The sequence below is a fragment of the Dermacentor andersoni genome, chromosome 10 (genome assembly GCF_023375885.2).
Source record: "Dermacentor andersoni chromosome 10, qqDerAnde1_hic_scaffold, whole genome shotgun sequence".
In the NCBI taxonomy this organism is placed as follows: Eukaryota; Metazoa; Arthropoda; class Arachnida; order Ixodida; family Ixodidae; genus Dermacentor; species Dermacentor andersoni.
In genome coordinates this window covers 106,384,972-106,529,150 of record NC_092823.1, presented here as the reverse complement: position 1 = coordinate 106,529,150, position 144,179 = coordinate 106,384,972, and the positions used below count along the sequence as shown (strand labels likewise).

General features: G+C 46.1%; 2 protein-coding genes, 1 long non-coding RNA gene and 1 pseudogene across 4 annotated transcripts; all 4 read left to right on the top strand.

Annotated features, from left to right (window-relative positions):
• The first annotated feature begins 33,640 nt into the window (after nt 1-33,640).
• LOC126546073 (uncharacterized) lies at nt 33,641-36,700 on the top strand. The gene is made up of 6 exons (XM_055078079.1): nt 33,641-33,852; nt 33,981-34,089; nt 34,535-34,607; nt 34,725-34,823; nt 34,922-35,046; nt 36,527-36,700. Exons 1-6 carry the CDS (start codon nt 33,641-33,643, stop codon nt 36,698-36,700), a joined length of 792 nt encoding a protein of 263 aa, XP_054934054.1.
• An 11,471-nt stretch (nt 36,701-48,171) lies between these two features.
• Nucleotides 48,172-51,882, top strand: LOC129380296 (uncharacterized). 2 transcript variants are annotated; one of them, XR_008608307.2, is made up of 3 exons: nt 48,172-49,391; nt 49,523-51,432; nt 51,501-51,882. It is a non-coding gene; the product is annotated as an uncharacterized lncRNA (long non-coding RNA). The 2 variants fall into 2 exon arrangements; XR_011890617.1 differs by having other exon boundaries at nt 49,030-49,391; nt 50,542-51,432.
• A 48,776-nt stretch (nt 51,883-100,658) lies between these two features.
• On the top strand, nt 100,659-135,422 carry LOC126544594 (ubiquitin-like). The gene is made up of 8 exons (XM_055077761.2): nt 100,659-100,731; nt 104,502-104,555; nt 110,978-111,031; nt 111,243-111,297; nt 118,973-119,028; nt 119,237-119,291; nt 122,926-123,118; nt 135,277-135,422. The coding sequence occupies exons 2-7, from the start codon at nt 104,508-104,510 to the stop codon at nt 123,015-123,017; spliced, it is 360 nt and encodes a 119-aa protein (XP_054933736.1). The 5' UTR covers nt 100,659-100,731; nt 104,502-104,507; the 3' UTR covers nt 123,018-123,118; nt 135,277-135,422.
• Nucleotides 102,204-104,495, top strand: LOC129387934 (ribosome biogenesis protein NSA2 homolog pseudogene; annotated as a pseudogene).
• Nucleotides 135,423-144,179: the final 8,757 nt, after the last annotated feature.

The following is a 144,179-nucleotide window of genomic DNA, read 5'->3' as shown; positions in this document are numbered from 1 at the left end:
CCCGAACTTTGAACGAGAAATGGGCTTGAACATTGTGCGAGCTGTCTTTATTGCAAGAATCTCAGTTTTCACTGCGACCCAATCATATGTCGTCCTTTGCTCCGAGCGGCAACTTACGACAGAGTGCACCAATTCTAAAAGCCGAAGCACAGTTAGGGAGGCGCCACGTGGGCTGGAGGGGCAGTTAGTTTTCACTTCACGTCGCCTTCTCTAGTTAGGTCCACTTATAAATGAAATTGCTTGCCGTCCAGTCTCTCGATGTCTGCTGTAAAGTTAAAGCGAAGCGAATCGTAACCTCACTATTGGTCACGTCAAACCCTTTGCGAGGACGTACAAGGAAAAAAGTTGTAGTATAGCTTACGCTTGTTCAGGTACATTTGTTCATTTATCGCAGTTATAAAAGTGCAGTGACTTGTATGGACCGCGCTCTGCGGGTTATAAATTGCGAGAGCTTATGATTTCAACGTGCCTGCTTGTATTTTAGGGGCTGTTGAGGAAACTAGACGATCGTCCTCTGAGTGAACAGACAATATTAGAGCACCGTCCCGACCGATTATCGGCTCAGAAGGCAGTGAACGCACTTTTGTGTTTTCTCAGAACTTCTGGTTTGCACGAGCGACTTTAACTGAAGTGCTATCCGTACACGTACCTACACCTTCTCTCTCCCTTCTTTCTCTTCCCCTTCTCCCTTCCCCCAGAGTAGGGTAGCCAACCAGACTATTGACTGGTTAACATCCCTGCCTTCCTGTATTCTTATCTCTCTCTCTCTCTCTGTGGCTGTCGACCGAGAAAGTGAAGGAGAACGATATGGATGGAATTCTTACTGTAGAATGTTGTTGCCATTATTATTATTATTATTATTATTATTATTATTATTATTATTATTATTATTATTATTATTCCGCTCATTGTTTGTTGAAACAGTGGTGTTACGTCATTTTTGGGGCTCGGATATTAAAGTTGAGCATAAACCTGTGCGCATGCTCCGTTAGGGCTTGCGTTTCACTGTGCCTCGTTCCGCAAAGAGATACGGTGAGGCCCGGTGATGTGTGTACGTTCCTAATCTGTTTAACAATCTACCAGAGGGCATTTTCACAGCAACTTCGAAAATATCACTGAAAAGATTATACATGCTCTGTAGGTTAAACATGTTCCATATTCACATTTGCTTTGCCTTTTTATCTCAGGTAACATTTATGTCGAAATTGTTTCAAAGATTCGAATTCTGGCATTTTGTGTTGTCTGCTTTGTTCGTTCGATGTAACCTTGAACTCTAGGTACTGCTGTAATAAATTTGCGCAGCCAAATGTAATGTCGCGCGCTTTGTGTAACAGCGCAATTTTTTCTTTCATACGTGATTGTTTTCCTATTTCAATGTGTTGCTTTGCCCATTCTGCAGGGCCATGTCCCACAAGTCCTTGTAGGCTTAGACAGGCCTGATTATAACGCTATAGATGTGTTATGGCAATAAAGATATTATTATTATTATTATTATTATTATTATTATTATTATTATTATTATTATTATTATTATTATTATTATTATTATTATTATTAGCGCAGGACGCTCTGCAGTCGGCGGCGATTCAGCAACCGGACATTGACATACATATTTTACAGCTACTGTACTTACCTTGTGAATCTAACTAAGGGAGTTGGCCGCCGACTGCAGAGTGTATCTTGTCGATTGGTATTATGGACAATTCTATTTTTTGTAACAAACTGCTACCCGATAATGGTCGTTTCATTACTTGTTCGGAGTGCGGGAACCCTTATCATTTGGGTCAACAATGCTCAGGTCTAGCTCAAAATACTTTCGCAGCGAAGAGTTAAAGTAAACGTGAATCATGGGTGCGCAAAACGTGTCGCGTGGTAAAGCAACGAGGGGGGGGGGCGGGCTCACAGTCTACGAGTACGACTCCACCACAAGAAGACACTTCAGAAACCACGTTAATGTCAGAGCTGGCAGGTAATAAGCAAACCTTAACCTATTTGCTTCCTTTACACGGAAAAGTAGATTCTCTGCTCCTCCTGCAAACAGAATTCACAAACTTGAGCACAGCAATGAAAGACCTAGAAAAAGCAGTCGCCTTTATGTCTAAGCAATATGACATGGTGTTAGCACATATTTCCGCAAGTAAAGAACGGGAAGCTGCGCGTGAAGCACAAATTGCTGACCTGAAAACGCAACTAGAAACACAGGCGGAACAGCTGCAGCAGCTGCAACAGGATCTAAATGAAAGCGAACAGTATGGCAGAAAAGTGAATATGGAAATTGAAGGGCTACCTGTCAAACACGAGGGAAACCTAAAAGAAGTCTTATCGAACATAGCCAGTAAACTGGAGCTATGAGATTTCTGTAGCTCTGATATCGAGGCGGTGCATCGCTTACCATACAAACACAAGACGAACCCAACAGTACTAGTACGTTTTTCTTCCGTGACCGCAAGGGATGCGTGGTTTGATGCGCGGGGGAAGCTAAGACGCTTGCATCAAATTGGACAGCTGCCGAAGCTTTTCATCAATGACAATCTGAGAAAGAATGAACCGAAATCTGTTCTGGCGAGCTAGAACTGCCGCAAAAAAAAAAGAACTACAAATTTGCATGGGTTAAGCGCGGAAATATTTTCGTGAAGAAGAGTGAAGGTGCACCCCTGATCCGAATTAAGAATCTAGCTGATATTCTTAAAATTTCGTAAGCAACATGGCAACGAATTTTTTCTGTCTCAAATTTCAATTAGTTCAAAGATATATTTGCTACCAGCCGTAAACACAGTTTCACAGTAAGTAGTATTAATATCATAAGTCTATGAAAATATTGGGACGAATTCAGATAGGTAGCGGAATCAGTCGCAGATGTAGTAGATGCATTTATAATAGTGGAAACAAATGTACCAGAGGACTGCACGAACATTTACAGATTAAAGGGCTACAATGCCCATTTTGTGTCACGGCAGAAATGACGAGGAGGGGGTTTGGCGTTGTTTGTTAAGATAAGATATGACACTGTGGTTACGGACATTTTTTTAAGCCACGCCGAAAGTTTGACAGTAAAAATCCCGCTCACTAACACAGAATTATTGTTGATAGCTGTTTATCGTCCGCCTAATAACAGTGTCACACGGTTCTTGTGTGAACTTGAAGAAATTTTAGAAGGCCACAAAGCAGCAGATCAGATTTGTTTGGCGGATGACCTAAACATTAATATATTGAACATCAGTTCGACTACTGTGTCGGATTACCTCTCCATCTTATCAACCTATGGCTTACAAGTGACAATAAATCAATAGACTAGTATCCTCCTGTCTAGACCACATAGCAATAAGAGCACCGAACTCTTTAGCGGCATGTATCATAAAGCAAAAGATAACGGATCACTATTTTGTCGCATGGTGCCTTAAGGCACTTTTACCTCGGCCCGAAAAGGACAAATCAGAAGAAAAACGTGATAGCAATCAACTAGAAATGCAGATTTTCAATAGCAAGACATTTGATGATTTGATTGCACAGTTTGACTTGGCGGAAATGATTAAGGATTCTAATTATGCTGAAGTTTATGAAAAATGTGAGCAGCTAAAGAAGTTTGAGCTATCTAGTATGTACACAATAACTAAAAAACAAACGAAAAGTTACCCCTGGTTTACGGCCGACATAATGAGAGCTATTTTCTACAAAGACTTACTGTGGAAAAGGAGCAGGCGTGCGCCGAAAAATCAAAACTTGAAAACGGAATATAAGATTGCGAGGAATAGGGTCGTTGTCCTCTTGAAATCAACAAAACGGCGGTATTTCTTAGACATATTTATTCAAGCACACAAAAATTCAGCAAAAACTTGCGCTTTAATTAACACGCTCCGAGGCAGTACTGCGGCACCTGCGAATTTCTTGGAATCTTTTCCAGAGAAGCCAGATATAGTGGTAGATAATTTCAATAATTTTCTCACGCGTTTTTCTAACACTGCGCAGTCGCAGAGACACACTTGCTCACTCAAGCAAACTGTTCAAGCATCTGCTTTTTTGCCCACGTTGTCGAAGGAAGATCTGAGGAGAATAATTTTCAGTTTCCGAGCTAGTAAACAACCTGGTATAGATGGGCTGGCTGTGGCCACACTAAAAAGAAATTTTGATACATTAGCAGACATACTGCTTTTTATGATTAATGGTTTTATAAGCACCGCATCAATTCCGGAGACATTAAAACGCCGATTGTTAAGCCGCTGTATAAAGCAGGAAAAAGAGATGAAGTTGAAAACTATAGACCTATCTCTGTTTTGCCTGTACTTTCCCACATACTGGAAAAGTTTCTCTTTGATTGTATGACTTTCTTCTTGAAATTTTCAACCCTAACACCAAGACAGTTTGGATTTGTTGCTGAGCGAGGTACTATTACACTGTTAGAAGATAGAAGAGTTCACCGATGAATTATATTCTGCTCTAGATAAGAACCTGTATAGTTGTGCTTTGTTTTTGGGTTTAGAAAAAGCGTTCGGAACTGTAAATCACGATATTTTATTGGAAAAGTTGTTTCGTTTGGGTTTCAGGGGACCCATTTTTGATCTTATTTGCAATTATTTACAAGATAGATCACAAGCGGTCATGGGCAGTGAAGAAGTTGTTAGCGCTAGGAAATATATTACAGCTGGGATTCCACAGGGATCAGTGCTGTCCCCTCTCTTATTCAATTTATTTATGAACGACTTTCCCACGATAATTACAACAGCCACAGTGTATCAATATGCAGATGATACAGTTCTACTCACTCGTCATATGCATTAGGAGGAAGCTATTAGCGCCCTACAAAATGAAGTTCACAAGGCTATGCAATGGTTTGAAGAAAACTGTGTATATATCAATGCTAAGAAAAGCAAAATCACGTGCTTTCGTAGTCCATTAAAAATTCGAAAAATAAACTTGCCAATATTTCTACATAATGAACATTGTATTTCATGTAAATATACTGCCATAGAATATGTGGAGACATTAAATACCTGGGTATAACTTTCAACAGCGGCATGTCTTGGCAGCATCACATGGCGTTTTTATGTGGCAAACTATGGACTGTTGCATATCTACTTTTCAACATAAAGGGTTCAGTACCTCTACCGGTCAAAAAAATGATAGTGCATGCACTAGCGTACAGTGTGCTAAGGTATGGAATAACGATCTTCGCCTTTTGTACATAGCGCTGGAAAAATCGGATTGATAAACTCCTAAAAAATATATTTAGAAATGGGGCTTATGGTACTACACTACACGACAATAATATTTTTCAGAAATTAGGATTTTGCACATTGCAGGATTTATTTACCAGAACTGTTATTATGCGGCATAATTGGAGCGATGAATTCAAAGAGGCGTACGATGGACCTCGATTGTTAAGAAACAAAAAAAACGTTTTAAGGTACCCTATTCCACTACTAAATATGGTGAAGCGAGAAGTGTATACATCCCAAAAATATTTAACGATTTGGCCGATGAATTCTTTTTGGCAAATTTGAAAGAACAGTTGATGAAATTATTGATGGAATGTTGAAATCTAGTCCTGATCTTTTACTTAGGTTGTTTATGTGTTTCTCTTTATTTACCGTGTCGTCTGTAAACGGGTAATACTACCAACCATTCTTCTGAAAGTTGAAAAAAAACGTGTTATTATGCAAATGTATACCTTTTCACCTTTTATGTAAATAAGTAACCACATCGCTGTACCGACTCTGCCGGGCCTAGTCGCACAAGTCCTCGTCGACAAGGACAGGCCCGTTTCTTTGTTTTGCTTTTGGATGTGTGTCAATAAACATTATTATTATTATTATTATTATTATTATTATTATTATTATTATTATTATTATTATTATTATTATTATTATTATTATTATTATTATAGCGGCGAGTGCGTTGCCCAAGCTAATACGTTGTATTCCAACAGGTAGCGTGTCATTTGGCTGATCTCTCGACATTGAATTTGTCGCTGACTGCCCATTGTGTACGCCTTACCTTGTATGCCTTGTACGCCTTTCCTGCATGACAATGATGGAGTGTATTACCTCCCACAAGTCACTGCGCGATGATGGCAGATTCATAGCCTGCGCCAGTTGTAAATTTTCTTATCATTTGGGTCAGAACTGTTCTGGAATTGCCTCAAACACTTTTAACGCAACGGGTACAGCAAAACGAGACGTGGGCATACGCAAGATATGCCTAACGGCAAAAAAAATGCACAGACGGTTCCAACACTTAGTCTGATGCTGCCGAGGTCGATGAAAGTACGGGCGTGAAATCGGCATTGCTTTCGGAACTACAAGACGTAAAAAAAAAGTCTACAATGCTTACCGGAGCTTTATACCAAGGTTAATTCGTTGCTCCTTTTGAGAACAGAAGTGTCCACATTAACCACAACGGTCCAAGAATCGCAGAGCTCGGCGAATTATATGTCACAACAGTACGATTCCGTTCTCGAAGCATTAAAATCAGCCAAAGAACAAACGTCTTCTCGAGATGCAGCAGTATTCACCGTCAAAGCAGCTGTCCAAACACAAGCCGAACAGCTAGAACGGACACAAGCAGAACTAAATGACAGTGAACAATACAGCCACAACATGAACATAGAAATCTGTGGTCTCAAGAAAGAAAAGGACGAAAACCTCAAGGAAGTCTTATGTAATATCGCCGGAAAGCTAGAAGTCCAAAGTTTTTCCCTGTCAGAAGTTGAAACAATTCATCGGCTGCCGGGCAGATATGACGCTATTCCTAGGATTCTTGAGAGCTTCATTTCCGTTGCATCCAGAGAAAAGTTGCTTGAAGCCCGCAGGAAGCTTCAAAATCTTTGCGAACCTGAAAAATTCCAAACGATATTTTTTGACGACAACTTGACAAGATTGAATCGAGAATTATTCTGGCGTGCAAGGACTATGGCAAAACAGAATGAGTACAGGTTTGGTTGATAAGCGTGGTAAGATTTATGTGAAGAAGACCGAAAACTCGACCCTTCTTCGAATAACCAGACCGGCAGACTTGGGTCAAATTATGTAACTACTATGGCCAACATCTGCAGCCAGATCCCAAACTTTGAGTCTTTTAAGGACACATTTGGTAACAGCTCGGAGAATGAATTTTCTGTCGTAAACACCAATATCAGAAGCCTTCGAAAATAATGGGAAGAATTTAGGCTAGTTGCTACATCGGGAATAGGATTCGTTGACGTATTCGTCCTGACAGAAATCAATGTTTCAGCTGCTTGCGTGCATGCGTTTTCAGTGCCAGGCTATCAATGCCGCTTTGTGACGCGGCCTCACCGTCGAGGGGGCGGGATCGCTATCTTTATTAGAGATACGCTTGATGTTGCATCCACTGACGTGAACTTGGTTCATGCGGAATGCGTAGCGCTGACCGTATCTTACGGTACTCGATGTATAGGTTGCTAGCTCTGTATCGGTCCCCTTCTAACAGCGTTACCCGTTTTCTTTTGGAACTCGAAGAAATATTTATCTCATGGAATTCAGTGGAAGAATTATGTTTAGGGGGAAACCTAAATATAAGTACCCTGTGTTCCACCGTAGGCTCTGTATCCGATTACTTGTCCCTCTTGTCCTCGTACGGTATTGCTAATACTATAGCCGCTCCCACCAGGGAAGAAATAGTTGATGACCATGTAACAATGTCATGTTTAGACCATATCGCTTCACGCGCTCCTAACTACTCCTTTGCTTCTTGTGCTATTTTACAACGTTTCGCGGATCACTATCTCGTCGCTTGTCATTCCTCTCTATCTTCTCCAATACCAACTGCTCGTCGAACCACCACACCCAATACCTCAATTTATATCACTATAACCGACCAAAGGGTCTTATACCTGTGTCACACGGGCACATTTGGAAGGCCTTCCAGTCAACGGCCTTTGAAACGCCACAACTCTATCGACTCAAAGGAGTTGTCGCGCTGCTACACGGCACTTTTGAAAGGCCGTTGAGTGGTTCAGGCGTTTCTCGCAAAATTGTGTGGCGCTGTGGATCTTTATTTTCGTTTTCATGTCACGAAAAGGTAAACAACATTGAAACCATTTAAATATACTATAATTTCTTTTATGTTTGTTTATACATTGCCATACATATATGTTTAGTGTTTAAGTTGTTGAGTAGCGAAACTGCGGCAACGTTTGCGCCGCTCGATGCGGCTGCCGTTTTGGTGTGTGTTCGCACATGTCAAGTGGCAAAAACACTTTATTGAATAATGAATGACACTCATATATAGTATTTTTAGAGCATTTGGTTTGATTTGTTCTTTCTAACTGTGAGTACGAGCACACTGTGAACGAGAGGGCATGTTCGCGCTGTTTCCGCTTCCGTTGCTCAAAGGCCATCGAGATTTCGATAGAGTTGCAGGGTGCTCCGTTGACTCGATAGACTATTGACTCGGCGGCCTTCGAAACCGCCCGTGTAGCAGCTCGAACTTGACATTTGAGTCAACTGACTATCGGTTGGAAGGCCTTCCAAACGCCCGTGTGACACGGGTATTAGACAACCTCGTTAGCAGTTTTGTTTGGATGGCTATAACTGATTCAAATTCACCACAGAATGTGTATAGTATCTTTTGCGACCAAATAAAAGTTTCAAAACATTTCTAAACGCGTCGTAATACAGAAACGTAGAAAAGATTATAATTCGTTGACCACGGACATAATGCGTGCCATTTCTTAAAGAGACATGCTCTGGAAACGGTGTAAACATTCCTCAAAAAAAAATAATAACTTACGCCTCGCGTACAAAGGCGCAAGAAATAGGGTGGTTGCTTTGATAGGATACACAAAGGGCCAGTACTTTTTTGAAAAATTTCAGCAGTCATCGAGGAATGCGGCAAGAACATAGTCACTGATAAATTATCTTCTAGGCAAAAATGCCTCCAACATGTGCCCACTTTCTTGCTTTCCAGGCGAATTGGTCGAGGTCGCAGATAAATTCAACCCTTTGTTTGCACTGGCTTCCGAGAACGCATATTCATGTCAGACCGTCCAATACACGCTTAAAGAATTCCTTTCAGCGTCCGTATTTCTACCTACAATTTCAGAAAGTGAACTCCGTGAAATAATTTTCAGCTTTAAGCGCAGTAAGCCTCCTGGTATCGACGGTTTATCAGCGAATCTGCTACAAAGGAACTTTACAGCCTTATCCGATATACTACTCTTCATGTTGAAAAATTATCTTGATACCGCGCTTATGTCAAAAGAGCTTAAGACCGCAATTGTTAAACCGGTTTTTAAAGGAGGGAAAAAGGATGACATGAAAAACCATCGACCTACTTCTATACTACCCATTCTTTCTCACATTATTGAAAAATTTCTTTTAAAATCTATGTCATCTTTTGTTGAAAAAGTTTCAATTTTGTCGATTCGTCAGTTTGGGTTTGTTACCGATCGTGGCATGGTAGCCCTTCTGGAGGAGTTCTCGGATGAACTGTTTTCAGCTCTTGATAGAAATCTGTTTAGCCTTGTTTTATTTTTGAACATATCTAGAGCTTTCGATACAGTTCATTACGGGATTTTATTACAAGAACTATACTCCAGTGGTTTTAGGGGTAAATTTCACAACCACCTCAGAAGCTATCTCGCAGAACGGTCACAAGTGGTTGCCTTCGATAAAACAATAAATGCAAGTGGTGAGCTTCCACTGAAGGCCGGAGTTCCTCAAGGTTCCATTCTATCGCCTCCACTTTTCAATATATTCATTAATGATTTATCTCGGGTTCTTTCAAAATGTTTGATATTTCTATACGCTGACGACACTGTATCGCTGTCAAAACATTTTTCGTACAACATGGCTATCTCGAATTTTCAAAACAATGTAGACAAGACAATGCCTTCGTTCGCTGATAACTGTCTAAAAGTTAACGCCTCAAAAACCTAACTCGTTTGCTTCAGATCCCCTTTAAAACTAACCGTAATAGATGCACCGATTTTCCTGCACAGTCGGAAATGTCATTCCTGTCAATGCGTGCCGGTTAATTATGTGAACTCAGTAAAATAACTGGGAGCCTTCTTCTGCAGCGATATGTCATGGCATCGTCAACTGTCGCACATCTGCGACAAGCTTAGCAGCGCTGCGCGGTTAATCTTTCACATTAAATCTATCGTTCCGCTTCAAGTAAAAAAAAAACTATTGCGCATGCCTTGGTCTACAGCACTCTTCGATATGGGATTACTGTTTTGCTTTCTGCCCCACCCGATGGCAAAACCGTGTTGATTCTTTGTTAAAAGAACATAGCCTGCAACACTCTTTCAATCACAAATGGTAACATCTTCTCAGCGCTTGGCCTTCCATGCTTCTGAACTCTGGTTACGCAAACTGTGGTGCTAAGGCATTTTTGGTTCAGTGATTTTAAAGTATGTTACACAGCCCCCCGTAGGCTTCTTAGTACTGTTCGCTCTGTAGTTCCGCGATCCTCAACAAGATATGGTGAAGCTAGGCGTTGTGTTTATGTGACGAAAATTCTGAACGATTTGCCAAATGATACATTCTCCATTACATCAAAAAAGGCACTGAAAAACATGATTTGTTCCCTGTAACATGGTTGCTTCAACATTTGTAAAATATGCTGGTCATCATTTCTAGAACATATACATCTTACCGTCTTGGTGTCGATTGTTGATTCTTGCTATATGAATTGCTTCTTGTTCGTGTTAAGCTTCCATAACTGTTAATCCTCCTGCATTATCTTGTTATATGTCTATGGTAAAGTAAATATTGCACGCCCGTCCGCTTATTCTGCCGGGCCAAGTCCCTCAAGCCACTGGTGGCTTTGACAGGCCCGTTTCTTGTACTCTGTGTTCCTTTGTGCAATAAAAATTATTATTATTATTATTATTATTATTATTATTATTATTATTATTATTATTATTATTATTATTATTATTATTATTATTATTATTATTATTATATTATTATTCGATGGGGATGCAGATGAAGGTAAGTTCGAGCCAGTGGATTACATTACAATTTCGCATTAGCGTGTATCGTAATCGTCGGTGCTTTATTTCTGAGCTCAGAGACACAGACGGCCGGTATACTGTGCAGTTTATCTGGCGAATCCCATAGTGTATTCTTAATTTGTCGGCAAGTGTACTTTCTTTCCTAACTCAATACAGAGCTAGGGCCTTCGGCAGGCTCTCGCGAAGCACAAGCTTGCTTCCCAGGTGTTCGAATTCCGTATCGAAAGTCAGAGCACGTCAGCGTAACGTTAATCATCCTGATAATCATCTTTCACCGCTTGTTTAAGTATTTCAGTAAGACGGATGGCTTTCCTGGGTTCTTCGTAGTTTCATTCTTCGCAGGTGTTGCTCGAATTCCGTCTCGAAACTCGGAGCACGTCAGCGTAACGTTACGCCTGCTGTTAATGATCTTTCATCGTTTTTTTGTGTATTTCACCAAGACGAATGGCTTTCCTGGGTTCCGCGCAGTTTCGTTCTGTGCGCAGCTTCCGAAGCCTCAACGCACATAATTAATTGTGCCTGCGCGGACAGGTATGCAAAAGAAATGAACAGCTACGATGTGCTTAGTTTCATTCCGCGTAGTAGAGGTAACACATTTAAGTTGCCTTTATGTTTTGTTCTTTGCTTCGGCTGTTCTCGTGGCGTCAAATTCATAACTCGTGCGAAAAAACCCGTGGTTATTTTCTGACAGTGCTTGTAACCTCAGATATTTAAGTGGGTGACATTCGAAGGTTAATTCCTAAATGTCAACCTGTGCACGGGTCATACTCTCGCATTTGCGTCTGTCTGCACAGAAGCTTTCCTCAAAGAGGAAATTACAGCCGGGACGAATAGGGTAGTTAGGTCTGGCAATGGCTCTAAACGGTGATCGAAGCGGTTTTCAACTTATATTTCAACAAGATATTAGTGTGGATTAGATTACGGCTCATTCTGAATATGCTTACAGCTTAAACACTTCTTGCCACATCGCCATGTGCCCCATGCGTTACCATTTCGGTGGCCTAAATTATTTATCTTGTGGTCCTTGCGCCATTCATGCCTACAACTGCGCCGACTTCAAAATTTGTTCTGCGGCCACACACTCTGCTGTCGTTCCGCCGAATGTCCTGGTCTGCCCAAATAGTATTTGGCGCCCAAAAGTGTAGTCATGTGCAGGATGCCTTCTGCGCATGTGTGATAAGATTTTATGTGTTTATTTCGGTAACCATGTGGTACTACGCCCCTGTTTTTATGATATGAAATCAGAGGACAAAAAAATTAAATTACGGGGTTTAACATGCCAAAACACTTTCTGATTATGAGGCACGCCGTAGTGGAGGACTCCGGAAATTTCGATCACCTGGGGATCTTTCACGTGCACCTAAATCTAACTACACGGGTGTTTTCGCATTTCGCCCCCATTGAAATTCGGCCGCCATGCCCGGGATTCGATCCCGCGACCTCGTGCTCAGCAGCCCAACACCATAGCCACTGAGCAACCACGGCGGGTAAATCAGAGGACACGTTGGCGGTTTTATTGGTGCATGCTACCCCTATTCGCACAGCAAGCAAAACTAAAAGCACAAAAACGCTAAAAAGCACGCGAGACAGTGTGACATCAGAAGCATTTTAGAAGTTTCGCTCACAAGTATAGGAAGACAGAGAAGGCAGTTTTGTAGACAAGTGAAAGTGCAAAAATGAGTCCGAACACACGGCCGTAAATTGAGTTTCTCAGGTGGCTGACGTATCCACACACACCATGCATTACAAGACACATTAAGAACACTTAACAAAAGCAGACGATAGCTACACATATACGTGTAATAATAACATATAAGGTTAACAAGGTTCCCGTCAGGGGAGCCGCAACGTCTTTTCTTGTATTTTTTCAGAGGTTGTTGTCCTCCTTTTTACCCTTCTTCATGATGCCTCCCGACCAGACGGGCTTCCGTCAAAACCTCGACTTCAATAATAATATACGTGCAACCACAAACCTTTAGTATCAGCCTAATACTTAAAAAAACATATTAAAAGGCACAAGTGTTCTATTCTGTAAGCCCATCGTTTGCCATGGGCCATGCATATCAAAGCGAAACGTTCGTTTCCTATTTTCCAGCGTTTGGCATGGCTGCCTGACTGCTCAGTGCTGGATGCTGTTTGGTCGGTCGCTATCTCGGCGGATGTATTTTTATGTTTGACAGGCATGCGCAACTTCGTTCTGCATAACAAAAAAAATGACTTCCTGCATAAAACGTGAACGTTATAACGTCAGTCGACACACAGGCATCTCCAAAGCACACCGATGTTGTTAATGGAATGGCAAATTATGGTCGAGATGCCATCATAGTCGTTCCATTGTCGGCATTGCAGCCTCGTGATAATACACTCGTCATACGGACGTCGTCAGGCCATCCACCCCGACCCAGTGGGCCAAGTAGTCTAATAGCTGGGGCCAGTAGGTATGGGCAGTAGTATGGTCATCCGACACTCGTCATACCATCCTCATCGCGCCATTGTTGTCGTACAGTCGTCATTCGTTCGTTGTCTCACCGACACAGTGTTGCTGTCATGGTTGTTCAATCGTCGTCATTCCAACATCGTGATTTGACTCTCGTCACACTGTCACCTTCACGCCTTCTACTCCGACCCAGCGGTAAAAATAGTTTGTGTCAATAGGTATTTGTTCAGGTTCGGGATGGCGTCGCTGTCATTGCATCCTAATCACTTCTGCTTTGTCACCCGACTCTCGTCACGCCGCCCTCATCACGCCACCGTCGTCCCGCAATCGTCGTCATGTCTTTGTCGTCACACCACATTCGTCGTTCCATCGACGTCAATCTTTCTTCGTCATTGTATCGTAATTATACTTATGTCATACAATCCTGATTATGGCGCCCTTGTCAGGCCGTCATTGTCAATCGCTATTATGCCTCCGTCGTCAGCCGTCTTCGTGACACCGTCGTTATCGAGCTATCACCGTCTCTGCAGCTACGTCATCCAACTCGCGCCATGCCGTAGTGGTCAGGTCATCGTGGTCCTACAGATTTCGTGATGCATGCAGTCGTCTTCACGCCATTGTCATCATACACTGGTCGTCACCCCATTGTTCCACGTGCCGTTATCTTGCCACCGTCGTTACTGCGTCGCCGTCACACAGTCGTCGTCCTGCATTCGTCGTCGTACCACTGTATTCATGCCATCTTCCTGTCGCTGTCTATTCACCATCGTCGGTACATCAGTATCATCATCTCATTGTCGTCATGCCGTGGTCGTAACACCATCTTCGTTGATCCATCGACGTCATTCCTCGTTCGTCCTTCCGTCGTAGTCATGCTGTCACCATTCAATCGTGATTATGACGTCATTTTATGCCATCCTCCTCACTGCGCCGTCGTCACACAGACGCTATCATGCATCCGTTGTCCTACCGTCGTTGCCACGCCGTCCTGGTTGCGCGATCGTCGTCATTCTCGCTTCTTCATCGGGATGCCTTCACACAGTCGTCGTCATCACGTTTTCGTTGTTTTACCATCGTCATAGTTTAAGAATCGACGTGTCATTGCCATCCCTCTGTCGTCGGTATACGCCTTTGTCGTTCCGTCGATGGAATTCCTTCTTCCTCATCCCGCTGTTACTGCGTTAGCGTCATTCAGTCGCCATCATGCCTCCATGCTCACGGGCGACCTTGGCAAGTGAGTGACACAGCGAAGTGGCACAATATCCGGGTGTGTAGCATATAGCCGAATCAACGAGTCTCAGAACGGCCTCTGCACGTGTTAAATGAACGGCATTTCAAGTCTACGTTCTGTCGCCGCATTGCTCGAATGCTATCCGTAATACCGTCGACAGTCATCATGATATGATTTCTGCCGTAATTTTCTTTGTCTTGTTTCATTTTGCAGTGTCTCCTTTTATTTGATAATTTGCTCTTCAGGCGCGGCAACTTTTTTTTTATTTAGTATAATGTTAAAATATGTACCATTATGAGTCTGCCTTACAAGCAATCCTCGAAGCTTTCGCCTGCCCAACTTGCAATATTAAAGGAGAGGTGAGACGCCTTCTGAAATGGTGAAATATTTATTCCGCCGTATAAAGAAATGCGAAAAACTAAGTGCACGTGTAGATACGGTGATTTTTATTCGTCGTGTGTGCCCATGATACATAATATATCGCGAAGTGAAAGGGGTCCCTGTACACGTCTTCTGCCCAGCGTACAGCACGCTGGCTGGCTTTCCCACAAGGTATTTCCTTCGTGTGTACGGCATTCGCGCCGCCAACCTGCCTGCATGTTTAAAGCAATGGATCAGCGGGAAAAAAAAGGTAAATTACAAGCATTTGTCGTTCTGGTATTTAAACATTATAGAAAAGTGCGTGAAGAGGTGCAACGTGCGGAATTGGTGAACGGGCGGCATTGCGAACGCGGGCAATTTTCGAATGGCACGGGAAAACTTAATATCATTAAGGCACGTGCTTTAGAAAAAACAAGTGTGCTACTGATTTTAGGGTGCAGCCTCAACACCGTGACAAATTTTATTGGTGTTTACGTCAAGAACATTCAGCTGAAGATAATGCCTTCGTCGGGAACAACCAGCTCTTATTTTAATATTTGCCTAGAATTTGAATTACTAAAAGCAAAAGCACTCAATCTGTGAGCGGACTCTAACTGACAAGAATATTTTAGAGGTGAAGTAGGGGGTAGCAAGCCGCTAACCCCAAGTTCATCTCTCTCTCTCTCTCTCTCTCTCTCTATATATATATATATATATATATATATATATATATATATATATATATATATATATATATATATATATATATATATATATATATATATATAGTGCAAGTGACGGTAGTGCACCATGGACCCAAGCGTTAGTTACATTTCGCTCCTCGAAGAGCCAGGACGTGTGTCGCGGTGAGCTCCTGACAATACTGTGAAATGTTTGAAAAGCGGTCACAAACCATGAGTCCTGGGATCCAAAGGGATGCGACGTAATACTAACTTGCTTTTCTCACATTTATCGCTAAATTGCCACTGAAGCCTGTTAAACAAATATTATTCCCCCAGCTGTCTTGTACTCCAGTGTTCCAGGGCAGCAGCCATTGTTAAACCAATTTCGTGACTTTTTCGCTGTGTCTCGACAGCATTTTGATATAGAGTTGAATTCATCTGATCTGGTTGGTTGTCTGCTCATTATGCCTGTGCAGTAACTATTTGTCTCAAAGTATTTCGCCTTACCAGCCGGCCTGGTTAGTGAAAGATAGCCTCTAAGAAACATTAGGCCTGCGAACGCTGCCTTAAAGAAAAAAGCCTATTCCTACGCACTCATATCTTGAGCACATTGGTGAGTTGCCATTTTAGTAATGCAAAGGACGCCTCCAAGATATATATACAGAAACGAGGGCCATCTATCTCGGTAATGTGTGCCTCCTGTGGGGCAAGGCTTCTGTGCATGTCTGCATAATCATTCCTAAAGCCATGAGCGGTGAAGGTGGATCGCTTCGTACGCATACTCGCCAGGCTTGGCCTAATAGAATCTTTACTGCATTATGCTCGTTTTTGTCCGTTATGTCATCGCTCATAACTACGCACGCTGTCTCACATAAGCCAGTTCTTCCTGACGTATATTAGTATATGCAGAGAATGATATCTCTGTTTACCCTACTCTATTTCCTTTTTCTCTCTCTAGCTGTAGGCAAAGTTACAATCCTGGAAGCTCTTCGTTCGTAAAAGCACTTATCATTGTTCGGCTGCCTCCGCAAATGGTTTGGTTGCTCTCCCAGATGACCGGCGTCAGCCCTAACGAACCGTTACTGCAAGAACTAATAAGTTGCCATCTGCCCTACAGGGAACTTGAACCACTCCTCGAGCTTGGTGAAGAAACGCAGCCCGCGGATATAGCGTACGCTGCTGTGAACATCTCAGCTAAATTTTGCAGTCGCTCGAGGTGCGTGGAGCGCGCAAGCGGAACACAAATTCACCTTTTTTCTCAAACACTCTCTTTTCAACAGAGGCGTTCTCCTCACTCTTTTCGGGTTGACTGCATTCGTTCATGTAGCAGATATCCATACGCTAGTGCTATTGGCCATTAACTGGCATCAATCTAGAGGCGTCTTTGGATCAGAGCCCTTCTTTCCATTATTCTTGTGTGTACTTACTGACGCAGTAAGCACGCTGAAGTAAGAGAAAAATCTGTGTTTTAAATTTCGATCGGAATTGCGTACTTCCGGAAGTGGGACTACTGTCCCATCCCCGACTGTTGACCACTCACGCTCGCCTCCGCCCGCCCGCGTAAGAAAGGAAATATCTGTATACCATTTCTTGTAACCAATTGTTATAAACTAGTAATAAACTGAAACTGAACTGAAGCTGAACTGAAATTGAACTGAAACTTCGGCCACCCTGTTTATCAGTGTCGTAGCCGACGGTTCTCGCTATATTTAAAGAGGAAAAGAACGGCGACTTCAGACGGGACGTGATCGACGAAGGAGTGGACAGGACGAGCGGTAACTAGCAACTGAGGTTTATTACCATGAAACACACAGCCGCAAAATGTAGCATCTGAGCGCAGCGTGCCTTGACATACTGATGAACAAAATGAAACACACGTGGCAGAAAACACCCTAGATGACTATGGAAAGTGCCAAGGGGCAAAAAATCAACTATCACAGGTTAATCAAACACCGAGTTTCTTTATCTAGGAGAGCCACCGAAGGCTCACTTACACGGCTGTCTAGCCCAGGTCTGCACATGTGTGCCGCTTCCATAATTTCTCGCTCATGTCTACAGTCTCCACGTCCTACAATCTGCCCCGTCCCCGTCTTCCCGTCCTACAATCTGAATACTCCTTCGTCACGTCCTGTCTGAAGTCGCGGTTCTTTTCCTCTTTAAACATGTCGGACCAATTGGCCCAAAGTTCCCCCCTCTTGTTCTCGCTATAGTTTCTACTGTTTTGAACGCTCAGCTAGCCTCGAAGCGCGCGAAACTTAACGTCGGACCAGATGTACGCCAGCCAGCGAACGCTCACTCCTGGCCGCTCCTCATGCTAGACGCCTTGCTAGAGTTCCGATTGTATTGAGCTATTGCGCAAAATTGTGCAATTTGTATGTGTCTACCGCCCGTTGGTCAAACTCATGCAGGACAAAGCTGGTCCGCACCACGTAGCACGGCCAGGCTGGCGCATACGAGCACGAGCGCGCTGAAGAGCCCTGTCGTGCACGTAGTCAGCCACTGCAGCTGCATGCAGCGGCGTCTGCAGCGTAGCGCAGTTACCGCGGCCACCGCGGGGTGTCGCGACGAGCGGGTTCACCGAGCTCCTGCGGCTCGCTGAACACAACAGCGTGCTCTGATTGGAATCTGTAGCAGTAGTAATTTCTGAGTATCCATTTACATTTGCGCACCGTAACCTCCCGAGACGCCTCTGGAAATGAGAAATTTCTTCGTTCATCCATTTTCTTTTCGGACGAATGAATGCTTCAATGCTCGTTTTAACAGCATCCTCCACGTAGGAGACTAGGCTATTGACATCGCTGCACAAGCTGATTTCTTTAAATATAACCAAGGACATCTCTAACGTATCTAGGATGAACAGGTCGTCTACTGGCTAAAATCGCGAGAAGTAATGCTTGTGTAGCGAGCCTCTTGCATAATGTGACAGAATTGAGGGCAGCTTTATGATCTGATATGCTTCCAATGACATCGCACTGAAAGCTGCTTTCATGTAGCTGCAGATTAAGTAAAACAAGATCTAGAACAGCTGCTCTCCTGATGGCATTATGAACTACTTGTTTAAACCCCAATGACAAAGAAAAATACAACATTGCTTTACATACTAATGAGTAATGCCCAACAATGGGTCATGGCTGTCAGATAATTCTGGAGCATTGGCCATGAATAGTCATTGGCAAATCATCATCATCAACAGCCTGGCTCCGCCCACTGCAGAACAAAGGCCTCTCCCATACTTCTCCAACTACCCCGGTCATGGGCTAATTGTAGCCATGTTGTCTCTGCAAACTTCTTAATCTCATCCATCCACCTAACTTTCTGCCGTCCCCTGCTACGCTTCCATTATATTGGAATCCAGTCCCTAACCCTTAATGACCACCTGTTATCTTCCTTCCTCACTACATGCCCTGCCCATGTCCATTTCTTTTTCTTGATTTCAACTCGGATGTCATTATTTCGCGTTTGTTCCCTCACCCAATCTGCTCTCTTCTTATCCCTTAACGTTACACCCATCATTCTTCGTTCCATAGCTTGTTGCGTCGTCCTCAATTTAAGTACAACCCTTTTCGTAAGCCTTCAGGTTTCTGCCCCGTAAGTGAGTACTGGTAAAGCACAACTGTTATACACATTTCTCTTGAGGAATAATGGTAACCTGCTGTTCATGATCTGTGAATGCCTGCCAAACGCACCTCAGCCCCATTCTTATTCTTCCAATTATTTCAGTCTCATGATCCGGATCCGCGGTCACTACCTGTCCTAAGTAGATGTATTCCCTTACCACTTCCAGTGCCTCGCTACTTATAAAACTGCTGTTCTCTTCCGAGACTGTGAATGATTACTTTAGTCTTCTGCAGATTAATTTTTAGACGCACCCTTCTGCTTTGCCTATCCAGGTGAGTGAGCATGCATTGCGATTGGTCCCCTGAGTTACTAAGCAAGGCAATATCATCAGTGAATCGCAAGTTACTAAGATATTCTCCATTAACTCTTATCCCCAATTCTTTGCAATCTATAGGTCTCTGAATACCTCCTGTAAACACGCTGTGAGTAGCATTGGAGAGATCGTATCTCCCTGCCTGACGCCTTTCTTTATTGGGATTTTGTTGCTTTCTTTGTGGAGGACTAAGGTGGCTCTTGAGCCGCTATAGATGTCTTTCAGTGTTTTTACATACGGCTCGTCTACACCCTGATTCCGTAATGCCTGCAGGGCTGGTGAGGTTTCAACCGAATCAAACGCTTTCTCGTAATCAATGAAAGCTGTATATAAGGGTTCGTTATTGGCAAATACCGAATGGCTAAATGAAATAAAATAAGGTAGACATCTGCTGAATGCAATACGATATTCAAATAGCAGGTCGGTACACTTTACAGATACCTGCGAGTCCACATCATATGTTACTGTTTTATGCAGGAAGTTACGTTTCTTTTTCTTTTACGCCAAAGAGGAGGTGCGCCTATTTGCACAACTTTGTCAGTCACAATGTAAGGGTTGTTATAAGCGCGTTCGCTAGTTCTTCAATTCCGTGCACATATCATCATCAGTCTATTTTATGACCACTGCAAAACGAAGGCCTATCCCTGCGATCTCCAATTACCCCTCTCCTGCGCCAACCAATTCCAGCTAGCGCCTGCGAATTTCTTAATTTCATCACCCCACGTAGTCTTCTGCCGTCCTCAACTGCGCTTCCCTTCTCTTGCACCCATTCTGTAACCCTAATTTTCCACCGGTTATCTATCCTACGCATTACATGACCTGCCCAGCCTAATTTCTTTCTCTTAATTTCAATTAGAATATCGGCTATCCCTGTTTGCTCTCTGATCCACAGCGCTCTCTTCCTATCCCTTTACGTTGCGCCTAACATTCTTCGTTCCATCGCTATTTGCGCGGTCCTTAACTTGTTTTTGACCTTCTTTGTCAGTCTCCAAGTTTTTGCCCCATATGTCAACACCGGTAAATGCATTGATAGTGCACCTTTCTTTTGCAACGTTTAATGTCCGAACCCTCTCGAGTGAAACTAGCCTAGCAGGACTCGTTGAGAAACTGCAGGCATTGTTTGGGATATCATTGGCCTCAGTGAGGTTAGAAGAACTGGTAAGGCTTATACAGTGCTGACAAATGGCCACGTCCTCTGCTCAGGCAGGTACGCAGGATATTTTGGGGGGGGAGGGAGGGGCAACCGAAGGTAACTTCTTTAAGCAAATGAGGGGCGTACTTCTACTACAAACGTGAATAATGCCCAGCATTCGCCATAAAGATGCCTAAACCCGCAAAAGAGAAATGAAATAAGGTATATCTCATAGGTACGCCTGTGAGATACACCTCTCCTTTGCTTGGAAAACAAGGAACCACATAAAATGGACTCGCTCAGGAAAGATGGGCAGGAAGAACACTGCCAAGGACAAGTAAACAAGCGAAAGTGTAAAATAAAGATTTCTAGTAGCGTTTTGTGAATTACCTCTGGAAGAATTAACGTGAAATATATATTTGCGGAACAATCACAGTTCTTCTGGATCCCTCATTTACTGCTCTACCAAGTTAAGTGCCAAATCCTACTGGTATTGTTATTTCGGAAGTTGCGTAACGATGCGTTTCCGCTAGTCCCGTACGACAGCGTAAAGAGCGCAGGACGCTGCGGTTCTTGACGTACTGCTCCCACCGCGGAAGGTTAGAAAATCACCCACATAAGCACCGCAGAGAAGTGGCTACGTCAGGTGGATTGACTGATAACTAACTATAGAGGCGTCATTCAAAACACACGGAATCATTCTCCACTTCCGGTGGCGTTTTCTCTATTTTCTCTTTAAATGAAAATATGTTGATCCAAAAATATTTTCACGAACGACAGTCAAATTTGCTAATTCTTGCATTTAATTTCTGTCTAGCTGATGACTCTGCTCTCTCCCTTAGTAGATCGCTTAATTTCTCAACTCATTGCGACTCAAGTTTCCAGTTGCCAATTTTGCATGAGAAGTGCTGTACAATTAGGGAAAACCCAGACGAGGTAACAGGTGACAGTCATATTGCTTACGGGTTTAACGGTTATTGCAGGGTTTGATGGTGGACGCTGTTTGGCATTATTTTATTTTATACCTTTTCTATCCCATATTCCGGGTATATGGTTCCGAGGATCTGTCAGCAGCGCGGCGGGCCCTCACTCGAGGAAATAATTAAGCAAAAGGAAAATTTAAACGCAACTAGCGTTTTCTCCGCCCGCAGCTTGTTCCACGAGCATGCAGACCAGCTGACTACGAATCGAATTCCTTTCCTGGTCTCTGGATCAGTATAAACAAAGAAGGTTGAACTAACTGCTAAAATTGAACTAACTCACAAAATTTATTCGATATTTGTTTACTAGCTACCACAGCTCTGCATTTGTAACCCTATTTCGCAGCGATTATTTATACTCATCTTTGCGGTATTCTCGTGTACAACTTTCGCGCTGTGATGCCCCCCTTACTCAATGCTCCTCATGGGGCCTGCAAGGTATCTTGAAATAAATAACGAAGCAACAGCGATGCGCTTGACCATTGAATGAACGGTGACAACTGAACCTCAACGAATCGGCCCAGAGCTGCGCGAGGAGTCGTCGACCGCGTAGCTATCGGGTAGCGCGGCGCTGAGATTCCGGACAATAGGGATCCCCCTGCCTCGTACAATGAACTCACAAAGTTCTTTTATTTGGGGAGGCGGAAGTATCCACCGCCGCACAGTAAACTGAACAGGCCTCAGGCATTGACACTGAGACTCTTGTGAGTCTTGTGAGCCCCGTCCTCTTACATCGGATCTATCCGGAAATCCAAACGTCGAACGCTTGCAACCTTTGCTCAGACTTTGCCAACTTAGATCATATGCTCTGGCAGTGCCCCGCGTAACGGGGCGACGAAGATGTTACGTCGTCCAAGTGGGAGGTTACCCTACGCAGTCCCAATTTTGAAGCCCAACTATAGGCAGTCTAACGGAGCAGTGACGCGGCGGAGAGGCTAGGTCTTTCTGTCCCGACGTAGGAGCAGCCCTCTACGTGCTAGTGCACATCCCGGTCTACCTTATTAAAGTTTTTCCATCCATCCATCCATGCGGACGTGTGAGCTTAGATGTGTGAATAAGAACAAGCGTCGCAGGCATATTCTTCAAAAATTGTTGCGGATCGGGTTGGTTGCATTCCCATTCACGCAGCAAGCGTTGCAGCAAAGAAAAGTATGAAAGTGATGCCGAAGAACACTCTGCTATTCTATTTCCTCCTCCCCCAGTTTCTGCGTGCATTAGAGCAAGTTTTGATAGTCCACTTTTTAGCTCGTTAAATAGAAATCAAACGAGACCCACGGGTACAATAAACCCGATCGAAGAATAGAAAGTCTTAATGTTGTTATATGTATAAAACATGGTGACATAGCATTATCCAACCAAAAAAGAGATCCCCAGCCCGGCACATTTATGAAAAAGAACAGCAGTTCTTTCGTTTTCCATCATGTTTCCCAGTCGGGAAGAAATAAGACTCAGCTGGAGCGACCACACCGCTGTAAGCTTCTGTACTGTAGCTATGCTTGACATGCTCGAAGCTGAAACGGGCTTAGAGAAAATCTGCTCTTTCTGCTTCTTAAGTTTGTTTCATTGTATTCATCACTTTTATGAGATTCTGTTTTCTATTACAGTGTTATCACTTTCACTTTGGCAACACGAGGAGTTACCGGAAACGTATCACGAACTGCATCTCATTTAGTGCGGTCAGCTGTCAACGGTTTTGCTAACTCATCCCGTTAAGCTCATCCCTGTGGCTGTTCTATCTGGTACGAACTACTCACTTGATTCTCCATACTGCATTATATTACAGCAGGAAAGTTTTCCGCATGTCACACGATACGAACGGCTGACATTTAAAAAGAAAACAAATGATATTTTTATGCCTCTTAAACATGTACGGACGGGAACTCGAGAGTTCCCGTCTGTCCATGCAGTATCCAAACATGCATCCAATTAAGTGCAGCATAATAAGCTGATGTGCTAGCTCAGAGCCTGTGTGGGGAAAGATGGCTGCTAAAGCTACAAGAAAAGAAGACACTAGTGACGCGAATTCTCGCAAAAGGAAATCATTTATCAAACACCCGACGTGAAGATAATCATGCACCTGGGGTCCCACAACGAGAAAAAACATCAAAAGAAAAGTCTGAAGCCGCCTTGGGGTAAAGGCAAACCATGTCGCTTAACTCTTGGCTAGGCATCTAATTTAAGTAACCGGATAGTTGCCCTCGGGCCGAAATTCCTTACCTTCTTTCTTTTTTTATCATCTTCATCATTTCATTACATATATCGTGCTTTATTTTTTTTCACGCTTTTCATGATCAGCCAACCACAACGCATCGATTCAGGCTTGGTAATACATTTACAATACGTCAATTCTTGCTTAAATTGTGCTACTCGTGCTCGTTATGTGAATGGGACGGGCGTCGTTGACACAAGGAGTATCTATCTGAGGTACAGGTGAGAGGCATTCGGTCCGGCAGTGGAGCTAATGTGACTGATGTTCGGTATAATGAGTGCTCTTGCGAACTACCAAGTGCCACACTATTGGCCTTTATATATTCACAGTGAACTGCAGAACATTACGGCAGGTGCTGCGACCGTGGGTGCGAACATGTGCGGCATAGATTATGAATGATTACTTGACGTCCTTGTTAACTGACATTGCTTCTTTTATTATCCAGTTCTGAAAACGACAAGGATATAACTTGGGGCACAAACCACAGGAAGATGATTGTGAAAGTGGCGTGAAAGCTTCCCGGCAGGCCTGTCGAGATATAATGCTGATTACACTTAGTGGTCAAGAGAAATGATTATTAAAGGTATTAGGCTTGTCGGTGCTGGCACGTTGCACTGCCTACGTGATCTGTCCGCGTTACAAACCAAAACATAATTTTCGCAAAGGCAGGAATAGTGCAGTTGCATTGGGATCGGTCGAGCAAGTCCTTACCTACGATTACACTGCGTCTGTAATGGGCCCAGTTCCTCACGGTCATGTCTATACACCCGGTCCTAAAAAATTCCCGCAAAAACTAACTCCTCTGGTAGTTGTCTAAGTATGCGTAAGCATTGCGCCTCTTCCTCATCTCCACGCAGCCTATTGTCATTATCAATGTTATGAAACCTCATTCGACCAGTATAAATGACAGCGGCGCGGCGACACGAACTGCTCCGGACGGCGGCGCAAGGTGAATTGATGACGCAAGCAAACTACCGCAGGTGGCGGCTCCAGGTGCGCTCATGAGGTTCCGATCATTATAAGCCGTTGCCGCTTAGAAGGATGGACATTTAGGCGAGTTGGTACTGGTTTAACATCTTGCAGGAGCAGCGGAAGACGACGTAGACAGGCTATGGGTTGTAGTACATAAGTTTGTGTACGCCTCCGAATAAATTTTAATTGTGAGTTCAGCGCTGTCTTATGTGTTCCTGCCTTCTGCCTTCGTCTTCTTGTGCTGCCCCTTCAAGACTTTGTCGCTTTTTAGAGCGTTATCCATCCCCGACGAACCATTACCAACCGTGATCAACCGTACAACGGCGGTGGCTTAGATAGCTTTGTGGTAGCTGTATTCTCGCCACTTTATTCGCGATGAAGCGAGAGGCGGCACGAAGAATTCGCTCTCTACTGTGGGCCCTATCTTGAAAGCAATCGTCTTACGTGACAGACGGGCAGACGAATGGACGGGTTTCCTCGTTGGGTGGGGCGTAGAAATGCTCACGCATTTGAAGCACAAGGAAAGAGCTCTGCAACTGAAACTTCGCTTTAAAAGGACACTTTAAAGGAACTTTTCAAAGTGAGTTAGATTTGTAGAATATTTGTCTAGAAGTAAATCATCGTTTTTGTTTGCTAATATATGACTTTCTTGTATTGGTAATTGCCGGCGAAGGTCCCTTTGATGATCCTCATTTTCAAACGCCGTCGCCGAAATGGACGCGATTACGTAATCCTCGCGTAACGTCCCACTAAAGTTCGTTCTTTCTCATTGAAGTTCATCAAGTCTCTCGAAGGTGACAATCGGCGTTCACGAAACAGAGGGCAGGTTGGAAGTAGCAAACTTGGAGATATAGTGCAGCGAATACATTTGAATAGTCAAATGCACAGTTTGTAAAACACTGGTGATAAACGCAGAGGTAAACAGCGCCTTAATCTCCTGCTTTTCCTTTGTTAGAACCTAGGACAGCTGTCCCTACATGCGGCCAACTGAGTTTTAATATTCGACCACCGAGTGTTTACGCCGCACATTAGCGTTGCGTCGTCCGAAGCCTTATTGATCTATAAGTTTGATGATTGCTGCCTAGGCTAAAAGGAATGGCTTCCGTACAGCCTTTAAATATATTTCAGCAAACAAATAATAAGTCAAGGTGGCTACTGCTGGCCCGCCTCGACATTTCCTTGGCCAACATTCCTTTAATCAATACCTACTAGGTTGGGCTTAATCTCTTTAGCAGAGTTGTCAGACTCTACGCAAACATTCGGCACTCTTTCGAATGATGGCTGTCTCAGTCGTATGATTGGAATTCACCAACAGGTGCTTGTCTACAAAAACAATACGAATTTCGTCTTTGTTGCAGAACTTATAAGGACACAAATACATTTGGCCGTTGTTACAGGGTTAGAGGTATCGAAAGCGCTTTACAGGATGTGACAACACTGCTTTTGCTACAATGACAGGGCTCCCATCATTGATGTTGACGCTGGCATCACTATATACAAGATTCGGGATGTTACGACAGCACTTCGCAGCAAGATATGCCAAGTATTTTCTTTTTTTCATACGACCCTGTTTGAATGAAGACTTCAAAGGAGGTAGACATGTCACAAACCAGGCTTTAGAAACTAATGCAAACTGTACGAACTGAGAAGTTAGGCAGTCCCTAACCAAATAACGACGGAAACTACAGTGAAGCAACCGCCGATATGTGCTTGTGTTATCCTTTCTCAATCCTATGCATACAGTTGAAACGTTAGACTTTAGTTTCTTTCTATATATATTTCTTCCCACAGAGGCTGGTCATCCAATTCGTTGAGCCCTACAGAAAGCGATTGTCTGTGCACACTGTACTGTGGGCACTGACATAGAACGTGCCGAATTGTTTCCGCGTTGCTGCAATCGCCACATGCTGTGGTGTCGGCCATCCCTATGCGGGAATTGGTAAACGCGACGCCCAACCAAAGCCTAGACAAAAGGGCCGTGCATTCATGCAAACATAGTTGTTGTACTGATAGATCCGGGCAGTCCTAAGTGTTCAACACACAACAATGTCACATCGCATTTGTCCATAGAGCTCCTTTGTAATACTTCGTGGAGTATAAATTATGATCGACTGTCCATCGAGTGCGTACTGGAGTGGTTGTTAAAGTTGCGCATGGTGTGAAGTTTGAAGTTGCACAGTGCGTGGACCTGTCTATCCCAGTTTGCATAATCAATTCCCTTGTGGTTCTCGCGATGCCCTTTGAAGTTCTAAAGCGCAGAATCTCGTGTAGCCCAAGCCCCTCGGGATTATAACGTCGAGGATTCATTCGCAACGCGAGACGTGGACACGAAGACAGGACTGCATATCCACATGCTGGAAGCATATACTTTGAAGCCAGAGATGACTAACTTGGCAGGGCAGTATTTTACTTGCAAAAACTGAGTAACGCGCTGTTTCTATTTGTTGTATGCGTCCCATTAGTACGGTCCGAGTTAATTCTTCTCGCTGGAAAATGTTCTCTCACTGAGGAAGATGACGGATATGTCGGCTGTAAGCCGTCCTATTTAGTCTTCGAGAGAGAAAATTTCCGCGCCCCAACTGTATAAGCAGGGAAGGCGAATGCAAGCACGTCGAATATTGAGGTTCACAGTGGACGTATACTTAAGGCTTTAATAGAGGCGGTCCCACCATCCGGCAGCGTGGATCGCCGCCGGGTAATGATGCTTAATGATAACAGATGCTCATTGCGTAAAATGAACCCGAAATTAACTGGTGTCCCGTAAGTTTCCAGATTACACTCGCCAACACGTCAGCATCCCAAAGAGCTTTGTATAATCGCTAACCGCTCTCGCGTGCGAACATCACTGCGAGAGTGGCATCGGTTGTAGTCGTGACGCTTTCACGGAGCTGCAAGTTGCCTAGTTTGCTAGCGCTAACCAGAACCCATGCTGCCGGTAATCCATATTTAGTTGCAGCCGGGCCACAGCACATCTGTTCCCATTACCTGTTTCAACCTGTGTCAACGTAGTCTTTGGGCCTGACAGGTGGCCTGAAGACATATTATGCTCAACTCAATGCGCGCAGGCCTTCTTCGTGAAGCAACTCCGGAAGTTCTGTGCTGAGTCTATCATCTACCACTAATCCCACTTACAGTCCTGAAGCTGGCCCGTCCGGACACCAGCACCTCCTAAGCCCGTTCAGTCTTGCGGCCTTAGTTACTCTAAACGGGCACTGCAGACGGCGAGCGTTTGCTGCTAATGCGCGGGCAGTGCCCATTGGGCAACTCACAATCTTTTCAGGAGCTGGGCCCCAGTGCGAGGTTAGGAAATGTGTAAGGGCGTCCCAAGCCCGGAAGCCTCCTGAGAAAGGTGTCCTCCGCCCGAGAGAGATTACGTGAAGAGCAGCAGACACACGCAATGTGCCCGGAGCGGGGGGGGGGGGGGGGGGGGGGATGAGGGGGGCTACAGCACGTGTATGCCGTCAGCGAATAATTTTTTTTTGCGCTAGTAGGAATGGAGTGGGCGAATTGTAACGAAACGAAACAGGAGCGTTGTTAGATACAGTTGGGGAGGTAGCGATCGCGTTACTTCTATAATTATAGCTGCTGTGACCGCGTTCCTGCACCCGGTGAAGTTTGATGGTCCATATGCCTTTAAACTATGCGACTTATAATAATATTTTTATATGAAAACAAACATAAGGGAAATACATTGCCTTATGACTGAATTATCAGTAAATGGAACAACATTTTCTGTCGTTTGCTGGCCCTAGGTGAAATTGTGGGCTGTTTTTCAAAAACCAAGGACAGCCTCAAGAGCAAAAATGTATAATTATTTCTCCTGACTTTTTGATCGCACTATCGCTATGAAGTTGGAACATTTCATGTCTTGAAAACTACGACTAAAAGGACTTGTACGACGTTGACCCTAGCAGCTGGCGCTTCGGAGTGCCTATAGTTTGCACTTTGTTCCTAAAGTGTTCGAATGGTCAGAGTTTCCTATGTTGAAATTTACGTTACAAATAACGGATGGCAATAAACTGATGGTATGGCTTCTTGAAGTAGGCATTCCCTTCAAGGTTCCACCACACAGGACTAACTATCCAAGGAAACCGCTTTTTAAAGCTTTGCAACTATAGAAAGAAACAGCTTAACTCCAAATGAAATAGTGAAACAGTGTACATCATATTTCATTGTTAAAATGCAATGACGTTATATCACTGACCTGTTCCACGAAATAAAAGTAAGTCAGTGGCTGGTTGATGTATAAATTCCTTTATATAACTCTTCCGGTGTACCCTATGTAACACAAACTCTTTGTTCTGCGTTTGTCAGAGTAAGGGCACTATAACATAAAGCTATTCCAAATTTTTCTATTGCAATTCCACAAGAAGCCCTCCGATCGGTAAAAAAACGTTCGGTCCACCCCCACTTTGCCTGTCGCGCGACGCCAGGAAAACCGTGACAGCTACTGATTTAAAAAAGAAACCAGAGAGAAAAAAAAACACAGAAAACCACTTGCATTATTACTGGGAGGTCACAACACAAGTATCTGTGTTGTGTCCTTCCTGTGCAGCGATGCGGTTTTGCGCTATAGATGTGAAATGTCACACGAGCAAAGCTGACCATCAACTCTTACATTTCAAAGGCTTTTCTGAATGCTAGCCAGTTCTGCTTATAAGCATATTCTGACAGCAAATGGGCCCCTCCTTCATTTCAGAATAATTGAAATGGATGTTTAAGCATAGCCAAGCTGTTCTAGCGTGTCTGCGGGAATACAGCAGTGCCTGGTGGCCCCGTGTAGTTCAATCGTAACAATGAACAAGTAGACAAGAAAGCGGCTGATACTAAGGTGAACCATAAATATGATTATGCTATCAAAGTCACATGAAAAGTTGCTTTCAATGTACTTAATTACCACAGTTTTCATTTGTCAGGTCATTTTACTCCACACACACAGCGCCCCAATAATGTCTGTACAATGGTTAGCGATGCGGGAAGGAAAGATTATTTGTAATGCGCAGATTTTAATAGTACATGTGAATGCATATCCAGTTTGCCACCATGCATGTGTTCTTGTGGAACAATATTACACTTAGCACAGAGTCTGAGCCACTGCGGCCTCTTGACCGCAAATTTATGTGTTCTGTTTCACAGTGCTCATGGGGGGTACCATTTATTTGGTTACTTGAGTAGTGACTAGATGAGACAGCACACCAATCTTGCGGTTTTACGCTGAACACATGGCGCACTGATCACAAATCTGGACCCTAGGAACTACCCGTTGGTTTGTTATGAAAATAAATAATGGCAACGAGTGTTTCCTCACTTCTTTCGTGCTGCCCTGTCTTGCGCCATACGAGCATCCACTTCATTTCCTTGTCATTTTCATCTTAAAGCAGCTAATAGTTAAGGAAGACAAATACAAAACCACTCACTACGCCAACCTTTTCACACAACGTGAGATCACTGAACTCAGTGCGAAGCATGCTCACTTGATAATCTTGGTCTGATTTCAGATAAAATATCGGTACCGGCCAATGGTTTATGTTATGCTAAGCATTTCTTTTTTCATTTTTCTTAAAAGATGGCTGAACATTAGCTAAGCTAGGTTGTTGATAAGCAACACGCAGCCCATGCCGAACTCAAATAACCTGAGCAGAGCTAATAGCTTAACTGATTATGTGCACCTTGTGTGAGCCTATTTTTTATACATGGAAAAGGAATCAATTTAAAACACGCATGTATGATGCTGACAACATCAAATGGTCTCAAGTCGATCATCCTTGTCTGCTGCCAAGGCTGAAGGAGGTAACATGCCTGCTATGGTACTGCTTAATTGTTGTGCACATTGGTAATGGGTCGTACATTGCTTAAACCCTGAATTAGGTATGTCTGAGTAGCAAAGGGACAACAAAATGGCCACCCAGGCCAGCAAGAAACAGTGCAATTCTTTGATTTCACTCGAAATAAGTTGTAATATCGGCAATATAAATCATTTGCTTTCGTATAAATATTCTCCTTCAAAACATTTGACGAGAATATATCTGGATAAGGTCACCATTATAGATACATATTGCGCTTAAGCCAGTTATAATGAATTGTACACTCAATGCTTAAGATTCTCTTCCTTGCTGCGTCATGTTATTCACTTATGCACAATATTTTTACACACAGTAAGAACTTCATTCATGACTGAGCACGTTCTGTATTTTTCTGCTTCAGTTAGGCTGGTTTTTTGGGGAGGGAGAGGCGGGAGGGGGTTTACAAGCAGCAAGCATTCAATTTCTAAAAGACATGTTTCATGCCGCATTTCGTCTTTGGTTTTGTTATATATGTAAATAAAGCAAAGGCATTTCACGCATCAAAGTGTTTTAAGCACACTCTAAAAACTGGCAGAGTAAAAAAAAACACGTTAGGTTGAGGTTGCTCCCCTCAACCTCAACCAGTCTGCCCACGAGGTCGCGCGCGCGCTAACCAACCCCGCCGGCTCCGGGCAACGGCTGGGTGACGACGCGGTCGCGAAGAACAGGGACACGCCCGCCAAGTGCAAAGCAATTACCAAGCATTTTCACCTTGCGCGAAGAGTGTACCCTCCCCTTCACCAGAAACTTATCAGGCTCTTGCGCTTGGACTGCTGCTGACGGAGACGTACGATAATCTCAGCACCCTGCACGCAATTTATCCCGAGGTATTCCTCAACGACGCTCTCCCCGTATGCGGGAACGTAGCCACGATAGCACACGTCCTCTGGGACTGCAAGGCAACGTACACTAGCCCCAACTCTGGGCCGTCCAGCAGGCCCGCGGAGCGGCCGACAGGCTTGGCCTGACGGTCCCGATGTGGGAGTCGCCCGCTGCGGGCTAACGTGCGCCTTGCAGGACCTCAATAAAGTTTATGGAACAACCAACCAGCAAGCAAGTGCTAGCAAATCACCAAGCTGTACTCGAAGCTTCACACACGCGCTCATTGGTATAGAGGAGTGACTTATCGACCTACGCAAATGTGTTCCGCGACAGTTGTACGTGTGTTGCGCGTTCTTGCAACTTGTTACTAGCACTACGGAAACTGTGCCATCGCGCCGGGCACAGTATAGATAACGATATGTGGGGATTCTGGGATTATTCACTTTCGACGATGCTATCCATTTCGCGTGACGTAGAACGCGGCACGTTGGATGATTCCAGAGGTTTTGCTCAAAACCACTCAATGCAGCACGCACTGACAGTGATCGTCAGAGAACACGTCTCATCTTGCGACATTATGCGATTGCAATATATTTTTCAAAGGTGGCGTAGATAAGATGATCGTGCAGTGTTTCGAACAAAAGTAACCGCGCCATTGCAACACACGCGGCTACGTAACAGGATGCGACAGCCTATAGAGTCGCGTTTTCACCATGACGCGGCAACTTGAACTCACATCTGCAAGAATGTGCCAGTGTCGTCTGCTGTGAAAAATGGTTGCCAACCTTGAGTACCTTTGCTTCGCCGAATGGTTGCCAGCTGGCAACAGACCGAGTCGTCCAGTCGGAGTGTCTGTGATATCCGCTTGTGCGGATTCAGCGTACAGCAAAATTTGCGGCACGATCCGCCCCGGTCCGCATGCAGGCGGACGAGAAGCGCGTCCCCCATTCCAATATATATATATATATATATATATATATATATATATATATATATATATATATATATATATATATATGCTTTTTTAGGATAATGGATGGATGGATGGAAGTTATGAGCTATTGCTACATAGGTTAAAACAGAAGAAAAGGCAAAGAAAAAAAAACCCACGATGAATTCTGCTAACCAAATTTTCTCACCCCCTATTGTGAACTTTGTTTTTGTACGTCTCCGTTTTTTTGCCGTTTCCCTACTTTTCTTCCACCAATCTTCTAATCGCCTCCTACTAATCTCTATTACGGACATGCTTACTTTCCCCTTGTTCTCGCTGAACCCAAGGGCTTCAAGGAGGCCAGTGGTGCCTAAATCGACCCCTGGACAGATATCTTCACATTCTAATAAAACATACTTCATCGTTTCCCTAGCTTTACCGCAGCAAGCACATGCTTCTTCTTCGTTATTATATCTCGCTTTATAAGTGCGCCTTCTAAGACATCCTGATCTCGCTTCGAAAAGTAATGAGCTTCCCTTTGAGTAATCATGAATTCTTTCTGTCCTGATTTCGTTTTTTCAAAGGCCATGTATTAAAAAACATGGCAGAGTCTTCCGAAGGTCGACGCAATGACCATGACAGCAAGTTTTAGCGATGCGCTCGGACTCCTCTGAAGATGTCGTAACTGCATACGGGTGCGACATGTTTAGAAGCAGCACTCAAGGCAACTTCTGGGGTGCGATCGCGCAAACAGCTCGCTTTTCCGCTCGTTCGGTCTGGCTGCGACGTCACAAAGTAGGCCGTCCGCAAGATTTGTGAGAACGGGAGGGAGAGCACAGCCAATAAACGAGCGAGCCCAGCCCCGGAAGTTTGCGTCACCAGTTTGAGCTTCGATCGGGGACGATACATTAAGTGCAGAATGTTTGTGATGCTTTAATAATTAAACGCGCAATATAACAAAAAAATTCTTACTGTTGCAACATATAATCTGCCTCGGAAATCTCATGCGAGAGCAGAAAACTAATTTAAGCGGCATATATTTTGGTTTAGTCCGCTAGGTGGTATCGCGCAAGCCAAAACAAATTGGCGGGAGCGCGCAGTTCAATTGCAAAATCGCTCTTCGTCGGTTGCAAAATGTCGTCTCACAAGAACGTCAGGCTTGGCCCTCACGTGTCGCCACACCAACGTGAACTGTTGGTGGCGTTCATGGAGGGCCATCCGTACCTTGTGCGGACATCATGCGCACTCACACCGGAGTGCACGGTCGAGCGGAGGCGGCAGCTTTGGAGTGAGCTCGCCGCCCTGCTGAACACAGAGGGCCCGGCCGCCAAGACAGCCGAACAGTGGCAAGTGTTTTGGCGGAAGGAAGTATTTCTTTCCCGCCGAGATGCCGCCGCAGCTTCCGCAAGTCAAAGGTGAGTGCGAGGAGCGGTTCTGTTGCTCGCGATATTTACAATGCTGTCCGTAATTGCAGCGGCACGGGTGGAGGCCGTCTGCCCGGCCTTCGTGGCCGTGTCATTGCCTTAGTGGGCACCTCCACGGTGACCGGAGTGTGCGAGCCCTTCTACCAACCGCTCGACGAGGTAAGCCATTGACAAACGCACCGAAAAACGGGAGGACGCGGCAGTAATTTACAGTAGTTGCGCCGTGTATACTGCATCGCGTAAGCAGTGTTATACCCCAGTCACGCAGGCCGCTTCATTCGCGATCGCGCCCAGTTTAGATAGAATTTCTCGACAGCCACTGGCTCCTTTCTTCATTCCGCGAAGGGAGGCAATAGAAATAGAGAAATTTTGCCCCGATCGGGATCGATTCAGATCAAAAGTGCCTGCGTGACACTGGTATAACAGATATAGTTTTTCTTCCTTTATGGGCATGTGTTTGCTGCTGGCATGCACAAGATAGTTTACTACTGGGATTTCAAGAGATTTTTTTCTGCTGTCATAACCCTACGTTAGTTGCATATTGGGAGGAGCAGATTACGCAAACTTGACAAAACTGCTTCTTCGCATCTTATACATAATGCAGCCCGCCATGGAGGTGACCGTCCAAACGCAATCTGTGGGCACCACCGCTGGAACAAGCGGCCTTTCACGTGAAGGTAAGCTTTTGCTCTTCCCTGTTGCCTTCCCGTTTGTGGAATCTGTTTCGTATATAAGGAACGCAAACTATTTCTACTCTAACCGTTGAGTGAATGTACCCTCTATAACCAATATAGGAGCACTGCAGCAGCCAGGAGTGGTCCCTGTTGAGCCACTGCCCCGAAGCCCTCCAGCCACTGCACAGCCTGCAGCTGGCCCTGGCGGAGCGAGAACCAGTAAGTGAAAAGGAAATATCCTGCAATGTCACAGCTTGAATGCACTGGACGTAACGTAGGTGTGCGTTTAGTTCATTAAAAAGTGGTACTTTTTCCAGGCTACCAACCCCGGGTGCAGCGCCGGTCTCGAGGCCCTCGTCGGGTATCTCACCGGGAGGCCTTAGTTGAACGGCTCGCGGACGACTACGCCAGAACCGTCGTACAGAACGACGAGACAAACGAAGTGCGTGTGCCCTTGCCTGCTTTATATGGTGGAGCGTAATAGAATGACAGTAGACAGGTGTAACATTTTTTTAGCAATTTGATGAGCTGCACAGGTCACTAACTCACATACATGGCTAACACGTGTTTCAACAGCTGAACTGAAAAAAAAAGACTAAGGGAGACGGACGAGAACATCATACATTACGTACATGGTCATAAACACGGTCACTTGCAATCATTAACACAATGTAACAGCTTCAAACACAGTAATCACTGCCATTAGCATTTCTGCAACAGGCAATAACTGGGTGGACTAGACAACAGGGACACTTGCAATCAATCACACAATAACAGCTTCATACATTCCTATTTCCACTAAAGCTCTTTCTTTTGAGCAGTTTTAAACACTGCCTCGTATGACTTACTCGTTTCAAACCTTGGCCGCCCACTTTCAAGTATTAGCTAATGAATTTTTCCGCATATGCTGTAATTGCACCACACACATCGGATTGCGCATGCTGATTGTGATAGTTCTCCCCCATCACACAAAAATATTCATGTCTGAAACATTTTTCCCAAGGCAGCGGGGTAAATTGAGTGGCATATGCAAAACACCTAAAATGCTCTGGGCCCTTCATCTTCATAATTATTTGCCAGGGCGGTAGCTAACTCACAGTTCAAATTTAGCCTGCACATCGCCGTAAAGTTTCCTTTATTTTGCCGCACTTAGAAACACTATAGCTTGCATAGTTCATTGAGGACGATGGAGAACACAAACCTCAATAAACTATTGAAACATAAAAAGGAGAACACTGTTGATTAATGAGTTGCAATGGTTGTAATTAAGGCAGTAAGAGGAAAACTTTGCCTCACAATACTCAGAACTGTGGCTATTTCCACAAAGTTTGAAGTTGCTAACTTGTTCTGGAAGGCTGGGAAACATCACATATAATGGCAGTGCGACAGCTTGCAATGCTTGAATAACAATTTATATACAGGGTCCAATACATGCTTTTGCAACAAAATGCAACATAGGGCCTAGCATTCTTTGCTACAGTGATACATGTCATGGTCGCTTGCTCATTTGCAATCCCAAACTTATTGCTATGCCATCTGTTAACTTTCCGGCGGCTCGACAGCATAAAAGTACATATGGTATTGATATTTCTTTGCACAACTACATGAAAAGCAACAACAAAAAACAGATACAATGGTGCAGACAGACAACAACATAGAAAGTGTTTGTCCTTGTCCCCATAACTGATGAACATATGGTAATCTGAATGAGCATACATGCAGTTCAGCGCCTTTATACCTAAAGTGCTTGGGACCACCAAAATCATCCGTTTTACAGCTCACTTTGTAAACATTGTGCACAGCACGCCTCACACTAGGAACCGACCGAACATAATTACTCTTTCGTTATGCAGGTCACTTTGCTGTAGAGGTGCTTGACCGATTGTGCGGGAATGGATGCTGATGTAATTATTTCTTTCTAGCTCCTTCGTGGTATCCGCCAGGGCGTAGACCGGCTGGCTGCAGCTACTGAGCGGGTCGTGGCTGCTGTGGAGCGGCAGGCTGACCAAGTAGCGGAGGCACTGCGGCCAGTAGGGCAGCTTTCGCAGCTCTTGGGCCAGCTAATGCAGGAGGCAGTGGCTGCAAGGAGGCAATAGAAAATTGGAAGTTTTATTATTTATTACTTGTATTTTTTTATTATTCATTATTATTCGTTCATTATAACTTTGATCTTGTTTTGTACATTTAAATATTTTTTTAGTGATCTCTAAACTTTGAGATGTTACTCGAAGGTAGCAGAAATTAAATAGTTACCTTATTTCCGTTATGTACACGAGAAATTGCATACTATTTTTGTAACTTTATCGTTAGTATGTTTTAGTATTTTTTAGCAAGTATCATTAATATGTTTAGGGTGTTTCAGTCATATGAGTTAGGTGGCAGTCATGCTAGCGTTGCTCTTTCTGTACTCTGTGTTGTTGCACTGAGGTCCAATTTTTTTTCTTGCAAGGTTCCATATCCAGTGTCTACCTGAAATCACTAGATGGCTGCTTTAGAATTGTGTTACACATTACATATAGTGAAGCTAACTCTTGATTTGGCGCCTGATGGGGATTCTCCAGCTAACAGCTGATGCCTTGTACGTGGAGAAAAACAGTATTAGTCATATTGTTTTCAACTAGGTCTATTCCTGCCATTTATATCGAAGTACAGAATGCTAGTCAGGCTTGCATGATGCTTTTTATTTGTATGCTTACCACTTTTATAATGAGAGGGTAATAAGTGTTACATGAAGCACTTCTGGCTAGCCACATAGGCTCCTGCTGTGATATTTTTTTGCTACTACTTCCATGTAACTTTATATATGCTAAGCTACAGCTATGGAGTGCATTACTGTACCTGATACTGAAGAGTAGTTCAAGGTGCTGTGATATGTGACATACACACGTCCTGCAGGCTTCCTGCTACAGCAGCACGTTAGTCCAGCTCATTGTGACATATTTCGTCACTGTTACTACTTCAGATATGTTGTATTATATGGGGTGTACCTGAATGCAGAACATGTAGCGGCTGACATTTATCTGTATTTTTTTGTGACACGAGGATGTTTACAAAGTTGAAACCATGGAGTACATTAAAGTAATACCATTTCCTTGAGCTACACCATGTCTTGGCTTTACTCCATGCTGGCTGAATATACTACATGAACAATGTGCCCGTTGCAGTGTGAAATGAAATGTTCTTGTGACGTTTCAATCTAGCTACCCAGCTGGCTACAGGGGTGGACAAAAATGTCGAAATGGCACGACATGTCTTTGTGCAAAACCTACCTCTGTCTGTTTTGTTTTCACAATTTCCTGTTATAACAGTGTCATTTTGTATTTTGTGTTTCTAGTTATTTAAGAATAAAATTAAAAAAGAAGAAAGAACCCGGAAAAGAGATGCAGCAGCACACCCGCTCAGGTGCTTGTGCCGTTTTTTGTATTCTCCTTGAATTTGCGTTTCCATCAGGAACTAAGTTGCCCAGCAACACTTTTTTAACGTCTCTCTTCCACTGTTTCTAAACCTTTTGTTACTGTGACACACCTTGTGAAAATCTGCAATGGAGATTTCAGTATTAATCAAAACAAATATTTTTGAAAATGCCTTGCATCCTTTTTATCAAGGGCGACCATTTCAATTTTTCAATGGCATTATGAGGTTTGCCTTTTCACGCCTATGTTGGAGAACTCACCTAGCTTTACGGTTGAGCCGCGCGATGAGCCTGATGTTGCTGCCTCAGCCGACGATGCAGCACACGCAGGTGAGTGGTACGCCAGCTAGGGGCCGCAGAGAACAGGTTGACAACCTGGCTCCTCATCTGCTTTGCCCTCATCAGCAGCTCTCTGGGCGTTTCTTGCCGGCAGGTGTGGTGCCCTTGAGACACAGGCAAGCCCTGTTCCAGCGGTGGCTGGTTGTCCTCGGCCTCCTCATCACTGTCCTGCAGCTCCGGCTCCCCTGCCTTCAAAGCAATGTTGTGGAGAGCGGCGCAGGCTGCTACGATTGTGGCTGCATCCTTGGGCTCATAAAGGAGTGTCCGGTACCTTTGAAGGCACCGGAACCTTGCCTTCAAGACGCCAATACCCCTCTCCACAACGTTCCTCATGGAGGCATGGGCCTGGTTGTAGCGCCCCTCTGGAGTGTCAATGCCTGGATGGCCTGGCACAGGTGTCAGCAGCCATGGCTCAAGAGGGTAGCCTGAGTCTCCTGCATGTTGGAAACATAACTGTGTAATATACTTCACTGATTGCAACATGTCTGCAGCACTCACCAAGCACCCATTCTCCACGTCGCAGGTTACGTGTGAGGCGGCCTAACAGTGGTGAGTGCCTCCACACGTAGGAGTCGTGGCACGATCCGGGGAAACGGGGATCGATGTCCACGATGCGCATGTGGGCATCACACACCTGGAGGGCAGAACAAACGGGCGGAAAATGGTTCAGAATAAGCAATTTGAGCTGGAATATTTTCATATTTCACGTCATGCTGACAGATAAATAGTCTGAATGAAATGTTTTTGCACCAACATGATTTCATAATTCTTTCCCAGACACAGCTGCATTCTTTCTCACATTAGTAAAAAGCAATCTCCGAAATAGTCTTCTTTAATTATTGCAAGAAATGTGCAAAAAGCTACATTCACGAGACATTTGTGAATTAACGCTCATCATAGCCGCCTTGGTTGTTCAATGCGTACTCTTATACCCGTACCGCAAGGGCACTATCGATCGATTTGATTCGGTTCGAAATTATCATCCGCGATTACCTGCCTCCCGCAGCTTAAGCAAATGAGTCAATCTGGACCGAGAAATTAAATTCCGAACGGGCTCGATCACGATCGATATTGCTTTACGTGGTACCCGTATTGTACACACTACGACGGCATTACATAAAACCGATAACCTAATAAAAGATGACAGCGTGCAAAAAAAATGTCAGATCGTGAGTACTTACGATCATGGTATTCAAGGCGTAGAAGCCTTTTCTTGACATGAAGCCCGCGGTCTCGCCCGGGCTGAGTCCTTCGGGCTGTTTGATCGCTATGAGCGTCCCGTCGACACAGGCCACTACACCGGGAATGCGGCCCCGATCCGCAAAGGCCGCCTTTGCACTAGCCTTGCCGGCCGTTGTCAACGGGAAGCTCACCCAGCCCTGTTGCCGGCCCACCACGGTTATTGCTTCCGCAACTGTGTGAATGCTTTCGCTCACGGAAGCTTGCCCCATGGATACGAATTCTTCGCTGCCGATGGATCTTTGGAAGCTCCCCGTCGCGAAGAAACGGAGAGCACAAAGCACCCTGTCTTGCGTCGTGATGCCACCGGTCCGAAGGCCACCGATGGCGTCTTCCAGTTGCTCGCAGAGCCAGCGCACAGTGCGCTTCGAGAGCCTGAAGTGGTCGCGGAACTCTTCCTCGGTAAGCTCGTCAAATGCGTCCCGAAAGATGCGTTGCCGAGGCTGCCCGAGAGACTCCAAAAGCGCGACGATAGGAGCGGCCATCGCGACTCGTGAGCGCCAAACAAACCGCCGAACAATGAACGCGATTCTCTGAGCACAACGTGAAACGGCGAGCATTCTCGACAAATGCACTCGGATCAATCAAAATTAAAACAGCACTATTTATATTTATCACAGCGCAGGCGCAACATTTAATTTCACTGTGATCACAGTTGTTTTCAATAATTAACATCGCTAACGTTCGGCGATGGCGGATCGCGTTTTAATCTCGAAAAACTCGACCCCCGCCAGGGCCAGCCATGTTCGGCGAGCGACGACATTATGAGCAGACGACAGGCGCATCGTCTGCTACTAGCGCTGCTATGGCAACGGCCATTCATTCTTCGAAACGAATGCCCTTGCCGACCGTTCCTCGAAAGCGGCCGTTTCCCCTCGCTTTTGGAATGATTGACAGGAGTGTGACGTAAGCGCATTTTGTGGTCCCGCCCTGGCGCAATGGCCGCCGTGACGAAACGCGCGCGCGCCAACGAATCACGAGAGGGCAAGCGAGAGAACGGAAAAGCGAGCTGTTTGCGCGATCGCACCCCTGCTCAGCAGAAGAAACGGCGCCCTGGCTGCTACCAGGCGTCCCAGAACGCTAGCGTCATAATTAAGCGCCACCACTAACGCCCACGGTGACAACGACAGTGAAAATTTGCCTGGAGCATCCACATAAATGCTATCACAATAATTATTAAATATCGCTCGGCGCCCACTCCGCATGCACTGGATTCCTGCCTCCTAGAGCTTGCATGACGAAACCTGGCGCCATTCACGTGAAATCGTCTTATGTTAATATTACTCCCCTCTACTCCTTCCTCACACATTCATTTCTTCATCTTAGCACTTGATGTGCGCTGATTTGGCAGAAAACACGAGATTTCTCTTCAGAGAAACCCGCATTATTTAACCGTCTCACAATAGAAAGAGGGACGAATTCATCTGAATAATTTGTCGCGGGGAAAATAAAAAGACTACAGTGCAGGCTTGCGCTTTAGAGAACGTCATTAACGCGACCACTATCATCTCGTCGTATTGTTGCATAAGTGAACCTCGTCACTTTGTCCGGAAAGGGGGGGGGGGGGAGCGAGAATAGTGGACCTGCACTTTAACGGCTGCTGAAACAGGTACGCTTTCCTGCAGCCTTCTGTTGTCGCAAGTTTCTTCATTGGTGTCCTCGCTACGACGTACAACGCCTCTCTCTCTCAGGACAACTTTAAAGCGACTGCACTCGAGACCGTTCTCTGAGTCAAAGATATTCGGACGGTGGCCACACCCGTCCCTGGCCCAAAGAGCGATTCGTGCACTAGGGCAGTACTTGAAGTGCACCCGTTTAAGGGACCGCTTATAGTGTCCCTGTCCATCCTCCCGCATGCATCCAGTGCTCTCTGTCTCCTTCTTTTCATCTTTTTATTCCCGTTACCCTTCCCCCAGTGTAGGGTAGCATACCGGACGCTCGTCTGGTTTACCTCCCTAAATTTTTTTCCTTACTTTCTCTCTCTCTCTCCATCATTCGAAGCAGGGACGTGAAAACCAGCCGAAGATATGTTGCCATAGATCAAAACAAAAAAATTGAAAACACGCACTTAGTGGCAGAAATTCTAAATAGTTATTAGCAGCACGACACACCGAGTATTATAGGTTAAGTGTTAGAAAAGCGCGCTTTTTTGAAGCACAACCTAAATGGATAACTTTGTTGCGCATTCCTATGCATTACCGAAGAAACACAAGGTGTGGTTTCTTTCATACCCTCGACATCTGTTTCAGAATCTATTTATGTGCCGGATCCATTACTAGCCTAATTGGCTAAAGATCCAGATGCACAGTAACAATATTAGGTTACCACTTATATTTGCCAATAAAAGCGTTTCATTTGTTTGAAACCAATTGCGACAATTGCGTTTGGACGCCACGTGGGGCTTTACCGCTTCAGACGGAACATACTGGTGCAATTTTCACAAGAAAACACTAGCAACACTTGCGCGCGTGCAAGCCACTTCCTAAAGAAGAAAAAATCCACTGTGTCGGATCGACGTCCACGTCGCTGCCTTTGAACTTCTGTAACAAAGGACACCCTTTGTTGTGCCCCTTAGGAGTGGCTGTACAAAGACTTTGGAACGTCTTTGCTTTCGGTGCAATTACTGTAATTGCGCTAAGAAGTTGTCTCTGCTGGAAACACAGAAGACTCGTTTGTTTCTCCCACTGTAAAGCAGTAATTACGAGAAGTGTTTACCAGTGGAGCTTTTATCTTATTACGTGACAAAAGAGAAATGGTTTTTCTCGGCACCCGCGGCACCGCATTCAATCAAATGGTTGCTTTTGAAAAAAATAAAGAATCTGACGTTACCTAAGGGCACTTCTTTTCAATGGGGAATGCGAAAGCATTATCATCAAACTGAACGCCCCTGAGTGGTCCTTCGACTTGTAAACTCCTCGTAAGCAAGCGAGAGCGTTCAAACGCTAGGTCGACACCTCCTAGATAGCACAATTCCACTGCACTTCGACCTGTAACATCATGCTACCTTGTCCCTTTGAATAGAATCTAATGGGCACGCTCCCGAGTGAGCCGCGGTGACTTTCGACATCACCGCTTTCGGCACGTGCCTGGCTTGACAATGGAAATTTCGTTCCAAGTAGCATGACTTCGTAAAGCAGAGTGCACAGGCCTGCTTTCTAGGAGGCGCTTGTTTAGCCCAATGAGTTCTGCGTGTGGGTGGGGTCGTAGGTTCAAAACTCACTCCCGCCAACGTTCTTCCTTTCGAATTTATTCTATTTTTCTACAGATTATCTTGATAGCGATTACCGGGGGGAAGTTAGAACCGAGGCGAGGCCTTGCGCAGACAAGAAACGCAAGGATAGCACAGGCTTCCGAGAGCGAGTGACGTGACGTCACGGTGATGCCCTCTCCCCTCACGCAACACCTTGTGCGCCAGCGCGGTAGCAGTAGCACCCTTTCCCCCGCTCTGCTCCGTCGAGGCGCGCACGTGACGTAGCATTGCAGCCAATGGGAATTAAGGTGCTCTTTCGCTTCTGCAGACGCCGTCTTTCTCACTTAATTGGCCATTTGATCCTTTCGCACGAAATAAAAAGCCCCGGAACCACGGCAGTAGATGTTTTATTTAGGACAGCGATTATACTTCCCAAGAAACTGTTATGTCACAAAATTTAGTAAAACTGAAGTGGTACCCCTCGCTGCGTACACCATTTTCTTAATTTCGTTTTATATGGACATCGCGTCGAGGCCAGGCCGGTGCCCAGCCAGGCCGAGGTGGGTGGGAGTAGAAAAAATGATGCTGTCACACCATCATTATCATCATCATCAGCCTGGTTAAGCTGACTGCAGGGCAAAGGCCTCTCCCATACTTCTCCAGCAACCCCGGCCATGTCCTAATTGTGGCCGTGTCATCCCTGCTAACTTCTTAGTCTCATCCGCCCACCTAACTTTCTGCCGCCCCCTGCTACGCTTCCCTTCCCTTGAAATTCATTCCGTAACCCTTAATGACCATCGGTTATCTTCCCTCCTCATTACATGTCCTGCCCATGCCCATTTCTTTTTCTTGATTTCAACTAAGGTGTCATAAACTCGCGTTTGTTCCTTCACCTAATCTGCTCTTTTCCTATCCCTAACGTTACACCCATCATTCTTCTTTCCATAGCTCGTTGCGTCGTCCTAAATTTAAGTAGAACCCTTTTCGTAAGCCTCCAAGTTTCTGCCCCGTAGGTGAGTACTGGTAAAACACAGCTATTATACACTTTTCTGTTGAGGGATAATCGCAGCCTGCTGTTCATGATCTGAGAATGCCTGCCAAACGCACCCCAGCCCATTCTTATTCTTCTGATTATTTCAGCCTCATGATCCGGATCCGCCGTCACTACCTGCCCTAAGTAGATGTATTCCCTTACCCCTTCCAGTGCCTCGCTACCTATTGTAAATTGCTGTTCTCTTCCGAGACTGTTAAACATTAGTTTGCTGCAGATTAATTTTTAGACCCAGCCTTGTGCTTAGCCTCTCCAGGTCAGTGAGCATGTATTGCAATTGGTCCCCTAAGTTACTAAGCAAGGCAATATCATCAGCAAATCGCAAGTTGCTAAGGTATTCTCCATTAACTTTTATCCCCAATTCTTCCTAATCCAGGTCTCTGAATACGCTGTCACACCAAAAATCTTCTGACATTGTGCTGCCGGTAGATGAGACTAGAGCTGTGCATGGGCTCGCGCCGGCCTGAAAGCCCGGATCCGGCCCGGCCCGCGGGCCGGGCTCGGGCCATTTGGAGATTCTCTTACTCGGGCTTGGGCCGCGCCCGAGCCAGGCTTTCTATATCTCGGACGGACTGCTCGGGCTCCCCGATCTCGACTGCGTACCTTGTGCGAAAGTATGCTTGTCATCTCGCATGTAGGTACAGCAGGAAGTGATATGTATTTATTCATCAAAAAATGGAATCTACAGGGACGGGAGAAAAGTACAAACGCTAACAAAAGGCAAACGAAAGCTAGCGGAGGCTCGGAATTCGTTTTCGGTTCTACGAAGTACCGATGCTTTGGAAAAGCCGCCGCTTGCAGGCGCCTCCCAGTAAAAAGGCTGAGAAGGGAAGCGTTTGGGAAGAGAAGTCTGTGTACGGCGCACGCGGGGTCGCCTTTGCCACACATACTCCGGACTCCGGGCCCTTCTCTCCCGGCGATCTTGGCGAGGTGGCGCGCGCCGAACGGTAGCTTCTAGAGAGCGTGAGGAGGTATACGATCGCGTAAGAGAGATTCTCGTGTCGATACCACGTGAGTACTCGTGCACTCTGCAAGAACAACCTCCCGCAAAAAAAGCCATGCATGGGCTTCTTCAGCGAGTGGAGTGACGCAGCCAGCAACCAGACTGCTGAACAAGACGAGCTGACCGATTACGTGGCCGCGGAATCGACGCCGTGCTCGGAATCTTAACTAGTGCACTTTTGGAAAAGCAAGGAAGCCACGTACCCACAACTTGCTCTTCTTGCTAAGAGGCTATTAGCCATTCCGGCCACCAGTTCAAGCAGTGAACGAAACTTCAGCGCTGCCGGATTCATAATGCAGGAGCGCCGCACTTGCCTTAACCCTTCATCAATGGACAACTTGTTGTTCTCGCACAATAGCTTAGAATAACAATTCTGTGAGCGCACTTCATCTGTATATATTCACGATTTTGTCATATGGAATGCAAGAGTTCAGCATTATAAGGTCACTTAAATAAACTGATTTTGCTGATATTGTTTCTTTTTGTGTCGGCGTCGCCTTACTGCAGGTCGGGCCGGGTCGGGGCCGGGCCTTAACCCGGCCTTAGGCCGAGCCGAGCCGGGCCGGGCCGGGCCGGGCCGAGCGAACTCAGGCTTTAGCATCGGGCCGGACCGGGCCGCCTGTGGTAGTGTAGGGCCCGGGCCAGGCGCGGGCTCAGAATTGCGGCCCGTGCACAGCTCTTGATGAGACCTCTGACTTCCTGTGGTTCCACACTGCACGTCCCTGCAGGACACCTTTGCTGAAGACCCAAGTATGTCTAGCATGGATGTTCGACGTGCCAAGTTTCATTACCGATTATTAAAGAAATAATGTTTTGTTTGATGTATTCCTTACAGTCAAAGGCTAACTTGTTCGTATGCGTTGAGCCGGTCGCCAGTTCATTTTGAGAGAAAGCGAAAAACGTACCACAAATCACGGTGCCCTGAATCGATGTTGTGTTCGTTAGCGAAATCGCGCAACCCACTCTAGGGTATCGCCCATGAATCAGCTGGTGAAAAGACTTCTCTTGTTTGTTTCTTGTTTTCTTCTTTTTGGGGGGGGGGGGGGCGTCAGGCGAAATGAAACAAGTATTCTGCAAAATTATTATGTTTACTGTTTTAATATATATATATATAAATATATATATATATATATATATATATATATATATATATATATATATATATATATATATATATATATATATATATATATATATATATATATATATATATATATATATAGGTGGGTAAAGAGTAATTGTTCACGCTACCTTTCTAACCTAAAGAACTTCAGCGGTGTTACAACGTAAACAGAACAAGTATTGAGTTTCAGCAGTTTTGACCGGTGGACCGATCATCATCAAGGTTTACAACAAAATGGCAGTTCGGCCATTTTATAGTAAACACTGCTTAAGATCAGTCCACTGACTGTGTGCGTGTGTGTGTGTGTGTGTGTGTGTGTGTGTGTGTGTGTGTGTGCGCGTGCGTGTGCGTGTGCGTGTGTGTGTGTGTGTGTGTGTGTGCGTGCGTGCGTGCGTGCGTGCGTGCGTGCGTGCGTGCGTGCGTGCGTGCGCATGCGCACTTATGGGACGTGGAAATAACAAATAAACCACAGTGAGGGAATTGCCCCCCATTACGAAAATACGACAAAACGAACTCATCTTTTGCCGCCTTAAAATTGGACACACGTATGGCACACATGACATGACAGTACATGACCGGGCTAGTTGGAGAAGTATGGGAGAGGCCTTTGCCCTGCAGTGGGCGTAACCAGGCTGATGATGATGATTATGATGATCATGGCACAAATTCTCTCCCGTTGACCGGTAATGAACCTCCTGTGTGTAGCAACTGTGGGGAGTCGCTGAATGTAATCCATGTTTTAATAGAGCGCAAGGTATTAGAACCTCAAAGAAAGAAAAAAATGCTTCCCCTCAGCATACAAACAACACGTTCCTCTACATTCAGCAATGTTCCTGGGCATGGAACCGCTTTTTGCCCAGAAAATAGTTTTAGGGTTTCTCCAAGATGCCGGAACATTGCGAGTTATCGCCTTGTCACCATGTGTATACTACACATGGTGACAAATTTTCATATGATTTGTTTATGAGATTGAGACTATTGCTGTAACAGTGTATGTAGCATGGCTGTAAATAGGCTTAAAATCATACACCGTAGCTTGTGTAAAATATAGAAGTATTAAAACAAGGACAATGACTGCAGATGTGAGCTACGGTCATATATGTTTTTGTTGCGAAGGAATGATGCAGTAAGGCGTGTAGGTGAAATTATCACTGATGCCTCACAGGGTCCTTGAACGCAAGGTCTGGGAGCAACGTACTCTACGAAAATGCTGCCGCAGCAGCAGCCTCTGCGGAGAGGAGGTGCTACGTATGGCACTCTTTGGCCATACTTGGCCCTTGCTCCATAAAACCCCATGCATCGTCAAGGTTTATAGCCTCACGTTATACCTTTACGTTCATGAAAATATCGGAGACGAGGAAACACGCATCACCGGGGGCAATAATTTTTTTTTTTCATTTTGTAACGCCGCATTCAACGTTATGACTAGGTCGTAACACCGGTGTATGAAAATGAGCTAGGAGACGGGGAGGTCCGTCCGATGCCGTGGCTGTTCACCGTGGGATTTCACAGTGCGAGCCGCAACGGGTCCAGCGCCGGGAACGTGACGTAATAACTTGGTCACGTGGGTTTTTGCTGCCATCGGACGACAACAACGGACGGCGGATTTCTCGCTTTATGGGGCGTATAAGGCTTTCGCATTCAAGATAGGTTTCTAATTCGAGTGGTTGACCCCATCATCAGAAGATGCGGTCATTTCGCTCTTGTCAGCGTCCCGTAACAATGTTGAACTATATTGAAGAGCGCGAGCAAGCAAAGTCATACGATTGTCTCAACAACTATGCGCATACCCTACACTCCCTAATGAGCTTTTCGCAACCTACTTTTGCCCAAACTGTGGATGTGTGTTATAGCTGGCGTTGTTGCCAATTTCATCTTGTTTTGCCTTTCATTTCCAATACAAAGAGTTTAGACCCTAGGGGGCGTATCTTGTCCACATAAAGATAATCTTCACCCATTTTCCTTGCATTTAATTTCTTCTTATTTCGTTGTTTTAGGCACTATTTAGGCACTATATACTTATACAGGCTGAAATAATATTTTGATACCACTGGCAGTAAATTTTCACAAGCCAAACGTGTGGGCCTGTGCTTTATTCTAGATTCCTGAAATGACCGTGGTTATTTTAGTTTAAAGATGTAATTGTGCCTTGCTTTTGCTTTTCACTTGTTAAAAATAATAAATCATTTTATTTTTCGAGCCAAAACAGCGATCTCATTATTAACCGTAATGAGGGACTTCAAGATAATTTTGATCACCTGGAGTTCTTTAACGTACACATAAATCTAAGTACACAAGCTTTCTTCCATTTTGCCGAGTTTGAAGTTCGGCCTCCACGGCCGTGATCGAAACCGCGACTTAAGTTTGCTTTTGGACGCTCGCATAGTGTGTATCTGCTAATGTAAGACTGTTTCCGGTCACGTGCTCTTTATCATTCTTACCTTTCACATACGCGATTTCTATCTCGATGAATACAGCACCTTCAGCTATTGATAACGCTGCCGTAATTATTCGCCTAGTTTTGTCCTAGATTTTTTACGGCATTGCACTTCTAAGGTTTTATAGTGCGAAGTTGTGCCATGTTTTTTCTTTTTTTTTTTTTGAAGGACAACTTAAAAAACCGTTAGTGTACACCGTATGCGTGAACTCTGTGTTTGAAACGAATTTGCTTGCGTGAGCGAAAGCGCGGCAAAAACAACCAGTCATCTACTGGGCTCGAAACCTACTCTGGTATTGCTTTATGTAAGCGCTGTACCTCCGTTATTAAGATGAGTTGTAAATATTTTGATACACGTGATATCGTACAAACTGCGAAAATTTGACATTTTTTACACTGTCAGCGAGCGCGGAATCAAGGTTCCCGCTATTCCTCATAGCGCGGCTTTACGGGTTCTGACACAACATGGCGGCGCAACTGGACTTTTCACTACCCTGTACAGACAAGGGCGGTGTCGAGCATAGAGTTACTATACTGGCTCTAGAGGACAAGCTACCCAAAGGGCCATAGAGTTAGTAGAACAACTCTAGAGGAAAAGCTGGGCCGGAAAAGTGGGAACCTCTAGGGCAGCCGCCCTGTTGCTACTGGTCAATGTGGCCAGCGCAATTACTATTGAAAGAGCTGAAAACAAGTACAGGTCACCGTATGCTTTGTCATCTAAAAACGCATACCTGAGGTTTTATGAAGGTGGTGGGTTAATATTAAGTTTACAGAAAGCGATCACTAAGTCCGTGACTTATGTAAATCACGAACTACGCATTCATTTAATAAAGGATGACGCGAATTTCGGTTTCGAATCTGTTTTTTGGATGCGTAGTAGTTTCGTACAGTTTAGGTTTGACATGCGATCACGCGTCGACATCGGACGCTATGGCACACTCGTGCCTTCTGTGCCACCGAAGCCCCGAAGTGCCCAGGCATATACCTTCACATGTAAGTAAACGAATGTATCTCCTTGTTGAGAATATCACGCGAGTAGGCAGCTCTTGTGGGGCATCACAATCGTTTGAGAAGCGTCACAGTAGAGCATTTTTCTACATGCGGAGCGGCGTTTTTATTTGCAGGTTTCCCTTCAGTAGGAAATTGCTGGACAGGCGGACCAGCGCACCGGAATTCTACTGGCGAAGCCACAAGCAACTCAAAGAATCTGTTTAATTGTTGCACTTTGAACAATCATGCTTCTACAAAGGCCACAGCAGAAAAACAGCCTGATGCAGAGTATTTCTGTGCCACGAAGTAATCAAGAGGCGAGTGCCTAATGCGGACGAAATCGAGTGCATCGAGACTTAGAACGACAGAAAGCTGAGCTAGTTGGTAAGGATTCATTATGCAAAACAGAGGTGAGGCGTGCAGACAGGACACAAGAGTAGAGAAGTGGGCGGCGCTCGTGTTGCATGTTTGCTTGTAAATACTCTATTCTTGTGTCCTGTCTGCACGCCTCACCTCCGTTTTGCATAACGAGTGTATCAACCCACATATTAATAGCGTAGGCGTTTTATTAACTGTGCAATATTTTCAACACTTCCTTGCATGCCATTTCATGTGGAATATCTTTTTTGGTCACAAATTTGTGCAGCGAATCTATTTGCATGATCGACTTCGGGCCTGTAGGTCCGTTCACTTGCACTTGATGCTGAGTCTTTTACATGTATCCATAAACTGCAGATATGCACATCAGATCCCTGCGAGCATTTTCAAAATTCAGTTATTTTAGACAACAGGCACATATGCAATACTGACATAATCTCAAATACCACTAAGCAGCTGGGACACATTTTTGTTGACCATACTCGCAGGTAAAATAAGTAGATTATGTGGACAGCTCCAGCTCATTTTCCTTAAATCAGTGTGTACAAGGGGTATGCAAAAATAATTTTTTTTCTCGCGCACCGATTCTTTTGCTGTATAAGCAAGAGAACCCACCACGTTAGTGTAACGTATCTTGTACATCACACTAATAAGTGCTTTAATTTACCAAGTGAGATGAGTTACTTTTATGGATCATTCAGTCATATCACACTGCAAGCTGCATTCATCAATCTTCAATTGGATTTCGCATGAAACATGTTTCCCTTTTATGCAGATATGCAATGGCAAGCCCTTCCGTGTGTTCCAAAGGTAAAATTTAAGCTCGAAATTAAAGAAGACATTTCTAGTCAGAAACAAGCCAAAATGGTGAATGCAGAGTATCAGAAGCCCAAGGTACAGAAATTATGAGAAGTGTCGAATGATTTTAAGGAAAGAATGGTATTTGAAGATGCAAGATTCTTTAGTGGAAATCAAGCAAGTCAGTATAGGTAGAATACTCTGAGAAATTATGCGAGTAATGGCATAGCACACAATGGGTCAGGAAATGCGTTGTTTTTCTGAAAAACTAAAGCTGATGACTGTCATATCATGAGTCACTTTAGCATCATGAGACTGCTGTTTGACAAATTCAGAAAAAAAAACTATTTAATGATGCTCTCTCCACACTGGGATAAATAATAAGAAACGGATCGCGTCTAATGTGGACATATCAGACACCTTGTGAAACACTAAAGGAAAAATTCAGTTTCGAGCTATGGCACTTGCCGCATAGACGTGGGGGGCCTTGCAGCAATAGTAATCGTTACCACTGCATCTAGAAATTTAAAGCATTCATGCAGACAAGGATGATTCTTTATATTTTTGGCTACCACTTCAAATGCCTCCACTATAAGTGTTACAATGCTGCACGCAGCCATACTAAGGATCCCACAGCAACACTTGCAGGTAAACAGCAAAAGCAGTCAAAGTGCTGGTGTATTCTGGACACTGTCTTTGAAAACTTTTAGGCAAGAACAGTGCAAGAAACAGACATAAGAACTGCATTTATTTCTATAATTCCCCATTTGAATGGCCTTTTCTTTTTCCTTCGACAATGCCTTCGCCTAGCCACAGCAGCTCCCTCATACAGACTCCGCAAGCCAAGAGGCCGTGGAGGCAAATGCAGGTAAGAGGCAAGAAGCAATAGCACTGGTATCGACATTCATCTAATTTCTTTCTTTTTCTTTCGTTTAGACAGCCAGCACACCTCGAACAGCCACCTTGACTGCGGGTATGTCACCCCTAGTCGCCAAGGAAACATTTGAGGGAAAGCGACAGGCAATGTGAACAGCCACTTCTCCATGTGAACGATACTCTTTCTCTCGGATGACTCCTACATTCGCCACGCCAGCACACTTGTGCACAAAGATGCCGCGGAGGCACGTGCAGGTCAGAGGCAAGAAGCAGTGGCACTGGTGTCGACATTCGCCCAATTTTTTTTTCTTACACTGAGGCAGCCAGCACACCTCGAACAGCCACCTTAACTGCGGGTGTGTTAGTAGATTCCTGTTGTACATATGCTCATAATAAACTTCAGTAAACTTGAACTTGATAATAAACTTGAAGGCAAATGGGACATTGATGCATTGTTTTTTTGAACATTTATTGTACACATACAATATATGTTATACTTTGCAGTGCTACAGAGCGTATCTTGAAGCTTCCCCCTATATTTTAATTACGTATGTGTTGTGTGGCCCTCAATTCAGTTCATGTTGTAGCAGATGTTTTGTCTGTGTATCGCACATTGGCTTAAGCTCGTGATATCCACATACTTCTCTCACATATACAAAATAAAGTTCTATGTAGACCTCAGTGTTACAACAAAAAATGAAAGTAAACAATCCGATCGTGGAATTGTGTTTATTACAGTCATTCCTATGACAGTTACTGACAAGTTGACAACTTGAACTGGTCAATCCGTCCATTGCCTCCTCTATTTTTCAAAAATAAAGGAGGCTATGATCCATCATGGCAAGGAATTGTATGTATACATAAAAAAAAAGGGGGGGGGTATAACAGGATTAGGGCAGTACGAAAAAAAATGTACCAACACCGTCCTCTAGACCCATTCCGTTAAGGTACCGTAACAAAGCGCATTAATATGATGAAGTTCATACAACCAACTCTGATATTACTACACACGCCAGGCGACGCGAGCTACATTTGCCATGACGCATTCGCGACTGCACCGGATGCCCTCCATATTATTCTCATTAATCGTGCTAACTGCACCGAGGCAAAAGAAAGATCATGAGCGCAGGTGCCTTTAAAGTATCTCGACCTTGCGAGGCACTGCTGCGCGTGCCAGGGGAGCTGTCCGTGCGAACACTCCCTGGCACACACCTGCCTCGGCGGCCCCAACCTACGTACCGTTCTGCTTCGAGCTTTGATCCCCCCACTGTCCCTTGGGTGCCCTGGAGTTCCTGTGCCGCCTGCTTTATTATAATCTCAGGTGCTCTCCTGAGACTTCCGTTTGTCGGCTACATGTGCCCTACAGCTGGATCAGTACTTATAATAATAAAGAAACCCGATCTATCGTCGCTACGATAGATCGCGAAAGCCGCTTTTGCAACATACCGCGCCCGTGCGAAGAGAATTACGGAACGTCAACGAAGAATCTGACCACAGCTTCGAGCTCGTAACCTCGTCGAGTACGTGACACTCCTGCAACAGGCATGACCGCTGAAAACCGCATACCGCCGGAAACTTCAACAGGATCATCCCTCGGTTGCATAACTGCCACCTGTACGGCCAACATGGACCACACCCACACCGTCCCGCAACATAGAATAAAGAACCAACTTATAAAGCCCAAACACACGGCTGCACGCACACATCACGACACTACTAGCGAGGCGCCATGCTGCTACGCTGCTACGGTTGCCGGATTAAAACTGACTACTGTCACCAAGTCTAGCAAGCGTCTCAGGAGCTGGCAACCTCGGCGCGTAGCAACATGGCGGCGCTCTTGCGGTTCCCGATTTCAATGCATGGGCCCTATGGGTAGCTTGTCCTCTAGAGTCAGTATAGTAACTCTATGCAAAGGGCCCTTGCATTGAAATCGGGAACCGCAAGAGCGCCGCCATGTTGCTACGCGCTGAGGTTGCCAGCTCTTGAGACGCTTGCTAGACTTGGTGACAGTAGTCAGTTTTAATCCGGCGACCGTAGCAGCGTAGCAGCATGGCGTCTCGCTTGTAGTGTCGTGAAGGGGTGTGCGTGCAGCCGTGTGTTTGGGCTTTATAAGTTGGTTCTTTATTCTATGTTGCGGAATGGTGTGGGTGTGGTCCGTGTTGGCCGTGCAGGTGGCAGTTATGCAACCGAAGGATGATCCTGTTGAAGCTTCCGGCGGTGTGCGGTTTTCAGCGGTCACGCCTGTTGCAGTTGTGTCACTCGACGAGGTTACGAGCTCGAAGCTGTGGTCAAATTCCTCGTTCTTGCACTCTTCTTGCCTAAAAGTTTTCAAACACCAGCACTTTGACTGCTTCTGCTTTTTACATGCAGGTGTTGCTGCGAGATCCTTAGTATGGCTGCGTGCAGCATTGTAACACTTGGTGGAGGCATTTGAAGTGGTAGCCAAAAATATGAAGAATCATCCTTGCCTGCATGAATGCTTTCAATTTCTAAATGCAGTGGTAACTATCACTATTAGTGCAAGGCCCCCCACATCTATGCGGCAAGTGCCATAGCTCGAAACTGAATTCTTCCTTTAGTGTTTCACAAGGCGTCTGATATGTCCACATTAGATGTGATGTGCTTCTTTTTATTTATCCCAGTGTGGAGAGAGCATCATTAATTTTTTTTATTTTTGCGTGTCTTGTTTTTTGGTTTATTTCTTAATTTATCAAGCAGCAGTCTCATGATGCTAAAGTGACTTATGTAATGACAATCATCAGCTTTTGTTTTGCAGAAAAACAACGCATTTCCTGACCCATTGTTTGACATCCCCTCACTCGCATAATTTTGCAGAGCATTCTACCTATATTGACTTGCTTGACTTCCGCTAAAGAGTCTTGCATTTTGAAATAGCATTCTTTCCCTAAAATCATTCGACACTTCTCATAATTTCTGTACCGTGGGCTTCCGATACTATGCATTCACCATTTTTGCTTGTTGTTTCTGACTAGAAATGCCTTGTTTATTTTAGAGCTTAAATTTAACCTTTGGAACACACGGAAGGGCTTGCCATTGCATATCTGCATAACAGGGAAACATGTTTCGTTAAGCGTTTGCAAAATCCAATTGAAGATTGATGAATGCAGCTTGCAGTATGATTTGACTGAATGAGCCATGATGTAACTCATCTCACTTGGTAAATTAAAGTACATATTAGTGTATTAGTGTGATTAGTGTGATTAGTGTGATCTAGAGAACCCACCACTAACGTGGTGGGTTCTCTAGCTTATAGAGCAAAATAATCGGTGCGCGAGAAAAAAATTATTTTTGCATACCCCTTGTACACACTGATTTAAGGAAAATGAGCTGGAGCTGTCCACATGATCTACTTATTTTACCTGCGAGTATGGTCAACAAAAATGTGTCCCAGCTGCTTAGTGGTATTGTGTCAGTATTGCATATGTGCCTGTTGTCTAAAATAATTGAATTTTGAAAATGCTCGTAGGGATCTGATGTGCATATCTGCAGTTTATGGACACATGTAAATGACTCAGCATCAAGTGCAAGTGAACGGTCCCACAGGCCCGGAGTCGATCATGCGAATAGATTCGCTGCACAAATTTGTGACCAGAACAGATATGCCGCATGAAATGGCATGCAAGGAAGTGTTGAAAATATTACACACTTAATAAAACGCCTACGCTATTAATATGTGGGTTCATGCACTCGATTTCCTCTTGATTGCTTCGTGGAACAGAAACACTCGGCATCGGGCTGTTTTTCTACTGTGGCGCGTTTGTAGAAGCATGATTGTTCAAAGTGTAACAATTACACAGATTCTATGACTTGCTTGTAGATTCGCCAGTACAATTCTGGTGCGCTGGTCCGCCTGTCCAGCAATTTCCTACTGAAGGGAAACCTGCAAATAAAAACACCACTCCGCATGTAGAAAAATGCTCTACTGTGACGCTTCTCAAACAATTGTGATGCATCACAAGAGCTGTCTGCTCGCGTGATGTTCGGAACAAGAAGATACATTCGTTTACTTACATGTGAAGGTATATATGCCAGAGCACTTCGGGGCTTCGGTGGCACATAAGGCACGAGTGTGCCATAGCGTCCGATGTCGACGCGCGATCATGTCAAACCTACACTGTACGAAATTACGACGCATCCAAAAAACAGATTCGAAACCGAAATTGACGTCATCCTTTATTGCATGAATGCGTACATCGTGATTTACACAAGTCGCGGACTTAGCGATCGCTTTCTGTAGACTTAATATTAACGCACCACCTTCATAAAGCCATCAGGTATGCGTTTTTAAATGACAAAGCATAAGGTGACCTGTACTTCTTTTCAGCTCTTTCAATAACAACTGCGCTGGCTACATTGACCAGTAGCAACAGGCCGACGCCCTAGAGGTTCCCACTTTTCCGGCCCAGCTTTTCCTCTAGAGTTGTACTACTAACTAGATCTATGGTGTCGAGGCATCCTAGGGTTGCGCGGAGGCGAGAAGGAACCCAGCGGCACGCCGGGAATGACCATCACAGCGCCCGGAAAGTGGGGGGAAGAAGCAAAGAAAGCGTCGCTTTAAAAGCGGGCCTTCTCCTTTTATTTCTTTTTTTAATAAAAAATAAACATCACATACGAAGTTGTTTACAGCGACAGGGCTTCCTTGCTCCATTATATACTACCTCAGCTCTCTGAGCATTTCTTCTTTTTTTCTCTACGGCGCCTCTTTCTCGTGGGCCGCTAAGACTGTGTGCGTGCTTTCTATGATGGAACATTCTTCGAGGAAGCTTGAGGAGCGTCATCTCGGCAGAACTTTGGAAAAGAGAGTCTTGTCCACAATATTGCTCGCGCCCACTTCAGCATTACGTAGCCCTGCAGGAGGCTTGACGCCATCATATTGCGGGCACGCCACTCGTCCGTAGCGCTGAAAGAACAGGAATGAGGTGTTTCCTCATATTTTTTTCCTTTCGCAACGACGCCATCTGGCACTGAACTGCGCAACATTCCAGATATAATCCCGCACAACCCGCACAGATTATACGGGGCGACATAACACGGGGGCCTACTTCGGTGCTTCGCTTCGCCGCGAGATTAAGACTTCGAGCTATTTGACGGCTCCTGCCTTTTCTTTCCTTTTCCTTTTGCGTTTTTAGTTCTGCGGGGAAACACGAAAATGGTCGTAATCAGCCCTTTCGCTCGGAGCAACGTTCTTGGAATATTTCTTTCGTAAGTGGAAAAAATTGCGACGTGCTGAGAAATTGTATGATACATCTTATTTAGACACAGTATACTCGCAGGCTTTCAAATTCAGGGCACGTACTTACATCTCCATAACTCCGCCACAAAAATAGGCGACTGGAATACTTTTTATTTATTTATTTATTTATTTATTTATTTATTTATTTATTTATTTATTTATTCATTCATTCATTCACTCATTCATTCATTCATTGATTTGTTTATTTTTAATATAGCTCAAAGACTCCGAATAAAGAGAGAGAGAGAATGAAGAGGAAAGGCAGGGAGGTTAACCAGATATGAGTCTCCGGTTTGCTACCCTACACTGGGGATGGGGGATAGGGGTTAGAAAGATGACAGGGAGGAAAACGCTAAAAAAATGAAGAAAAGAAACACGCACACATGGAGACGTGAATAGTGTGAATAGTGGCAGTGTGAATAGTGGCAGCGCGGTGAGAAAGCAACGTGGTGATGTAATTGTGGATTTTTTTCGCCAACTCCTATAACGTTGAGTTCCGCCAGAATGGTGACGCGGCTGATGTTATTAAAAGATCCATGAAGGTTGAGGCCCAGGACTGTCTGAGTGTCTACGCTAGTGTTCGGTGTAACGATGTCGTGCTTCAGGCGAAGCATGACATCTTGGGTGTAGAGGGATTTACGAAAGCCTGCCATTTCGTGGGGTATAGGTGGTGATCTTCGATGTATTTGTTGAGTCGGTCGAGAATTAGGTGTTCGAGTGCCTTGCCTATGCCTGAAGTGAGAGATATCGGGCGTAGATTGGCTGTGTTTATGGGTTTGCCAGGTTTGTGCATGAAGATCCTTCCATGCGGCCGATAGGGTACTGGTATCAAGGTAGTGGCTAAAATACTTATTGGGGGCTGTAATAGAGTTGTCGTCTAGGTTATGGAGAAGCTTGTTGCTGATGAGGTCCGGGCCTGGTGCGGATGTGGTGCGAAGATCTGCAAGTGCGTGTCTAACTTCAGTCTCCGTTATGGGAGTATTCACGGCGTCGTTTTGTTTACCGATATATTCAGGTGCCTTGTATCGATATACGGTGGTTAGGTGTTTGTCGCGGAGATACGGAAAGAGGGTGCTTAGGTTATCCTTGTGTGAGTGTAGGAGTTTGTTGACATGATCAATATGAGTCGTACGCCAGGTGGTGGGATCCAATGTGTGCCGCAGGATTTGCCACGTTCTGCTGCTGCCTAAGCGGTCATTCATGTTTTCACATTTCTGGCCCCGCTGTTGGCAGGCGAACTGTGTGGTATACTCCTGAATTCTGAGGTCTAGTCTGGCAATTCTAAGCCTAAGTGTGCGATTGTGTCGCTTCTTTTCCCACCGTTTGAGGAGAGACCGCTTAGCCTCCCACATGTGATGAACTTTGCCGTCAATTGTGGTGAATGGAGTGTCAGGGTGTAAAGCGGTGGTATGTGTTTGTGTGTCATTTTGAAGCTGTACCCTATACAAGATTCCGAGATATCCTCAATGTCGGTGAGCGCCGAGGATTGACGGACCTCTCGGAAATTGTACCAGTTAATAAGGTTCAGGGGCTTGAGAGCGAGGGGCTTGTACCGAAAGCGGATGGTGGTTTCAAGAATATAGTGCTCACTGCCGATGTTCATATTGAGATTAGTCCAAATGACCCGTTGTATGCGATGGTTGAGGCTGAGGTCAAGGGACGTGCCTTTAGATACACTGTTACCTAATCTGGTGGGCACACCTATATCGTTGTGTAGGGTGATGCGGGGTCCTGAATGTTGACTCATAAGGCCCTTGGGTGTGGATAGAGAGCGGCCCCATGCATGATTTGGTGCATTGAAGTCGCCAATTATTGGAAGAGTATGATGTTCTGCAGCGGCAATGGCATGTGCGAAGAGAGTGTTGAAGCGATGATGTTTTGCCTGAGGCCGGCTATAGCCGTTTAGTACGTATAAAGGTGACGCTTGAATTTTGGAAGGAAGGATTTCTAAAAATTCGTGTTCCACAGCGATGCCGTCGAAACGAGAATGAGTCGCCGTCAAGTGTTTTTGAGTGAGGGTAGCAGTGCCTCGTACAGTGCCTGTACATACCCAGGGAAGTGTATTGGCCAGTGGGTATCCTGTAGTGCAATGACCGCAAGGGGATTAGGGTAGGGCACCAGATATTGTTGGAGCTTTGCTTTCTTTTTTCGGAACCCCCTGAAGTTCCATTGCCGCACCACAATGTTAGAGCGATTAGGGGTTTGCAGCCATCATCGGGAGGGTCTGGTGTCGTGCAGGGGGTCGGTACGCCTATGTTTGGGTTGTTCGCGGTGACGGCGACCATCCATCCCGTCGTCTGTTGACTGTGCGCTTGGACAAAATCAAGAAATTTATCAAGTTTTTCATTAATTGCTATGTGGCCGTTCTCCAGAGCAGCGATTCTGCTTGTTCTCCATGACAGTGAGTCTGTCATTAGTTCTTTTTCGAGAGCGTTTATCCTGTCGTAAGTAGTTAGTATCGAGGCGTCCAGGGATTCTTCCTGGCGCGGTGTGGCAGCAGTTTTGTGTGTGTTTGGAGGGGGGAGAGGGAGGTCTCGGCAGATGGGGGTGTACTGTCTATGCCAGGGGGCGGGGGCGGAGGCACAGTGTTCGGAGTTCGGAGGTGAGTTAGCAGGAGTGGAAGGGGTTGGTAGGGGCTGCTGTGAAACTGTGGTAGGGAATATCAGGGATTCAAGCTTGAGTTTGAGCCTGTTAATTTCCCCCTTTAGAGTGGAGTTTTAAGCTAGGAGACGTTTTTCTAAGCTACTGTTCTGAGATGAGGAGCAGTTAGAGGAAGCTACCTCTGCACAGCCTACCTGAGGTAGGTTGCGCGGAGTACTGGCGGGAGAGGGGTTTGTGGACAGGGCTGACCAAGCATCTTCCTTGGGAGTTGAGCGTGGTACCCGTTTCTAGCTCTTGCTCTGACTCCGTTGCTGACCAGGGTCTTCCCGTCGATGGAGGCTGGGCGTACGAGCCTTGCATGGGCTTGAGAGGTGTCCGGGATTTAGGAGGAGTGTTTTAAAGCTTTGTTTGCACAGCGATGAACCAGTGAGACTAGCACCGCCGCACACGACACAGACAGGGTCGCACTCATGGTCCGTTGGAGGGTCCTTGAGCCCACAGTTGGGACAGATGGCAGCGGTAGTGGAAGGACAGACGTCCTGTCGATGTCCAACTTGGCGGCATCGGGTGCCCGCCTCCACCTTTTGACGGAAGGGAAGGCAGCGAAGCGCACAGCCTTCGTCATAAAAGTGACGCTGGAGCTCCGGAATATCAACAAGATGGCTGTCGTGCAGTCGACGCGCAGCCCCGATGGTCATGGTTGGATTGCAACTTTCGAGGGTGCGGAGGATTTCGTTTCCGGGATAGTCCAGAGGGAAACCAAAGGTACCACAACAGGAGTTTGTAGGGTCAGCGACATGGGTGGCCTCGTCGTAGAGGATTCCTTCGAATTTTAGGGTCCGTGTGTATAGTAGAGCTCAGCTCGATCCCTGCTTGATGTACTCACGAGCACTGTGTGCTTGGTAGGGTTGACCCTGATCTGGTCGGGACTAGTGATGGGCAGTCCAGCCGCCTTGAGAACGATTTGTCGTAGGACGCGAGGGTGTAGCCCGACGCAGTTGAGGGCCCCGCGTGCCCGTAGAATTACTTTGTAGTCTGCATGGGGGCAGTGGTGCGGGCTGCGGCTCCCACGTGGGTGGTTTCTTCAGAGCCGAAGCGCGCATGCCAGCCGGTGAGACGTGGCGGGAGGAAAGAAGGCCAGCGTGCACTGCACGCCAGGAGCGCCCGGCGCCGGCGCCAGCTGCCATGCTTGCCGAGTTTCTGTCGGCTCCGCTCATGCTAGGCCGGTTAGGCCAGCCTAGCGCTGAGGCTGTCCAGCTGGGGGACTAAGAGGGCGGCGCCCTCGTCAGCGGTTATTGGTTACGCCCGAAAGATTTGTGGCAGGGGTGCTTGGTCTACTCACAGATGGCGTGACAGGATCAAGTGTCCAAGGGTACGTAGGGGCGGCCATAATATGGAAAGTCCGTGAAGCCGATGGAATCCACGTCTCAAGGTGTTGGGAATATCGGCCGTGCAGTCATGCGCACTGCAGAATATGGACCCTGCAGGTGGTATAAAGTCTAACATATTGTGTCAAATCTCTAGTCGTCACGAGGGAGATGGAGAGAAATAACATTTATTAGTTCCAGAAGAACGCGATAAACTGGCCCCTGAAGCCTCGTCCCAAAGAACTGGCCCCAAACGTCTCTAAGAGCTGGTTGCTTTTCACATGAGCGAAGTAGGCGTGTGACCGCGATGCAAGCAATAAAAAAATAAGAAAGAAAGATCGTGGCTTAATATCTAGAGCACCGATCTGCTGTGAGAGAAGCCACATAATCGACCCCACTGTTGGCCATGCATTTCTTTATTTATTTAAGAGGTCCGAAACGAGGAGAAAAGGGGACCCAACCTATGCCTAACTACTGCAGTGTTCCTGGAGTGAGGCAAATAACGCTGCGCGCTAGAAGGCGAATTCCGCGTGGCGTTATTGAAAAACGTCGTGTGGCGTTACTAGGACATCCTTTCTTGAGTGTTCTCCGCATCTCTATAGGCCAAAGATAATCACACGCACACTTCTCTCGGGCCGTCGTCGAGTAGCTCCTTCGGACGAGCTAAAGTCCCTTGATGATTTGAAAGTAGCGACACTCTTTGAACTCTGCCGCCGCCGCGCGACCTCCTCGCCTCCTCCTCGCCCCTTGCGCGTTCCCCCGTTTTGCCCCCGTTTTTCTGCACGACGATTGGTCTCCCTGCCCTTGCCCTTGGAAACGCGCGGATCTTGAGTTTTGCTTGTGTTTTTCTTTTTCGTTCGCGCCATTTTCCTCCTCAGCACGGCTGGCTCGGCCCTTTAGCTCGGCGCAGCGAACGTTGTACGCTGTGTTTCCTGCTCTATGTGCTAGCGCTATGCCGGCCTGTTGCGCATATAACAGCAGCAAGAAGCCTGAAGATGGTTGTGCGGTTTTTGTGATACCACAAGGAAAGCTTGACGGCTTGCGCAGGAAGCAGTGGCTGCATGACATTGGCCGAGAGAACTTTGTTCCGACAAAGAACAGCGTTGTTTGCGAGCTGAGGCATCTTTCTTATAGCTCGTAGCAAAGCATCCCGTAATGCTGCATTTTTTTTTCATTCTTCCGGCCTGCTAACCAGCGTTTTTGTTGCGGTTGTCCTCAGTATGCTTAATATTCTGGGGCGGCTCTATCACCTCGCACGTCGCCAACTGTTGTTATTCAATCGGAAGTGCAGCATTATAGATTCTGCTTTGCGCCCTGAAAAAATCAGTGGCAAGTATACCCGTGGTATTGCGGATGATAAGCGTAAGCCAGTCAACATTGAGTTTTTTTTTCCAAGTTTTACGGCAAAAGCCTTTAGATCTCTGTTTCAAGGTCGCGTTGTAAACTGGAAGTATCACGTGACCCAAGGAGGCCAGAGGTGACCCAAAGCATGTCCACCCCTGTATAAGAGAATGATTACCTAAGTTAATTAATGAATCATTAGTGATTGACCTAAGGTGGATTAGGGATGATTAAGGTTGATTAGAGTGTATTAAGGAAGATTAAGGTGGATTATAGTGCATTAAGGAGGATAATATGCATGAATAAAGATTAAGGTGGGTGGAGGGAAATTAAGGCGGATTATGGTGGATTAAGGTGAAGGCTTGATGAAAGGGTATTAAGACCGATTAGGGTGCATGAACAAGGATTAGGGAGGATTAAGGTGGACAAAGTATTAAGACCGATTAGGGTGCATGAACAAGGATTAGGCGGGATTAAGGTGGATAAAGAGAGATTAAGGTCGATAAATGTTGATTAAGGTGAATTAGGGTTGGTAAAGGAGAATTAAGGCCGATTAGGGTGGACTAAGGTGGATTAGGGTGTATTAAGGTAGATTGGGACTATTAGGCAGGATTAAGTTGGATTAAGGTGCATGAATAAGGACTAAGGTGGGGAAAGGTGGATTAAGGCGGATTATTATAGATTCGGGTTGATAAAGGAGAATTAAGACCGTAGGATAAGGTGCATTGGGGGCGATGTGGGTTGATTAGATTGTATTAAGGTGGAGTGGGAGAATTAAGCTGGATTAAGGTGGATGAATGAGCATTAAGGTGGATTAGGGGAGACTAAGGGGAATTAGGGTTCATTGAGTATTAAGACCGATTAGTCTACCATAATCCTCCTAATGAACATTAATCCACATTCATCGACCTTAATCCTCCTTCATTCAGTTTAATCCACCATAATCCACAAAAGCCCTCCTTAATGCACCCTAATCCACCTTCATCGACCTTAATCTACTGTAACCCTCCTTAAGGCACTTTAATCCTCCTTAATCAACCGTAATGCTTCCTCATTCACTTTAATCCACCCTAATCCACTATAATCGTTTTTAATTCACCTTAATCCACCCGAATCCACATTCATCTACCTTAGTCCACCCTAATCCTTATTAATCCACCCTAATCCTCCTTCATTCACTTTAATTCACCGTGGCCCACCATAATCCTCTTTAATGCACCTTAATCCACCCTTATCCTTCTTCGTGTACTTTAATCCACCCTAATCCACTATAATCGTCCTTAATGCACCTCAACGCACCTTCATCCACCTTTATCCAACCTCCCTTATGACCTTAATCCACATTCATCACCTTAATGCACCTTTATCGACTTTAATCCACCTTAATCCTCCTTAATACACCCGAATTCATCTTAATCCAATCACTAACCAATCATTACTTTGCTAATCATTAATCATCTCTTATACGCGGCTGCATATGCTTTGGTTCGCTTCCCGCCTTCCTTCGGTCACGCGATATTTTATGTAGCTCACAACGGGACCTTGAAACAGAGGTCTAAGGCTTTCGCTTAATAAGCCACACACAAAGGGATGTGTCACAAGGAATACTAGATCAGACGCACGAAGTAAAGTGTCTGATCGTGTGGCAGAAAAATTGTCTGGAGTATAGAACTCGCCTCAAAACTCCCTTTAAACCAGTATACCCAGCTCATACGGCTTTAAGAAAAAACCAACCTCCTCATAAACGTTGCCTCCAGCATTATCGATGCTGTTATTAGCATTTCTCAAAATTTTCAACCCCACTGGGGCGCGCAACTGGCCCAAAATAACACACCTCCATAGAATCCTGCGGCCCGTCCGCGTGAGCCCAGGAGGAATAGCGTGCCGTGCGCAGCCGGCGGGCGAGGAGAATCGAGGAGGAAAGCGCCGTGAGGAGGAGAGTGTCGCTACTTTCAAATTATCAAGGGGCTTTAGGACGAGCCGGCGGGTGCGTCGCGTCGAAAAGGACATTTGCGCACGTCAGTGTCGTTACCTCTTTCTTTTTTCACCTTTCCACGCCGTACTTCTTTGCAGGTTCACCTCTCTTCACAATTCTTCCCTCAAGAAAGAGTAAAAGATTGTAATCGTCCTCGAGACATGACTACGTCGACTTCTCGAAGTGCCCATTCGCTTTAACTGCATGTCTGCTTTTTGGCGCAGCTCGTGACCGGTGTTTGTCCGTAGACGTAAAATATTGCACGGCATTCATGTCGACGCATGTACGGCGCATAAACGTAACCGCCCATCGAGATGACACGTGGCACACAGCGACAATAAAGACGCAATAAAGGCGTCGCGCTTAGTTTTATGACATTTCACTAACCACGCGTGTCACTCTCGAAATTCACTCCGAGTGATGATGATGAAAAACTTTATTTATCCCTCTTTAAAGGGAAGCGGAGCAACGAAATAGAGGGTGAGGGGAGGAACTACTTGAAGTAGGGTCTCCTCTATCCTCTCAGCTCACTCCAGGATGGCCTCCTGAAGGTCAGGCCTCGAGCTGCGCAAGGCAGCCTCCCACTGCTCCTCACTAGATATTATTTGCTTGAGGAAAGGGGGAAGGTGGATACGTCCTGCAAACTCACCGGCTAAAATTCGTAAATGGCAATATGTGCCCTGAAGTAATCATTTAAGAAGTTACTAAGTGAATTTTTTGTTCATTAGTTGAAAATGTGTTTCAATTTCTCGTGCAAGCAATGTCCGCCTATCTAAATAATCCTGCACAAATTCTTGAATAATGTTATCTGCAACAGGCAACTTAAAAAAATTCCCTAAAATTTAAACGTGGTCATTCTTTGCATCCATATATATATATATATATATATATAATCAGGCAGACAAAACGACGAGCGCCAAACCGAGGGGCAAAGCCACAGAAAGCATCGCTGAAAAAAAAAAGTGTTTAAATTATCAGCCACGTCCTTGCATTTCTCTTTCGTCCTCGTGCGCTTTCAGTAAGCTTCAAAACTTTTCGTATCGAACTGAGCGTGGTAAAAGCAGCAACAATATCCTGCCTTCTCTATTTAAGCCAAGTGAGAAGTTAATCCAACTAACACTTCCGAGATGACTTCGTATATACTTTACTTTGAACGCACGTTTTGAAAACTTTGAAAGCTCTAAAGCCCCCGCTTAAGAACTAGATTCGCAAAAGGGCTTCCAAAGTCATGCTTGAAAACTATGTCCCGGAGTGAAAAAGCTTTTCGCCTCTTGCTCCGCCGATGTCTGTTACTCATATCCAGGAATATTCATCGATCGGTCTCTGCTTTCTGAGACCTCACTAGACGCAGCTATCTCGAAAGCAGCTAAATCTAAACAATGAAGGACAAACTCAACGGCACCGCGCCGCACTTTGTGAAGAACCAAGAGGCGCTGTTCAATAAACTCGTCATTTCCGCTCTAGTTAGAGTTAACTCTGTGTGATTGCAGTTATTTCGTTCCGTCTGTTTTACGGTGCTGTTCGCCGTCCCTCATCATATGCGGCATGCGAAGGTTTACGAAACAAACCCAAACAGCCAAACTAACACTTCCTAATTTCCGCTTAAGCCTCGACACTCCCCGGCTTTATTCATCATCCGAATTCGTTCAGTCGGTTTCTCTCCGTAACGAGGCTTCTGTCCGCCGTATATTGGGGCAGTCGTGAACGCTGTGTTCTAGATTTTGAGCAGTTGGAAGAGTTCCTCATTTGAAGCGAGTTGTCGGCACGGCGCAGAAAAGTCTGCACGCTGCTTGGGAACCAGCAGTTGTGTTTGCAACTGCGTTAAATGGAATCGGAAGCTTTCCTAAACCCGACGACGACGTATGTAACTATGACAACCACGTCGATGCGCAATAAGCCGCGGCCTTCCCAGCCCTTTCCTTAGCCGCTATTTACTTGCGGCCATGCACGTGCCCGTGACATATGCAATCAATTACCCTTACACGCGTCGGCGCATATGTACTCCTACGGGCGCCGCGGCGTCCATATATTGCCTATTTGTTAGCACCCAGCTTACCTGAGATCTCTCTTTTAGCCGTACATTCAATTTCACACTTCCTCGACGGCAGAGTAAAACGAACATGCGCTGGAACGTTTATCGACCGTCATTATTTACTACAGCTCCCGTTGTCGGCGACCTTCAAGTGACTTTGGGGCAGAAGCTAGAGCCGTTATCCGGGCAAGTTGCGAGAACAGTGTTTAGAAAAAGTTTACGGGACGACTCCACCAGGACGATAACACAGATATAACATGACACGAAGCATTGCATACACGGCACGAGAACAGAACGAGATCATCCGGGCAACCAGTCAAAACTTATGAAAAGGCGCTCTCTGGCCCCCAACCCTTTGCACGGGACCACATTACATGCACTAGTTACTGCCCAAACAGGTTACAAGAAGTATTGCTTCCGAGTGCTTCCTAATGTTTGTTCACAATGTCACTCAAGCTGGAAGTTCTAGTAGGCTGAAGTTTCGTTATTTCCAATAGCGATGTTCAAAAGGCAGATACAGGGCATCATACAGTCCATTGTCATTTTCTCGCGCTGAGCGATCGTTTTGCGTCGCCTCGGAAGATGACGCCACGCTGCGTGGTGCCCTATGGTGCCTCCTTCAAGCGCTTCTGCCCACAGCGGTGGCAAAGGGGTTATGGTGTCGGGGCGCTGCTAAGCACGAGGTCGCGGGATGAACCCAGAATTCCCAGAACCCAGAAAGCCCCAGAATTCAATTCATTCTTCTAGTACGCTCTGTCTCCCCGGCGTCTTTCGCTGCCTGTCATGCAGCCTTCAGCCGGCTTTGTTCTTGTAGCTGGGCAGCGTCCATATGTGCCAGTGCACGGTATGTCGTGGTGCGGTGTGGTATGGTGGGGTGTGCCGTTGCGAACATGCACTACATCCATTTTAATATTGTGGCTAGTATCATCTCCAACCAATCTGCTTTGCCGGTTGCCATTTAATGCTTACATGTATTCTCGATTACAGGAGAGCCGGCATTCTTTTTTAAAGCGAAGCTTTTTTTGCCTTTTCCTTCGCCTTTCCCACTGCTGCCGGTGCTGCTGCGGCTGCTGCTGTCGCGGACACCACGTCGGGGGGTGGTTCAGAGCGTGTATATAGATGACAGGCGCGAGTAAGAGACGAAAGGCGACGGGAGAAACTCGTTTCCACCCCACCGCGTCGAATGTGCACAATGCCCTCTCGAGCTCCCTGGCCGTCGCCAATTAGCCTCTTGACAGCTGTAATTAGCCGTGACTCCCCTCAGAAGCATTGCAGAAACTGCGGCGCTTCCCTTTTTACTAACGTGCGAGGCCAGCGGGGCCGCAGATAGAACTGTAGAGAGGAGAAAGAGAGGGAGAAGAGGCAGTTCCCATATAAGAGAGCGGGGGGAGAGGTGACGTGAGAAGGCAAGGAAACCCAACTACTATACGACAGTGGTTGCGGGGAAACAGGTTAAGCTTAAAGTTCAAGGTATGGTACAGTACGTTGCTGCTGTTTCTGAACAATAAACGCCATGCAAATATGTGAAGCGGACAAATTACGCAGGGCGTGCAGAAGCAGAGCCACATTAATTAAAGCGCACCGCAGGGTCCAGGAGACACTACGGGAGCGGTCGACCGTCAAATCAACACTTATCTGCCCGCCGCGTTAGCTTTGCGGCTATGGCATTGCTAGAGGGTGTAGATTGATTCCAATCGCGGCAGCCGCATTTTAACGGAGGCCAAATAGAAAACGCACGTGCACATAGATTTTGGAACACGTTAAAGAATATCACGGTGTCAAAATTAACCCGGAGTCCCACTACGGCTTGCCTCATAATCCGAGTATGGTTTTGGCACGTACAGCTCCATAACCCAATGAAAGTTTAATACTTCTGCCACAATGCGTTGTGCCATCTGAGGAAATCACAACACTCAACCCTCTCGGAGGTTATAAAATATGGCGCACAACAACGCCTCAAGCAAACACCTCTGCCTGTGTGTTCGGTGTACTACGCAGACAAGCAGCAGTGGTGCAGGCAAGGTAACGTTTAACAACAACTCGCCACTCTCGTGTTAGCCTAAACGTTGAAGAAATTAAGCTTTAGCAGTCAACGTTGCCGCTAACTATCGTCAGTCAAAGCATCCAGCACGGAAAGCTTCGCTTACATCGATTCCCACAGTGCGTGGGATCTGCATATTTTTTCTGCTTGCTACATTGGAAGTGCAGAAAACAATTATTCGCTTCCTTTTTCAATAGTATAGTTGATAACGACATGGCAGTACGGTAGTATGCGGCGAAGAAAAGCGGGAAGCGAGATTACTGCAAGGGGAGTGCAGTGCCGGATTGAACTGGCAAATACTACAGTTTCATTTCAGAAATACGCCGGTTCGCTCGCGTTGCAGTGTGCGTGTGTTTTTGTGCATTATGTGCTTGCTGGGCGCGTGCGTGTCTGCGTGTGCATGCATGTAGGTGCGTTTGTGCGCTTTCTATATTATTTCCCAGTAGAAGTATGTGGGGGTAACTGAGTCGTGCGTATTCAACAAAGCGTAGTCGTTATCTGTGCTTCCATACTGACAACCGTAACGTGTTGCTGTCTCATGCGGTGAACAGACCAAGTAACTACACCACCACATATAGGCTGCAGAAAAAAGCCGAAAGGGCAGTTTGTAACCTACCTGTTCTTGCACATACTAAACCGTTTTTTTTTTATAAGCTTGGCATATATACTCCATATAGACCACCTGTTTTTGCATAACCTATCGCTCGAGGCGTTCGGTCTCCCTCACACTGATCACATACAGTTTAATCAGACCTTCGCCACCAAAGAAACTCTGTATAATCTCAGACATGACCCAATCTCTATACCGCTTACTCGCACAAACTATGGGAAACAGGCATTAGACTTTTCAATATCGACGTTAATAAAAAATAATCCCACAATCCTGGAACAATTGCAAACCTCGAAATCAGGCTTGAGCTTCAAGAAATCTGTTAAAACGTATTTTCTTCGCTGCTTTACTGTATAACTTGTATATTATTGTATTGTATATTATGTATTATATATTATTGTATTGTATAACTTATTTGTTGTATAACTTCCTTATGTACCTCAATGTTATTGTTTTGTTTTCCTTTTTTAACAAGATTGAGATTCGAATCCTGTATTGTTTTGATATGTTATCATATTTTGAAAATTGTAACACTTGTTGTCATGTTGTTTGCTGCAGAGTGTCAACATGCTTTGGGTGCTGCAGCCTTTGTCAGGCAAGAATACTGCCTTTTGCTGCAGCACCTGAGACAGCTGTATGTCTCAAACAACAAATAAATGAAAGATGAAAATGCTAACGGGAATAAAAGAGATCGTTATGGCCAGCCCAGGCTGTCATCCAAGGAACGTTGAAGAATGCTAGCTCAGCGTTTGCTTCCTCGCAAAGCCTACAAACATATCCCATAGTAAATCTCATAATACTCAATCAGGTGTCGTTTCTTTCTTTGCATTCTTCCTTCAGCTGCACTTGACAGAGCCGATCCAAGTTTCTATTATCTTTTTCTTCTTTAGCCATGAAGCATTTTCTTTAGCCACTTTTCTCAACTCCCGCTAATCATTAGTCATCTTCGCGTTTTGTTGCGAAAGCGATGATATGGACACTCCAAGCGCATTTTTGCCGTTGCCGTTGCCGCGATGTTTCGCGTAAAGTCCGAAAGCGATAATACCGTCGCCGCGTGTCGTATTTCGTATGTGCGAGTTTACACGGCCGATAAAACTACTATCCTTCCTTCGTATAGCTAAGTACTAATTTCCTATCGCAATCGATACTTCGCCTCGCGGACAAAACTGCGCCTTTTTTTTTCTAAAGAACACTCATCAGCTTCAGCTTTTCATTCTCTGCTTGAATATACCTTACTGGACTTCTGTCATTAGGAACACAGCCTTTCATTTTTCTACGGTAGGTTTCCTAAGATTCATTTTCCCGGCTTCTCGAAGTCGTTAAGAAGAGCTCATGCTCGGATAACACGCTGTAATTTGATAAATTGCACTGCCGGTGACACACCGCCCTCACGGTCATCTGCTTCATAACTTTTGTCAACTTCTGCAGTTTTCCTCTAGGCGAGCTCGTTATGCCAGATTGTCATTTACCTATTCACATTCATGTATCACGAACGCAAAGCGCTAAAGCTTCATTTCATTTTAACCTTTCTTTGCATAAAAAAAATCATCTTGCTCAGTGCAGTAATCTTTTTCCCTGAGAGCTAACAAGGACTAAAACAGCGACACGTGTTCCCTAATTGCGTTTTCAAGCAATGTGGCTTAGAGTGCTCTTTGTAGATTTTAGTAGGCAATTTTTTTCTTTTTCGTTACGAACGCGGTATACACATAACATACGTATTTGCCCCGTGCGGTGGGCTTTAGGTCGCAGCATATGGGCATTTGACAGGACAAAAAACAATTAACGAGCGTTGTAGGAATGCTTCCGCAGCTGTGCGAAATTTTTTTCGCCCTGCAGGCTATTCGTCACCCACGTGAACATGCGACAGCCGTTCGCAATGACTAAATTTTTTTTCTCTGAATTTTTTTTAATGTTTCGTTATTTATCATAGCTGAGATCACAATCACAGCGCGGATAACTCTTTCCGGCCACTGCTAAGGAGTTCGTGCTCAGCCCGATCATCTGCTTCCGACGCGGCCGGCGCGTGCCTACGTGATCCCTCATGCTACGTCACGCCGACTGTAGCGACAGAATTCCCAGTGGTGCAACTCCTCCCCATTATGAATGAGCGCAGGAAACCATGCACTGAGCCGGTATAAGAGCTATGGAAGACACTGGACCAATATAACATGTACGGGACCTAAAGGACTGATAACGACTTCCTATGCTGGAGTGTTTTTGCTAGTTTTTGTTGTCAGTTTAAGGCATAGAGCATTCTACAATAATTACCAGAGGGAACTCTGGCGCTGGCGTCTACGGGAGCTGCAATAGGGGCTGTTTAGTCAGCATGGGATTTACGGGAAGTACGCGGAGTTGCCTAAACTTTGTCCTTCTGGCTTCAAACGGCTCCGCGACTTTGTAAATTCGTCATTTTCAACAAAGCACTGTCTAATAAATAATTAAATAAACATTAATACTATTTTCCGACAGCAGGATTTGAAGACTGGACCGTTAGCGCAGAGGCCCGATATTGAAACCATTACGCCACGGACGCATGTATCGACAAGCGACATATAACACCCTTATCAATATTTTGCGGGCAAGCGAACGTGTTGAGACAATTAGCGCGTTTCAATTTGGATACCTCGCCAGGTTGAGCCGCTATTATGGCGATTGTGCGTGTTTCCTGAGTATTCTGCACTTAGAAAAGTATAGATCGCTTTGTAATTTAGGGCAATGAAGACAGATAAAGCGTAATAAACAAAGCCAGAAGAACGTCTGAATCCAGAAGTACAAAGATCAGACAGATCTATGTACTTCCCATCGTTCTAATTGGAGGCTGAGCGATTGTATGAAACATTGTGATAAAAATAAATTTATTGTTTCCCGTGGAGGACATGGTGATGCCACGAAAGGATTCAACCCCGAGGCCATGGCCTCTACTTCATCGGCCCTAAAATATCAATGTGTAGATCGTAGGGGTGTGCGAATACTCGAAACTGTCTAATAGGGGGCCGAATACTGTCCTAATCGATTTGCTACTCGACTCGAACAGTCGCTGTATGAAAATACGAAAATTGTTTTCTTAATACATTACCTCCCGTCATCGACTGTATGCGATCAAACGTGAAACTTGCATGAAACTTAAGCAAAACATTCTCCATCTTTCGTCCCATCCTCAGTGGACACAACACGCTATAAGCGCGCTGTGTCGCTCGGTCAGCCAGACTTCTCCAGGTAAATGCAATCACTCGCAATAAGGTGTTGTTTAGACACGGCATTCGGCAGTGAGTATTCTTTGGTACTATTTACAGATACAGCAGGTGTGCCTTCTCATCGAATTAAATGAGAATATGTTTCGTCGCAAGATTATACAATAGTGTCGCCCACTGCCGCTATTATTCGAACAAGAAAAAAGGGGGCTTTTCGCTCTGCCACTCATCGTTTTTTTGTTTCTTTGTTTTTTCGCTCTGCCGGTCACCGCAATGACACACACACACACACACACACACACACACGCACGCACACGCACACACACACACACACGCACACACACACACACGCACACACACACACGCGCGCGCACGCACGCACGCACACACACATTATTTGGTCCACAGATTGCGTTTACAAACTTTATATGATAATTCATGATAGCGTATTGTGCTAACAGTCCCGAGTTCGCTGTCCCTAATGCTCCCTTTGTGTCCTAATAAGGCCTGCAAGCGACAGCAGCGGACGACCGGATTTCCTTATTTTACTCCCGAATAAAACGACGAGCAAACCCAATAAGCCAGCGCCGTCTCTAAGCCGATTTCAGCGCATTTACAAATGGCGGACGTGGGTGGACGCGAGCCGCCACATTCACATTTACGCCTGCCGTTTCCGATTGAAGCAGCTCCGTCTGGATCTAGGTTACCTAAACAAACACCGCTCCTGTTTCTTTTTTTGTGTGTGTGTGCATGTGCATTATAGATTCTCCGACGTGAACACATCTTATTGCCGGTCGGTTGCACATTTGTAAAGCCAGTAAAAAAAGAAGGAAAGCAAGCGACACCTCCTTTCTTTTCTCTCTCTCTTGCCCCCTTCTTTTTTTGTTCTTTGCGATGACATGTCAACAGCACGCGACTGTGTAACAGGAACGGCTAAGTGAAGCCTGCTTTATCGGGGGGAAACACGCCGCATTATTTTTTGTCATTATAGTTTCTGCGCTATTTTCTTCCCTCGGAGGACCGGCTCACTGTTGGGCATCTGGCCTAGCTTCCGGCATTCCGTACTTGATCAAAAAAAGAAAGAAGCGCGAGAAAGAGACGGGGACGAAAAGAAGACAGCTACAACGGACGGGCATTCCTTGAATAAGCACTGCGGACAAGCCTTCTTCGAGACAACTTTTTTTAAGCGCAGAGGATTGCGCACCGTCGTAGAGTCGCTGCAAAAGCAAAAAGGCAAATTCTGGAGCAGTGACTATAAGGCGGCTTTACGATAGCGCTTCCCAAGAACGGTAGTTATACGCGGCACTAAAAACGGTGCAAGAAACTATTTACAACATGGACAGGAACTTTCTTCGAGCGACACGTTTTAACCGCCGAGAGTTTCCTGCCTGGCATAAACAATCAAAGTGATTACAACAGCGATTATGACAGCGATTACGAGCAGTTCCGTTAAAAAAATTTTAACCAGAAACTGTTTCGTAGGGAATTTGGTTCTTTTTACAAATCTCACCGTTAAATACGTGCGACACACATTGCATCGCTTAAGCGAGCGCAGCTTGAGCGAGTGCTTCAAGATTCCTATAGTAAAAACAGTGGTGTATTTGTGAGCGATGTGTAATGTTTCAGTAGACGCAGTTTAATTCTTTTAAATATGTTTTTTTTAATATTATTTCTAAGTCATTCTGCTTTTTTACAGTTTCCGTAAAGGTACGTACCCATGGCCGAAATCAAAAACCTGCTCCAAACAATCGATAGAATTACCTGCTCCTCATAAGTGCAACAAAACTCCTAAACATGCGTTTCCTGGATGTTGAACAATAACATTACTCCGTTTTCCGCTTAATTTCGTATAAGTTTTTGTTTATATATATATATATATATATATATATATTTGAGGTGACAATTCCGTATACATCTCGTTATTGCGCAATCTATTGGTGCCTCATATGCCGAGTATGTCGCAACATTTGTGAACGTATACGCGTGAAATACAAAGTCGCAGGAATCTTTAGATATCCTTATAAATGTTCCGGCTGAGTACATTAAGTAATCAAATTATTTCAGTTTCCTGCGTTCATGGCTACAAACGGCACGACACAATACACGGACATGAAGTGTCGAGACAAGTGCCATCTTCCAACTCATTTATTCGGGAAAACTCTCGCCGATGTAAACATCAGGCGCATGCGTATACCGACAGCAGGCAGCCCAAGCCGCAGCCAATAAGGACCAATATCATTTACATAGCCGCATCTAAAGATTGCTACTTACCCGCCGCGGTTGCTCAGTGGCTATGGTGTTAGGCTGCTGAGCACGAGGTCGCGGGATCGAATCCCGGCCACGGCGGCCGCATTTCGATGGGGGCGAAATGCGAAAACACCCGTGTACTTAGATTTCGGTGCACGTTAAAAAACCCCAGGTGGTCGAAATTTCCGGAGTCCTCCACTACGGCGTGCCTCATAATCAGAAAGTGGTTTTGGCACGTAAAACCCCATAATTTAAGATTTAAAAAAAGATTGCTGCTTATTGCGAGCAAGTGACGATGGAGGAAGGCTAAAGCCTTGTGCACCCTTTCTCTTGATATGAAACGCCTCTGTCAATTCCCGGGCAACTTGGTCGCGGCTTTTGCCAAGTAGTCTAGTGTTCATAACAGTAACAGCGCAAACAAGACGACGACGGAGTGAAAGGACACAGGACGAGCGCTGACTCACAACTACGTTTACTGAAACACACATCAGGAATATAAGCGACGCAGGCGATCACATGGTCGATCGAGGAACGCATAACCGGGCCACGTGTTTACAGGGCATCAGTTACCGTATCGAGCTATCTAGGTACGCTAATTCTTGCTGGGGAAGCGCGATCGAAGGCTGGCTAATGCACCACGTGCCCTTTCGATCAACGTGGGCTGCTTTCGCGACTAATCTGGTGGATGCATCAGTATGCTTAAACAAACTTGTTGCCTCTTTGAGCAGAGGCTTATACTTACTTTGCCGGCAATGGACAGACATATGCGCATAATCATTCTTGTCCAAGGACAATTCGTATACCCATGTCTGCCCATTGTCGGCAACGTAAGTGTAAGCCTCTGCTCAGAGATAACAATTTTGTTTAAGCATACTGATGCATCCACCAGATTAGTCGCGAAAGCAGCCCACGTTGATCGAAAGGGCACGTGGTGCATTAGCCAGCCTTCGATCGCGCTTTCTCAGCAGGAATTAACGCACCTAGATAGCTCGATACGGTAACAGATGCCCTGTATACACGTGGCCCGGTTGTGCGTTCCTCGATCGACCATGTGATCGCCTGCGTCGCTTATATTCCTTATGTGTGTTTGAGTAAACGTAGTTGTGAGTCAGCGCTCACCCTGTGTCCTTTCACTCCGTCGTCGCCTTGTTCGAGCTGTTACCATTATGAATGTATACCAACTCGCCCTACTTCCCACTTTATTATAATCTAGTGTACCGCAAACTGTACAGCATGCGCACCTGAACTGCCTGAACCACAGTGGAGTGGCAAATGTGAGCCTGATCAGCTCTCTATCGATATGAACATCATGTTCCCTTAATCGGTCATTAATGCGTCGGCCTGTTTGACCGACGTATATCATGCCGCAACTGAGGAGTATTTCGCATACCACATCTAACAGTGCACTGTAAAATAATTTACACCCTTAAAAGTGAAAAAGGGTGTAAATGTGTCTATAGATCACACCCTAAGGGTGTGATTTATATAACTGACGCCCCAAGGGCGCGAGTTATTGACACGTTTACACCCTTTTCCCTTTTAAGGGCGTAAATTATTTTACAGAGTGCGCGTCAGAAAGGGCTTGGCGTGCCTTTGCTCGCACGGTCGCTTCCTTTTTTTTGCTCATAGATACGCTCGCAAAGCGTGGACAACTTATAAGGCGCCGAAAGTACCACAGGTACATCGCATCTACTCACCTTTTTTTTTTCTAAATTGTGGGCGTCCTTGAGCAAGTATGGTGCTACCTCTGGCCGTTGTTCTTTTTTTTGTGTGTGTGTGCTGTCTTAATTCGGTCTTTGTGTGTGATCCTTTCAATTTCTGGAGTAAGGACTCAGAAACACTGGTCAGGACCGAGCAAGGGAATCCAGTCAATTCCAATCGCGAAACCTGTGACCTAAAACTCTCTTCTACTGTGTGCTCGCACTATGTTGCGCACCGCAGATTATAGAAGCACATTGTTGCTGTGCCCCCTCTTTACCGTTTTCGAATGTGTAGAGTCAAAAGGAAGGAATTCACTCTTCTCTGGCACGAAAGCAGTACGACCAGCACGTTTGACTGTCGTTGAAGATTACGTTAATATCTAAACACTGCAGTTCATTTGAGGCAGGTTGCCTGAAGGTAAAAGCTATGCTCTTGCCATACTTCGTCAAAACAGATAAAACGAATTCCACAGTGTCTCGGTGCGCCAGGTATTCAGCACAATTTAAACTCACAAGACAGTCGTCAACATACCTGAACTGAGCACGAGGTCGCGGGATCGAATCCCGGCCACGGCGGCCGCATTTCGATGGGGGCGAAATGCGAAAACACCCGTGTACTTAGATTTAGGTGCACGTTAAAGAACCCCAGGTGGTCGAAATTTCCGGAGTCCTCCACTACGGCGTGCCTCATATTCAGAAAGTGGTTTTGGCACGTAAAACCCCATAATTTAATTTTAACATACCTGAATATTTTAAGAATCCTCGCATTCATAACATCATTTAAGTCACGGTTAATAGACTACAGAAACAACAAAGGAGCGACAATTGTTTATAATGCATTGTTTATAATGGAGTACCCTGCAGAATTATTTCTTGTCATGGTTAGGCCTCAGAATCTTGAGATTCATGCGGACTAAAATGAAACGTAAGGAGAAAGGAAAATCTGTTTTGACTACGAATTGATGCTTGGAGTCTTTCTGCACTTCTGCTTTATAGGATTTGTTCATTCGCGTCAGGACTTTTTTGACATCGCCGAATATGCAAAGATTTGTCTCTTTTGAGAAATCAATTTATTTGCTTCTGACGAAAGTGTTCAGTTGCTGAAGATCGTGTATGCATGCAGAGATGATCGAAGATGCGATTTATAAGTTGCCCGAAGTTTGGACCCTCCATAACATCGGATAGCGCAAGAGGAGCGAAAGGCGCTTTACGAAGTTGTGGATCCGAGCCAACTAGCCCTATCGCAGTGCTTGTTAGGACCTTCTCCTAGTCTTACCTTACCACAATAGACTATCCACTTTTTTGTCACGCAAATGTGTGATGACTAGCTTAAACTGAGCGGATAAGTTTAGCACAGTAGGCGTGGTATTGTAATGATGATTACATACAACTTAGAAGCGGCGATGAAACTTTGCATTGTCGCGTCTGACTGAGCTGGACATTTATGTTTGCTCAGTCATTTTTCATTTAACTAACTGGCCCACCTATGTATGTTTTGCCTGGGTGCGAGAAGGCAGTGTGATACCTCCCGTGTGTTTATCATTGCTACGTTGTATAGGGAGACCTTCTCTATAGACTGTGTTACACAGTACTGATTCCAGAACAGTTTTGAGAACGAGATTTGCACATCGTATAGCTTCATGAGACGCACGATCACAAAGCGATTTTCCGACATTTCTACAGTTAGAGCAACCAGCTGGTAGCTAGAGCTAAAAAAAATTTGATGTACGGGAGTTAACGCTTGGGAACCAAGTTTGGTCGTTCGCAAGGTTTTATCGAATTCAGCGGCGCCATTTTCAACTCGCAAACAGCGCGTCTCGACGCTCAAAATTTCTGCTTTCGATCTTCTTTTATTGCGATAGCAATTATATGAACACTCCTAGCGCATTTCTGCCGTCGGCGTCGCCGTAAGGTTCCGTATAAAGTCCAAAGGCGATAGAAGCGTCACCGCGCGCCGTTTGCTGTATGTGCGAGTGAAAGCATGTGAGCACGATCTGGCAATCACGGCTCAATCTCGCACACGCAACGGAGAAAAGCAGGGAGGACGCGCGCCGTCTTCTGTCGCGCGTTCTACTCCGTGCAGCCGCGCGTGCCAGCCCCGGCCGCTGCTTCTTTAAAGCCATCTGTGCCAGGGACAGAGTCCGCCATGCGCTGTGTTTTCGCGGCTTAGTTCGCGTCGATGCAAGAGGCAGCACGAAGATCAATTTGCTCTCTGCTGCCGCCGCGCTTCCTCACTCCAGCGTCTTGACAGCGCGTTTTCGCGGTCACCGAGTGAGATGTATTCATGTTTGCTTGTGCGCGCCTGGCACCATGCTTGTTTATTTTCTTCCCTTTATGCACACCCGGGAGGAAAAGTATACGTACCAGGGATAGCGCGATAAAGCTGATTTTCTCCTCTGCCTGTGAATGCAATTTGAAATTAAAGTCTGCAGTTCAAACTTGGCATTGAAAAATTTCTAGTACACTCGTCAATTTCAGTTTATGGATATTAATGACGAAGAGATTCAGTTTCTTCGGTGACCCTGTGGTCCGTATACTTTTGCTCGCGGGTGTACATTGATACATGAATAAACTGGTTGGTAGATTGATTGATTGATTGATTGATTGATTGATTGATTGATTGATTGATTGATTGATTGATTGATTGATTGATTGATTGATTGATTGATTGATTGATTGATTGATTGATTGATTGATTTTAGTTCGTATGCCTATGTCTACAACTTTATACGGCTGATATAACTACTATCCTTACTTCGTATAGCTGTCTACCAATTTGCTATCGCAATCGACGCTTCGCCTTTCGGGCGAATGTGTGACTTTTTAATGCTGCCTTGGTTAAGAACTCTAAACTGGGTTCGCTGTGGCCTGCGCATGCACTATAAGACAAAGCAAAACAAACCTTTTTTTCAACGCCCCTGCGGCAATTTTCCCTTGGAGGCCAGACACGCTCACAGATATAGCTATCGCACAGGATTTGTGCTTGGCAGTTTGCGCGGTGTATTGAGTACCACGCAGGTTGTCAAAGTAGTGCCGTCTGTTCCTGCGTTCGGAGGCCACAGCAGGCAATTGGGCAGTGGACGGGGACTATCAGGTACAGTACATCGCGAAGAAGTCGTTCTTGAAAACACGACGCTGTCCATTTTGAAATGCACCCTCCTATCGATGTTAGCAAGTTCCTATAGACGCGGGGAATTTCCAAAGCCTGTGAATTGTCTTCTTTTTGACACAATCTTAAAATGGTAGGCTCAGGAGTAAACTTCCGCTCGTCAGACGAAGTTCTACTTGAGTTTGCAGCTAAAGGTGTCCGATCATCGGAATTAGGATGTATAGTTGGGCTTGTTGGTTAAGCATGATCTGAAGCGAAGGCGCTAAAACGATGGAGGACAAAAGGAAACACACACACACACACAGTGTGTGCGTGTGTTTCTTCTTTGTCCTCCGTCGTTTTAGCGCCTTCGCTTCGGATCATCGGAAGTTGAGCTCACTGATGAGGCAAACGCAAGCTCGCTATTTCGATTCCCATCGCCCAGCGAGTAAACTTTCTGTCACGTGCTCAGTTCTCCGCATTGACCAGCGCGGTGGCGTACTTCGCTGTTCACGTCGTCCTCTTAAGAGTTTCCAATTATATGGATGTATTCTATGAGCGCACCCTTGAAGCGGGGTGGTACTAGTGCCGCCAACTCTTTACTGCGAAGCTGTGAGCCTCTCGTAGGTCGGCATTTTTCGTGTCATCGTCCGTGGGCAAAAAATGTGGGCCGATTCCGGAGGTAGTGCAGGCCAGGAGCAGTGGCTCACACCCACGTAAGGCAGTTGCTTCAAAGCACTCACCAAAGTGGAATGAAAAGTGCATACATTCTTTGTAGTCACGCATAGACATACAGAACAGCATTCGTCTCAGTAATGAGCAGGCCGAAAACAACCATCCGAACAACATAACTGATAAGGCGCTCCCGATAACAATCCGAAGGACGTGCACGGGGAGTGACGTCACTAGCCTTTCGCATATAAAAGAAGCAGCCTAGCAACTGATTTCATTGTTGTTGCAGCACCTCTATGGGCAGACAACGCACAGTTAGGGCTCCCGAGGCGCAGCGTGAATACAAGGGGGCGACAGAGGGAAAAATAAACGGCAATACGACCAGCGGCGGCGTGATGTCAAAATTACCATTACTCCCATTACTACCATTACTCTAAATTACCATTACTACCTTTACTCTGTAGAGCAATAAAGCATTGCATAGCCCCCTCAACAGTTGCAGTGGTGGTTTTCAACAGCTTCGCTGGACATCCGCTTTCACAGAGCCGGGAGGGCGAGCCAATTTTTTTCCCTTCATGCTGCGTTTATTATGATCACCTTCAATGGGACACAAAGGGAGAGATTGTTTAAGGTATAATAATAAACTACGCTTTCGAAATTCAGAAAAGGCCCCTCTTACATCGAGAAGAGGAATGGGTAAGTCAGAAAAGACGCAGGAAGGGCAGACGTGGGGCGACTACGCTTTGAGGTTTCTTTACTATAGCTTGCCGCGGTGCCATGTATGTTGAAGCTGTCTGCTCAGGCCTACGTAATGTTTTATCAGTAAATATGGGCCGCTATAACGTAACGCTATTCCCAACTGTTTCTGTTTCAATTTTGTAGTCAGCCCACTACGATTGCCAAAAATATGTTGGGCCACCCTCATTCGGCTATCACGCGACGTCACGGAAACCGTCAAAACTCGCCACCTGATGTGACGTGTCCCCGCTGATTACGCATGGTTATACCGAACAAAAGAAAAATAATTATTTATGATCCGACGAGTCTTCTTGCCGTTAGTCCCTCTGCTATATTTCGGAAGTTTTCGGCTGCGCCCACTTCATCCGGCTGCGCCCACTCATGATGTCACGCGACATCAGGAGACCGCGAAAACCCACCGCGTCAAAGTTACGTGCAACGCGTTAAAGATGCCAAACTAAACTGATTTTTTTTCTGAATAGCGGGAGGATGCCCCGTTCGGAAAGGAATAGAATGTGGCTGCTCGACGATCGCTCTGGCACTGGCTACTCGGAGCTGCCGGGGAGCATGGATTTATTTGCGTATAATAAAATGTTTTGCCTGGAAGCATATCGAGCTCTTTCGGCACGCATAACGACGTCGCTCTGCCAACTCTTTGCCGAGGACACGGCTTAGCTGCATGCTTAGCCTTCCGTTGCACGCCGCCGCAACTTTCGACCAACCACCGCAAGCTATATAATCAAGGAACAGCGGGCCAATCGCAGACGCCGGTACTATCCTCCTCGTCACGTTATCTACTTTTACTGCGCTGGCTCGGCCCCAACGTAACCCTCTCCACTAGAGCGTTCTTCTCGCCTCTTCTCAGCCACGTAGATAAGAAAAGCCGCTTTATCTAAGTAAATCGATTCGCTTTGAAAGCAAAGAAAAGTGACCTCCTGTAGCCGAGGAGAGCGTTTGATTGGACTCTAGTAACAACTCTGCGGGTTACTGCCCAGTGTTTGCGTCGGTGTTATGCAAATTTGACATCAGGAGGTCGGAATAAAAACAGATTCAAATACGATTTAACAAAACTTCTTGCTGAGATAATTCGTTCATGACTTAAAAACAAAGGTTACGGACGAGGATGAAGTGAGAGCATATATGTCGTTTGTGTCTCACTTTGTCCTCGTCTGCTTAGCGCCGTAACCTTTGCTTTTAAGATTGGAATAGTTTTACGTTGTGAAGCCCCTGCACTACTGACTTTTCTAAAGAAGCTAAAGCGTGGACTTATCGATATTCGAGAGGTTTTACTGGTGCCACAGCTACTCCAAAATCAAAGAGAGCGAGAGAGAAAAAGAATCGGCAGCACATTACACCACTGTAACACGTGAAGGTGAAATCCTGGTGCACACGTGGTAATGCATTAAAATACCCGATTGGAGGAGTCCGACTTCTTACAAGACATAAGGAGCTGCAGTTTGAAGTTAATGTAATGTGCTGTAGGTCGATTTCCTCGGCCGCACATGCGAGCACCTAACGCACTATTTAAAGGTTATTTCGTTCTTTATTTCGTTCCTTCTTTTTTCTTTTCTTCTTTCACATTCAGCCATTGCATATTTGTTTGCCCACGGGGATGTGAGCCATTCCTACTGTTGATGTTTTCTCTCTTTCCTTCTTTCTTCTTTTCTTTCGTGTCTTCATTCGTATTCAGCCACTGCATCTTTGCTTGCTTACGGGGATATGAAAGGGCGTAAACTTTTATTTTCAAATCAACAAGATTCGAGTCCGGCGTCTTTTTAGTGGGTCTGGGCACACGCCACGGACGCGGTTCCGAGACCTTGTCTCGAAGCGGCTTCCTCGGCTCGCTGGACGGCCCAGAGTTGCGCTGTCAGGTTAGAGCTGAGCAGTGCTGTCTTCCAGCGTGACCGGAGGCTGGCGGTGGAAGAGACGGAGGGGTCTACGGGGATATGAGCCATTCCAGACTTTCTTTTCTTTCGGGTATGAGCCATTGCTGCTGCTGATATTTTTCGATCACTCGTCATCTTTTTTTAAACCTCACGACTTAATGATGATATTTTTTGAACCACTCGACTAGACGCCGCTTTTTTCGCGTATGAGCCATTGCAACGAGCCACTTAAGGCTTTCGCCATAATAAATGAATGACAGGGAGGTAAACCATTACTCAGCCCGGTTAGCTGCCCTGCACGGGTGGAAGGGTAAATATGAAGAAAATATTAGGAGAACGAGATGAATCCAAATATTGGGCACCGTCGTAGTGAAATTTCTCTGCTCTGTATCACAGGTGGTCGTCCTATCCGGTTGGCTTCAGGAATCGTAGCAAGTGCCTTTGTGGCCTTCTAAAGGTGTGATATGCGAGACTGTGATCCCCAGATATTGTGCATCGAGGGAGGTTTTCTGTCTGGCTGTTTAAGGCGACGCCGGGGCCAAGCGTTTTGTTTTCGAATGACGGGCAGTAACAGAGCAGGTGTTACTACAGTTCTTTCACCACTACGGGAGTTGCATTCGGCGCTATCGGTCATTCCAGTCAAAACGTATACATTGGTAAAGTAACACCCAGGGGTAAGCAACACAATACTGCTCCTTCACTTCAAAAACCAGGTAACAGACGCAGGTGCATAGAGGGGTCGAGGGAATTCAACCCATAAATAAATACATTAAAAACCGTTTCGTTGCGCTGAAGTACTCGCACGGGTGTTTCTGGGCGAAATGTTAAAACGAAGTTTTATTTTTATTTTTTATTTGAGTAATCGACATCGTATGACGAAATTAATGTTAGTGCCTTCAAAAAACAATCCATTATCAGTCTACAGAGATTTAGTTCTCCTTCTTAGAGTACCTTTAAGATACGTGGTTCGTGTAAACAACCAAATCATTCAATATGAAAAAAGTGCCCTGAAGAGTCATGCTTTTTCATAAATGTCAGTGCGGGCTGCATACAGGCCAAGAGTGGTACGTTCCACTACCAACTACCATGTCTGCTAACTTGACCCAAGAGCTCCAATGTGCAAGTGGAAAACGAAACCCCTTATTCGTTCACTTAGCTTAAATGTACGCTGAACAAAAATATCAAGTAAAACTCGAACTGATGCATCACACTTCTTGGTGAAAGCGATGAATTTTCTTCTCAGATAGGCAATTCCACAACTCTTACTAAGACGAGAACTTTCGTGTGCCAAAAGACAAACAAGCATCGGCCTTCAACAAAGAACGCGAAAGGGAACCCTTAATTATCTTCACGTGAGTAGTGATAACTGTCCTCGACATCGGCGTTGAGAGACGGATAATATCGCTGTTCTCTAACCCATTCTTCAATCTCCAGTTGCGGCATTCATAAATGACGCTACAAAACATAAGCGCAACGAATAATAGCCAATTACGTTAAGTAACGCCATGCACGAAAATCCATTCGCCTAGGGTCGTAGATGCAATCTGGCTGCCAAACAAGCCGTGTTGAAGGCGCTGAGTATACGAAATTCCAGGTTACAGCGTATAGACAGATGCGATATATCCCCAGGGAAGCAATAACAGTGTATTGCTCCTAACCGAACTCGATCGTAGGTGCCGTGTTACTTGACGCGTCAGGCCGTAAGCTTTGCGAATGCACCCGGACGAGAGATAAGTGCAGTCTAGCTGTCGAACGAACCGTTTCCTGGTTACTGCAAACGTAGAGAGACAGGTGCGATACATCTCCAGGGAAAATGGAACAGCCCGTAAACCATAACGCAACGGGATCATCAGCACAATATCACCTGACGCGTCAGGCCGGAAGCATTGTGGATGCACCTGGAAGGGATATAACGCCGTTTTCTTGGGTTGACGACGTGCAGGAATAACGGGACAGTGAATGGAAAACGACAAGTCTGTGCGAACCCAGTGTATAGCTAGGCCTCTCCGACAAAATAATACTGTGAGGGATAAATGGGGAATAGAGCGCAATATCCGTCTGCAAACGTAAGCCGAACGCAAGCATAGACGTTTCTGGCACCGAGTGGCGAGTTGTTTCTCAAGTAGGATTTGCGAGGATGAGGGAAATTCTTATATTGAATCACGCAACTATAGTAGAGGCAGTGAAAAACACTCCTTTCATTCCCGTTCAAGGCACATGGCCATGGCATTGCTGGGACTAGTGTCGGCAGCACGAGCAATGTTTGCGCGCGGATAATAATAAAAATAATTTTATTATTATTATTATTATTATTATTATTATTATTATTACGTTTATTGTGCATTTATTTGTAGCTTCTTGTTTGTTTGTATGTTTTACGTTGCGGACTTTACGTTCCGAAAGGCGCCTCATAGTCATATCCTAGCTAGAGTTACTCTATATGCTACCTTTGGTAGCATATACTCTAATCCTAGCTTTTGCACGTAAAACTCCAGAGTATAAATTTTACGTACCGAAACAAGTCGGCAAAAGGCTGTGCGCGGCATAGAACTGGTGGATAGCAAAACACACGTGGTTGAATCTGCATGGCAAATTACCAAATATTTTCTGTCGTCGGCTTACACTGCCTTTCTTCTTTAGTTACGTCAGCTGACAAAGATGGTCGGACCTCACCAGATGCCATGAGTGCGGAAGAAATGTCTCGGATTCTGCAATACTGCTGCGAGTTCCCGTGGGATGATAATCGCCTCGCATCAAGAAAGACGGCGTCTCGAGTTTTCACGCAAAAGGCTGAATAACATCATTTCTTCAGCTCACCCACCATAAGCAGCAGTACCTTTAGGGAATTATTCGTGATGAAGTCGGAGTTAGGGCGACGGTTGCAATTAAGTAACTTGGCAAGCTCGTCTTTGGCAGCCTTTCCGAAGGTTTTGCCCGCCAGGGCACTACCCTGGCATAACCTATACGCGCGACAGCTAACCTAGGGCGTTCTAATGCGCTTGCATAAGAAAGACAGCGCACGCTGGCTACGCACAACAAACGCTACACATAGCAGACGACAGCGCATGCCAAGTGTCTGCCCAGTCGAGAACTTTGTATTTCTGTCGACGAGACAACTTTGTTGAAGATGGTTTACAACAACTAAGAAAAACGAGCTGAATAAACTTATCTTTCATTGGCTTTTTTTTTTTTTTTTTTGCCTGGAGTTCAGAAAAGCAAACTTGTCAAGCTGTGTCTGCGAATGTGGCCGTCTGCAGTGGATAACCAGAACTGCGTTACTGTGTCACTGCCGCTGACATGTGTGCAGTGCATACTGACGTAGCAGCACCACCGCTTACGCGCTTAAACCTCACTGTCATCGAAGTGCGCCGACAAGTGGCCAATTTCGTTTTACGACATGGCGCTGACGCTCGCGTGCCGAAAGCATAGTACACGAACGTGCTGGCCTCCCTCCTCCATCAGGATGCGGCCGCTGGACAGGGAGTCGATCCGGCGATCTCGTGGTCAGTAGCTACCGCGACAAGTAGTCTATAAAAGTAAGTGCAGAAGTATCAATATAAACCTAGTGGCGAAACGAAGCGCTGCTTCTCTGCGCAGCTGACTTTTTTTCGGCGTGTCTCACAAGGCCAACAGGCGGTCAACTTTGCCGTGACGCTCAAGTGAAACCCTGAGGCCTTCCGCGAAGTAATAAAACCTCCTCTCGCGAGGCTGGCCTGGCGGGCAAGCAAACATCGCTGCTGCTTAAGGTGAGCTGCGACCAACTGGTGGCAGTCCTAATCGGCGAAAACTTAGCGAAAGCAAAACAAATGTGCGACACATAACATGGCTGCCAATATGGCGGCGAGACAATTAACGTGCAAGTCGCCCGGTGCGAGCTTCAGGGTTTGACGGAAAAGCAGAAAGGGGGCGCCGATATACTTCCAAGAAGGCTCAAACAGGGTGCTAAGCCTGTCGAAACTCAACGATCGGCGTAATATCACCTGAAGCGTCAGGCCGGCATCTTCGTGGGCGTATACCTGCAAGAAATACGCCTGTTTGCAGAGTTTGCAGCATTTGCAGGCACGTCGGAAATGGTTGTGCAGAATCGGGCAAGTGGTAGGGGCCGTGGTGGGTATATAGTACGCTTCCCAGAACGTGTCGCTCTTGCCGCAGTGTGCTGAAATGGCATCGCACTGGAAAATTGAGAAGGAAGGGTGAGTGAGCGGTAGGTTGATTGCCTATTTTGCTTCCATTGCCATTGTCACCTACGAGCTCATCTGAATCTATCCCCCGGTGTTGAGCCCTGCCTGCTTCACTTTATTCCTCACAGAGTACTTTCTTTTTCTTCTTCTTATTTCCGGCCATGGTCTCTCCGTACTCTCTCAGTTCCCTTTCTGACGTGCAGACAGGCCTTGCGGCAGTTTGAAGACTGTTCTTTCCTGTTTTATTCTGGTCGTCTGTTTGCTGTATTAGTGTGACGCTTACAAATCATAGAACTGCGCTTGTCCTGCGTTTCTCGCAAACCTGCTGGCCTTCTTTTTTTTTTGCGATGGAAAATAAACGAACGCTCCAGGCAACTTCTTGCCGTCGCCACGGTGTTTCGTATAGCGTCCAAGAGCGATAACGCCCCGCGCCCGTATGCTGTAGGTGTGTGATGATACAGGTCAGTTTTACTGGGGTTTTTTTTCAGTGGGCTACTGACGCACAGCCTCAGAGCACCCAACTGAGGACAGAACCGTTCGTTCAAACTGACACACGCAACATTTAATGCGCACACAAGAAACTAGAAGTACTAAAAAGACACTTATCAACACAATTTTTGTATCAACGCGCATATTTTTGTAGGTCCTGTACCTCGTGCTATGAACATCGTATTCTAACCTTCATTATTACGCTTATTTTTGTTCTTTTACAGTGATTTTTTTTTACTGTATATGGCTAAAGTTCCATGCATTTCTGCTCTCCGTGAACAGAAATTATCGTCATCAGTGGCTCATACCCCCGTAAGCAAGCAAAAATGCAATGGCTCATAGACTCGTAAGGCAGAGGCAACAAGCACTCAGCGTAGTGAAGCGATCCGGGCTTAAATTCTTTTTAATCACGCATACAACATACAGAACAGCAAATTGAAAACCGTCATCATCGATGACTCATAGTCCCGGTGAGATTCATGGCTGCTCACTTTGCGTGAATTAGCTGCGATGGCACTACCCCTGTTGTCGGTCAATGTGGATGTCCCGGTGCCAAAAAGGGAGAGGTTTACGCGTTCCGTGTTGCAGACATATCCCTTGTGATGCCACTCCGATCCGGCCCAACCGACCTCCCCGCGGCGTAGGTGCATCGATTTGACATTACCAAAAAAAGTGATTGCAGTTGCGAGTGAAATAATGACCAGTGATCAAGACAATAAATGAGTTCGTACCTTTGTTCAAATTTATGTACCGCCTACGTGTCATGTGCTAGACCGCTTTGCTGGTCAACCGCTTTCACAGTGAGGAAGAGCTAATTTTTTAGATCAAACTTCTATTTGTCATTGCTTGCATATTTCTATATGGTTGTCTTACTTATTGTGCTAGACAATAATCACGATCTTGTAAGCCCGTTGTTATTGCATACGTACTGCAAATGCGTAATTTCTTTAGTTGAACCGCGCTATTCTTGCTGCGGAAAAACCTGCGGCCTTTTACAAGTATACGCAATGTCTCACCGATTCAAGTGTAGCAGGTAGCTGAAAGAATGCAAACATTATAATCATTTATAAGAAGGAAGGCATGAAAGAAGTGAATAATTATGGGCCGATTAGCTGGCTTTCAGTATCGTATAAAATATTCACCAAGATAATATCCAAAAGAATCAGGGCAACGCTTGACTTCAACCAACCAAGAGAACAGGCTGGATTCAGGAAAGAATGTTCTACGAGGGCGAATCAGAAAGTCTTTGCGCCTATTTTTTTAGCCAAATTACGGCTGTAAATGGGAAGTCAACGCATCCACTCCCAGCGGTGGACCTTTCTTGGACCAGCTCGGCCTTATCTGCCGGTAGCTCCGTGGCATGGAGCTGCTACCACTTGTTGAAGATGGCGGTTGTGCTTCACTCGTCTACAGAGTACGAGCAACGAAGTGTTATTCGTTTGCTATGGAGCAAGGGACGAACGTCCATATAAATCCACAGGTAAATGCATGCCACGTACGGGGAAAGGTGTCTCGCGTTGAGAAGTGTGAGGTGGTGGTGTTGTGAGTTCGCAAAAGGGCGGTGAAGACTGGCATGTCAGTGAGTGTTCGGGGAGGCCGCGTGCGACCCGAACTGACGACACAGGGGCATCTCAAGTTTAGTGCTGCGATGGGAGAAACGTCTGAACCGGTTTGGAGACTATGTGGAAAAATAATGTGAGGTACGTGGAATAGTGCGTATATTTGTGATTACCTCCTTGTACCACATTTTGGCTAATAAAGAATAGGGGCAATGACTTTCTGATTCGCCCTCGTACAATAATGGATCACATGTCCACGTCATCAGTCAGATAATCGAGAAATCTGCGGAATGCAATGAACCTCTCTATATGGCTTTCATAGGTTATGAAAAGGCATTTGATTCAGTAAAGATACCAAAAGTCGTAAAGACATTGTGTAATCAAGGAGTACAGGAAGCACACGTGAATATCTTAGGAAATATATACAAGATTCCGTAGATACCTTGGTTCACCGCAAGTAGAAAGTTACCTATACATAAAGGGGTCGGGCAAAGAGACCCAGTCTCTACAATGCTATTCACTGCATACTTGGAGGAAGTATTCAAGCTATTAGACTGGGAAGGCTTATGAGTCAGGATCAACGGCGAATATCTCAGCAACTTTCGCTTTGCAGATGACGTTGTCCTGTTCAGCAACACCGGGGACGAATTACAACGCATGATTGAGGACCTTAACCAACAAAGTGTAAGGGTGGGTTTCAAGATTAATATGCAGAAGACAAATATATTGTTCAATAGCACGGAAAGCGAACAAGAATTCCGGATCGCCAGTCAGCCTTTAGAGCCTCTAGAGGAGTACGTTTATGTAAATCACTCACAGCGGACCATGAGCATGAGGAGGAAAAAAATAAATATGGATTAGAGTCTCTTACGGCAGGAATGGCCAAATACTGACTGGGAGCTTATCACTGACGTAGAAAAGAAACCTGCAAATCATTGCACTCTGCCGGTGCTAAAATAATGGATAGAAACTTGGAGGTTAACAAAGAAGTTCGAGAACAAGTTGAGGACCGGGCAAATAGTAATGGAACGAAAAAAAGTAGCAGTTTCGCCCGCAAGGCGAAGCATCGATTGCGATAGCAAATTAGTAAACAACTATACGAAGTAAGGATATAGTTTTATCGACCGTATAAACTTGTAAACATTCGCTTACTAACTGAATGAACAAGCATGGTGTCAGCGTGCACGAGCAAACATGAACACATCACACTCGATGAGCGCCGACACTCGCTGGCAAAACGCTGGTGCAAGCAACGCGGCAGCAGCAGCGAGCGAAGTGACCTTCGTGCGATCTACCACGTCAACGCAAGAACGGCGAGCACACAGCGCAAACTGAGCCGTCTGCAGATCATTTTCATAAAGCTTTACATCTTCAAGAAACGGCGAGCACGACCGCGCACGGCGGGCTTTACGCCGCGGCCCTACCAAGTACGCGCTTGTTGGCGGAGTCGAAGTCGCAGCGCCCCGCCCAAAAGCATCAGTTGCAAAACTCCCCGCCCGCGCGCTTACAGCCGCTGTCGCCACTTCTGTGACAGCCGCCAGAGGGCAACGCTGTTCCATCGGGCTTCACTGCAGACGCCTGGTCACAGCCTTGAGCTCGTGCGGACGGGTTTCACGCTCGCTGGCGTTCTCCCTTGTCCGAATTAGTGATACCACGAGAAAGCGGTATCCACCTACAGCAATAAGATTTATCGCGCCAGTTCGTTAATACTAAAAGAAGGGTAAACTGCACGAAAGGAAGAAACGCATACAGCGAAGCGTGGAAGCTGCGTTTCTAAATGTCGTGTGTTTCTTCCTGTCGTCTTAACGTTTCGCGCAGTTCAGGCTCACGAGCCTGAATATCTGGCCAAAGTTCGTGATTGTAGAATGATCTTCATCCCCACCTCAGCTTCTCACCACGCCAAAGAAGCGCTACAAAAAGAAAGATGAGGTCGGTCTTTGTACACACAAGCCACAAAAAAAAAGAGAAGTCGGATTTTTCATTCCGTGAAGATGCTTAATCAGCGAAGCTGAAACGTGCGGCCCCTGTGTTTATCACTGGGTTAATCCCGAGGGTTCATTAAAGTATTTCTCAGTTATGCGGTTACGCACACAATCGGCTGCGACGGAGAGAACGACGTCACTGACGGTATGCCGGCAGTCCGCAGTTGTCGCTTGCGTTCGGCGTCTCGAGTTTGCTCGGCGGCGTGGTTAGCAGCCTTCGTGTGCGATTTGCCGCTTGTGATCCTTCAAAATTAAATCTTTCCGTTACGTAAGACCATGAGTGGCTCATACTCCCTTCAGCAATAGCTCATACCCCCGTAAACGCGGTCTCCCCATTACGACGACAGAAGTGAAGTGAAATTCTACGCTGGAAAGATGAACGGCCACGCAGCCAGCTGTGGAAGACGCCGACGAACGCGGGAGCAGTGGCACGAGCGCGTGCCGTTGATTTCGCAGAGTTCCCTGTCGGCACGAGGAATCGCTCTGTTTCACGCCGAGCGAAGCGTCGCATTGCTGGGAGCACAGAAAAAGTGGTGCGCCCGAATTGTTGACATCGTTCCGATAGCGGTCTATGCAGCCAGGTACGCAGCACGTCGGCATCGTCTGCTGATATTAGACAGCTTTAGTTACACGTACGTAGAGGCTTTGCGTACGTAGAACTTCTACGTGTCAGCAGTGCGCATGCGTACAACGTAGCGGGCACGCGCGCGTCTCACGGACGTACGTGAGATTCAATTCTTTGCGTGCGTTTCTTGCGCACGTAGACAGCTTCGCGCGGGAGTTCCCCGAGATCACGAACAAGCGATAGCGGGCCGCGCGCGCGCAGACGGCTTGCATCGAAACGCGGCGACAGGATTGAATTGGCTACCGCCGTGTTCACATTTCCCGATAGATGTAGCTACGGGGTCCCTCTTGGCGTGCGTAGCGTACGTGTAGCTAAAAGCGTTTCAGATGGCGTGCACGTAAGGCACGTAGGCTTTTCACGTTTGCGTACGTGAAGCCTCTACGTACGTGTAACTAAAGCTGTCTATTGTTGAGAAACTCGGCGAAGGCTACAGTTCCACGGATGACATGCTTGCTGAAATTCGCTGTCAACAACGAACCACAAATACACCGATACACCAACGCTGCACCGCGTGCTTAGACCGGCCCGCCCGCGTAGCCGGCTGGTGAGGAAGTGAAGCCGGGCGCGACTGCAGCGCCACGAAGGCGCGGGCGGGTGGCGGTTCTGCGCAACGGCGCCGAGATTTAAAACTGTAGCTAGTCTAGTAACGTTGCGCCCCGCCCTCTCCCTCCCCCTCTGCCTCACCGCTTGCCTCTATATATGGCAGCGTTGCCATCTGGTGAAATTGGCCACCAGATTTCGGAAATCTGGTGAAAATGTAGAGCTCCTGGTGGCCAGGCCAACAAACTACTACACCAGACAAAATCTGGGGATATCTGGGGAAAACCACTCTACTGAAATTGCCGTCTACCCGCGCTGCTCATCCAAACATTTAACACTAGGTAGCGCCTGTGGCCGCCGCGATTCTAAGGCCTATATTTGTATTTGTTTATTCCTCATGAAATCCCTGTGTTGCTGTGAACTATAAAGCTTACTGTAGCTAAGGTTCGGGCTAGCGTGTGATGCTAGCGCTAGGTTTCAACGCACGTATATTTATAAGTAGTTTCAATAGACGGCACCGGCTGTTCTAGTGGAGGAATGAATTTACCGTGGGAAGCGCGGGAAGAGCAACGCCGGGCCATCGGCAATGCGTCAAGCGGCCAGCCAATACACGTGCTGACGCTCCGCTCGTTTCGCTGTCACAAAAACCTGTTGCGCAGGCCGTCTTCGACGGGAAACTTCCTGAGGATTCTGCAACATTCTGGGCTAGAATTTTGAAGTTTAAGAATGCCATGGGGGAAAAGCCCTACCAGGACCTTGCATTGTATGCACTGGCATGTCTTTGTTGCCCAGTGTCGAATGCACTGGTGGAGCGTGTCTTCAGTCAGGTCACGTGTGTTAAGACGAAGTACAGGAGCAAAATGTCGCTGAAAACTTTAATTCGCACAACGTTGGCCTCCTGAGAGGGGTGTTGCGTGAAGTTCACTATCACAGACGATATGCTACGCAGGTTTCCATCAGGCATCTACGATGCTCCAAGCGATGATTACAGGCTCCTCATCATCACAGACGATATGCTTCGCTGGTTTCATTCAGACATTTACGATGCTCCAAGGGATGATTAAAGGCTTCTCATCGTGATTTTAGATACACAATGAAATGGGTGCTTGACGAATGTTAATTCTTGGCCATTTTTGTGCATCTTAAGGCAATTTTATTTTCTGGTGAAATCTGGGGAAACTTTAGCGAGTTTCTGGTGTCGTGCCGACTTTCAATCTGGCAACGCTGATATATGGCGCCCGAGATTGAGCAGCGGACATCAGTTCCCCTTGCGCCCGGTCGTGAAATGTGCAGTTGCCGCCGGACACGCTGCCGAAGCATAACGCCGCCACTCTCTCTCCCTCCTCCCATCCCCATGGCCTTTCGCGCGACTGAAAGTGGCCCGGTTGCTCTCCGCTTTCTTCGTTCGCGCGCGCCAGATAGAGCCGCGATTGTCGGCTTCCCTCGCGTGCTTTCACTCGAACGTAGAGACGACTGGGTAATTTTTCGTGAAATAGTTACTGATGACGACTGTTGCAATACTTGGCCAATGGAATTGAATTAACAAGGGTAAGGTGATGCGTGTCTCTCGTACATGTAGTAGTCATTTGATGTATTACCTGAAAAACTCTCCCTTATCCACGGTTTCCTCCTATAAATATTTAGGTGCTCATATCACATCTAGTCTAAGTTTGTCTTCGCATGTTGCGAAGATAATTAAAAAGGCTCATCGAATGTTAGGTTCCTTATACCGTAACTTTTCAGCAGCACTTTCATCTTTAAAGTTCTTGTTATATAAAACACTCATTCGATCTACGTTAGAATACGCCACTCCAGTCTGGGACCAAAGCATTAACAATTTGGTTGCTTCACTAGAAATGGTACGCGGTACAATATCGTTCTACTCACTTCATCCTTTCCTGTTATAACCACACTACCAATATAAGTTCCATGAAATCGATTATCTCGCTTGCGTCATAAGCATCCTGCCGAAAAAATTTTCGCTTGAACGGGACTAACCCTGAAGGCAAAGGTCGTAAACTCAAACTCGTGAAGTGGGACACGTTCCACAAAAAACTCGAAGAAGGGGGGCGAGGCGGTGAGCCGATTACGGACATAGACGAATGGACCTCAGAAGGGACGTAGACGCGGCAACTAGCGACGTTCCACCCGAGGCGAACCTCGAAATAATCGACAGCAGGCTCCTACACATGTGGGAAGCAAAGCGAAAACTCCTAAAGAGATGGAAATGCCAAAGACATAAGAAGGCGTTGCGCAAACGCATAGCACAATTGGACAGAGACATCGAAGAACACGTCAGGTATGCAGGGCACAGTGGGAAGGCGCGTGCAACGGCCTCGAGGGGCAGATTACCGGGGCGAGCGCTTGGCGCCTCTTTTGACACCTGCTAGACCCGGAGGAGACTGAGGCCGCTCAAGGCCACTAGACTCTTAGACTAGTAGAGATTATAGAAGCGATAACTTCCTCGACGCAATACGTGACCGTTACCTTAAGAAGGTCGAAATCATCCAACACGCCGAATACTATGGCGTTGTAAACGAGAAACTGGACGCAGGATTGAGTGAAGCGGAAATTCGGATAGTCCTGTTCGAACTAAACACCCCATCGGCGCCAGGCCCGGACTGGGTTACCAACAAGACTCTGCGCAACCTAGACGACGAGTCAATCTCCCGACTCGCGACCTACGTCAACCAAGTGCTGGGGAGGGGGCTCCCTTCCCGAAGCGTGGAAATGGGCCCACGTTATCATGATTCCTAAACCGGACAAACAAGTTACGCTCGATAATCTAAGACCTATTTCGCTCACGTCTTGCGTGGGCAAAGCCATGAAACACGCAGTTCTCACCCGCGTGACCGACTTTCTCGAGGACCGCGACGCGTTCCCGCACACCATGCTATGATTCCGCCGCGATCTCTCCGCACAGGACGTATTGCTTAAGCTAAAACACCCAATCGTAGACGACACTATACAGCTCCACTAAGGCAATTCTCGGCCTAGATATTGAACAGGTCTTTGACAACGTTAAACACGAAGCGATTTTGAAAACCGTAAGAGCATTAGGACTAGTCCAAAGAACGTACAATTACGTTAGAGATTTCCATGCGGGCAGGCGCGCACACGTCGTCGTTGGTGACGAAGCGTCGCCGGAATTTGAGACGGGTCCGTCCGGCACGCCACATGGCTACGTCATATCACCATTATTCTTTAATTTAGTTCTACTTGGTCTACCCGAGAAATTAACATAAGTAGAAGGATTGCATCACAGTCTCTAAGCAGATGACATCACTCTCTGGGTTCCCGGGGCAGAATGTGACGGTAACGTAGAGCGAACGCTACAGGCGGGAGTCGATGCAGTCCAGGGATATTTGCGAGGAACGGGCCTCGAGTGTCTGCAAACTACAACTACAACTACAATCTACAAACCCACAAGCAGAGGTCGTAAAACCGTGCGCAACGAGAAACGGGAATACTCCGAAATACGCATTATATTGGCAGACGGTACTCCCATACCGCACGTAGACAAAATTAGAATCCTAGGGTTACAACTGCAGGCATATGACCATAACGGAGAGACGGTGTGGAGGCTTCGTCGTTCACTGGGTGACAGGATCCGACTCTCGCGTCGCATCGCGAGTAGACGCAATGCTATGCGCGAACACTGCTCGATCCGTCTCGTGCAGGCATACGCGAGAAGCCGTATAAGGTATGTTGCCCCCTGCCTGAAATGGATAGGGTCGGAAGAAAACAAGGTCGAGTGTATGAGGCGCTTTAAGAGTGCGATTGGCGTTCCACTCAGCGCAAGCACCGACGAGTTTCTGGAGCTCGGACTTCACAACTCACTTGACGAGTTAATCGAGGCGCACGACGTTGCGCAATACGAACGATTATCGAAGTCAAAGACAGGCCGATGCATCCTAGAGTCACTCGGCATCACGTACCACACTCAGCATGGAGAAAAGACGGTGGTTACGGACTCGGTCCGCGACCGCCTGATCATCCCGCCGCTTCCCAAGAACATGCACGCGACGCCCCACGTCGGGACACGCAACAAGCGCGCAAGCGACCATCGAAAGACGTTAAGCGGTTTACGTAAACACCGCGCGATATGGAGAAGGGAGAAGCGCACACGCGATCGCGGTTGTAGACCGCACGGCTAAGTGCCTCGTGAGTGCCACGGTGACCACGGGACACGCGAAGGCGGCCGAAGAAGCCGCGATGGCCCTAGCACTCGCCGAGGTGCCGAACGCTGCATTCGTGATCAGCGATTCGCAGGCGGCAATCCACGGCTGCGCGCGCGGCTGCGTCTCGCGGGAAGTGGCCCGCATACTCCAAATTTGTGACGAGGGCGACTCGCCCTCGCAACCCGCAATTTCTACGGTCTTCCTCCTCTGGCACGCACTGATGCCCCGCTCGCGGGCAATGAGGCGGCCCACGCCACGGCTCGTGATCTCACACGCCGAGCCGCCGCAGATTATATGATCGCCGCCTCCGCCCCCCGAGATCGGGGCATCGGATCTGCCAGATTGGGACACTACGACAGAAATGCAGCAACAGGAATCACAATGGGCGTGGGGCGATCGTCTGACCACGTTCAGCGGCCTCACCCAACACTACAGACTCGAGAGACGCACATTCCTGCCACCGCACGATAAGTTAAACAGGAACGAGGCCGTAACCTTATGCTTGCTCCAAACACACACTTACCTTAGCCCCGCCGTCTTACATCACTGCTACCCGGGTTTATTTATACCAAATTGACGTGTGTAAAGCTTGCGGACAGAGAGTAACGCTGCGAAAATGCTCTGGGAATGTGCCGTCAACAACGCTACTGAAACCACCTCCGTTTTCAACGCGTCTGTAACCGCGGCTGTTACCAGAGTACAGGAAGCCTCGAGCTCGCTTCTTCCCGACGCCGCCCCAGCTGCAGGGGCCGCCGGAGACCTTCTCCATCGGTGTCGCCGCCGCTGGGAGGCGGCTCTCAAAAGTTCGGAGTTGGAAGACCAGCTCTGGGCCGTCCCGCAAGTTGAAGATGCCGCCCGAGTACAAGGACTTCGAGCCGACACCTGAGGCCACCACAACAAAAACTACCGGACCATTATTTCATACAGTTTCTTCTTCTTCTTGAACTTTTTTCATGGTCTTTACTATCACGCAACCCTCCGTGACGAATTCATTCTTCAGCCACATGATATATCAGACCAACATGATATATCGGACCCTTTAGCGTTTCGTTCACATTCTAGCAGCTGTATTTTCTAGTCTCACTTGCCGTACTTCTATCTGCTTCCTTTTCCCTTCTCTTCCTGCCGCCCGTTCCTCACGTCCTCGCGCTTCTTGTTCCGCGTACCATGCTTTAACTCCACTCCCCTCAGGTCCATGCATTCTATAAATGACAATAGCTTTCGTGCGTTCATCATTCCTAGTATTTAGAAAAATCACAGCGTAACAAATGACTTTGTCCTGTCACTATGGATGCCAATTCGTGGTGGTGCAAGATGCGAGGGAAAGCGTGTGAGAGTGAGTCGACAAGAATCGTGGCTTGATGCTCGCTGTGTTCTGGCGCGCCCAAAGTTTAGCAGTAACGTGACCAAGCGCTCATTATGGGGGGAGAGTACAAGTCTTCTCATCTAGCCCAGTCATGACTGCGCAGGCTTCCCGCGCGGCTGAGTGCACACGCAACCCGCACGCCATTGCTTGGAGGTAATGTGCGCCGGTGCAAAGACTAAGGGTGAGCCGAGATGGGTTGATCGGGCTGTCCTTCCGTGCGCCTAGTGTTGGAGGTCATTTAATGTTAAGTTTCGGCAACATGGTGAATCCAGAGGCAGTACGAAGCGTTCGCTCCCCGATGCCGGCGCTTTCTTCTCGCCATAGTTGCGATAGCTAGTGCTCAAGGAAAAAGAGTGAGATCGGTTCATGTTTGCCTGTGTTCGCCTGACATTATGATATGTAATTTAGGTAGTAAGTGAATGTTTAATGTAATTTATACGGCCGATAAAGCTACAAGCTTTACTTTGTGTAGTTGTTTAACCCTTTCCTATCACTATGAATGTTTGGCCTCTCAGACAAAATGGCGACTTTTGTTGGGCCGAATCTCTGATGGTGGATATCCACCAACTATGCTAACGTAAAAAAAATTGTTCACGCTCTATGACAGCAAAGGTGATGCTGCGAACTCGAGCACAGGCTGAAGACCAACACAAGTGTTACTTTCGAGCTTACTTTCTTTTTCTTTTTTCGGAAAAGCCAATCTGCTCACATTCGTTCATTCATCGCGTGAATCAACGTCACCAGTTGAATTAGCATGGGGAGTAATGTATCCGTCAAACCATCACTTTCCGGAAAAGTGAGTGGACCTGGCTGCACTCACATTGTAATGTAATGTAACCTTCTTACAGCGCAGCTGTATACCTCTACCGTCCAAGGGAATTTTCGTGTCGTAAGCAAAAAAACTCAGTGCCCTTCCACTCTGTGAAGAAGGATGACCAGCGAAGCCGTGTATGTGGGCCCCTTAATGGCGAACTGCACCTCCCCCGCGGGTCGGTCCAGCATTTTACTATCTTCGGGATCGGCCCACGTATGGGGAGTGCTTAATGCCTGCTTCCCCTTCGCCGCGGATCGGGCCGGTCGGTATTTCACTATCTTCGGGATCGGCCCACTTATGGGGAGTACCTAACGGCTGCTTCAACTCCGCCGCGGGTCGGGCCGATATTGCACTATCTTCGGGAACGGCTCACGTATGGGGAGTGCTCAACGCCAACACGAAGCAAAGGCAAGTGTCCGCAGAACTATTACGTTAAACACTTGCCTTTGCTTCGTGTTGTCGACAGATTCGACTTCGCCCTGCCTTCTGCGAGCCGCCTGGTTAGCTCAGATGGTAGAGCGGTTGCCCCGGAAAGGCGGTGGTCTCGGGTTCGAGTCCCGGACCAGGACGAATTTTTCTTCAACTTTGAGGCTTCTCTATCGAGGAACCCGTGGGGGTTTCCTTTGTAGCAATTGCTACGAACGGGTGGATGTCTGATTTTCCCTTTATTAATTACTTCTCTCCGCCTTCCGGGTTTCCGCAGAGCTACTACGTCAAATCTTTACATGAGCTCCATGTTTATGTCTTTCTTGCTTAGCTCCACAAAGCCCAAAATAATTCTACATCGTGGAAAATTAGCACCACTTGTTCTCCTTTTCTTGGCCATGGACAGTACCATCATGCAAAAAGAGAATTAAATGTTATTGAATGGGAACATAACTACTGTAGTAATCAATTAGACATTGGTTTTCGTATGCTTGAATGTATGTTTCTTCTGGCTACAAAAGCACAATGAATTGTGTTTTGTCAGAAGGTTAAGGGCAACTTGCTTCACCAAAATATAGCTTTGATTGACACAATAAATATGTGTGTGTGTGTGCGTGCGTGTGTGCGTGCGTGCGTGCGTGTGTGTGTGTGTGTGTGTGTGTGTGTGTGTGTGTGTTTGTGTGTGTGTTGATATTGATTTTGCAGGTACAAATGTTCTTCAACTGCATCCACAAGAGATAGAAAGAAAAGTTTACGAGGCACACTGTATTACACGAGAATGCAATAACTGTGTAAGTGTAGCATCTGTATCCTTGTAACACATGCGCAAAGGACTATCGGCAGCATGTTTTAACTGGTGTGGATGTGCATTCACTGCAGTTATTGCTTGCTGTCATGTATTTCCATCATTTATGGAAGTCAAGCACTGGTTGGTAGTCTAGTGTTAGTTCTGTCGTATTCTGTTCCTGTTTATACCTTTAGTCCTTCTGCTAAAAAAAATGCAGTCGCACAATCTTACATTTACTTGGCCAGCTAGACTTCCAGTATTGTAATAACGGAAGCTGGATTCAATGTTTTCGCTGTTTGTGGCTGCCATTCATTCCTTTTGCTGGTTGTGTTGTAATGTATGCAAGATGTTCCACTATCTTAGATCTGTTATTAAACCACTAAAAACATGTTTGTCTTTTGTGGCCTGTGATGCCCAGTTAAACATGGGTGAGGTGAGATGATGTTAGCATGCTTTGGTTCCATGTTCGGTGAAGCAATTCAGGTATCGCTTGGCCTCTGTCAAGCCAGTCTTGGACTTGCTGATGTTAGCCACTGTCTGGGGGGGTTCCTCCAGAAACTGTTCCAGCTTGCTTACACCGATGAAGGAACTGGCCATGGCCTCTGCGCGACAGCGGTTTGCAGTTTAGAAGTGTAGGCTGCCCAGGTTCGATACAATGTCTTGAATTGAATCCTGGGGTTTTACGAGCAGAAACTACGATTTGGTTATGAGGCACGCCGTAGCGGGGGACTCTGGATTGATTTTGACCATCAATGAACCTTTAACGGGCCCCCAATACAGGGGCCTTTTTGCATTTCGCCATGATCGAAAGGCGGCCACCGCGGTCGGGATTTTTACCCGCGACCTCATGAGTCGACATCTTGAGCACGTTTCTATCGTTAGCAACTCATCAACACGATACAAAGGCTCCTTCAAGAATGAACTGCAGTACAGTTGCGTGCTGGACGTGATTGCTAAAATTTTAATCGATGGTAACCTAGGATGCAGTGTAAAATACACTATTGTTCAACTTAAAGTGAATCTGTATATATGCACTAGCTATTGCGTGGGGAGGTGAAGGGGGCGTGACCTCAAGTGGTTCAATTTTATTTAATTCAGATAAGAATCGCCGGAACAGGTGTCATTGTAATCATTCCATGTTAGATCGCATAACACATGTAAGCCATTCAAAACGCCGCTACGCACGATAGTGTGTGGCAATATTTCTTTATCTTCAACTGGATTTTATTAACACCAAAAGCGCAAAGGCGCTGAGCAACTTCACGCTACAGGGAATTGCATCCCCAGTTTCGCTTTGGGTCGCCGTTGAGAAAGCGAACGTCGATCCAGCGGCCCTGCTCGGCTGTGCCAACTTGCCAAAAGAGCAGGCCAGAAAAAAATTAGGATAAAGTTTAGGCTTATAAACGTGCAAAAATAATCGCAAATAAAGGCTGAACTATTCAAATTTAGTTTCTCACGTCTTCATAATATTTTTAGTTGTTTATCAAATGTTAGCAATGTCATTTCATTTCGCCTTTTCTTTTAGCTGTTTCTGCGATCACGTTCCCTTCCTTTTCTCTAAGACCTGCTCCACGCTGCAACTCTCATCCGGCGGACCGGCAAGTTTCTGCTTGTGTTCTCTCAAAATGTGTAGTTTTTCTGAACTTGAACCCTTGCGAGCACTTGTGATTGTATAGCTTTTTTTAAAGGTAATTGCGCCGCTCTTAGCCTGCGTTGTTGTTAATTTTGTGACGCTCGTTAAAACTATGCGGAACGCTTGGACTAGCGCCGTGGAAAACTCTCAGTGTTTTTCACTGGCTATCCCGTTTGAACAATTCTAATAGTAAATGTAAGTTTACACAGATGGTTAGGCAATTCATGCGCGTTGATAAACGCGCGTTAGTTGAAGTTAATAAAAATGTGTGTGTGCGAAAGCGCGAAGTGTCAACGTGGTCTTGTGCTTTTGAACTGTGTGCGCGATCGTCGCATGTGAACATTTACTAGTTTGGGTGCCACTTGAGTGTTCTCATGTGTTCCATGTTATTTCCGCGTGTACTTTGCCTTGGCTGGATCGTTAAATGATAGGTAGGGCGCGCCGCTTTACTGCCAAGTTTTAAGACTCCGTTGTTCAGACCTTGACGTGCGTTCTGACAATCCCGGGAATTTAACGTCGCGCTATTTAAATACTCGAGGCGTGTTACCCCTAGACGAGATTAACTGATCGAATTTTTCGACAGTTTGTCGACGATCGCTGCGGCACCGTTGTCAGATTGGCATTGCGAAGGAGTCAGTTGCACTTGAAATGTAAACAGATCGCAAAACGATTACATCGTCTAAACCCGTTGTCTTGTTGGAAATTCACCGAAACGTGGCATTACGTAGAGGTAGCCCCAGTTTGTTTCGTCGACAAGCCTAAGTGCGTCTTGGGCTTGCGGCTAAGTTTAACGTGTGCAGGATTGGCTGGATGGATGGATGTTATAAGCGACCCGTTTGCAACGGGGCGGTGGGTTGGGTCACCGAGCTCTTGATATTATACTGCCTAATGTCCTGCCTAGGTTAAAAAAAGGGGGGGGGGGGAACTCGCGATGAATTCCCATAACCGAATTTTCTGACCCCCTATTGTGAACTTTGTTTTTGTATGTCTCCGTTTTTTGGCGTTTCCATACTTTTGTTCCACCAATCTTCCAACGGCCTCTTACTAATCTCTATTGCGGACGTGTCTACTTTCCCCGTACTTAGCACTTGTCTGTACGCCATCTGTCAATAGTGTCAGGCCATTTTGACCTGAAGCAATCCTTGTGACATAAGTGATAACGTTATCTGTGATATTCTGTTTCAATATCTAGTTTCGGTATCCTCACAGAGGGGCTACTTTACATTTCTTGTAGTGTAAATGTGCAGTACACACATCATGTTCACTATGGTAATGACCGTCATACGAATTTGTCTTTTTATGCCAAAAGTCTTTTCTATGTTACTTAGGGCTTATAGTTTCCTCACAGGGGGGATTCCTTGCATTCTTGCAGTGTAAGCATGCACTACAAACATTCTTCAATCCTTGATGGCCAAAGAGCTGTCTCGACTCGAGCTCAGAGTGAATGAGCTGCCCATCCGTGTTATCCAAGGGGGTACATGGATGTTTGCATTGTCTGTTCCCTTTGTGCCCTGGCTATTAGGCCTCACGCCATAGGTCTCTTCTTGCCGCCCCGTCGAAGCAATACCACACTACTGCTTATTTTCTTCACCTCTTCAGCGCTTTCCATCGGATCCACCTTCAGGCAGCGGCATATTTCTAGCAGATTTGTTTTAAGCCTCGCAAGTGGCGCAGTGGTCGTAACCAGGCACGATCTTCTGCTGAACATAATCCACCGCCTAATGCCACCTGTGTACTCAGTTCGGATAAAACGAGTGACTGGTTTAGGCAACAGACGTGTTCATGTCTGTCCTCGAGAGTTGTGAGCATGGCCGGTTTCGAATGCATGGCAATAGGGGGCACGTGCTGTCCGAACGTTATACAAGTTCTGCCTCTTTACTGACCCCAGCCAAGAGGACAGCGAAAGGCACTGGTCACTAGGGGTGCGAGCTGGAGTACAGGAAGCGGAGACGTCAATGTGGCAAGCTGCTATGGACCAAAAATCTAGCCCGGCCCTGTATAGAGTCCACAAGACAACCATCTCTGTGGAGTGGCTGTACGACAACAGTGTTGGCAGTGCCCTTTTGTTTCAGACCCTTGTGGGAACACTGCACACTAAGGTGTATATACGCCGCTTCGACCAGTCGGTGTACGACGGTGCAGTGCTGGGCATGCGAGGATGATGAGGACAGCATTGAAAACATTGTGCTCTCGTCAACCAGATGGCACTACACTTCCCAAGGCACTTGGTTTTGTGGAAGCGCGTTATAGCTATGACAAAAACATGCACCCCCTAGTAGCGACTTCAATCACGAAGGCAACACTTCTATAGTGGTGGTCAGGGGAGCAGTGAACAAGGTGCATACGTATTGTTCGAGCAACTGATGTAGTTTCTTTTTTATCTTTTTTTGGTCAGGGCACCATGATGTGCCCACCTGATGCAAAGGGAAAGGCCACGATGACCATTTAGCTTAGCAATGTACTATAAAGCAGCCTGAGGGAACACCTGTTGTCCCCTCGCAGGTGACTCAGGATTTTGGAAACTTGGAGTACACCGCAGCCAGCTGCATCCCAAAACTTGGCTACAAAAGAGGGATTGTTAGCATGCGTGTCACTGCTGCGTTGAGCAGACGGCGTCGACAACATGCTGCAGAACCAGCACATTAAGCTTCACTGGAAGTGGTATGGCTATAGGCTCGACCACCATGATGGCTTCACAAGTGGCTTGGGTGGAAGCCGCACGGGGATGCTGTTAAGGCCAAGATACTCACTAAGAAGTGCTACTTGGAGAAAGTCCAGACAAAGAAAATGCTGAACATGCTTAAGGAGAAGCTGACAAAGCAGTGAGGACCTGAGGCAGTGGCACAGGGTGCAGTTCCGGTCTACCTGCTGGACCGTGAGAACCAGTCGAGGGCTAAGGTCCTGTCAAACATGATCAAGCAGAAAAGGAAAGAATAGGCCGACAAGTGGGATATGCCCATTCTGAAATTTCATGGCATAGGGGACTGAGGCGTTCTGGGTGATCAAGACAGGCAAAAGGAAGAAACAAGGCATGGAGGCGTATGGTGGCCAGACATTCATTTGGGAAGGGATTCATGCGTAAGCCTCTGAAGTTTGAGTGGTTCATCAGAATAATGGCACGATGTCTCAAGAAGGCTCATGTGACGCACCCGGAGCTGAAAGCCACCTTCTGCCTGCCAATCAATCGGCATGAAGAACCTGAGCTCGCCGCTCTACTCGCAGCTGGGGGGATCACGAAGGGAACTCTGTTCAAACTTAATGTCAGTGAACCAACTCTCGTTATGCAGGGTGGCAAAGCGATGTGGGGAAAGTATGCGCAGGTGAGCAACAACACCGAGAATGATGGTTTTAGGACATCAATGCTGCGCTTCTTCAGTGAATAAAACGAAGCTTTTTCTTGGTAATTGTTTCCCTTTCATAGCTTGAAGCCGTCCAGTTGTTCCTTTTGTAGGACTTGCATTGTTTGTGGGAACACTCCCAGCTTCAATGTTTTAAGGCCACTGTGTACATGACCAGAGCTCATTCAAGGCTGTGCAGAAAGGGTGCTTGAGTGCCCTGCCAGCAGAGGATGCTTGTCCTCCAAAGCATTGCAGCACCGTGAATTTTAACTGGTGTCCCACTGTGTGACAGCAGCTCCGGTAATATGCAGTGACCTGATAACATTGAAGGTTGCTATTAGATCTCTTGCGTTGACTTTGCACTGTCTTAGCATTATTATTTTTTTCCTTGTCGCAGGTTGCCATGCAGATCTTCGTGAAAACTCTCGCTGGCAAGAGCATCACCCTAGAGGTGCGTGTACCTGCCATTGCTTCCTGCAAAAGTTCTAATCATCTTGTCTGTGATGAATCATGTACCACTCATACACACTTACCTGGTGATAAGCGCAAAACACCGAATCACTATATGCAACTTCTGATCGCTTGTCGGCAGTGCTCCATAACCTGTAAAAGACTGCGTGGTCTTGTGACCCCCTGTGCTTTTTTTTCCCCACCTCATACCTAGGCCGAGCCAAGTGATACCATCGAAAATGTAAAGGCGAAAATCCAAAACAAGGAAGGTGAGTTCTGGATGTAAATAGGTTGACATGCTACTTTTACGAGGCTGTTAATGAGACTAGAGGTGCTCACAAACGATATGACATTGCTCACTGTTTTCTAGTAAGACGGTGCTGTCGTCCATGGTCACATATTAAGGGAATGTGGGGTATGTTAGGCACAATGGGCAGACAAATTGTGAACTGTGTATGTTTCGCTTACGGCTTCAGTGAAAATTGCTAAGCCGTAGCCTTTGGTCTGTTTAAAGGAGTTATTAGAAATCCTTAAGAATGTGCTCTATATGTGACATTTGCTGAAAATTGGAATTGTGTTATGTGCATTTCAAAATAATTGCTAAGTATTGATCTTCACTAATTATAAACATTGCAAACATTTACCGAACCCTTGGGTTTACCCTTATTTTCATGTGGTGTAAAGCGTTTATAGGTGGTTTCTCCGGTGTCCTCAGTGAATTAAACAGGGCAACTTGTTTGTTTGCTGAATGTAAGGATCAACTAATGGGTAATGTGTAGGAAAATGTGTAGGAAAAAGTCTGTCTTACAAGAGGCACAGAATTTAGCTGGTTCCCCTGGCAGAAATACAAATGCCACCGATACCATATATTGAGAAAATGGGGGAGAATGCTACGGCAAACCACTTTGCAAAGTTAGGTGCCTGTGGATCAAGTGCAGCTTTCACAGGGAAAAAAAAAAATCTGGTACAAGGGTTCATAAGTGTCATACTGCCGTGTTCAGCTAAGCTTGCTCATGTCCCCTCTTTTACTCCAAGTTTGTATTTCATGAAAATGGGGGCTTTGTTGATGAAACTTCAGCGTTCCTGGCCAAATTACGAGCATTGCAAGTAACTACTGAATGCTGTTATTTTTTTTCTTGTCTTAATGCGTTATACGACGTCCGTAGTAGGTTTCCATGGTGTCTTTGGTGCACCAAACAAAGCACCGTTTTTTTTTTTCGTTAGTTAGAGACATTTTGGGTAATGTGCAGGCAGGCCAGGTTCAAGAGGAGTTCACTAATTACGACATAAGCAGTAAATTATTGTATGCGAGCAATTTGGTGTTGCAGGTGTGTTTTACGAATGCGAACGAGCTGACCTGTTACAGCGTCCAGCACAACTCGTATTCATTGATATAGAAATTGGCCGTGCTTCTCTTCTGCCTCACCTGGAATGGAACGTCATCAATGAACTTTGTGGAAGTGAACACATCCCTGTAACTTATTAACACCGTATACAACCCTCCCAATATTCCTCAATGGAAATTAGCATCGGCTTACAAGGAAGCATTTTTAACTTATTTAACAAGCAATTTTATAAATGATTTTAGTATAGATGATGATCATCATCATCAGCCTGGTTACGCCCAGTGCAGGGCAAAGGCCTCTCCCGTACTTCTCCAACTTGCTCGGTCATGTACTAATTGTGGCCATGTTGTCCCAGCAAACTGCTTAATCTCATCCGCCCACCAAACTTTCTCCCGCCCCCTGCTACGCTTCCCTTCCCTTGGAATCCAGTCCGTAACCCTTAATGACCATCGGTTATCTTCCCTCCTCATTACATGTCCTGCCCATGCCCGTTTCTTTTTCTTGATTTCAACTAAGATGTCATTAACTCGCATTTGTTCCCTCACCCAATCTGCTCTTTTCTTATCCCTTAATGTTACACCCATCATTCTTCTTTCCATAGCTCGTTGCGTTGTCCTCAATTTAAGCAGAACCCTTTTCGTAAGCCTCCAGGTTCCTACCCCATACGTGAGTACTGGTAAGACACAGCTGTTACACACTTTTCTCTTGAGGGATAGTGGCAACCTGCTGTTCATTATCTGAGAATGCCTGCCAAACGCACCCCAGCCCATTCTTATTCTTCGGATTATTTCAGTCTCATGATCCGGATCCGCGGTCACTACCTGCCCTAAGTAGACGTATTCCCTTACAACTTCCAGTGCCTCACTACCTATCGTAAACTGCTGTTCCCTTCCGAGACTGTTAAACATAACTTTTGCTGCAGATTAATTTCCAGACCCACCCTTCTGCTTTGCCTCTCCAGGTCAGTGAGCATGCATTGCATTTGGTCCCCTGAGTTACTAAGCAAAACAATATCATCAGCGAATCGCGAGTTACTAAGGTTTTCTCCATTAATTCTAATCCCCAATTCTTCCCAATCCAGGTCTCTGAATACCTCCTGTAAACACGCTGTGAATAGCATCGGAGAGATCGTATCTCCCTGCCTGACGCCTTTCTTTATTGGGATTTTGTTGCTTTCTTTATGGAGCACTATGGTGGCTGTGGTGCCGCTATAGATATCTTTCAGTATTCTTACATACGACTCATCTACACCCTGATTCCGTAATGCCTCCACGACTGCTGAGGTTTCGACTGAATCAAACGCTTTCTCGTAATCAATGAAAGCTATATATAAGCTTTGGTTATATTCCGCACATTTCTCTATCACCTGATTGATAGCGTGAATATGGTCTATTGTTGAGTAGCCTTTACGGAATCCGGCCTGGTCCTTTGGTTGACAGAAGTCTAAGGTGTTCCTGATTCTATTTGCAATTACCTTAGTAAATACTTTGTAGGCAACGGACAGTAAGCTGATGGGTCAATAATTTTTCAAGTCTTTGGCGTCCCCTTTCTTATGGATTAGGATTATGTTAGCGTTCTTCCAAGATTCCGGTACGCTCGAAGTTATGAGCCCTTGCGTATACAGGGTGGCCAGTTTTTCTAGAACAATCTGGCCACCATCCTTCAACAAATCTGCTGTTACCTGATCCTCCCCAACTGCCTTCCCCCTTTGCATAGCTCCCAAGGCTTTCTTTACTTCCGGCATTACTTGTGGGATTTCAAATTCCTCTAGACTATTCTCTCTTGCATTATCGTCGTGGGTGCCACTGGTACTGCATAAATCTCTATAGAACTCCACAACCACTTGAACGATCTCATCCATATTAGTAATGATATTGCCGGCTTTGTCTCTTAACACATACATCTGATTCTTGCCTATTCCTAGTTTCTTCTTCACTGCTTTTAGGCTTCCTCCGTTCCTGAGAGCATGTTCAATTCCATCCATATTATACTTCCTTATGTCAGCTGTCTTACGCTTGTTGATTAACTTCGAAAGTTTTGCCAGTTCTGTTCTAGCTCTAGGGTTAGAGGTTTTCATACATTGGCGTTTCTTGATCAGATCTTTCGTCTCCTGCGATAGCTTACTGGCATCCTGTCTAACGGAGTTACCACCGATTTCTATTGCACACTCCTTAATGATGCCCACAAGATTGTTGTTCATTGCTTCAACACTAAGGTTCTCTTCCTGAGTTAAAGCCGAATACCTGTTCTGTAGCTTGATCTGGAATTCCTCTCTTTTCCCTCTTACCGCTAACTCATTGATCGGCTTCTTATGTACCAGTTTCTTCCGTTTCCTCCTCAGGTCTAGGCTAATTCGAGTTCTTACCATCCTGTGGTCGCTGCAGCGCACCTTGCTGAGCACGTCCACATCTTGTATGATGCCAGGGTTAGCGCAGAGTATGAGGTCTATTTCATTTCTAGTCTCTCCATTCGGGCTCCTCCACATCCACTTTCGGTTATCCCGCTTGCGGAAAAAGGTATTTCTTATCTGCAAATTATTCAGTTCTGCAAACTCTACTAATAACCCTCCTCTGCTATTCCTAGAACCTATGCCATATTTCCCCACTGACTTGTCTCCGGCCTGCTTCTTGCCTAACCTGGCATTGAAGTCGCCCATCAGTATAGTGCATTTTGTTCTGACTTTAACCATCGCCGATTCCACATCTTCGTAGAAGCTTTCGACTTCCTGGTCATCATGACTGGATGTAGGCGCGTAGACCAATACGACCTTCAATTTGTACCTCTTATTAAGTTTCACAACAAGATCTGCCACCCTCTCGTTAATGCTATAGAATTCCTTTATGTTACCAGCTATATCCTTATTAATCAGGAATACGACTCCTAGTTCTTGTCTCTCCGCTAAGCCCCGGTAGCGCAGGACTGGCCCGCTTTTTAGCACTGTATATGCTTCATGTGTCCTAACCTCACTGAGCCCTATTATATCCCATTTAATGCCCGCTAGTTCCTCCAATAGCACTGCTAGGCTCGCCTCACCAGATAACGTTCTAGCGTTAAACGTTGCCAGGTTCAGATTCCAATGGTGGCCTGTCCGGAACCAGCGATTCTTAGCATCCTCGGCTGCATCGCAGGTCTGACCGCCGCCGTGGTCAGTTGCTTCGCAGCTGCTGGGGACTGAGGGCCGGGGTTTGATGTGTTCATATAGGAGGTTGTGGCCAAGTACTGCACCAGGGTGGCCAATCCTGCTCTGGTGAGGGAGTGCGTTACCGGTTCTGGTCACTGGGATCAGGCCACACTCCAGGCATGCTTATGCAATTTTATCAACATGCGGATTTTTTTTTTTTTTTTATCCGGTGGAAAATCGCGCGACACCGGGATTCGAACCACAATCCTCTTGCACGCGAGGCGGATGTTCTACCTCTATGCCACCGCTGCCCTCCCTACTTACTTTATTTACGAAAATGCAAAGCCACTGGCAGTGCTTGTGGGGCACATAAATAAACTCCACTTGATTAAGCCAGTTAGGTTTTGGCCCTCCACTTCGAAAACACGACAAACTGATGTCCTATTTTGTCATCTTAGAATAGGACACATATGGTACTCACAATTTTCTGTTGACTGGTAATGAACCTCCAACCTGTGGTAGATGTTGTGGGAAGCTCACAGTCTTCCACGTCCTTGTGGAGTGTCGGGAAGCCGAAAGAGAGACGACAAAGGAACTTTTTCCTCTAGCACACAACTATTGTGTCCCTCTCCACCCCACTATGTTTCTTGGTGAAGAACTGCTTTATAATATCAAAGCTGCCCTAGGTGTCTTGAACGATATGGTCTTTCATGCTAATAGACCAATAGTTTCGTAGCGCATTCTCTCTGCAGAGGATGCCACTGTAATAGTAGTCTGTATAGCATATGCCTTCAGGTCCTTGTGCTTCAAGGGCTATGTTAAGGCAGTAATGCTTTTTGAAAATTTTTTGCCTCTGACAAATTTTAGTATGTCGTACTTCTTTCACAATGTCTTTTTCGTGTCCTTGGCACACTTCATAGTCGTCGCCATAATTTTATTACATGTAGCCTTTACGCACTTTACAACGATAGTCTTTTAGGCCCCTTTACAGACCAGTCACATCATTGCTTGTACCGTATTTACTCGAATCTAGGCCGGGCCCAATTCAAAGCCGACGCCCAAATGTCTGAAGCCAGAAAAAAATTAAACTTACCTCTAATTTAGGTCGAACAAAAAAGTGAGGAGAGTGTTCACAAAATGAAAACAGCATTTATTTAACATGAACATGCCAAGCTCACTCTACGTTATCATCGCTGCTAGCCTCATAGCTATAGCTCAGACCACATACACAGTTGGGGATGCGCGCAAGCTCACATCCGCGCGCCCATGCGTGCGCAGACCGTGCGGTGCGGCTCGCATGCATAGAAATGCAGCGCAATCTTGAACAGCTCCTCTCTGTTATCGCATGCTTATTTTCCTTATCATTGTCATCTCCTCGCCCCAGCACACGAAAAAAATCCCCTGTTGCCCCTTCCAACGACGGACATCTTTTTTTCATCAATGCCTCTGTGGCTAGTACAACTTTTTATTTGAAAGCGGCACTATAGTAGCGTCGCCCATTTGGTGCCTTTACGATAATGACTCACTATGGGCCACGCCGCATGCCAATAATGACATAGGTCAAAATAGCAACTTCGCTCGTGTACTTCAGTTGGCTACTGGCGCAGCTAATAGTGGCTGCGATACTGACTTTTCGAGATAGCACTAGCTATGCACCATATTTATCATTTTCAATTATAAACTGGCACATCTTTTAAAATCCTCGAATCTAAGCTGACCCTGGAGTTTGGTGTATGATTATTTGAAAAAACCTATTGGCTTAGATTCAAATAAATACAGTAATTCATCCCTTCACTTCGAACTCATTACCACTAACCTGGCGCTCTTTGGTAAATACTAGGCCCTTGCACCACGAAACACTACTCATCATCATCAACATTGAAGGTTGCTATTGGATCTTTTGTTTTGACTATCCACTGTCTTAGCATTATTATTCTATTTTTTTCCTTGTCGCAGGTTGCCGAACGGATCTTTGTGAAAACTGTCGCTGGCAAGACCATCACCTTAGAGGTGTGTGTACCTGCCGTTGCTCCCTGCAAAAGTTCGTCATCTTGTCTGTGATGAATCATGTACCACACATACGCACTTACCTGGTGATAAATGCAAAACACCGAATCACTATATGCAACTTCTGATCGCTTGTCGGCAGTGCTCCATAACCTGTAAAAGACTGCGTAGTCTTGTGACCCCCTGTGCTTTTTTTTCCCCACCTCATTCCTAGGTCGAGCCAAGTGATACCATAAAAAATGTAAAGGCGAAAATGCAGGACAAGAAGGGTGAGTTCTGCATGTAAAAAAGTTGACATGCTACTTTCACAACGAGGCTGTTAATGAGACTAGAGGTGCTCACAAACGATATGACATTGCTCGCTGTTTTCTAGTAAGACTGTGCCATCAACCATAGTCACATATTAAGAGAATGTGCGGTATGTTGGGGACAATGAGCAGACAAATTATAACTGCATATGTTTCACTTACGGCTTCAGTGAAAATTTCTAAGCCGTAGCCTTTGGTCTGTTTTTAAAGGAGTTATGAGAAACCTTTAAGAATGTGCTCTATATGTGACATTTGCTAATAGTTTGAAGTATGTTGTGTGTGTTTCAATATAATTGCTAATTACTGATCTTCACTAATTAGAAGCATTGCAAACATTTACTGAACCCTTGGTTTTTCCTTATTTTCATGTGGTGTAAAGGGTTTATAGGTGGTTTCTCCGATGTCTTCAGTGAATTAAACAAGGCAACTTGCTTATGTTTGCTGAATGTAATGATCAGTTAATGGGTGATGTGTAGGCAAATTTGGGGCCTTTGCAATTAAGTACATATGCAAGTGCTCTGGTTTGTTGCGAGTCTGTCTTACAAGAGGCACAGAATTTAGCTGGTTCCCCTGGCAGAAATACAAATGCCACTGATACCATGTACAGTAAACCCTCGTTAACTCGAAGTTGTAAAATCCGGGAAAAATTTCGAGATAAGCAGAGTTTCGAGTTAAGAAAAATGCCGAAAATTTCAGTGACCGGGTCACTGAAAGAGCCAGTGATAACCAGCACTGCTAACAAACGCTCCACAGCACGGGGGGAGCTTTTGCAATAAACGCAGAATTCCCAGGAAAAACTGAATTTTATTGTTTTGAAAAGAACTTGGTGATGCTTGCCTGCTTGGCGTTGGCATTCGGCGCGAGAAAAGCGTCCTCGAGCTGCTGAACGCACCGCATGAGCTGTTGTTCGCCGCCGCTGCATTCAACTTTGTTGCGGAGCAAACGTAGCAAGTTCCTTGTTTCTGCAGTTGTCGGCACTTCTCTAGGTGGTTCTTCGTCAGCGCGATCGCCGTCGTTTACTGCCATTTGAACAATGTCGGCGTCGGACAACATTCCGGTAACGGGCACGTCAGACTCGTAGAGCGCGTACTCTTCAAATCCGATTTCGCCGTCTTCGGCATCGCTGGCGCAGCCGGCAGCTTTGCGGACTTCGTCGCAAAGTTCATCGCAATCACTGAACTCGTCAGTGTCTGGCTCGAGCGATTTCTCGGCGCGCGAAAATCCTGCGTGCGCAAAACAATTGGCAATCGTCAATGGACGCACTTGTCGCCAGGCTTCGGCGATCAGGTGGACTGCACCCAGCAAATCTATTTCGTACTTCTTACCACTGTCGTATGAGCACAAAATGCGGTGCAGGAGACTCTTCCGATAGAATTTGCGAGCAACCTCAATGACTCCTTGGTCCATCGGCTGGAGCACGGATGTCATATTAGCAGGCAGGAACTCCAGCGTGACTGCCTCCAAGTTGTTGATTTTTCCGTGGCCGGGGCAGTTGTCCACAACGAACAACACTTTCCGGCCGTCCCTTGCCATTTTGCGGTCAAGAGCACGTACATACTCTTCAAAGAGCGCTGCACTCATCCAGGCCGTTTTATTGGCGCGGTAAGTCGCATCTCTCGGGAGCCGTGCATTTCGGAAGCACCTTGGATTGAGCGACTTACCGATAACAAGCAGCGGCAGTTTTTCATCGCCGGTGGAGTTGGCTCCGAAAAGTATCGTCACTCGGTCTTTGCGCTGCTTAGCGCCTGAGCACGCTTCTCCCTTCGGCGTGTATGTGCGGCTAGGCAGCATCTTATAGAACAGTGCTGCTTCGTCGAGGTTGAAAATGTCCTTGTCCGCATAAGCCTTTTGCAGCTCAGCGAGGCGGTGGTTGCGCCAGGTGTCTGCAGCCCCTTCATCAACAGTACCGCTTTCGCCGTGGATAGGCTTCGAGGCCACGTTATTTCTTTTTTTAAATCGTTCAAACCAGCCATTACTGCAACTGAAGTCTGTGTGGCCCATCTGCAACGCCAGAGCGTCTGCCTTCTCCATCATCATTTGGGTTGTCACGGGAAGGTTGGCTGCCCTGACATTCCGGAGCCACAGCATGAGTGCTGCTTCGACGTCCGGGAATTTCGAGGCCCGAATCCGCTTCCGCTCGCTGGAAAAACTTTGCTCGAAGCCATCGAAGACCTTCTGCCGATTTTTTAAAACTGTCAAAAGCGTCGACAAGGGGATGCCGAATTCTTTGGCGATGCTTGTTTTCGATCTTCCCGCCTTGTCCACTTCCTTGATTAACGCGACTTTTTTCTCCAGCGTCAGAGACTTACACTGCTTGGGGCGGGACATCGTCGTCGTCCGTTGACCACACACCACACTCACAACAAAAAAAAAATTGCAGTCAACGCGTCGTGCGCACAGCGCGACGAAACAAAGAACAGAATCGCACACGCACAATAACGTCCGCACGGGCGAGATGCGGTGGCACGACTACCCGATAAAACCCATGAGCCCCCGCGCGCAAGCGGCGCACACCACGTGACTGCTTCCAAGGTTACTTGACGTGGTTAACGGAAAACGGCTGCATCCGCGGGAATTTTGTATTCGCCCTTCGATCGTGACCGCGTTCGGCACTTTAATAGGAACCAAGCGCTCGCTCGGAGCCTTTATCACCTTTTGGTAACGGCCTTTGCCTTCAGCCGTCCCGGTCGAAATTTCGAGATATCCGTATTACGCCCGAAAAATGCTTCGAGATAAACGGATGCGAATACATAACACCTATGGGTGGGGAAGGCGCGGCGTGGAAAACTTTCGACTTAACCGATATTTCGACATATGCGAGTTCGCGTTAACGAGGGTTTACTGTATTGAGAAAATGGGGGAGAATGCTACGGCAAACCACTTTGCAAAGTTAGGTTCCTGTGAATCAAGTGCAGCTTTCACGGGGAAAAAAAAAATCTGGTACACGTGTTCAAAAGTGTCATACAACTGTTTTCAGCTAAGCTTGCCCATGTCCCCTCTTTTACTCCAAGTTTATATTTCATGAAAATGGGAGCTTTGTTGATGAAACGTCAGCATTCCTGGTCAAATTACGAGCATTGCAAGTAACTACTGAATGCTGTTATTTTTTTTCTTGTCTTAATGCGTTATACGACGACCGTAGTAGGTTTCCATGGTGTCTTTGGTGCACCAAACAAAGCACCGTTTTTTTTTTTTCGTTAGTTAGAGGCATTTGGGTAATGTGCAGGCAGGCCAGGTTCAAGATGAGTTCACTAATTACGACATAAGCAGTAAATTATTCTATGCAGGCGATCTAGTGTTGCAGGTGTGTTGCACGAATGCGAAGGAGCCGACCTGCTACAGCGTCCAGCAAAACTCGTGTTCATTGATAGATACAGAAACTGGCCGTACTTCTCTTCTGCCTCACCTGGAATGGAACATCATCAATGAACTTTGTGGAAGTGAACACGGCCGTGTAACACGGCATGACAACCCTCCTGATATTCCTAGATGGAAATTAGCATCGGCTTACAGGGAGCATTTTGAAGAATTAAGTTACCGTATTTACCCGCGTATAACCCGCCCCTGCGTATAACCCGCACCCCTAACTTTGAACTCGGCGGAAAAAAAAAAAAAAAAACTCGCGTATAACCCGCACGTTTACCTGAAAAAAAAAAAAAAAATGAGCGCTAGAAAGATGCAACTCACACTCAGTGATCATTTCGTTTTCAGAACATTTATTCAAACGACCGCCACCACGTCACTGGTTATCCGATTCTTAATCGTCGCCGCTCTCACTACTGCCATCCGAGGCTTCATCGCCACTCTCAAAGACGTAGTCGTCCTCGGAACCATCCAAACTATTACTGATCGCACATTTTTTAAAGCTTTTCCGCACCAAATCGGCCGGTATCGCTTTCCACGCATCCACGATCCACTGGCACAGCAATGGAATATCAGGCCTTCGCACGCGTCCCGTCGGTGTGAGGGCGTAAATGCCGTCGGCCATCCACTGGGCATACAGCCGCTTCACGTGTGCCTTGAACGGCTTGTTCAGGCACACGTCCAGTGGCTGTAGCATGGACGTCATGCCGCCAGGTATTATGACGAGGTCGGTGCTGGTCTCGGCAAGGCGAGCCTTCACCGCATCAGTGCAGTGGCCTCTGAAGGAATCTAGTACGAGCATCGACCGGCGTGCCAGCAAGGCACCTGGTCTTCGCTCCCAGATTACTCGAAGCCAGTCACCGACTAGGCCACTGTTCATCCACGAATTTTCTTCCGCACGCACAACGATTCCTGGGGGCAGTGGAATGCTAGGTAGCGTCTTGCGTTTGAAAATGACATACGGGCGCAGTTTCGTGCCGTCAGCCAAAGCGCATAGCATGACTGTGCAGCGCAGCTTGGCATTTCCGCCGGTCAGCACGCTGACTGATTTGGAGCCCTTTTTTTCCATGGTCGTGTCCATCGGCATCTCAAAGTACACAGGTGTTTGATCAGCATTTCCCACCTGAGACAGCAAATAGCTGTGCTCCTTCCGAAGTGCGATCACATATCGTTGAAAGTTCAACAACTTTTCCTCGTAGGCTTCAGGAAGCCGCTGGCACATGGTTGTTCGCCGCCGCATAGAAAATCCATGTCTTCGCATGAAGCGCTGAAGCCATCCACGGCTTGCACGAAACTCACGTGGAATGTTCAATTCCCGGGCCAACTTCAGGGCTTCCATTTGCGCCATCTCAGTCGAAACAGCGTGGCCACGACTTCTCTGCTCCTCATTGAACTTCGCAAGCTGCGTCTCGAGGTGGGGGTACGCGCCAGTCTTCGGACCCCGAAACGCTCGCCTGTCCCGGTTCGTTGCTTCGAGACTCTCTTTTTTCTTCCTCCAGTCGCGAATGCACGACTCGTCGACGTCATGCTGTCTTGCAGCAGCTCTGTTGCCGATTTCTTCGGCAGAGGCTATAATCTTTAGCTTCTCTTTCGCTGTGAAACACTGCCGTCGAGTCGCACTCATGATGCCAAAACAAAGCAGGCAAACAGTGCAAACTGGGGTAAGTACACTAAACAGCGCCTAACGCGAGGCTCAACAATGCTGGCCGTTCGTTGGCCCTTCATCGGCTTGACAAGCGTCGATGACGATGGGGATGGCGGACTACACGGGGAGGCCGCCGCACATTGCGGTGAAGCCGACCCCCCCCCCCTCCCAAGGAAAAAATTCGCAGATAACCCGCACCCCCACTTTTTAAACGCGTTTTTTCACATTTTGGTGCGGGTTATACGCGAATAAATACGGTATTTAACATGCAATTTTACAAATGATCTTAGTGTAGATGATGCTGTCGCCTAATTTACCACTTTTATTATTGATGCAGCTGAAAAGCTTATCCCAAAAACAAATGGTGGTTTACTTAAAAGACGTGTTCCCTGGTGGAATGTAGATTGTAATGAAGGATGAAAGAGGCAGAATAAGGCATGGGGCTTATTGTGTAGATCGCCAAATGCAGAAAAATCTCATTCAATTTAAATACATACATAAAATCGCAGCGAAGGCGGATGCACGTCAGGCAAAGAAAGAAAGCTGGGTGAGGTTCCTCTCTGGTATAAGTTCATGCACACAGGTGGCGAAAGCGTGGAATGGCCTAAGGCTTAAAGGTCAGCAAATCCATCCGTTCCCTCTGTTGAACGACCAAGGGAATTCTTAGAAGAGCAAGCAGACTCCCTAGGGGAGCAATTGGAGCATGTGTCAAGGTCAGTCTACTACTCGCAGTCCTTCACGAAGTACAGACAAATAGAAGAATGTAAGGCATTTATGCGTAAATCACCACAAAATGCACCATATAACCGTCCTTTCAGTATTGCCAAGCTGAAAGCTGCCTTGATCACATGCAAGTGCTCTGTGCTGGGACCTGATAGAATAATGTATGACATAATTAAAAAAAGTACACACTGATACTCAACGGATGCTACTCACACTTTTCAACACTATTTGGGCTGCTGGATATCTTCCATCCGCATGGAAAGAAGCGATTGTGGTTCCCGTTTTGGAGCAAGCTAAAGATCCTTCGGCAGCGGCAAGTTGCCGTTGTAAGCTCTTTGAGAAAACTATGAATCGGGGACTCGTACATTTCCTTGAACTGAACAAAATGCTTGATCCCTATTGGTGTAGGTTCAGAGAAGGGCGCTCTACAACCGATTATCTTGGTGCGCATTGAAGGAAATATCCGTGACGCATTTGAACACAAACGATCTTACTTATCCGTATTCCTCGATATGGAGAAGGTGTAAGACACAACGTGGCGCTACGGAATATTGAGAGACTTGTCGGGAATGGGCATCAGTGTCAATATGCTAAACCTGATAGAAAGCAGTTAGTCCAATCGTACCTTCCACATCAAAATCGGCAATGTATTGTTAAGTCTATTTATACAGGAAACTGGTGTACCCCAGAAAGGCGTGCTCAGCCGCACACTCTTTATCATTAAAACCGACCATTCGTTATGGTCGTCTACTTGGACAACATTCAAATAGGCTTCAAATCCTGTAACCTCGCAGTGTGTAAGACACAGGTACAGCAGTGCTTGGACAAGGTGTCTAAGTGAGCAAACAAAAATGGATTTAAAGTAAACCCCCACTAGAGTTCTTGTGCTATTTGTACAAGAGAGTCCTGGTTCCAGATCCTCTTGTAAAACTGTGTGGAGAACAAACACTTATCAACAAAGAGCACAAATTTCTAGGTATCATACTTGACTTTAAGCTTACTTCCATTCCACGCAAAATATCTCAAAGTGAAATGTCTAAAAACAATGAACTTACTGAAGGTATTATCTTCCACATCCTGCGGAATCAACAGGAAGTGTTTAATGAATCTTTATAAGAGCCTCCTTCGATCACGATTAGACGATATAAGAGCCTCCCTCCCTGATCACACTAAGGATGCTGGGTCCCATCCACTGTAGGTATCTGCCTGGCCACCGGCGCTTTCAGAACAAGCCCTATTGAAAGCTTACATGTAGAATTGAATGAGTGGTCACTCCATCTGCAGAGATGATCCATCAGCATCACATATTTTCTCAAGGTGCACCCTCTGATATTGAATATCCGTGTTCTAAAACTGTTAACAATCCGACGTGCAGTGCACTTTTCGATAATCGACCCTCTGTGAGACAGCCTTTTTCACTGTGTGTGAGGGAGCTTAGCATGATAATAGATGTCCCACTCTTCGAGCCACGCTATGGGCCATGCCGCACGCCAATTGACACAGGTCAAAATAGCAACATCACTCGTGTACTTCAGTTGGCTACTGGCACAGCTAATAATGGCTGTGATACTGACTTTTCTAGATAGCACTAGCTCTGCACGATATTTGTCATTTCCAATTACAAACTGGCACATTTTTTAAAATCCTCGAATCTAAGCCGACCAGGAGTTCGGTGTATGATTAGATGGAAAAAAAAATCTATTGGTCTAGATTCAAATAAATACGGTAATTCATTGTTTCACTTAGAACTCATTACCACTGACCTGGTGCTCTTTGGTTATACTTGGCCCTTGCACCACAAAACACTATATTCATCATCATCAACATTGAAGGTTGCTATTGGATCTGTTGTTTTGACTTTGCACTGTCTTAGCATTATTATTCTTTTTTTTTTTCTTGTCGCAGGTTGCCAAGCGGATCTTTGTGAAAACTCTCACTGGCAAGACCATCACCTTAGAGGTGTGTGTACCTGCCGTTGCTCCCTGCAAAAGTTTGTCATCTTGTCTGTGATGAATCATGTACCACACATACGCACTTACCTGGTGATAAATGCAAAACACCGAATCACTATATGCAACTTCTGAGCGCTTGTTGGCAGTGTTCTATAACCTGTAAAAAACTGCATAGTCTTGTGACCCCTGTGCTTTTTTCTCCCCACCTCATTCCTAGGTCGAGCCAAGTGATACCATCGAAAATGTAAAGGCGAAAATCCAGAACAAGGAAGGTGAGTTCTGCATGTAAAGAAGCGGACATGCTACCTTCACAGTGAGGCTGTTAATGATACTAGGGGTGCTCACAAATGTTACATTTCTCGCTATTTTCTGATAAGAGTATGCCATCGACCATAGTCACATAATTAGTGAATGTGGGGTATGTTCGGGACAAAATGCAGACAAGTTTTGAATGGTGTATGTCTCAATTACGGGTTCAGTGAAAATTGCTAAGCCATAGCCTTTGGCCTGTTTAAAGAAGTTAGAAGAAACCCTTAAAGATGTGCTCTATGTTCTTGAAAGGGTCATAAACTCAAACAGTCAGTATTTTCAAGAAATGGTTACTGTATATGTGACATTTAGTGAAAGCTTGAAGTGTGGTATGTGTGTTTCAAAATAATTGCTAAATACTGGTCTTCACTAATTAGAAGCATTGCAAATGGTTGCCGAATCCTTGGTTTTCCCCTATTATCATGTGGCATAAAGGGTTCATAGGTGGTTTCTCCGATGTCCTCAGTGAATTAAACAAGGCACCTTGTTTATGTTTGCTGAATGTAATGATCAGGTAATGGATGATGTGTAGGCAAAATTTGAAGTGTGTGGGTTAATTTGCGGCATTTACAATGAATTGCATATGCAGGTGGTCTGGTTTCTTATGGGTGTGTCTTACAAGCGGCGAAGAATTTAGCTGGTTCCCCTGGCAGAACGACAAGATCATTTCTTGAGAAAATGGGGGGAAGGCTACTGCCGGTCTCTGCACAAAGTTAGATGCGTGTGGATAAAGTGCAGGTTTTGCGGGGAAAAAATCTGATCAAGTGTTCGAAAGTGTCATACAGCATACAACTGCTTTCACATAGGCTTGCCAGTGTCCCACTTTTTTTTTACTCTCAGTTTATATTTTGTGAATATGGGGGCATTGTTAAGTGCATTGTGTGATGAAACTTCAGTGTTCCTGGCCTAATTAGGAGCATTGCAAGTAACTACTGCACCCTCTCTTTTTTTTTCTTGTCCTAAAAGGGGTATGACACCCAATCTTCAATCACAATCTGCATTGTGTGAGGCAATCCTTGTGTGTTCCAAGAACATGTTGCCGAAATTTTAGCGCATTCAAGCTAGCATGTAATTTGTAGTTGCATGTTTTTTTTATATTACACTCTAACTGCATAACAGTCAAGCAACACTGGCACGCTCGCGAGCCTTGATGTCACAGGCTGCATGCTTGCCGAGCGAGCATGTATGTTCCTGTGAAGAATCGGCGTTTCAGCTGTGCGTGCATGCAGGAAACTCTGGTTTGTTCGGATTACCATTGGAATTTTTCGACTTGCAGCGGCTGAAACAATGCCATGGCAGCACCTATGCAGCGCTGCGGCGGCATTGTTTCAAAAAGCAAACGAAGCAAGGAGTGCTCCGTATCGTTGTTCAGTTTCCCCAAGTAGCCCGCCAAGCGTAAAGCTTGGGAGATGAATGTTGGCAGGAAGGACTGGCACTCATCTGACGCTTTTTTGTTCTCGTAACGCTTCATGCTAGACAGCTACAGGATGATTTGCACCTGCTCGCTGAGTTTGGGATACCCGTGAAAAAGCTGAGGTTGCAGCCAGGCGCGACGCCGACCATGTTCGCGCACCGACCCATCCGGCAGGCAGTGCCCCGGATTATTTGATCGATATTGGGTGCAGTAAAGGAAGTTCAAATAATGTTCATCAAAGCATACATCGCGCTAAATCCTTGCGCTGCACACACGTGTGCTGGATTTTGTTTACATATGCTGCACAGAACTACAGAGGGGAAAAAAAGAACTGGTGGGAACACATGGCAGCTTAACAAAATTGTAGTTTTGTTCAATACAGATCGGAGAGACATGATTGCATGGAATGTGGGCTAGCAAACAATCTACGTGCATAACAGTTTGCATTGTGCGAAGTAGCACCAGACTTCGTCTTCCGTGAACGGCTGGCTAAGCAATGCTGCATGCATGAAGTAACAACAGTGCGGAAAGGCGTCGGCAGCATTTCGCGCAACACCAATGTCGCCATCTTATGTTGACCACGTTTACTACGCTGTCTTCGTCCATGGCCTCCACGATAAAGGCACGCCAGCTGGCGTGTGCACATCTCCGAGGCCATGTTTCGACACTGAGCTGGTAGCGATGAGGTCGAAGTCAGAATGCCTAGCACCATCGCTGCTTCTGCTGCTCAATGATTCGTCGCTTGCTTCATTACGCAAAGTTCACATTGTAGGAGACATTGCACATGATATCTTGAGCAAATACAGCAACAAACGGCAATTATGCTCCGACTTCACGTGGTGCGGTGGCCAATTTTGTAGCAGGCGATGGCTTGGTTGCATGCAGCGCATGACATTACACATGGCTTAGCAATATGGCGGTGGGTGCCGGAGGGCGGGGCTTAGAGCCGGCAAGTTCTAGCTCATATTCCAGCTCACATGTGTAGCCATAATAGACTCCCTACTACAATTTCTCACAAGAAATCGCAAAATGGTGGGTGACCGTGTCATACCCCCTTTAATGCATCATACAAGGTTCGTAGTGTGTTTCCGTGGTGCCCTTGGTGAACTAAACTAAGCACCATTTTAAAAAATTTGTGTTTAGAGACTGATTTTGGGGAATGTGCAGGCCAAGTTCAAAATGCGTTCACTAAGTACAGCATAAACAGTAAATTGATCCTGCTGCCCTGGTTGAACTGCAACAGGAACCACATATGGCAAGAAAAAAAAGGGGCAGGTGTGTACACTGTGGCCAGTTTTCTGGTGTATGGACAAAGTACTGCTTTTCTAAGCATTAATTTATGAATTTCTCGTGCCATTCATATAATGGCACCATTTTAATATATGTGACTTAATTACATGCAACTTAATTTCTTATTGCAACTGTACAAAAGAAACATCTTTGCTGGAAATACGGTGATTCGGCAGGGTCGCAAAAGCCTTGTTTTGTGAGACGTTGCCAGTGTACTGAATGTGAACAGAGTTGTTGGGCAGTGGTCGACTAAAGCAAAGACAAATGAGCTCCCTGCCTCCTACCAGTAATTTGGAATGCTGAGGATACAATATAGGTTCATTTTGTCTGCGTTCTGCTCTGATCACGGTACTCTGGCCTTGTGAATGCATGGGCAATTAACAAATGCAGTTAGTTGTACAAAGGACGAAAGAACTCTGATTTAACATTGTACTCAGCTGAAACGATTAATGTAATATATGTGCTTGAAAGGCAACCAGTATGTATGCAGTGCTGTTGTACAGTTCTTGAGGCTCGGCCACATTTCGAGGCCTTTGCCAGCATTGCATTACTAATTAAAGTTCGATCATATGGACTGTGAATTGCACCTTATGCAGGTAAGTGTGCTGGTTCACGCATGACCACCACCTTAGAGCCTTTCAGCTTGTGTTTGAGGTATGATAAGACGGTACAGGACGGACATTGGTGTTTCACTGGTGGCATATTAGCTTTGTGTCGAAACCTTCCAATAGGTCCACCGAGGTTAAAAGTAGTCCTTGTAGAAGGAACTTCAGCCATCGGCTTTCGACTCTTCCTTTGTAGTTCCTTTTGTCACACAGCAGCAGGGATAATTCCTGAATCGTGACACATGGAGCTTGAGATGTGAAGTCTGCGGCCCATCCCATTTCGCGCAGGCATCCCACCCAACCAGCAGCGTTTGATCTTCGCTGGCAAGCAGCTTGAGGATGGCTGTATGCTGTCTGACTACAACGTCCAGAAAGAGTAGACACTGCACTTGGTGCTGTTGCTGTGCGGTGGAGCCAAGCAAAGCACAAGAACAAGAAGCACGTGATGAAAGTCTGGTTGGCTGTGCTGAAATTATGCAAGGTGAGCATGTCGCAGCATCTTGCATGAATGCTACGTTTGTGCTAAGAGAACAAGTCTTCTGGAGTGCCCATTGAAGTATGTCGGGAGGGAGAAACCATTCACAAATTCCTGTGTGGCTTGCCAACTTTTAAAGGAAAACCTAAAATCTGCCAACTGTTGGGATGAGCTGTTTGATATGTATTCGGGTGTGTTCCAAAACTTGGAAAAGCCAATAAGGATAGAAGGCATAAAAATGCCAGAATCCTGATAGGAACCATATTCTGCGTAAACTGCTTTTATCAGACACTGATTGGCTGAGCCCAGTTGGCAAGACACTCGTTGCTCCAGATGCCACGTGGTGCAAAAGGTGAAAGCATCCCTTGAGTTGATCAGCCAGGAATGAAACCTCCAGGTGGCACAGTATTACAAACCGCATTAACTCCTTCCATCAACATTGAATTCAAACCAAGCTTATCCAAATTTCTTTTACCACAGTATTACGAAGAAAGTTTCTCTTGCCATTTGCTCGAAGTGGCGAAACAGCATCTGCGCTTGGTCAAGATTGTGGGCAGATGTTGCTAGATACCATAGATTTTCTCACTATATTATTCCCTAGAGGGAAATCTGGTGTGACAGTCTATGGGAGTTTTCTAACAGACGCTGTGCCGTCATGGGAGTGATGGTACATGGGTGTGCGAGGCTTATGTTGGCTGGTGTTGCATGAGGCTTTGTCTAAAACGTGGATATGGCTACACTGATAACGCATTCTTGTAATAAAATCTTCACAAAAGGTTTTCATTCACCCGTATTACCTCTTTCAGTGACATTTACTCACCTGCAGTGCATAATCAAGTGAAGAAAAATAAAAACAGATCACAAACTGTTGCAGAGCAAGCGCGAATCTTGTCTGTTCTCCAACTTTAGCGGCGTGCTAATACTTTTTATGTTGATATAATTTTGCATGCACTCGCAAGTCTTCATAACTAAACAAAACATTTTTATAGTAAACTTAAAACCCATTTTCTTACATGCTGTTTTAGTTGGAAACGAATCATTGTGGCAGATGGAACGGTGCTAGCCAGGCACTTCAAGACGTCCTGCTCTCCAAAAACGATGTCAATCTGAAGTCACAATATGCCGGCGTTTAAATGCATACCACAGAGCGGCAACGTCAGATTTCCCTCCAGGTTATAGAGCCAGAAGCTCTATGCTAGGTACGATTGGGTTGCTGTCTTAAGCCTGCGTGCATGCTCTGTAAGGCACTCATTCACACGTCTCCTGATTTGGGCAACGTAGATGCGTCCACAGGTGTAGGGAATCCTGTACACTACCACACAGGTGCGTAGAAAATACTTGGTGTGGCCGTGTAGGCCACATCTGTACTGTTGCCACCTTGTAGACACCTGTCTACGTTTGCACACGCCCGGTCTAGCTTGTTCTTTCTCTTTAAAAAATAATTATAAATGAGACAACTTCGCTGTCGTACTACCTTTAGTATCTTGAATCCACAGGTCTGGGCTGCCTCCTTTTTAATTTTTTTTTTTCATGTCTTGTAGAAGCTTCTGTGGGTTCACTATTACCCACTAGGGATACCCTGCTTGCTTGATCCTCGGTACCTGTTCCGCCATGCTTGAATTCATCTGGTGCACACACGACTTGGTCAAAGCAGCTAGAAGGCACAAGCTAGCTGTGCCATTCTTCACAAGGTTTGTGTGCGCAGAACGGGTGGGTTAACAATGTTTTCTTAGATCTGGGAATTACAGCTGGCAATCATCGGAAATTTTGTGGGGGAGCTTCAGGACTCCATTCAGAGAGCTTTCAATGCCTCAGTCTACTCCGGCCCACCAAATGCTGCCGAGGACATGGGTGACTGTAGAGGCTATGGAGACTCCCGACTGCTGTATACAGCGTTTGGACCCATCCTGTACTTCTTGATTGAAGATAGCACTCTAGAAGTTCTACAAAAGCCTCCATTGGAATACGTAATTTACTTGTAAAGGTAGATTCATCGTCTTTCGCTCTTTGCACAAGCTGGGTGTGAGGGAGGCAGGGAGTAGTAAAGGTCCTCAACATTGTTGCTGAAGGCCAGGCACTCCTTATCCTCCTTGAACTGAAGCCATTAACTTGGTCACTAGTGTTCAAGTATTCAAGATGCTTCCGCAAATAATTTATCATCATCCCTTGCCATGTCCTGTCCTGCAAAACTATTTTATGAAGAGGCATAGATGTGTTGGGAGGCGAGTACGCACGGAGCAGTCAACTGGTTTTATTTTCTTTTGCTTCCCTCTCATTATTGGTCAATGCCTCGTTTACTAGATGCCAGCCGCGTAGCTCGCTTTCCCATTGCGGCGGCGGTTCCCTTAGTTGAAGTTAGTTCAGCATAAATTCCGTGAGGCGGCGCTCGTTGCCTTTTCAACTTCCAGCGGATGTGGCAGTGGCGGCTGAATGCTCCGCCGGCGCTTTATATGCGCGGGCGTCTGTTAGCGAGCGTTATTGCGGGCCTCCGAGATGGCAAGAGACGCCATGGTAATTTCAGAGGCCGCAGCACGTGATCTAGGTTGCAGACGTCTGCCACAAGCGGCGCTCGTTGCCTTTTCGCAGAGGAGAGAAAAGGGAGAGGGCCAGGAACCGAGTTTACGGACAACACGGCTGCCATCTAGTAAAGGAGGCATTGTATTGGTGGAGCGTGGCGGGGTGTGGGGGAGAGAGAAAAACTGGCTCGTAGGTGCGCTCGCGGCTCACTCTTGCCTGCACGTTGTGGCCTGCTCGCGGCCGCTACAGCACTCTCCCCCTAGTGAGTTGCCAAACGGAGTGATAAAAGGTCCAGGCATGTAGGGGCTTTTGAGCACCATCCGCTGTGCGTACTGTAAAAACCCGCATATAATACAAAGCCGCATATAGTACGAGGTGAAATTTTTGGGACGCAAAATGGAAAAAAATGTTTTATCCGCGTACAATACGAGTTACGAAAACTCAAGGAAAACATTTATTTAAATTGCACTCCGCACTTAAATTGCTGTCACCCTCAGCTGCACTCTCTTCAGATAGTTCCTTGTCGGGCATATCTTCCCAGAGGTACTCATCCTCTGTGCCATTGAGCGCGTCCAAGATGCCGCACTTATTGAAGCGTGACGCACAAGGTCCTCTGGTATGCTGGCCCATGCGTCCATAATCCACTTGCATAGCGTGGCTGGCGAAGCCTGCTTTTGCTGCCCGGTCAATGTCACTGCGGGCTCACCTGAGTGCATTCAATCTCCATAACACCACTTGACCGCATCGTTGAACGACTTGTTCATGCAAACACCTAAAGGCTGCAGCTGAGACGTCATCCCACCCGGGATAACGAGTTCAGTGCCAGATTTGCACAACAGCTTCTTCACTCAGTCGGCCAAATGGCAACGAAATGCATCCAGCACGAGGATGGACGGGAACGACAACAGTGCGCCGGGCCGCCTACACCAGACGGACTTTATCCAGTCAAGCACAAGATTCTCCTTCATCCAGCCTTTCTCATGGCATTTCACGACCACATTTTTTGGCAGCTCCTCACCTTTAGGCACTGTCTTGCACTTGAAGATGGCATAGGGCAGGAGCTTGCATCCGTCTGCCCTGCACGACAACATGACGGTAACTCGCGTTTTCTCGTTGCCAGTGGACCGGACATAAGCTTGTTTAGAGCCCTTCTTGTGCACGGTGAGGAGTGATGGCATGTCCAGATAAACCGTCATTTGGTTAGCATTTCCAATTTGCCCTATCTGGAAGTTCTTGGACTTGCGCAGTGAAATGACGGGGCACGGGAAAGCCACAAGCAACCCTTTGAACGATTCGGGCAGCTTTTGCGAAATCAAAGTTCGATGGCGTAAGGAAAATCCAGCACGGCACATGTAGCGATAAATCCAGTGCTTGCTCGCTTTGAAGGCTGAGCTCGGTAGCCCTTTTTATCTTGCAAGCTCTTTACTTGTTGCCTGCATAAGCTCCACACTCACAGCTAGATGCGTGGCTCACTGTTGGCGTACGAACTCCGTCAGGGTGAGTTCGATTTCCAGCAATGTCCCACTCTTCGGGCCGCGAAAGCCCCTTCGCATTCGCTGCACGCGAAAAGTGCTTCCTTCTGTCGACGGCACCCACGAATGCTTCCCTCGTTCACGCCAAACTGCCTTACAGCAGCACTGTTGGCAATGTCTTGTGCAACTAAAATAACCTTTCTCTTGAAAGCAGCCGAGTACTGTTTTCGTGGTCCGGACATCTTGGTCCTTCAATGCAGAATAAAAAAGACTCCCTTTGTGAAGTGTGGTTTGCACGTGTGCTGCCAAGGCGCGCACTCAACAACAAACGATACTGTTGAAATTTTTGTTCGGATCCACATATAGTGTAAGGCGAAAATTTGGGACGCTAATTATAGGGGAAAAAAAACTCGTATTATACGTGGGTTTTTACGGTATTTTGCGTGAGCACCTCTGATACTTTTTACGTTTGATATAATTTTACATGCACTCGCAAGTCTTCATAATTAAAGCATTTTTTTAGAATAAATTTAAAATCCATTTTTGACATGCTGTTTTAGTTGGAAACGAATCATTGTGACAGACGGAACGGTGCTAGCCAGGCACTTCAAGACGTCCTGCTCTCCAAAAACAATGCCAATTCAAAGTCACAATATGCCGGCATTCCCGCACAAACCACAGAGCAGAAACACCAGATTTCCCTCTCGATAATATAGCGAGAAGCTCTATCCTAGATATGACTGGGTTGCTGTCTTTAGGTTATTTGCGTGCTCTGTAAGGCACTCATTTGCATGTTTCCTCGTATGGGCAACGTGGGCGCGTCCGCAGTTAGAGAATCCTGTACACCACCACACACATGCATGGCAAATACTTGGTCTGGCCATGCAGGCCACACGTGCACTGTTGCCACCTTGTAGGCATCTGTCTATGTTCGCACACACCTGGTCTGACTTGTTCTTTCTCTGGAAAAATAAAGGTTTTTAAATAAGACAACTTTGCTGTCGTACTACCTTTGGTATCTTGAATTGACAGGTTTGGGCTGCCTCCTTTTTCATTCTACTTTCATGTCTTCTAGAAGCTTCTGTGGGTTCACTATTACCCACTAGGGATACCCTGCTTGCTTGAGCCTCGGTACCGGTTCCACCATGCTTGAATTCATCTGGTGCACACACGACTTGGTCAAAGCAGCTAGAAGGCACAAGCTAGCTGTGCCATTCTTCACAAGGTTTGTGTGCACAGAACGGGTGGGTTAACAATGTCTTCTTAGATCTGGGAATTACAGCTGGCAATCATCGGAAATTTTGTGGGGGAGCTTCAGGACCATGTGGTCCTTGCTCGCTGAAGTCTTCGCAGACTTCTCACATAGCAGCTGCTGTGTGTTTTTCATCGGTGACCACTGGGCAGTCATTGGTGCACCTGAATATTTTTTTACGACTCCAGTGAGAGAGCTTTCAATGCCTCAGTCTACTCCAGCCCAGGAAATGCTGTCAAGGACAGCGGTGACTGTAGAGACTATGCAGACTCCTGAGTGCTGCATACAGCGTTTGGTCCCATCCTGTACTTGTTGATTGAAGACAGCACTCTAGAAGTTCTACAAAAGCCTCCATTGGAATACGGAATTTACTTGCAAAGTTAGATTCATCGTCTTTCACTCTTTGCATGAGCTGGGTGTGAGGGAGTGAGGGAGTAGTAAAGGTCCTCAACATTGTTGCTGAAGGCCAGGCACTCCTTATCCTCCTTGAACCGAAGCCATTAACTTGGTCATTAATGTTCAAGTATTCAAGATGCCTCTGCAAATAATTTATCATGATCCTTTGCCACGTCCTGTCCTGCGAAACTATTGTATGAAGAGGCATAGATGTGTTGGGAGTGAGTACGCGCAAAGGAGAGAGACGACTCGGCGGCGTGGATCCCAACTGTCAACTGGTTTTATTTTTCTTTTGCTTCAGCCCGCATTGACACTGTTCACCCTTCCCTCTTCTCATTATCGGTGAAGCGTGGCGGGGTGTGGGGGAGAGACAAAAACTGGTTCGTAGGTGCGCTCGTGGCTCACTCTTGCCTGCACATTGTGGCCTGCTCGCGGCCACTACAGCACTCCCCCCTAGTGAGTTGCCAAACGGAGTGATAGAAGGTTTAGTCATGTAGGGGCTCTTCAGCACCGTCAGCTGTGCGTACTGTGAAAACCCGCTTATAATACAAACCCGCACATAGTAAGAAGTGAAATTTTTGGTACGCGAAATGGGGCAAAAAAGTTTTATCCGCGCATAATATGAGTTAGGAAAACTCGAGGAAAACATTTATTTGATGGTGATGGTGATGATAGTGATGGCACCTTTTTTTTTTTTGAAAAGGAATTGAAGCAAATTTAGGGGTGTGATCTTTACGCAGGGTAAATTTTCTTAAAAAGAAATCATCCCGCATTTGCTGCAGAATGCATCAACAGGTCAACAAACAGGCGGCTGCCGCTGTAACTGTGTGGGACATCAAAACAAAAATGGCAGCCAATGGAGCAAGCCGAACACACCGAAAGTGATATTTTTTTCTTGTGAGTACATAACCTGCATTGAAGCAGTTTCTGCTGTATCAGTAATGAATAACATCGTTAATGTCAGCAAGTTTGCGGCAGTAACATAGCGGTGCTCACTTTGAGAGGACAGAAACAGAGATGGGTGGGCTCAGCTGTTGCAACAGAAACACATGGCAGGCATGCTGTGAAAACTGCGGCATTTGTCTTCATTCACTACACTCCTAATATTGCACATTTCCGCTAAGGTTGGGCGAATATCTTAGCTGTGTTACAAGCGCCGGCATATGAATAGGGTACACGTCTAACTTTATGCAAATGTGGCTAGCGTCCTTGCCACTTGCGATTTGTTGCGCTCCCACGAGTGCAGGCGAGAGGAATTGAAAGGTGCCTTTTTTGTTGTTGTTGTTGTTGACCACAACCATTATAAAGCGTACAAATAATAAAGCCAAGGCAAGTTTGGTTGTAGATTCTTTTTTTGTTTTTTTTTTTCTTGGAAGTGCAGAAAGTGATGAAAGGAATGAAATGGGGCATCTGCTTAAGAATCTGTTTGGTGCGTGCAGACCGCTTGGCAAGTCTTGGAGTCGTTCGCGTAGCCTTCGACAGATGGTGAGCACTATCATCATCAGCTAGACTTGGCACACAACATATTGCTATGCCAAGTTCGGGGTGTGATCATTACGCAGGAAAGGAAAAATAAAACGAAAATCGAATTGCAGCTGCCATGGCCAGGATTCGATCCCGCAACCTTGTGCTTAGCCATGCAACACCATAGCCAAGAAAACCATAGCGAGTACTTTATTTACTTGCATAATGATCGCCAGCAATTACACTAGAACCTTCAACGAGTCACGTATAAAAGCTGACTCTGCTACTTGTCTCTCTCAAATTTTTGCCTCAATATATCACAAAATGAAAATATGTATAGAGCTGCAGTCAAATTTTGCCTTAGGTAGTATCGTAATTGTCGGTGAATTTTTTAATTTAGTAAAACAAACTGCCAAGAAAAAAAACTTAATCTGAAAAGTAGCCTGTGTTCCTCTATTCGAACATATATATATGTATTCTATGCTTCACATGTGAAGCCTCCACAAGGTTTTGGCACACCGCACAGATGCTCGCACTAGCTCAGCCGTTGCAGTGTTGCTCCTGGTTAAATCTGTTGATCGCTTCTGTCACTGTGCTGGACACTGGGCAGTGAGGCCCGTTTATTCTTCGGGACACGATTCCAGATTGTGGCCAGTCGGTGTACTGCTACGTGCTTGCACCGTCATGCTCATATAGCCCTGGTAGGTTTTGTGGTGGAAGCTGCAGTGTGAAACAGTCATTGTTGCAAAGAAGTCGGAAAAGGATGTTGCTGCCTCACCTATGTTTAGAAAGGGCCTTCATTGCTGAGACATCCGCCTCAAATGGCGTCATTGAGGTATCGCTAGTCACCCTCGGCTAAATAACTTCGCTCTTAGCGCATGCTACATGCGAACATGTGAATGGAAGCTTGGCACAGAGCACGTACTCCCTGCCTTGGTCCATAGCATCACTGCCCAGCAGATTGAGCTTGCGTTTTGTTGTTCACTGCGATGCCAAGCACTTCTTCACTTTGCTGGGCACATGCTTTGTGGTCACTACTTCCTCAGCTGAAAAGAAAACAGATCTGGTATGATGCAGCGATTCCTGTTCCTTGATTTTATGCTCTTATCATTCACTGCTCATGGCCAGCTGATCCCATTGCTAACAGGCGGAACGCCACTCTGACCGCTGACGAAGCTTGAAAGGGAAAAGCATCAGAAACGGTATCACTACAAAATCTTAACCCAGTATTGATGCAGTCTGTCCAGCACTCGAGAGATGGGTCGACAGGGTGTCCTCCCTGATGTGCTAGGTTGCAGGTCCATACTCCGATCTAGTAGAACCAGTTGGCAATGCTGGGAGTGTGGCATGCCTTGCCACCCTATGCATTCCATGGTCGCCTTCATTGCTTGCCAAACACATGAGCCTTGTTGAGACAATCTCCAGAGATTTGGGCATTGAAAGGAAGTCGTTCAGTCAAACAATGTAGTCGTGAAGCAAGGGGCTGGATGAACATGAAACAGCGTAGCAATCAAGCAGACGCCAAGAAGCTCAGCTGGCAATGTGAGTGCCAAGAAAAACAAAGTTGCCGGGCCAGTATGGTGCACTCTGGTCAATCACCTGCTTGAAAATGACCTTCAGAAAAGGCATGACAGCGTCTGTTCATCTCCACGGCAAAGTACACACAAAAAGCATCAAAACAAGCTTAAGATGGTGGCTGCCATTCATAGCATCTGCATGTTGAGAGTGCGCGAATATCAAACATATTGGCCTATATTCAATCATTTTGCATCCACCCAGGCATGCATAATGGCAGTTTCAAAAATGTTTTTCGATTTCGCGGAAATTCTTTCTTGTATAAATTTTCAGCTGTAAACATGTCCTAGACTGTCCTTTAAGTTCTTGCAATGTCTCCTGTGTTTATTCATTTATTCAAATACCCTAAAGGGCCCCTACGGGCATTACATATGGTTGTTACAATAAATCAAGATTACAGTTCACATTTAAACAGATAATGCATGTTAACATAAAACAAACAAAAAATCTGAAGAGCAGCACATCGAACGTCATGCTAGCCTAAAACAAACCCATGTGCACAAAGAACATCAAAATGGGGTACCACCTGGACCAGTTCACGGCTGCAGCACCCTGTCATTAGATTGAGCTGTGCAACAGTGGCCCCCTCGGAACCGTGCCATCATTTCAAAAGAGCAGGGTTGGTTCACACGTTTTCTGCACCCTCTCAGCTGTCGGTTTTAACTTGGTGCAGATGTACTGTCGAGAGCAAAGGCAAAAAAAGAAAAAAATGTAATTTCATCTAGGACAGCCGTGCAGTATGATTTTCTTAATGCATGACGCTGGTCAAATGGTCGCACATAGGCAGTACTACTTAATTTCAGCCTTTATTTATTTTATTTATTTATTTCATACTGCAGACCTAAAACAGGTGCAAGCAGGGTGGTTAAACACAACAATATTACAGTGCATTATTCAATCAAGTAAGGTGGTAAGACACAACAGTAATACAATGAGTCAATCAATTGAAACAGGCAACAACGAGTTATTCCAGTCTGTTATAGTTCGGGGAAAAAAAGAATACTTGAATACATCCGTCCGTGCAAAATAGGGTGTTAGTGAATTCGGATGATGGTGTCGAGTAAGCCTAGACGTTGTACTGAACAGATACAATGCAGGATTAATTGATAAGTCTCCATTAATAAGCATGGTAAGAAATTGAATTCTTAAGTGTTGCCTTCGCTGCTCAAGGACTTCAATGCCATTATCACGCATTATTTGTGAGGGGGAATCGTAGCGAGAGAATTTAGAATATATGAATTGTACGGCTTTTTTCTGTACCCTTTCGAGACATTTAATATTTTGTTTAGTAAACGGGTCCCAAACAACACATGCATATTCAAGTTTAGGTCTAATTAATGAATAATAAGCAAGCAGCTTTACTTTAGGTAGGGAATTTCTAAGTTTATGTCGCAAAAAATATAATTTACGCAAGGCAAAAGAACAGATATTATCAATGTGTAAATTCCATGATAAGTTGTTAGTAATTGTGATGCCCAAATACTTATATTTTGTTGCTTCCTGCAAGGGCAACGAACCTAACGTGTAACTAAAGGTTAGTGGATCTTTCTGACGAGTGAAGCGGAGAAAGACCGTCTTTTCAGCGTTAAGCCGCATTCCCCATGTTTTGCACCAATCAGTAATGCCAGCTAGACAAGCATTTAAATCAGTTTGATCATTGGTTGAAGTGATTTCCCTAAAGAGCACACAGTCGTCAGCAAACAACCTTGGGATGGATTGAAGTAGTAATATCATTTATATAGAGTAAAAAAAGCAGTGGCCCTAGGACACTTCCTTGAGGAACTCCTGAGGTGACCGGAAGACAGCCAGACTGTTGCTTATTAATTTCCACGAACTGGCGGTGATTTGTTAGGTAGTTTGTTATCCATGCGATTAATATTTCAGGGAGCTCAAGATGTCTAAGTTTTAGTATTAATTTGTCATGTGGAACTGTATCAAAGGCTTTGCTAAAATCAAGAAATACAGTGTCAATTTGACCATTTTTACCGAGGCATGAGGCGAGTGAATGAATTACGGTGACAAGCTGTGTAACTGTTGAATAGCCTTTTCTAAATCCGTGTTGAAAATTAGTATTGAATGTTTATCTAGAAATTCGTTAATCTGATTGGCAACAATATGTTCAATTAGTTTGCAACATGAGGATGTTAATGATATTGGCCGGTAATTTTCTAACAATGAACAGTCGCCCTTGAATACGGGTACAACTCTGGCTACCCTCCAGTCATCCGGTAATTTTCTAGCAAGCAACGAAGCATGAAATATAATAAGAAGGAACCTTGCAATAGTTTCAGCATAACGTTTCAAAAAAATGTTCGGAAGGTTGTCAGGACCGCATGAAGATTTAGTTTTTAAGTTAACTAGCATCGAAACTAAGCCAGGGTATGAAATAAAATTAGCTTCGGATGGGTGAAACGTTTTGTCTCTAGATGAACTAATGCCAGAGTTAGAAAATACACTATGAAAATAATAATTGAAGTGACTCGCAATTTCCCTGTGATCGGTAATGATTGAACCATCGATGCAGATTTGTGCTACTGGCTTCTTTTTTTCGCTCATGTAATTCCAGAACTTTTCAGGCTGTTCAACAATAAAGTTGGGTAGTACTATATTGAAATAGTGTTCCTTCGAGGTGCATACTGCACGCGCAAGGTTTTCTTTCATTTCTTTAACTCGATCAGGTTGTAATCGTGTTTTCTTTAACCTTTTTATCTTGCGGGTCATATGGATAATATCACGTGTCATCCACGGTGTTTGTTTGCGGACTAGTTTGTATTTATCAGGCACAAATTTATCAATACAGAACTTACACATGTTTTTAAAACGGTGCCAGAGTGCTGTCACATCACTGTCGTTAAAGTCGGTGAGACATGTTTCCATATGTTCTATTATGGCTGCATCATTCGCGCGTGGGTAGTCCTTGAAAGGTTTGCCAAGGTTGCGGAAAAAAAAAAATTTTAGCAGCACCTCTGGTCCCCAAACTTTTGCTCTCGGCCGTACAGGATTGTATGTGCAGGCAAAGCACACGTGTGCAAGTGCCAGTGAAGTACGCTTGCTGTGCCTAAGTAAATGCGGGGTATTTTTGCCGCAGAAGCCGACCATAGCTGCGGTCTGGGAACTCTCAAGCTTGTGCACTTTACTTGCACAAAACTAAAGAGCTGCACCACGTCTGCTCTTCGGCATTTGTTTTAGACTGTCTTATTGTACCTGCACCTCTAAATTAAGCTGCACAATTTCTTAACTTCTCGTGCACCGTTGTGAGCTGGCTCAGATGGTGCAGGTGAATTGATTGTACCTAGTGTGGTTTAAAAAAAAAAAGTAAAATGCAACACACTGGTGTCACGTAGAAAGGAAAAGGAAATTGTAGGTGTGTACATAAAAAGCACTGTGAGAGATGATTAGTGCAGATTGAGGCAATGTACGTACTTCAGTGCTCTATTGCTTTGCCTTTTGGAGTGTGTAAGCAGTGGTTTTTATTGACAATTTTGCAGGGGAACGAGAATGGCAAGATCATTCGCCTGAGGCCTGTGGAGTGGGTGTCATGGTCGTGCACTATGTCTACAACAAGCCCAGTGAGGAGTAGACGACGTCGTGGCCACCCGTTGCTGCTTCGTGTAAAATAAAAACCCACGCCAAAGACCTTGTGTCGACTTTTTCTGTGTAGTGGCATTCCGTAAGCCATTGTACGGGGGATCTGCAATGAGTGAGCATCCTGTAACCCACTCAGTCACTTAATGCTTCATTGGGGCTAGCTTGAATAATTAGAATACATCACAGCAGAGGTAAGACTAATGACAGAGCTCATGATTGGCATAGTTCACAATTTCTTGGCAATCATACTTTTGTGTGTGAGCTGTTGTATATTTTATTTACCGATCTTTCATTTACTGTGCATAGATGTTTGTTTGTGCACTGCTTCACTTACCTCGTGTTGTAATAAATTGGTCGGCAGCACTTTGTCTCTGCTTGTGTGAGCTCTGCTGTGCTGTATTCTATCAGTCGCACATACTGTGCCATACCTGCAAGAATTAATAGCTTAAGTGCAAAGTGTGGCGCAGTGTTGTCCTTGTCCACACTTTGCCTTCATCTTGTGTTGTTGGATCCCCTTCAGCGTGCACCATGTGAATGCGGTAAGTGTACTCAACTGATCTTGTGGCTGTACCCTTTGTAATGGGTGAGTATTATGTTCAAATTGAAGGGAAATTTTTTTCAATACAGAAAAAAAAAAGAATGTAAAGCTGTCCACCACTTGGAAAGGCATCTTCTCATCACCACAGTCTCCGGCAGCTTAGTCGGCAGCACACACCTTCGAGGAGCTTAATTGTCTCCATGGCCCACAGTAGGAACGGTAGCCACCCGACTCACGGTGGCATTGACCAGAACATGCGCGATGTTGATCGTGCAAGGTGGATGTATAGCATAAACTGGTCAGTAGCCGAGATAAGCAAGAGACGTTTAGGATATGGGCGGAAAAAAAGGAGAAGAGACTGATAGGATCGCATCCTTCACATGCATGCGTAACTACAGTTAAGGTAGATTAGAAGTGTTGAAGAAACAATAATGACGATACGTAAGTAAAATGCGAGACTGAAAGCACGTGTGGCATGCCTGATTAGCTCGAGCAGAGTAGGTGCACGAATATTTGTCGCCGCCCTGTTTCAAAGGGGATCCCTATATATAATCGCATCAATAACGGCTTTATACGCTCTTTGCTCACGCTTGATAAGCGGTTGATAAGAGATGAAACGCCCCAAATCCTCAGTCCATTCGATTCGCGCGTGATTCGCTGCACTTGCTTGCTGACCCGGTGCATGGCGTCATGCAGACGAGGCTCGAGCGTAGCTCTCGGTGATGTTTGCCGACGTAGCGAGCGTTTTCGGTGAACGTGGAAGCGTTCCCCAACCTCTTCGACAAGGTTTCAACACAGCCGGAATAGAGCGGCACATTCTTTCACATCTCTCGCATGTGCTTCGTTATCCCCGCTGCCAAACGTGACCTTCGTTCACCTTCCAAAAAACGACCTGAAGGAAGCGTTCAGTGAAATAGCAAAATAAAAGCTTGCGGAGTCGGTCGGCAACCCGCCTGGGATTCAATCATTGGTATTTCTGGCAGAGAACGAACCCACTGCAAGACCAACGGCGGAGTCCGCGAAACGGGCACCGTCAGGTTGAAACTTTGATTGCATCGACAACGGTGCATAGAACATTCCTTCCTATAGTTGCCGTTCGATCGCCATTCTTGACCCTGGGTGGTGTTGTCGGCTTGAGGTATACTGAAAGTACCGCTGCACGCTTCCTCATCGATGAAATTACGACCCTGTGTTCGGCAAACAAAAACCGTACCCACAACTTTTTGTAACGTTGCCCCTGCGGTTATCTGTCTAACTACACCGCAGTGCTCCGGAGCATCGCAGTGCACCAGCGTAACTCACTCAACGGTTAACATTCCAAGACGTGATATTTCAAAAGGCCGCTCGCATTTCAGCAACTTTCAGTTAGCAACGTCGAGTGGTTACGCACTTCTAATAATCTGCATACTTACTGCACTTATTCGAAACGTTCCTGTTGCGTTATAGCAGTGTTTTAATCCTGACCGCTAAAACGCAGCAAAGACGGTGCGCTTAGGTGCCGTAAATACGTTTGTTAATAGAAGGGGCTTACCCCTTCGACCTTGCTAACTGAAAGTTGTCGAAATTCGGGAGGCCTTCTGAAATATCGTGTTTTGAAATGCTGCCCATTGAGTTACGCTGCTGCACTGTGGTGCTTTATTGCATTGCGGCGAAATTCGATTTATGGCCGCAGGGGCAATGTCCAAAATTCATGCACATGTGTTCTCGTCAGGGGCTTAACTGGAGAAGGGGGGGGGGGGGGGGGAGAGGGGCAGGGAGTCCTTCACAGGGACCACCAGTTGCCAAAATTTTGCATACACTGTATCTTTCCTGATATTGCTTATCTCGTCTTCCTTTGCTCAAGCCTTCTCTTCTACAAGACCACCTCAGCTATCCCTGTGCAGCCCGCCCGCTTTGTCGGTCGCAAGATCTTGTTGTGAACGGTTGAAAATAACATGTTTACGATCGACCGCTTGCATCCCGTCCTCCAGCAATCCCTCAATAATCCGCGCCGTCCTTACCAGTTGAATCAGCGGCGCGTATCAGCTATGATGCACAAAGGTTGGCGGAGGGTACGAACGATCGCTACTTGAAGGTTCGAAACAGTATTACAAGCTACAGTGCCGCCAACGTGCGTGCGTGTCAATCTTCTAAGTACGCGAAAAGGATGGCAGATTCGCGCTGGTGCTATTATGCCCCTCGGGCCTCGAAGTCGACATTAATACGCGCGGCCGATCATCGAGTCTGGACTCCGCGTATACATGGAAAATGAAATCAGTTTTTTTTTTTTTTTGCACTCATTCGCGAAGTGGGAACGCGGTAACAGCGCTTCATTCATGCGCAAACAAGAGCATATAGTGTGCTTACCTTGAGTAAATTATTTTTAGTATTTCAGGTTAGTGTCTGATCACGAGTAACATTTCATCGTGCGTCAGCTGGTCCGTTCACGAAGTGACGAACATGTCGCAGACAGAGTTGCACCAATAGAAATTTAGAGGCGGATGCATTGAGGACGGTTGCGCTCGCTTCGAAACAACATTTGCAAGATATGACTGCATGTCCGAGCGAAATAGACGACAAAGCGAGCCAGCGAACGAGCGGGGCGACCGCACGTTTTCTTTGAGAGTGCTCCACTGCCGCATCTAAGGTCTAAACCTTCGCACTTTTAAAGCTCACGCGAATTAGCACGTACGCCTCAAAGACCCATGGTGCTGTCGTTCGCCTAAAAACGCGCCCCATAACTCGCTTTAGCGAGAGTAAGCACGTTTGTTATCGGGGGTGACTTTGTATCGCAAATCCTCCGGCCGTCCGTCAACGACGAACACGAACGAAAGAGGCAGACGAAGCTATCCGCTCTAAAGAAGGCTATAGCAAGTAACCACAAGAGGCAGAGAGTTGCTTTAAGGCCCGTTATCAAGAGCAAGCGCTCGAAACCGCGTGGCAGTGCCCCGCCATTCTTTTTCGTTCGTGATTCCTGTCCAGGAAGGCGCCGAATGTTATCATTATGCAAAAAGGTGAGGCGTGCAGATAGGACACAAGAGAAGAGAAGTGGACAACACGAGCGTTCGCATTGTCCTCTTCTCTTGTGTCCTGTCTGCACGCCTCAGCTTTTTGCATAATGAATCCTTACCAACTAGCTCAGCTTTCTGTCGTTCTAAGAGTGTTATCAGCCTGATTTTCTTTCGATTTTGTCGATCCGGGCTTTGCGAATCCTCCTGGAGCATTTTCGCGTTGTAAAGGAAGGGAACCTATAACCACTAGCACGCACGGAAGCCATATAACGTGTCTCTCAGCTAACGTTGGCCACGCCGTTAAAATTAAAAAAAAGTAATAAAAAAAAAAGAACGACGCGAAGGCGGAATTCGCAGAGGGGAAGGAGGAGGAGCCCGACAGGACGCGTCGATGGGGACCACGGAACGGAGACACCGACCTAACAGGGACTCCTTAGCCATCTTGATGACGCTTCGTCGTCATAGGGACGCTTGATCGTCGGTTCGTTCGCCTTACTACCGGCGCGCCTAATGCGTTTAGATATCAGAGCAGGGTGTTCTGGGAAATCCAAGAATCACGCCACCTTGTCTTGTCGGCTCCGACAACGGCCTGTCTAGGGACAACTGGGGCGGCCGTTTGAAATTCGACGAGACTGGCTGCCGGCCTCCTCGGGTGCCATTTTTAAACCGTTGGCATGTTTGCGAATAAATGCGCGTAGCCGCGCAGTATTTCGCGCGGCACGGGATCGCACGCGTCGCTCGAAATTGTTCGAATGGTGCGTTTGGAGAGGTTTGGGCGGCGAGGTCGCGAGCCATGCTCGCGGAGAAATTGAGTGCGATCTTCGGCGCGCCTGAGCCTCCTCGCTTGTAATTAATTGGAGTCCGCTCGCTGTCAGCATCTCGAGAAGCGCTGGGCTGCTGCGCAGCGCGCGAAATTTACCGACCATGGGCCATCATAACCTTGCCAGATCGAGGGCGGACATTGCGAGGAAGAGACCGATGCCGTGATCGAGTGACAGACACCCGAAATCGCAAGAAAAAGACGGACAGCATTTTTGGCGGGAAGAAGCAGGCCGGCCGAGCAACGGAATTCGACACTGTGGGATTTTGCGCGTCGTCTGACATTTGAGTGGCCTCTTCGGGTCGTTTTTTTTTTTATAATCTTGGGCGCGCGAACAAGGACAGACGTGGACCCAGCTGTACAAGCGACGAGTTTCAACGCAGCCTAACCCAGGTGAGAGTTAGTTAATTACGTGCAAATGCGACATTCCGCAGCGCGTGTAAAAAGAAAAGTAAAAGGACTGCACAAGGTCCTGGCCTGTGACAAAAGGGACGAAAATCGCAAGAATATATATTATTAGCAACGGTTCAGTGGTTCGATCGCGGGTTTGGATGAGCGCGTTATCCTAACTGTTTGCCGTTATCAGCTGTTACGTACAGTCGCGATCAAAAGCTTGGAGACCAAAGTTGCTGCGATTCTCCTTTTTTTTTTTTTTTTGTCTTCGCAGCTTGGGCATTCCGGATGAAATCAAGAGCGCACGCGTACGTGTTTGTTAAACGAATTCGAGGCCACGGAGCTGGCTTGAATATATTAACATTTTCTTGCTGGTGCCGCGGTCCGCAACGTTTTTATCGCTACTCTAAGCTCGTTACGTATTAATTGGTGTCTCCGCTAGTGTATAGTTTGTTTGCCGTCTGTTTTGCGTCGGCGCTTCGTGAAATCGGTTGCATTGTGCGCTGCCGTCCAAGATGGCGGACCTTCGCCGACGGTCGCTTGAACAATGGCGGCCGCCTTGTCCGCTGCGGCGGTTTTCGGGGCATGGCGCGCCTTCCTGCCTAGCACGTTCGGACATGGCCGCGCCGGAACGCGTTCGCTGTGATTCGAACAACGCTTGTCGTGGAGTGAAGCTGTGCGCATCCGTCTCGTCGTCACTAATGTCTGAACATTTCGAACCGTTTCACAGTTACGTTTACCGCGATTTCAAATAAAGGCGGTCGGCCGCTTCGGCTCAGTCGGCTTTCGCCATCTTCGTTTATCTGCCGAGGATTCTGCTTCTTCATGATTAACGTAACCTTGCTGCGTCTGTCCGTGTGAAATGCAATCGGTTGCGGGCGTATAATTTGCGCTGCTGCTTTGGGTCTGAATATATGCGGGAAAATTTGTAAGTGCTTCCTCTGTGATCACTCACGACTGCTGGTCGTTTATTAACGAACGATCATGTCTTTTCACCCGTAATAACTGCAAGTCTGCATCATTCTCGTAAAAGCTTGCCATCGTACAAGCTCCGGGAGAAAGTTTATTTCATTTGATTGCTCGGAAAAAATTTCGCTGCCCGGCAAGCCGCGAATGGGCGCGTTTATCGCCCTAGGGATTTGTCTGGCGTCAAAAGCTCCAGGCCCGGGCACAAACGGGCCCCAGGCCCTACGATTCGAATCCGCGCCCAGGCTTGGCAGTTCAAATTCTGTGGTACCTATAACGGTCTGACCTAGGGGAGACCTGGCTAAAACCGGGGCGCCGTGGACGTCGGACCGGTAGTTGACCGTTGGCTTCCGAGGCGTGCAGACGTCGAGATCGCAGGACCGACCGAACTTTCTTTGTGGTGGCGCGAGCCGGCCCCGGTCAACGGACTTTGGTCGAGACACCGTGATCGTGCGCGTGGTTTGGAACTGTGCTGGCCCGTTCGCTGCCTAGGTGGGGGAGACTTGGAACTTGCGGACAAGGACCGACTACGAGCGGCTTCGACGCAGCGTAACGCAGGTGAGTGGGCGATTCGCTGAACCTTGCGGCCGAAGGCGACTTGCGTTCCGGGAAGCCCTTTGTTTAAACTCGCCGCAGTTGGGTGGCCATTCATTCGGTATATTCTAAGGCACTCGTTAGCGTGCTTGCATATTTCTCGGCGCGAGCACGATGTTTTTCTGAGATCTTTATTTCGGTTGATAGGTGACCGTAGCGATGAGGGGTTGCGGCGCGTGTTAAAGTCGATCTACGGCGGGTTTAACGAGAGCGGGCGGACTGAGACGGCCGGTGGCTTCGTCGGGGCTTTGTTCTCCCGGTGTAACTCGTTGGCGTTGCGCTGGCCGGCCATCTTGATCACGCCGGCGTTGTGAGATCGAGGGTTCATCGAGTGAGATGTTCGTGGAGATTGCAGTGCGGGCACGCGACACCGTGCTTGTTTAATTTAATTGTTTAGTTAAAGGTTTATTTGAATGCTTATTGTTTATTTAAATTAAATGCTTGTTTAAGTTAATTAGGAATAGCGAATTTTTACTGCCATTTAAAGTTTGCAAAAAAAGGTTTGTGAATACTTAATGAAATTATACGAACCTATACTTGCCTATCTGTCTACTTGGCTAACGTTATAGCGATGCTTCGCCTTCCCTGCTTTTAAAGTGCGAAACATTCACCGAGTGAAGACAGCTTTCGTATTTTTTTTTTATTTGTCGAAATTATTTAATGATTTTATTTAAATTATTTTAGTTCTTATTTTTTTATTTTATTTAATTTTTTGCGGTGCAGCTCGCGCTGTGACGTTGCCGTTAGAGAGCTTCGAGTGCTTGTGGATTGATTAAAAAAAAATTTTGACGCGATTGCTCATAAATGATGTTTAATGGACGTGTGAAAAAAAAAAAAAAACATTTATAGAAAATAGATGCGTCGCGCATTTCAAGACGAGGTACAAAAAACAAGCCTACATCCAAGGCACGTGTTAGCGTCGATTAATAAAACGAAATTGTTTGGCAAGACGGAGAGGATGGCGCGCCGTCTAATGAATTTCTGCGTTCCCTGCGGCGCACGTTGACACGTCGGCATGTTTGCTAATGTACATGTGACCGCAGCTTAGGGGAATTTTGCATACTGCTCTTGAGACAAAGTAGACAAAACGGTTAACGCGTTTCTGGCTGCATTTTTTTTCAAGCAAGAAAAAATGCGGGCGTCGTCTTTCTGCTCAAGATGAAGCAAACAAAAAAATTGCCAGTTATTCCCTTCGTACGCCCCACAAAGCGCAGGAATTCATTGGAGTCGCGCCATCCTCTCCATCTTGCCTCACATTGTAAATCGCGTCCGTGCGAGCCCATCTTCGAAAACGCGGTCATTTTGTTCCGTCAACCTAGCCGAACCACTCCGGGAACGCTCAGAAGCTTATCGTAATACCAAGGACGCCGCACTGTGTGCCATCCTTATTTTACTGCACGACAAAAGAATTCAGTTTCATTAATCGATGTTTATACGTACCTTAAGTCTATGCTTGTTATTGTAACTCGCCCTAACATGCGCGATGGGTCTATTTTCTTCATACGCATTTTTCTGGTACGTGTATCTAAAGTTCAGTTGTGCGAGCGAGCGCCTGCGGTGTGTGTTGCTTCTCTGCGTCCTGTGTGTTCATAGCGCTGTAAGATTTTATAAGAATGCTTTACCAACCAGCGCACCTGTCCATCCTTTTACTTGTGTGTGGGCCGATTAGTATTCATTACCGAGTAACGAATTCCGAGATATTGGGATGGCCGGCCGGCTCCGTTTCCCAGACTGGCGGAGTCGCCGTGTACGTGAGGAACGACGTAGCCGCCACCGCCGTCGGGCCGTACGAAGTTTCGTCCACCGCCGAAACAAAGAACGAGAATTCGTCTTCGTTACTAGGTGCGAATACACACAGAAGCATGAAAGGAGATGGGACAGAGCGCCACTTACAACTGCTTTAATTGAAGCAGTTGTAAGTGGCGCTCTGTCCCGTCTCCTTTCTTGTTTCTGTGTGTGTTCGCGTCTAGTGACCAAGATGAATTCTGACCAACTCGCCCAACAAGACGTCCTTTTAACAAGAACGAGAAAGCGGGGAGTTTTCTGCCGAGAGCGTGTGCCGCTAAGACCGCCGGCGAGACGGTCGTTGCACGCCGTGTACGTTCGACCTGCCTCTTCCAAGCGCGACGCGTAGAGGACACCGTGAACGACCACTTCGAATGGCTGCTCTACCATCCGGCCGATCGACGATCAAACTGCAGGCCTCGTCGTTGGCGACTTCGACGTGGACGCGTCGGAACCAGACGGCGATTGGCCGCCCTCGTCCTTGCTCGGACGGTTCGGCCGCTACAGTGTTACACCGATCCCAAGGTGCCAACGAACCACGAGGCGCTCGCGTTTGGACCTAACCTTCGCCAAGAACCTGACCGTCGTCCTCACTGAACCCCTGGCCGTCTACCAGGGCGACCACAAAGCTGTAGTAACTTGCGTGAAAGAATAAACAATACCAAAATATTTATGCGTCTCTGTGTCGTACACTATACAGCTTCGCTGGTCATCCTC

Excerpts from the sequence above, each read along its gene's own strand:
- LOC126546073 (XM_055078079.1), top strand. The coding sequence starts at position 33,641 with ATGTCGTCTCACAAGAACGTCAGGCTTGGCCCTCACGTGTCGCCACAC. Across the intron at positions 34,824-34,921 it reads CCCTGGCGGAGCGAGAACCA|GCTACCAACCCCGGGTGCAG; the intron begins GTAAGTGAAAAG and ends TACTTTTTCCAG. Across the intron at positions 35,047-36,526 it reads AGAACGACGAGACAAACGAA|CTCCTTCGTGGTATCCGCCA; the intron begins GTGCGTGTGCCC and ends ATTTCTTTCTAG.
- LOC126544594 (XM_055077761.2), top strand. The coding sequence starts at position 104,508 with ATGCAGATCTTCGTGAAAACTCTCGCTGGCAAGAGCATCACCCTAGAG. Across the intron at positions 111,032-111,242 it reads GCAAGACCATCACCTTAGAG|GTCGAGCCAAGTGATACCAT; the intron begins GTGTGTGTACCT and ends CCTCATTCCTAG. Across the intron at positions 111,298-118,972 it reads GAAAATGCAGGACAAGAAGG|GTTGCCAAGCGGATCTTTGT; the intron begins GTGAGTTCTGCA and ends TTCTTGTCGCAG.